General features: G+C 38.1%; 1 protein-coding gene across 3 annotated transcripts; it reads left to right on the top strand.

Annotated features, from left to right (window-relative positions):
- The first annotated feature begins 28,069 nt into the window (after positions 1 to 28,069).
- Positions 28,070 to 122,704, top strand: Flrt2 (fibronectin leucine rich transmembrane protein 2). 3 transcript variants are annotated; one of them, XM_052185295.1, is made up of 3 exons: positions 28,070 to 28,611; positions 115,698 to 115,981; positions 116,084 to 122,704. In XM_052185295.1, exon 3 carries the CDS (start codon positions 116,086 to 116,088, stop codon positions 118,066 to 118,068), a length of 1,983 nt encoding a protein of 660 aa, XP_052041255.1. In that variant the 5' UTR covers positions 28,070 to 28,611; positions 115,698 to 115,981; positions 116,084 to 116,085; the 3' UTR covers positions 118,069 to 122,704. The 3 variants fall into 3 exon arrangements, with proteins under 3 accessions (XP_052041255.1, XP_052041253.1, XP_052041254.1); XM_052185293.1 differs by having other exon boundaries at positions 28,071 to 28,611; positions 115,698 to 122,704; XM_052185294.1 differs by lacking the exon at positions 28,070 to 28,611 and adding an exon at positions 31,393 to 32,083 and having other exon boundaries at positions 115,698 to 122,704.
- Positions 122,705 to 144,179: the final 21,475 nt, after the last annotated feature.

The following is a 144,179-nucleotide window of genomic DNA, read 5'->3' as shown; positions in this document are numbered from 1 at the left end:
TCCTTACAGCTATTGCTAACAAATCCACAGACTAAGTGTACTATAGGGTCATGTTTGTATAAACTATGTTAAAGATGCATCATACCCTGCATTTGAACAAATATTTGATAAGTCGGGTGTTATTGACTGAGGATTCCAACAAACAAAATTGTAGAGAATTTCAGTTCAACATTGAAGTGCTTAGGTCAACCACAGAAAACAGTATTTTGCTGAATGGCATTTTGATAAATAAGTATGTCTAATGAATTACTTGCAAATAATTGTGTCTATACATATAACAAACACCAGGGAAGCTCAAATGTATAAGCAAAATTTCAAACTAAACTTAAATTACCAATCACAGGGACCTTGTAATCTTTCACCATGTCCTGAATTTTTAAATATACTAAGTTAAAGATCAGCCACAGAAAGGAAAGATTTTTTTTTAAAAGGACATCTTTTGTAAGAGGATGAGGAATACATTTTACTTGGTGATGCTGATTCTGTGGCATCTATTGTGTGAAGGTGACAGAAAAAAGAGATACCAAAGACATTAATCACACAAAATCTGTCAAGATGGAGGGACACAACTAACAATTTTTCCATCACACCCAAATCCACAATCAGGAGAAAAGGGAGATGCTTTACTCTGTGATTCTCCTGATAACCAATTTAATTAAATGCCAACTGCTAAAGACTGGAGCCAAGGAAGACAATGGACCTTTTTTTCTCTTATACAACAAAGACATTTACAAATGGACTATATTTATTTTTTTACCAATTTTTATTTCATTAGATTAAGATTTGAAATGAATGATCTTAAGTCTGGTCTTTAGAATTCCTAAAAGTTTAGATTTTAAAATTGAAAAAAAAATACAATCAATAATATTTATACAATTTATCTTAGAAACCACATGTTATGCTCCTTGGAAATTCTTAAACATCATTGTTATTGTGTATTAAAATTTAAACAAATATCAAACCAACAGAGACAAGTTTTATGGAAACGTCAGAATGGCATATGTTTCTGTGTACACGTGGTTTAAATTTCCTTTTGAGGGGTTTAAAAGGAAGTATGGAAGAGAATGGAATGAAAAAACTGTCTTTGTCTTTTAGATTTTAAATCTATTCAAAGACAGGTCTTAGGGCACTGAGTAGTGTTTATGTGAATTGTTTTTCTTTTCTTTTCTTCCTATTCCAGTTATTAACTAAATTAGAGTTATTATCCAAGAATAGAGGTCCCAGAATCAGGCCCTAGGGGAACTTCAGGGCAGTGGCTTTTGTGTATGAATTTGTGCTTCTCTGTTCAAAGAAAGCCATTCACACTTTCAATAACTTCCTTTGTTTCCATCAATAATTTGGGGGAACAAAATGAGAGAGAATCATGCAGTATATGCATGAAGGACATTTAGAAATGCAATTTATGTGGTTAAAAGTGAAAGCAGGCTTTGGTGGACTTTCTATTCAGGGCTTTAAATGTTCAACCTAGTGATGGTTGTTAGCAAGTTTTGCTGGGAATCAGTGAAGTAAGCACCTTCAATACTTCCTCTTCTGTTCCCTGATGCCCACTAAGAAGCAAGATCTGTGTCCTTTGTGTATCTCAGACTAAATTAAGCTTCCACAATCAAAACATTAGTCATTTCTCACTGGGAAAAAGTGATTTCATTTTTCTTTGGCATGAGCTGCTGTATTTTTATTGTATGCTCATCCTGGGAGTCTAATCAATGTGGAGCCTTCTAGAGAAGTCAATACTGGGAAGACCTATTTCTTGCCTGTAGGCCTTTGTTTTTAGTAAACATCAGGGATAATGTTCATGAAATGAACCCAAGGGAGAAAGGGGTGAGAATTAGACACATTGTGATATTGACTTAAAAGGTAAAGTAAATTCTCTTCTGCAGCTCTCTCAATTGATTTAAGACTGAATGTGGGGGACAAGAACCATAGAAGACCAATGGGAGCACAATGTTGGTACTCATATAAAATCTGCAGTCGTTTGCAAATCTTTAAATTTGAAAGGAAAAATATTATTCCATAGCTAGTTGGTGTTAGTGCTAGCTAGTTTTCCTTCTGTAACTGGCTCCGACCGACACTACTTGATAGTTAAGAGCATGGTTGTATTGAAGGGACAAAAAGTCTACATCTTGGAATACTTCTTTACTCCCCATATATTGGTCTTAAGGTTGCCCCAACTTCAAAATGTATTAGTAAAATATTTCTTCTGATTTGCAGTATTTCATCAGTATTTATTCATAATGTAATGCCCAATGGTATATTCAAATAGCTTTTTACAGCATGTGCTTGTACTATCTTTGCTTGTCAGAACAAGATGATTTTATCTTTATGGTGTTTTACGTAAATATTGAAATTGGGTATGTAAGCATTGTTAGATTTATAAAATGTACAAATGCATCAATGGGCATATCATGTTAGCTGATTTATTGTGAATATTATGAAATTTATACTTTTAGATCTTAGATTCTTTAAGATACTACATAGTAGGGGATGGAGTGATGGCTCAGGGGCACTCGGTGCCTATTCTTCCAAAGGTCCTCAGTTCAATTCTTAGGAACCGCATGGTGACTCACAACCATCTGTAATGAGATTCGATGCCCTCTTCTGGTGTGTGTGAAGACAGCTACAATGTACTCATATAAATGAAATTTTAAAAAATTATTTAAAAAAGACAACACATAATATCACATTTTCAAGATCCATGCATTTCCCCATCTGTGCGTTTGTTTCCACACAGCCTTAAAACAGAGTTCTTTGCTGAGAGCAGATCTAAATTGACTCTGTTATATCACTAAGTTGCTTTCTTAACTTAAACAAATCACATAAAATCGAGGTTGTCCTTTATCATAGTAATCATAGAAAAAAAGCATGAATTAAAATATAGAAGGGAAATTCCTAAGACAATAAGCTATATTTACTGTATGTGGAGAAATAAAAGCACAGATCTAGAAGATGTAATACATTGAGAGAAATGAGAAATGCAAAAGCATGGGAATCACCATCCTACTTATGGAAATGTAACACCTCCATGCACACTTGCAAGTACACATGCAAATATTCATACACACTACAGAAACACCACATTCACTTTTTCTCCACCTGAAAACATGTGTAAAGGCATTCACGCAAATGACCATAGTAAGAAAATAATGATCATTACGTTCTGAGAACAGAAAAGAGAAAAATTAAGAGAGGTTGACTTTACCAACCACACCGCCCCTCCCCCCCCCCCCCCGAGAGTTCCCAGGGACTAAACTAACTCAGGAGTACATATGGAGAGACCCATGGCTCCAGTCACATATGTGCCAGAGGATAGCCTTGTTGGGCATCAATGCAAGGAGAGGCCTTGGTCCTGTAAAGGCTCAATGCCCTGGGGGAGGGGACTTTGAGGGTGGGGAGGCAGGAGTGGTTAGGTGAGAGGAAGAACACCCTCATAGAACCAGGGAGAGGAAAGAGGGGGATGGGGTTTCCTAGGAAAGGAACCAGGAAAGAAGACAACATTTTAAATGTAAATAAAGAAAATATCTAATAAAAAAATTTAAAGAAAAGAGAGGTTGACTTTAAGATGGTTCACAATGCTGATTTTACACAAATAGCAATCTTTTGTAAACTGTCTGCACCTAAAAATCAAACAGAGAGGAAAAAAATGTAGTTAAATTTAGGTAGAGATATTTGGCCTTTGGTTCTAATAATTATACCCCAAAATGGGGCATTGGGACCGACATGGTCCTCTCAGAAGGGAGGAGAAAATGCCAAAGGCCCTTGTCTATTCGCAATGACTATAGTCTGGGGTTCTGTCATTTTCATGAAAGCCTGGTTTGAGCAGAAAGCAGTTTCTCAGCACTGTAGAAATTGAATGAAGAGAATCTGAAAACACTGTGAAAATGTGGCTGGAACAAGCCCCTTTGCTCAAAGGACAACTCTGCTTAGCTCTTTAAGGGCTCCAGGGCTTTTGGGAAACTATTTATTTCTGTTTTATAAGCCTTGGTTTCCTTATCTGTTAGTGGAGATAACAGAGCTTTGCAAGGTTGCTACAATGAGGTACTTTATCCATTGAATTCAATAAATATTTATTGAGTATCAATTCTTACCATTCCTAGGGCTGAAATTGAATTAAAATTTAAAAAATGTTCAGCTCTTATGGCTTACAGCTGGAAGAAAAAAACTACATAAAACAAGAAAAGGGTACAGAATGATAGGTAGTAAGAATATAATATAGACAAATGAAATTCAGAAAACAAAGACAGGAAGTCCCCAGCAGTGGAACAATCTCACTTTAAGTAGGTTTTAAACACAGGGTTTTTGTTGTTGTTGTTTTTTGTTTTGTTTTGTTTTTTGAAAAAACCCTCCAAAAAGCCCCAAATAAGCAAGTTTAAAGGTCCTGCTATGGGTTTTAAACAAAGACTGTGAAAAACTAAATGTGTAGTCTGTACAGATAAAGGTAGACAGATATCTGGTGGGAATACTTGGATTCAGAGTTGGAAGCTAGCCTGCCTTGAAAATAGGAGACACTGAGTGCTTAGGGATAGAAGCCCGTGGTTCTCACCACAAGGGTTGTATGGGGCCTTGCAATGACATTGACCTCCACTCTGAGCAAGAAGCTGCTGAAAAAATCTGAGCAAAGGAGACTCAGGGCAACACATACTTTAAAGAGGTGCTCGTATTCATGTAGATCAAATTATAACAAGTGTAGAAGGAAGAAACATCTAAGAAGCAGAGACCTTGACAAGAGGTAGCAGTGGCTTAACTACAGTTTTAAGGCAGAGACTGAAAGGATCCTTTCTGTATCTGCTTCGAATAGTATGACAGATATGGGTACAGACTGCAGACATATAGCTAGACTAATGTCCACTGTGCGTTACCACTTTGTACAAAACTTAGAATCTCAGAATCACATCCAAAAGCAATTGTCTCAAATGTGGTTTTATACCAGAACTCCCTATGAGGCACTCATTAAGCATACAGTGCTGGTGTCTTCATGGAGATAGCTTCAGTCGCTATCTCTGAAATGAGCATGTATAGGAAAGGGTTACCTTGACAGGTGTATTTGATAATTCTGGTTGTCCTGTATAACTTTCTACCAAAACCATTAATAAAAAGCACATGTTTTCTTTTTCAGAAACTGGGGTAATTTTGGAAGAACTACAGTTAAACCAGGGAATAAATTTTTATGAAAATCTCTAGGTGCAGATTGTATTTTAATTCTAAGACATAGAAAATGGACACCAGGTACTATGATGTCTAAAGGTCACATGTGTGAAGGTGCTGAGGGAAGTAATAGAGGCAGGTCTTCTTCCAGTGAAAGTAAAATCTGGCGTGACTAAATATGTAAATGTAAAGCTACATTTGCTAAATTTATTAGTTTGAATTAGTTTGAAATATAATTGTAATGAAGGCATAAATTGAGTTATGGGGGAAAACCAAATCCATGCCTATTCTTCTGTCAGTATTTCATGCTTAAGAAAGCATTGTGTTTGTACATCAGGGAAGACAAAAACATATATCTCAAAAATAAAGTGAAAAGTGTCTTCCACAGATTGTCTCTCAGCTTGATTAAAAATGTAATAATCTAAAAAAAATGTAATAATCTAAACTCGAAGAGTCAATGAAGGAGGGAAGAAATGAGTTGTTTTTTTATGTAGGGTGCTGACTCTTTTCAACCAGCAAATATATGAGGATACTTGACTAGAATTACTATTTTTAATTAGACATTTTCTTTATTTACATTTCAAATGTTATCCCCTTTCCTCATTACCCCTACTAAAATCCCCTATTCTCTCTCCCTCCCCTTCCCCCTCCCCCTACTCACCAACCCACCCACTCCCACTTCCTTATCTTGGCATTCCCCTACACTGGGCACTGAGCCTTCACAGGACCACTGGTCTCTTCTATCATTGATGTCTGACAAGGCTATCCTCTGCTGCATATGTGTCTGGAGCCAAGGGTCTCTCCATGGGTACTCTTTGTTTGGTAGTTTAGTCCCTGGGAGCTCTAGGGGTACTATTTGGTTGTTCTTCCTTTGGACCTACAAACCCCATTGAGCCTGTAGGTTGAATAGTTTCTAACTTTGTTAAATTAATGGATCCTAGATTGAGGACAATACAATACATTTTGCCAAATAATGACTATTAAGAACACTCTTGGCCGGGCGGTGGTGGCATTTGGGAGGCAGAGGCAGGTGGATTTCTGAGTTCAAGGCCAGCCTGGTCTACAAAATGAGTTCCAGGTCAGCCAGGGCTACACAGAGAAACCCTGTCTCGAAAAAAACAAAACAAAACAAAACAAAAACCAAAACAAAGCACTCTTGTTCCTATTGTAATTTTTATTCCTTATCAATGGTTGACATATAGATATCTTCCCTGACATTAGGAAATTCTTCCAAAATTAGCTGCTTTTCAAACAATCAGGGAACTAGGGAGAAAGGTACTTCTTGAGTTTTATGCTCAGTGTTTGGGATGTGAAATTCCAACGCCTGGCTGTTCAGATAAGATCTGAATATTTTTCCTGAAAAATTAAAGGGTTCCAATTGTCCTTGTAGTCTGTAAGAAGTACTTAGATTAGTTGGTAAGAAATAGGCAAACACAATAAAGTTATCTAATAACTGAATGTGGACAAAAAAATGAAATTTATGACATGGAGGAGACCTCATTCATGGGACATCATTTTTTTTTTTTGTCTAAAAATATACTGTAGCGATCTTCAGACACACCAGAAGAAGGTGTCAGATCTCATTACAGATGGTTGTGAGCCACCATGTAGTGGCTGATATTTGAACTCAGGACTTTCAGAAAAGCAGACAGTGCTCTTAACTGCTGAGCCATCTCTGCATCCCTAGGACATCACATTTTAAGAAAGAGAATATGAGATTCTCTTCTTTCTAAAGGGATGAAAAAATGTCTTTGGTGACAAATTGTTACAATTCATTAATGAAAGAGATATAAAAGTGCGTGCTGTGGGGAACAGATCAATACACTTAGTAAATTTTAATAGCTCAGTTGTGTTTTCAGATCAAAAACCTTGAAATTTGAGAAAGTCAAAACAAAAGAAAAATGACTTTTGAATAAAAACACCAATAGAAAAATCTTAGACTGCTGACTGAGACAGGCACAGATACTTACACCCAACCAATGGACTGAAGTAGGGATGCCTATGTTTGGATTACAGGGAGGCTGGAAGAAGCTGAGGAGGAGGGCAACCCCATAGAAAGATCAGCAGTCTCCACTAACCAGAACTCCTGAGATCTCTCAGACAATGGGCCATCAACCAGGCAGCAGGTCTGAAGCCCTGGACACATCTACAGCAGAGGACTGCCTGGTCTGGCCTTGGTGAGAGGAGAAGTGCCTAACTCTCAAGAGACTTGAGGCCCCAGGGATGGAAGGCCTGGAAGGGGAGTCCAGGAGAGGACTGTGAGGGATTGGGACATCCTCTTGGAGATAGGAAAGGAGAAATGGGATGAAGAACTATGGCAGAGCAGACCAGGAGGCATTAACAACTAAATGGCAAAATAAATAAATAAATAAATGCAATATTAAATATATTAAGTAAGTAACTAGTTAATTAAATGATTAAAAACAGGAGAATAAGGATAGAGAAAAGCCTTGGCAGGTCTGGATAGGGTACAGAGGGGAGAATTTGTTTTGAATCATCTCAGGCTTGCTTTCTGAATACAGGAAATGAGACTTCCAAAATTTGCCAAATGAAAGCATTTTAAAATATGTTAAGAAGAGAATAGAGCTTGTTCTAAAGGGCCTACAATGTTATGGGGAAAGTTCTTTACTGCAGTCATCTCACCCAAAACTTCAGTGGAAAGGAGTTAGTCAAAGCTCAAAACGAAGTGGCTAAGTGGAAGAGCTACTGGGAAGATAGTGAATATATCTGAGATTGAGTTCCTTCAAGGATTTGGAGGTGTTATGAGAAATATTTTAAAACTGAAATATCTTTGAATTCACCTAAATTAAATATTTTAGGTCACAGAATCAGAAATAATAATTCAAAATAGTAAGAATGAGAAATAACATAGAAGTGAATGAGAAACTCAAGAAATAGGTCAGTGGTGATTAAGAGCACACTCTGCTCTAGCAGAGGACCTAGGTTTGGTTCCCAGCCTCCATGTATCGCCTGTAACTCTGTTTACAGATGATACATTTCTATCTTTTGGCTTCTGGCTTCACTTGTACATATGTGGTACACAAAACTGTATATGGGCATACACATATGCACATACATATACGTAAAAATAATAAACAAACATTTAAAAATAAAGTTGATAGAAAGGAAAAGTGTTGGAAAATGAAGGGAGTAGTGCAAATCTCATAATGAAGTGTAATTGGATAAAGCCTCCTATAGTATCATAAGTTTGATTTTGTTATTGTTGAAAACATTTGTTTCTATACAATATATTCTGTTCACAATTTTTCTGCCCCCAATTCCTCTCAGATCCTCTCAACTTTCCTACCATCCACTCTATACCCCTTCTTCCTCTCACTATTAAAAAAAGAACAAACAAAACATAAATAACAAACAGAAGGCAGCAACAACAAAAAACAAGGAATGCACACACAAGATGCCCTTACAGAAATACAAAATCAGAAAACAAAATACAGAAGGAAATGACCAATAATACAAACAAAAGCAAGCAAACAAACAAAAGCTCAAATACTGCTACAAGACAAAATATGTCTATAAAAATACTATTGACTTTGTTTTGTGTTGGCCATCTACTATTGAGCACGAGACTCACCCTGAAATGTAGTTAACATAAGCAGTGAGACTCCATTAGGAAAGACTATTTTTTCCCCTTGGCAAGCAAGTACCTACTGCAGAAAACTTCTTGGTTACCATCTCCTCTCTTCACAACTAGAACCCCTTCTTGATTGAATCTATAAAGAGTTCTACCGGCAATCACATGTGTATCCTTCCTGTTGTTTCTGGAGGACATTAATTGGAATTATTGATCACCTCTGACTCTTCCAATCTCGTTTTTTGCCTTGGACTCCAGGACATGGAAAAGTTTTACAACTTATATAACAGGATCACTTACAAATGTTTTTAAAAGATTATGACAGTTGATTAAGGTCTTTTAGGAGAATTAAGACTTGCCCCTGACATTAATGAACCTAACCCCATGCCTAGGGAAACGAATGGGGTGAGAGATGTTTCTGTGCCAATCTCAGGATGTTGTCTATGAATTTCCTGGAAGAAAAATGTGAAAATCTTTAAGTAACTTCCAGATGTAGGATAATATAACTGTTGTCCAATATTCCCATTAATTTCAGTTGTCTGAAATCATGTGCTCTGATGGACTGTGGGAATCTATTGAGGATCAGCAAACAATTACAGGAGTCTAGGAATAGTTTTTATGCAAGCAAAAGAATCTTAAGAAGTGCCCACGTCATGTACTTAACCACATATACTAGAAGGATGTAGAAGAAGAGAACTTATTTAATAGCTTCAATTTTTTCTTTAAAAGAAATATCACTTGTTAATATAAACATACACCAAAAATAGATGCAAAAATTGTCTAAGAAATGAATAACCCAGAGACCAAACTATTTCCCTCTTCTGCCATATCTCCTTTCAGATTGACATTGCTACTCGTGATAAGGGCTGGAGTTAATTAGCTAGTTGAAAAAGATAAAACTCTAAGATGGAAAGAGAATCTAGATTTGATGAATACCAACATTTCTACTTTATCACAGAAAATACATTTCTGTTTTGTTATCTACATTTGGTTCTCATTTGTTCTTTATTAATATTTGTAAGTATTTGGGGAATTTCCAGAGATAGTGAGTTTTATCAACAGGCCATCAAGTTGAGTTCTTGGTTCACATGAATGCATTGCTACAGAAGATTGCTGGTGGCTGCAACAATGGCTCAGTGGTTAAGTGCAATGGATCCGCTATCAGAAGTACCTGGTTCAATTCCCAGGACCCACATGCTTGTTCATAACTATATGAAACTCCTGTTCTAGGGGATCCAATGAACTTTGCTGGCCTCTGTATGCATAAGGAGTATGTGTGGTACACAGACATATAAGGTAAACATATAAGATATATCCATAAAAATATAAATCATAAAGATCATTTATGCTTTTGGGGACTCATTGGCAGCTTGCCATTGGACTGGCAGAAGTCACTGAATGTGGCGGAAACCTTAAAAGCAATATGTATTGGTGACAAAATCAGTAATCAGTTCCCTGCTTGGTAATTGTACTTGTTGCATATTACATTTATAATTTTCTTAATTAGTCAGGCAGGAATTCTTTGCATCCTCAGAAGTTAACAGAGTAACAATATACTGAAGATTTTGACTTGGTATCAACTAGAAGGTTCTGCAAGAATTTTTTGTCACTCTGCCAAATTTCAGATTGCTAATAAAACTACCAAGTTCTTTTTGTAGATGCTGGCAATATTTTCATTTACAATAATTGTTGGGCTTATATGACATATGTATGTCATGGGGGTTGACTAAAATGACATTTAGCTGTTCATTTTGAAAGAACAAATGCCAAAGGAACATGGCTATGAGTGTCCAATTCAGCATTCTGCTTTTCCTACCCGGTATGTTTGTTCAGGATGTGTTTAGGGAGTTCTACATATCTGTAGAAGTCACTCTTTCCCAAGCATCTTGACCGTATGCAATAGCAGCATTTATATTTCTACTGAGAAACCTGAAATTTGAGCAGGTTGAAAAACTATACTACCCTTTTAGGATACCTGGCTTAGGAAATATTAACCTGAAGCTCAGCTTTTGATTTGGGATTTTGTTATTTTCTTTACGTTTTGTGGTTTTAATTTTTCAAGATGTACTCTTTGATTATATATATATATATATATATATATACCATTACCTTCTCTTTCCCTTCTCACTTTTTTATAATTGTGTATATGTGTATGTGTGCATGTGTGTGTGTTTGTGTGTGTGTGTGCGTGTTTATAAGCGTTTTTACTGGTTAAGCCAGTGTAAATCTCACAATATAAAAAAAGCTGTCCTTGAATTCTTTATTCCCCCACTAATTTGTGTGCTAACTTACTAACCCACCAAATTTTCTAAGTTTTATATATTAGAAATAGAGTCACTAGAAATGTCAGTCTCTCCACTGATTAATTTATAAAATTGACATATATGAGTGGATCTTGGACTGTCTTACAACTACCAGCCTTGGATAATGCAGACTATATACTGACTATCTGAATGTTCTCCAGATGACTTAAGTAGTTATTGAACAAAATAAAACTTTCTTTGTAAAGCAAGGCTTAATTTTGTGTTTTAAATTGTCTGAAGTACATTTGATGATCTGCAGCTATAAAATTTTAAGTTACAATCTTGTTTATTCTGGATTTGTTTCAGACAAAGCAAGAGTGTTTTAAAACTAATTGTAAGTACCATCTTTCAGTGCATTTAATGAAGCTAATAAGAGATGTGGAAATGTTCTAGGAGAATTAAAATTAGAATTAAGGCATATTAAGACAATTAAACCATGTTAAATATGAATGTTTCGAACATTAGAAATACACATACAGCCTTATTTGCATTTATCTTTGAATAACAACATTATCTCTCACATTAAAACAAGTATGTATAAGTGATATATATGTATAGTATTTGAGCATGTGTGTGTGGAAACTAGAGGAAAGCATCAGATACTTTCATCTTCCCCTAACCATTTTACCATGAACATATGCCTTATGGGTAGGTTGGCAGAGAGGAACCTACCTGCCTCTTTCCTGCTGAGTGCTGAGGTTATAGGCATGTGTGACACCTTGTATCCCTGAGGCATGGGTTTGAAAAATCTCAATGCAAGTTGCTAAGCAAGTGTTCTTAACCAATGGGCAATCTCTCCAGTCTGTAGCTTACATTTTTAATGTGATGACCAACCAACAAAATGCATTTAGTAATATGCTCAGTAGAAAGCTGTTACTTGTCCTGGATTCTTTTTACTTGTTGTCCTATTTTGTTAAAGTGAACTATGCCATTAAAAATACTTAAGCACAAGTTGTTATGGTTATGCACTTGTTACCATATAATGGACAGTATAACTAGAGGGAGCTTTTGAAGTTCATAGAAATTAAGAGAGTAATCATAACAGGAACATGATCTTGGAACTACAGTTCAAAACACGGATAAACTGAATTTACTTTTAGAATTTTATATTTTTTTCTGAAAATATAGATCATACAGATGCATATATACATACATAATGCATACATATACAGATACATATTCTCTGAGTACATACTCTTCATCTGTTTGTCTGAACAGTGCACACTCACTTTGGCAAGCTACATGAAAGCTTGCCCACATACATCTGGACATACTCAGGGCTCATCATGGCAGAGCCGAGAGACGGGGATGGAATCTGCTCTGCTGTTACTGGCTTTTTGACATTTGTATCTGTGCCATTGCTTTAAACGGAGAGCATTTGCAAACAGTTTGCAGAGTGGCACTTGAGATCTAAAGCACACTGACACAGCTCGGTGTACATGAAAAGGAAACGTTTCATTGTTTGCTGCTGGTTTCTATGCCAAAAGTTTTAGACATTAAAGAAAAACGATGCCAAGTGTTCAGAGAACAGAGATTGGTGGAGTAAGAGTAAACATTGGTACAGTCAGGGCATTTGGACTTTAGATGCTAAAAAACGATGAAAGCTTAAACTTCCAAGTTATATTCTCTGAGAATTATAAAGTAACCCCCCCTCTTTCTCTCTCTCCCTTTCTCTCTCTCCCTCTCTCCCTGATGGTCTGTCAACGCTAAAGAAAGAAGTTTTCCAGGAAGGAGATGGGGACATATTTCCTTTACTCACAGTGTAGAAAAATATCTGCCAGTTTCTTTAAGAAACACTAATGAGGAGTTGCCACACATTTTTACATTAATTGCAACATTACCATTTTTCCACTTTTATCTATAAAGCATGAATGGTGGGAACAAGCAGTGGAAAGAGAGAAGGTGGGGAAGAGAGAATGGTTTGAGAAATCTCTGTCTTTGAGGTGATGGCAGTGATATTATTTAAAAAAATGATGAAATCCAAATCGTGAATAAAGACAAATTACAGGCAGAAGCATTCTTCAAAGAAAAGAAATGCAACAGAAAGCACGTAACATTTTCAGGATAAAATGCTGATCCTTCTCTCATCTTATCTCTTCAAATGAGATAGTACACCATCTGCTCTCCAAGCCGTTATTTCCTATCACGCTGGATTTCTGCATGGTCTCCTCCCTTAGTTGTTCGGAGTTTTCAGATTGGCTCTCTTCCGGTGAGTCACATCCTTTCTTTAAATGTTTCCATATTTTCCTCCCATTCTCTTCAGCTGATATGTAACTCTTGGTTAAGCATTTCAAAATACTACATGGATCTTAATAGTTTCCTTGTACCTAACACCTCTATTTATAGGAGTTAGTGGTGTTCAAATACCACCTTCCTCAGTACAGCATTAACAGTGGCTATTTGCTAAGGCGGCTTGTCAAGCTGCTGAAATGGTTACCTCAGTCTCTGATCCTCCAATGCTAGTTCTCACTCTGGGTCTTTTCAGTATCATTTCAAAGCATCCCTCCATTTCTAATCACATATTATCTCATTGTCTTTTCCAGACCATTCTGCATATTATCATGTGAGTTTTAAGATTACTCATTGGTAATTATCATTACATGAGGACTAGGTCAGAATTTGGACATATTCATCTTTCTTATTTTCATCCACCCTTTCCCTTGCAATTATATCTCATCTGTAGTTTGGTAATCATAGCAAAACTTGACCTGTGAGTCAAAAATCTGATAGCTGCCATGCAAATAAAGTTTTATTGGATTACATCCATGCTTGTTTATACTTTCACACTGGCCATTGCAGAATTTTTTTTCATGTTTTCTTTTTAAGTCTTCTTATTTGTTTACATTTCAGATGTTATCCCCCTTCCAAGTTTGCTTTCCATGATATGGTAGTATTTTTTAACAAAAGCATAGATTGGAATTTATTGCTATTTTATTTCAAGCATCTAGGGACTTCCTTCTCCTGTCATTAAAATGCTCATATTCCTAACCTCAGTTTGTCGGATTTTTGCCACTTAGGGTATCTTTTTTCCTACTTCCTACACCACAGAGATTCTAGGCATGAATAATTTTGATTCTGTAATAAGTTTCTGTATTATCCCACACCATATCAGAAAAGGTTACTAATTCTCATAATGGGTGTTAGTTAGATGCCCAACCACTGGTACGTCATAAAACATTAAATTTCTGGCGCTTGCTAGAATTTCTCTGTTGTTTCACTCATTGTCTAAATTACTGTCCCATTTACAAGCATCATATCCGGTTCCTGGCATACAGGAAGAATGGAAAAATATACATTGGTAATAATAAATTATACCTACTGCTCACATGCTCAAAAAAGAGAAGGACTGATAAGAAATGCCAATAACGACAGAGGTGATTCAGTAGTTGCTAAATTTACTGAAGATTTCAGCTTGGCTCTCAGTATTCACATCAGATAAATTAAAATGTCATTCTCTTCTGACTTCTCTCCACACACTGCACTCATTTGGTCTATATATGTACACTCAAGCAACAAAGACACACACACACACACACACACACACACACACTGTGGTTTTTAGACTAAAAAAGCCTCATATCTATATGATGTTTGTTCTGAAATAATTTAATTAAAAAAACTGAAGGGAATCATAAAATCCCAAGAGTAGTTAAAAGGATATGTAAATTCCTTGGATTTTTGTTAAATTTCAACAATATCATAGAGCTGTAAGAAATAATGACATAAGACTAGGTATATATTTTCTTTCATTATGTGAAGAAGAAACAATGCCATAGCTATATTTCTTATGCTAATTACTAACATACTTAGTACATAATTACACATATATTGGTATTTCCATATTCATGTCCTATTTCTGATAATGATTACGAATTGCTCCACTACTTTTATTAGATATATATTGATTGGCATTACTTTCATGACTGCTTGCTTAGATCTATTTTTGTAATATATGAAATGTATTAATTAGTGTAAAAGTTGCATGACTGAAGCATTTGTCTTATTAAACCAGACTACGACTACAACTAGGTAAGATCCTTGATGGCAAGAACCGCTGGCAGGGCACTTGTGTTTGGTTTTATTCAGTAGTACCTGACATCTGACACTCTCCAAGCAACTTAGAGATTGGGACTCCATAGAATTGTAATATGTATTTATATGTCTTACTCAAATTCTGCTCCGAAATTATTGCAATGCTCTTGCTGGCATTGATTTGTTGAGATATTTCCTGTTACTGCTTCTAAAACATACTTTTTACTACAACTGCCATATGTATTTTCCCATATTTCCAACAAGAAATAGATTAATATTTGTAAATTAGTAAAAATAAAACATTTGCAGAAGAGAGGATTTTGGAGTGTTTTCAGAAGAGCATTAGTGAGTTTCAAATGCAATCTAACCACCAAGAGTGACCTGAACTCCTCAGTTATGTAACTAGCTCATTCCTCCACAAGAATCTTCACCATATAACAGTTGGATAGAGATAATGCTTTCCATGTAATCTCACCCAGCAAATGCACAGGAAGGATGGGCAGCACCTTTTTTTCATACTATAACTTTATAGTATTAACTCTCTAAAAGCAAATAAATGTGGGATATTATGTTATTCACATAAACAACTTGACTGTTCCTGGGAAAGGAAAGCCCCCCTATGGTTCTCAATGGTTATGTGACAGGATAGACCTTGTTTGAACTGTTTGAATACATATCTCCTTACCTCTGCCTGGTGGGATTCAGAGTCACCCACTAGGCAGGGTTAACTAATGACTGAAATGAAATACAGTCATTTAAGGAAGTCTCAAAGGCTTCCTGGGGTTCGTTTGGAAAGATGTTATACTAAGTGTAGGTTTGTACTTGATGCTGCTGCAGTGTTTACAGAACCTGTAACACAATGGAGCAAGATTAATGAGGCTCTTCCAACTCTAACCCCAGCCTGAGACCACACTTGTCTACATGATCTACAGATCTTCATGTCTACAGATCAACCTTTATCACCCCAACAGTGACAGAAATGTAAACCAGAACCTCGTCATTTCCAGAGTGCTAACCCTGGCTTTTATCCTCTACTGAACTATAGGGTTAAAGAGGAAATGTTCTCATGTTCTAAGTGAGATCAACACTTTTTCATTGTGAAGTATTTTATCCTCAAAAATTTTTTACAAAGTGTCATGTTATTCTATACTTACAGAGTGGTGTAAAGTGAGCTTGCAAAAATCATTGTCGTCTCATGATGGCTGATATATCTGGGGCACAAGGTCATCACGTAATTACAGAAAACCTAACAGGTTGGGTACTTGTTTGGTACTAGAAATCAATGCGGCTCTATTATTTTACTGTTAGTATCATCAGTTTGAGTTTGTTTTTGGAGACATGGTTTCTCTGTGTAGCCCTTCTAGAACTTGCACAGAATATCAGGTTGATCTTCACCTCAGAGATCCAACTGCCTGTGCCTCCCAAGTGCTGAGATTAAAGGTATGTGCCACCACCACCTGTGCTTATTATTATCATTATTATTATTATTTAGGAGTCCAAATAATAGCTTTATTATGACAATCGTGCCTCTATATCTTTGCATTTGTTCAGATTCACTTCTCATTCTCCTATGTTTTACCTTCCCTATCCACTTGTGTTAGTTCCCCCTTTAATGCACAGTATACATAAACATATATACTTAAGACTTAAAAGATACTGACAAGTTCTAGACCTGTACTCTTCCTCTGAGGCATTAGCCAAGATCCTGCCTAATGAACATTTTGCCTAGCATCTCCAAATGGCTCTTCTCACCCTTTCTCTAAAGTAATATGCAAAACAAATAAAATATGATTTATATATAGAGAGAAACATTTTTCATCGTTTCAATCAAAAAAGCATTCTCAAAATCACCATAATTGTATTTTCTTCACTCATCCCGAGATCCCTCCTTCTAAAATATGATTCCTTCCCCTTCTTGGTCACTGGAGCTGCTTCCAGAAGCACAGCTGATAGATGACTCCCAGGGCCAGTAGATCTAGTCTCAACTCCCTTCATCTTAGAAACTATGTTTGAGGTCTGAAAATCAAAGTCGTCTTGGCTTTAAAAAGTCGTTAAAGCGCATGCCACATTGATTTTAAGATAGACCAGTGACTTGACACTCCTGGTATGCAGAGCGTGATCTGTGTTTTGCATCCTTTTGTGCCATTCAAGGTAGATGGGCACTATTCTGCTGTGCAGAGCACGATCTGTGTTTTGCATCCTTTTGTGACATTAAAGGTATATGGGAATTATTTTCCGGCAGTTTTTTCCTTAACAGTATCCAAAAAGAACATGGTGACAGCTCCCCTAATGTAACAGGCATGACCTGCACTTGTCAGATTTTCTTCTTTTGTTGTACTTAATTTTGTCGGGTCATTTTCCCAGTAAACTGACAGATTTATCTTTTCCAGACACTGCAATGGGAAACATGAAGAAGCAGTACCTTTGGTGGCTTTGGTTGTTTATTTTATGGTTACTCAGAGTTCTGGACCCGTCACTGTTTTGAGTAAAGAAAGGCTCTTCATCCCAGTTCCTTGATGGACAGGATGTTGTCCTTATTTTCCCACTTGGCAATTGATACTATGTCTGATTTTCTTCTTCAGCCATCTGTCTTATGTTTCTTATTTTGCTAGAAGTGAAAAAGAAAACTTTGACATTGTCAAAAATTGATATTTACATCACTGTAGCTGGACAGAGGCAAAAACCAAATGATGCTTGATGCTTGAATAGCTAGCTCGAAGAATTAAGTTTCTTTGTGTGCAAGCAATTCATAATTCTGTGATAAAAAATAGAGTTTTATGAAAAAAACAGCTGTCCATTTTACCGTGAACGCAGTAAACAGATATCCCTAAAGCTGTAATAGCAGAAGGACTTTTTGGCATTGGTGTCTGAGTGCAAATAGCCACACAAAATGGACATTTTCCTTTTCTTGTGGATTTACAAACCTTTTAAAATGTTAATGTCTTTTTAAAGAAAATACAGTGGGAAGGATAATTTATTCAAAATTGTCTTATTTTTTTCTCTAAATTTAACAATTCATGTGGGTTTATTTAATTAAAATTTTGGTCACTTGTTTCTGTAAAGAACTCCAGAGCCAAATGTTATTTAGATTTACACATTAATTTGCTATTTATCTATGTAAGGTAATTATGATTGTTTAAGAGAAGCTTGACTGGAGACACCAGGAATCGATGGACAACGCTGCTCCCAGAAAATGGGGAAGTAAATGAGCAAAATCTCAGTGCTGGTCATCAAATACCTTCTGACCAGTTATTGTTCAGCAAACACTGGAGCTCTCCTAAACAACCTAGGCTAATTTCTTTGGTCTTAGCTGCCTACCACAAAGGGATGCTAAGACTTTATTATTCACAGCAGCACATGTTTGGGTTTGAGGACAGAGAGACACTGTAATAGGGACTATCACTGTGTAGATATGCCACAGTTGATCTGTCTATGTCCCTATTACAGTGGGTACTAATTAGTTTCTCATTCTGTTTTGGGTTTGCAGTTTCTTCATGATGTTGAGGTCTCCTTAGCTTTCATAGACTCACTCCTATAATATAAAAAGCTATCTGTTAGAGACTTACACATGAGAAAATGATGCTATCTTTTTTGGGGCATCAATCTCTTAATGCAGGGATAATTAGAAACAACTGTGACTACATCAGTTTCAGCTATAATCGCAAAACTAATATTTGTGCCTATATAAAAGTGAAATAAATGCTCATCAGGAAGGGGGACTGAGTCTTCCTGCTACATGTCATTTACTCATATGTATTTAACTTACAAAAAAATCTAACCCTACATCATTTATGAAGAACTAAAGGAAAAGTAAGGAGGCATGAGTAAAAGAGAGACACAGCACAACTAAAACAGTTTTTCCTACAAGTAGTCAATGTGAACTGGGAAGAAGGTTAGTTACTCTCTTGATTCAGAAAATCCCACAAAATCATGCAAAAATCACAAGGTTCTAAGCTTTGTGTTCACTCTAAGAACACCTGGGAAAATACCCAAGTCATCTAGGGTATGCAAATCTGCTAAGTCATCATGTCTCTCAAGGACGTCACTTTAAAGAAGCAATGTGTGCTGTTGCATCTGTATAATGGAGTCAGTTGATGCACCCAAGCTAAACAGTGGGCTTGACACAGGGACGGTGGCCAAGAAAGAGTGCTGGATTTTTGCTGCCCATGCTTAAAAATGCAGAGAGTAATGTTGAACTTTAAGGTTTAAATGAAGATTCTCTATCACTGAAAATATTCAGGTGAACAAGGTACCTAAGATGTACTGATGATGTTCCAGAGCTCATGGCCAAATTAATCCATACATGAGCTCTCCCTGCCACATTGAGATGATCCTCCCTGATAAGGAACAGATTGTTCTAAAGCCAGATAAAGGAGTTTGCACAGAGGAAATGGTATTCCAGAAGAAACTGAAGAAATAAAACCCCATGGCATGGGAATTAATTCAGCATAAAATAAATGCAGATAAAAGTAAAATATATATATCGATTCCGAATCAGAATAATCTCAGACTTCTTAAAGTGACTATCATGGGTGGATGAACAGAACATTCTTTATTCCCTGACATGTAAGTTAAATTAATAAACCAATTTTATAACATATTGGTCCAGTTCCTCTAGATATCTGACTGATACAAACACCTTTATTAAGAAGTGATGCTATTTCTTCTCTTCTTTTTCCTTTTATTGAAAATAGATTTCCTCCCTTACCCAATGTATCTTGATAATGGTTTCTCCTCTCTCTACTCCTAGCCCCTCCCCATATTCCCTACCATTTAGATTCACTTTTTTCTTTACATCCATTAGAAACAAACAGGCTTCTGTGGTATAATAACAAAATAGAATATAATAAGCTAAAACTGCCTCAGAATGTCTGAATGACAGTGGAGTCTTGCCTGTAAGATATGCTAGTGCAATGGAAGCCCACAGTTGGTGGGAAAACTGAAGTTAGTGCTGTCATGAACTTGGTGATGTGCTTCAGGGCCCTAGTTATTGGGTTTTCAGAGCATGCCGTGGATTCTATCAAGAAGTAGATTAGAGGGCTTTCGTGTAATAGTCTGACAAAGAACCTGGCTTCATCTGCCTAAGAGAATGCAAGTTGTATACTGAGCTGACTGTAACTTGACAGTGCTGTCTAAATTATTCTGGTTTTGCAGGCCAGGGAGATGCAAGAACAAATGGATGGTGGTGTCCTGCACCAAGGTTTCCAGAAAGCTACAAAGACCAGCCAGTCTGTAGCAGTGTTGGATTCTCTTTAGAGAAGTCTTGAGAACAAGAGCATAAAGCTGTCAATATAAGGTTTAAGTGACAATGAATACCCAGGATGATAGACATTACAGCTGTGAGATATTTACTTCATAAAATTTTACTTCATAAAATTTTAAGATGGAGTTGAGCTTGTCCAAGACAGAGTGCATGGGTGCTATAGATGCCAGAGCTGGAGTAGCAGGGCTGCTCAAAGATATTCCATTTGTACTAAATGAAGAGGCAGGTTTGGTGTTTTCTCTTTTCCACTTCAGTCTTTGGTTGAGACTTTCTTTGCTATTCTGGGAATGTTTATTCTATCATATATAGGATTCATATAGCTTTTTTTAAAAGCTACTTTCAGTCTTGAATCTTAAAGGACTTTAGGCATAAGAACAATGTTAAAACTGTTAATGGATAAGAAAACTTCCAGAGACAAACTTTGAATCGTATTATGAAAATGAAGAATTAAGAACCAGAGACAGGCAGAGACTCCATTATGTTCATAGCAGCCTTATTTATAATAGCCAGAAGCTGGAAAGAACCCAGATGTCCCTCAATGGAGGAATGGATACAGAAAATGTGGTATATTTACACAATGGAATACTACTCAGCAATTAAAAACAATGAATTCATGAAATTTTTAGGCAAATGGTTGGATCTGGAAAATATCATCCTGAGTGAGGCAACCCAATCACAAAAAAATACACATGGAATGCAATCTCTGATAAGTGCATATTAATTAGCCCAGAAGCTCTGAATACCCAAGACACAATTAGCATAACAAATGACTCCCATGAAGAAGTAAGGAGAGGGTCCTGATCCTGGAAAGGCTTGATCTAGCCTTGGAGGAGAGTATCAGGATAGAGAAAAAGGAGAGAGGTGATTGGAGAATGAGTGGAGAGAAGAAGGTTTATGGGACATATGAGGAGGGGAGAACTGGGAAAGGGGAAATCATTTGGAATGTAAACAAAAAATATAGAAAATAAAAATATATAGTAATAAATAATAATAATATAGAACTTTAAAAAAAGAACCAGAGGCAGAAGTCTATATCATAAAATTGATGTGTTTGGGTGTCAGGTTGACAAGGTATGGAGGTGTGATGATTGTTCCTTGTCAACCTGACAAGGTTTAGAATCACCATGGAAACAGACTTCAAGGTCTCAGACTGTGTTTCCAGGAAGGTTTAACCGGAGGGCGGAAGGCCTACCCAGAATATAGCTTCTAATTCCTCTGTGGGAAGGGGTCCCAGGCTGAATAAAAAATAGAGAATGAGTTCATTATTTCAAGATTCAGTCTTTCTCTGTTACCTTAGTTTGAATTACAGTGATCAATTGCCACCTGTTTCTGCCTCCATGACTTCTTTACCATGATAACTGTACTTTCAGATAAAAGGGTCAAATAATTTGTGTTTCTCTGGTACATTGTTTCAGCTGAAAATCAACTCTCACAACTTTTCAAAGCACATATCTTTGTGAACCTAAAAGATAGGCTAATAATGTACTGTCTCTTGAGTGCACAGCGGCAAACCTCAAATTGAAGTTATGTGGATGTGGATGGAGAAATACTATGAGAAACTATTTAACTTTTAAAGCACCAAGTCCTAATCTTCATCTTAAATTTCAAAACATTTCTAATAGAAAAAGGAGGAAACAGGCAACCTAGGAAGCTCCAACTAAGAAAATGTTATATCTAAACCGTGCGAATTCAAGTCCTAAAATAATGCAAGTATATAATAAAGATGACAAGTGACAAGCCTACTAAAAGACCTTTACTTCTGCTAGAGGAAGTGTAATAATGATTCCTCAGTAAATAATATGACAGTTTTAAATGACACACTAGCAGATTAAAGTCTCTGAGGTCAGGTGCTCTTCCATGAGTAAAATTTGGTACCAAAATGTGACTACTGAAGGTATGGTGCAGGGTAACTTTACAAGAGCTCTATGGTTCTAAGCATAGGAAGTTGAGAGGTGCTGGGAAAAAAAAACAAATGATGAGAACTAAGACACAATTAAAATCCCACGAGGCATCACAGTCTAGATTGGAACATGTCAAGGGGTGAAGTATGCTTTGCAGAACACCTTAGCTATATCATGACAATTTCTTCCTATGATGAGGTTTGAGCTAGCTCAGTGGAGTTGATTTTTACACATGCATCTGGATGGTAGACTTGGTTTAACATTTATTTGATGGCAAGGAGACTGGGGCTGAGAGCCATTTAATGATTTCCTGATAAACTGATGGAGACTTGAAGTAAGATCTTCTAAGTCCAAGTCTGGAATATCTGTAATCGAACAAGCCAGAGTGGAGATGTGTTTGTTTTCCTAATAAAAGTCAGTCTTGCAAACGGTTTCTCTGCCTTCCTAAGAAATTAAGTTTATTTTTCTAGTATGTCAATACATTGACATTGAAAGAACGTATATCAGTTTTAATTCAGAATCTAACATAGACACATTCAATTAAATGTGCTTTCTAAGATTATAAGATGCCGGCTCTGCTCATCAGAATCACAGCTAGATATAAGAAGCTCTATTACATTTACTATAATGGAAACATCTAAGATTAAATAAGTCCCTGGGTAGATCTTGTATTTCTTTTTATACCCCCCCCTTTTTAAAAAAGGCGTGTCTCCAAGTTATTCCCCCTAGTGCAGCTGAAGAATATACATCAAGTTTTTGCTAGCCTTCCTTTGGAATAGAACAACTGCAGAACAAACAGCAGGTTTATGTAAGGGGAAATCCCCATGGTTTAATGGGCTTTGTTTCCTGTCAGTGTGTACCTTCTGTTTTTGTTCACGCATAATCATCTTGTAACCTACACAGAAATGGGAAAAAAATAACATGGCTAAGAAAATGGATGTTCCAGCAATTACTTATAGGCTGGCTTTCCAAACTTGGTTTAAAGGGTTTTTCATGAGACCAGAGGCTCCAGTAGCAGGGGCTGCAACATGCAGAAGGCTGGATATAAAATAATGCCACAGAGGTCCCTGAAAAATCAGCGTACTGTCAAGAGATCTTCGCCATTACTTGAATGAGGCCTTCTCTCTAGAGAAATGTCTTTCAAAGCACTAAAGCACTTTGCACATACTAAAATTGTTTTATTTCTGTAATGAGCATGTAATTATGTGTCTCTGGGACTTCACTAGACTGAGAATTTGACAGGGTAGACACAAAATCTATTCATCAAAACCCTGCTACAAGTTGTAAGTTTTCTACAGATGTTTGTGTGGAGAGGGATTTCTGCAATGTAATGTTTTCAAATCAGAAGGGAATATATCCCAGAGCTGCAGATGGCAGGACAGCAGCCCCACTGACAAAATAATTTCATAAATTAGTAGCATTTTCTACTTGGGAAGGAGAAGAAGAAAAGCAATCTGTATACTGTGTGCTAGCCATGGATTTCCTTACCATTGTCCCTACCTTAGAAGAAAGGATGCATTTTTATGTCTGGCAAAGAAGGCTTATTTCTGAAATCAAACCATCTTTGAGCATCTGCTGGGGGGAAGCATGAGAGGAACAGCTGAAATAGAAGCATGAAACCAATATAATTCTTTGCGATGCTATGCTATGGTCTAGTTGAGAGACAAAAACTGCATATAGTTAAACATCACTTTATGGAAAATTGAAATGAACAGCACTCTCTTGGGAAAATGTAAGAGGGAGAGACTGAGTGCCATGGGTATAATGACTACTGTCTTTGCATAAATAAGTTGAGGTTTTGAACAAATGAAAAATGTGATGTGGGGATAGAAGGGAAGTACAAAGAAGATCAAAGAAAGACTATTTTTGACACAGATTAGTTGAAAACTGTTTCAAAGTGAGCAGACAAGGGAGACTATGGAAGTCTTTCAAAGAAATCCTGAAGCCTCTCATAGCACTACAAGATGCTCTGCACACTGCCAAGGGAGAGGACTGATAGGTTAAGTCCTACCAGCTATAATTTCACATCACCCACAAAAAGGCCTGCATTGGCAAGATATCACCAATGGTGCAATTGGACTAAAGGCCTGATCAATAGAAAGGAATTAATGCCTGGCACTATAAACCTGTAGATGCTGGAGAGGTCATAAACCAGAAAGAAGAACATAATACTGCCATTTTCCAAGACATATATACTTTCTAAGCATGGTATAAATACCTATCTGTAAACATACAGGTTGTGAGCCTAGCCTTTAAAGGCTACTTCACCTGGGGATTCATCCCATATATGGTCACCAAACACAGACACTATGCAGATGCCAAGAAGTGCATGCTAACAGGAGCCTGATATAGCTGTCTTCTGAGAGGCTTTGCCAGAGCCTGACAAATACAGAGGCCGATGCTCGCACCTAATCGTTGGACTGAGCATGGGTTCCCCAATGGAGGAGTTAGAGAAAGGACTGAAGGAGCTAAAGGGTTTACAACCCCATAGGAAGAACAACAATATCAACCAAACAGACCCCCAGAGCTCCCAGAGATTAAATTACCAACCAAGTAGTACACATGGAGGGACCCATGACTCCAGCTACATCTGCAGCAAAGGATGGCTTCGTTGGGCATCAGTGGGAGAAGAGGCCCTAGGTCCTATAAAGGCTTGATGCTCCAGTGAAGGGGAATTCAAGGGTGGGGAGGCAGGTGTGGGTGTGTGTGTGTGGGAGATGCAAACCCTCATAGAAGCTGGGGAAAGGGGGATGGAATAGGAGGTTTCCAGGGGGAGGGGGACCTGCAAAGGGGAAACATTTAAAATGTTAATAAAGAAAATATCAAAAAAAAAAAAAAGGAAAAGGAAAAGAAGCCTATAGGTAACTGTAACTCTTACCCTTCATCAAAGAAGCTTCTTTTGCAGCAGCTGAAGACTATTATAGAGATCTGCAACTTGTCAGAATGCAGAGAATAAAGGAATGCAGGTGTACAGTCACACCCGAAACATCTGCAATGCAACCTCTACACCCAAACAGCTCAAAGAATATTATGGTAAAGGAGTCTGAAAAGTTGTAAGATCCAGAATCTCTGGATGCCTGATGTTAGATAGTACCCACGAAGCATAACAGGAGAAATACACCCAGGATGTTTTATAATGTGAATGCTTGGGCAAGATCTGTGTAATGCCAATGCTGGTTGACATGCCAGTGTCGACAGCAGAAATTTCATGTAGTCCCAGACTTAGAAGTTGTCATTCAATGGCTGATGGGAGGAGAATCGGTCTTCTCCAAGGACCAGGTTACTCATAGGATGTTCATTCCCAAATAGGTAGCCCATAAGACATTCATATATAAGCAATGCTAAACAAATTCATTAGTTTGTCTCTGTCTTTGTCTCTGTCTCTGTCTTGGTCTTCTTCATCTCTGTCTTTCTGTCCTTCCCTCCTCTCTCTCTCTCTCTCTCTCTCTCTCTCTCTCTCTCTCTCTCTCTCTCTCTCTCTCTCTCTCTCTCTGTGTGTGTGTGTGTGTGTGTGTAACAATAATGATTAATGAAACCATTGATTTAGAGGGAGAAACATGAGGTTAATTTGAGGCGTAGAGGGTAGAAGTGATGTAGATAACATTGCTCATGCAGCAAGTTCTCGAAAGAAAGAAAGAAAGGAAGAAAGAAAGAAAGAAAGAAAGAAAGAAAGAAAGAAAGAAAGAAAGAAAGAAAGAAAGAAAGAAAGAAAGAAAGAAACCCAGGACCATTCCTTGAAGTTGTTTTCTTTTTCCACTGTATGCTTATGGCTTTTTATCAAAGATCAAGTGTCAAGTGTTTGTAGGAGTGTGGGTTTATTTTAGGGTCTTCAATTCTATTTTGTTGGTCGACTTGTCTGTCTCTATATCAATACCATGAAAGTGTTTGTTTCGTTTCGTTTGTTTTGTTTTTTATCACTATTGCTCTGTAGTACAGCTTGAAGTCAGGGATGGTGATTTATTATAAGTTTTTTATTGTTCAAAAGTTTTCTGACTATCTTGCTGTTTTGTTGTGGTTGGTTTTGTTTGTATATTTGTTTGCAAATATTTGGCTAATGTGCCTTGCTTATACTGATTCCCTGGTGGAGCAGGAATATTTATGTCCATTTTCTAAAGCAAATAACAGTGGTAGGTGTGAAGTTTAATTTACACAATATTGAATATTGTATCCCTTGGAATATCAAAGGTGGTTTGTGATCCAGGTAGTGTATTATTTTAACTGTTACCTAGTATTAGAAAGATAGGCCAGTTCCTTCTTCCCTGTTTCCGTATGTCTATGTATGTGTCTATGTGTGCATGTGTGTGCATGTATGTGTGTATGCATGTGTCTTGTGTATATGCACTGCACATACACCCATGTACACATGCTACCTATTGACGGAGAATTATTTGGGAATTTGAAATATTAGAAGCTTCTTTTTCTGGATTAATTCTGTTTCCAGCAGCCTAAATCACACAGGAATGCCTGTTTAGGGTTCCATCTTGTTGGTTAACCAATATATGTTTGTAAGGATAAACTTAATATACTGTCCTCTCAGAAGTATGTAGAGGAAGATCGGTTCTGCGGACGCACAGGCATACTTGCACAGAAGAATAGATATTTAAAGGTCCGTGGAAATGCATTTGTCCTAAAGCATGATCTTTGCTGATTCAAGAACCAAAGGAGCTATTCCTATGCTCTGCTGCCACCTTGGCAAATCAGAAGGATTTACAACGGAATTCTTCAAGCTGAAGTCTGAAGCAGTTCCAGAGGCCTCTCAGGATTTCTGGGCTCAGATGAGCATTTGAAGTGACTGCCATTCACATCGGATTGGTTATATTGGGTCCCGAGGAGGCACTGGGTGCACTTTGCTCTCCCTTTAAAAATAGTCGCTTTCAGCAATGCCTATCTGTAACCCTCAGTGCTTTCTAACAGCTTCCCACTTCTTTAGTACTGAGTAGAGCCTGAGAAAAGCAGTTATGCTTTTGTGCTCAGATCATAGTCCAGGCTCAATCAAAAGAGAAAGCTACAGCAGAGGAAACCAGTTTTCTCCTGCCTGCGTTTCTTTTTTTTTTTTTTTGGAGGGGGGGGTCGTCAATGAGATGGCTCTCTGCTTATTCAGTTAACTTTCTGGAAGTTCTGAATGTAGAGGCAAAGCTGTTCACTAAACCCAAGAAGGAGTTTATCATATAATTAACCCTTTCCAAGGGAGCTGAGGAAACACTGTTGCTCAAATCGCCCTTAAAACTGACCTGATATATTTGTATTCTTTTTTCCCTCTCTCTTTGTGCATGTTTATTCCACTCAAGCCTTTCCCTTTAGGCTCCCAATCACGTTTCAACTTTGTTTTTTTTTTTTTTCTTTTTTTCTTTTTTTCTTTTCCACCGGGTCTTCAGGTGTCTTACTCTTTCTTATTTGACTGATGTCATTTAGTTGACACCGGGCTTCTGATGTGTAGGTAGGCGGCAGCTGTCCATAGGGTTTCATTTAAATTTGCCAGGAGAGGGTGGGTCCCTGTCTCCATTCCTCTCATGGATCTGCACTTGAAATTCTGTTAAGCGTTTAGAGCTTGATCAGAGCTTTCTAAGTCTTCAAAGCGCAGCTGGGCAAGGAAATTATATGAGAGGCGGGGGACACAGAAGTAAAGGAATAAAAAACCAACTTTGCTGGCAACTTCAATAAATCCGGTAACTGGAGGTAAAAAATAGACTGTGAGGGTTGGGTCTGGTCCGGATGAAACTCTAGGTTCCTTCCCATCCCTGAGTCTGGCTCTGCAAGCGAGTCACTGGCATCTTGCCACCCAAGTGCCCCTAGACAGCCACACGCCCACTGGAACTGCCCATGAACAAAGCTTTTACCGAGAGCCGCTGCTTGCGGTTTCTCGGCGGCGCAATCTAGCTTCTATCCGGAGTGTAGGGTGAACACAGGGTTAAGCTAGTTCCCTCCTCGATGGGAGGGAAAGGAGTGGGAGGTGAACGAAGCTTTCTGTCTAGCTGGGTACCTTGCAGTTAGTTGTACATTTGAAAGCAGTCGCCATCACTTGAGAGTTTGGCGTCATCCATTGTCACCACTAAGGAATGTGCGTGCGCTGGGAGATAACACCAAGTGCAGTGCTTCTCAGACGCGCAGAGCTCTCTCTCTCTCTGCTTCCAGGTGCGCTACTATCCGGTTCTCTGTCTGGAGTTTCCAGTGACTGGCGGCAGCACCGCAGAACCGGTTACCGCATCCTCTGAGCCTCAGGACCAGACTGGCAGTTCTCAACGATGGGCAGGAGGGACCTCGGCGGCGACCCCTAAAACAATACCATGCCCGGGGAGTCCCTCTACTGCCGCTCCAGCTTCTTCCCTTTCCACCTTCCTGACCCTGTCGGATTCGGATGAGCTAAGGAGACAACGCTGCCAGGTAAAGGGGTTGCTGTGCCAGGCCAAGTTTCCAGTGACTGACCTAGCTTTCTTTACTTGGCCACCTCGTTATTTGGACCCCCTCCCTTTTGAACAAGTGGTGGGTGGTCACCGGGTGGGTGTTCTAGGTTTTGTCTTTTTATGCGCAAAGAAAATGGGATTCTTTCTCTACCCCTACTACTTGGGGGTGGGGTAGGGGCTTCTGTATTCAAGTCCATTCCAAATCCTCTAGGGAGTTTTGTAACTGAGTTGTGGGTAAAACAAACGCTCATTTGCTACCTGCCAAAACCATCGATCCTAAATGGAGTTTTCCAAATCCCCTATGCTTAGAACAACCTTTCATTTCCTTAGAATGCTTCTCTTAAGTCCGGTAAGTGGCAGCCTCCCATACCCAGCTGGGTTGAATGCAAGAAGTGTTATTGTCAAACCTCAGTATCTCAAACCCCCACCTGCTCTATGCCCGAACTGAAATCTGGACTCAATTAGCCACTGAACTGAGGATACTAGTTCATTTTCTTTCCAATAGCCTGTGATTTTTTTTTCAAGCCAAGGACCTTTTCTGCGCGCTGCTGTCGCACCTGAGAGGCAGTTTCAGAGCGGATGTAGTTGTGCTTTCCTTACTCACAGATCAGGGATGGAGAAGTCCTCTGGAGCTCCCAATGCTGGGGAGCTCACTTTCCCTCAGCCAAGTGCCTGGGATGTGGGGTCCTTCTATGTCCTCAGGCTCTAAATGCTGATAACCAGAGCAGTATGGGGAAAGGACCTATTCAGCTGACTCCGGGCCTCCTAGAAAGAGTCCTCCTCTGAGCTAAACAGTCCAGGGCTCTTGTTCTTACTGTGCTGGTGCAGTCACTTTCCTTCCTTCCCCCCCCTCCTCCTCCTCCTCCTCCTCCTCCTCCTCCTCCTCCTCCTCCTCCTCCTCCTCCTCCTCCTCCTCCTCCTCCTCCTCCTCCTCCTCCTCCTCCTCCTCCTCCTCCTCCTCCTCTCTTCTTCTTCTTCTTCTTCTTCTTCTTCTTCTTCTTCTTCTTCTTCTTCTTCTTCTTCTTCTTCACTGCTAAGTCTGTCTTGGAAGGACTGGTCCCACACTTGCTATTTGGATAAATCAGGTGGCTTGCCAAGGGGCTTGGACAAGTAGGGGCAGTTGTTTCTGAACTCTACCGCCATTGTCTCTCTTATCTCAGTACTGCACTTAAGAAGCTCCCAAGACGACTCTCACTATCTGCTCTCAGATTAGAGACTCCATTGGAGCCCCATTCGCTCCTGTTTATTTGTCAGTTACACACTGAGTTTGGAGAAAAGACAGACAAGGAGATGCCTGTGTTTTTTCTAGCCTCCTTTTTATACATAAAGCACTGGGAAGAGTGGCAAGCTCTCTAGAAACCCACTGGTGTGTGCCAATATGAGTGAATTGCCTGAGTTGCGGCGGGTTTGGGTGGATCCCTGTGTGGCTTGGGAGACAAATCAGGCGATTCTCCAAGTCTCCTTCCCAGGGTTTAAGAGCTCAAATCCATGAAGGTAGCAGACACAACAGCACTGCAAGGAAATAAAAACAATTGGGGAAGTGCTGCCAAGTGACTCAGACTTTGAACTGAGGACAAGGAGTGCGGTCGCGCGGGGGATTCGTCAGGAAATCATCTCCAGTGCCTTACAGCCAACGCCCCTGCCCCGCGAGCTGAGAAGATCCTTAGGGAGCTGGTCCAGGACAGCTTTCAAGTTGCAAATCGCTTTTCTCTGGGGGCCCTACCCACAGTGCTCCTCCCTGCAGCCTAAAGCTCTGTGAAGGCTTGTTCTCCCTCTTCTGTTAGTATTCTGCCGGTCACCAGACTAGTTAAAACAGGACCACAACTTGCTGGAAACACAGGACAGCAATGAATGGAGGAGCAAGCCAGGCCACAGTCCCCTTGCCAAGGGGGGGGGGGTATCAAATAAAGAGTCATGTCTCCGATTTCTTAGATTACCCTTTAACCTTTGCAAAGAGAATCCCAAGTGAGAAAGCTGTATCGATTGGACATCTTAACTACACAGCCGATTCTTTTAGTCTCTGAAGCTGGACGTTGTCAGTTGTCTATTGTAATTTATGGAGACAACTCATCTACTGAATATCATTCTTTCCAGGAGTAGCCGGGGTTGCGGGCGAAAGTGGATGTATCTAAATATGATGCCAAACTCTAATTTCTCCACTTAAAGTTTATGGAAGAAAGCTTGGTGAGCAGACCTTTGATGGACCAGGGGTGCAGCACATCCCCAATGTTGCTGGCGAGTGAAATAACGCCATTTTGATTTGAGAGACTTGCTATATTTTTACCCTCAAATGTTACGTTTCGATCATTTCTCAGTCTAAGTAATAGCTCCTCTGGTGTAGAGGTACATCCGGAGGACTCCAGAGAAAGGGTCTTTCACCTTTCAGAGAAGCTCCTGGTAGGTACAGAGGACGCCCGAGGAAGCTTAGAGAGACGGAGAGGAGCAGCTCTGGGTCAAGTTGGCATCCCTGGGAAAGCGGGGTGCACTTAACTCTCTCCAGGGAGGACAGGGTTAAAAGCCCCATCTGACTTCTCTTGGAAAGCTTAGAGTTGCTGCGGCTCCTCCCAAGCATTCTTTAAACCGGAGAAGTGGGAGGGACTCCGCAAGGGTGGGAGGAGAGGAGGGAAGCAGAGAAAGAGGGCTCCAGGAGGGGAGCGCGCCAGAGCACGAGGGGCCGAGGGAGAGGAGGGGCGCGCAAGCAGCAAAGCCGACCCCGCGAATTCATTACAGTAAACATCTCCCGAGAGGGGGTGGGTGTCAGGTGGGGTGGGGGTGGGGACCTTGCTCGCAGCCTACATTAGCAGACCGAGTCCGATCAAGGCTGCAGTGTGGCTGGAGCAGCCTCCAGACTCGCGCTCCGCAGACTCTGCACTTGGAGCCAGCCCCGCGCCCGCCCCCGCGCTGCCCGAACTGCACGCCCCGCTGCGCGTAGTCCGCGGCTCACACTCTGCGACCAAGCTCTCGCCGGGTTCCCCAACCAAGCCGCTTAGCCCTGGGTCTCTCAGCAGTCCTGGACTAGCTCGGACGCTCTCCACAGTCCTCCTAGATCCCCCTACTTTTTTAGGGGTTCCAGGCGGAAAGGGTGAGACTGAGAAGGGAAGACCGGAGCTGCGGCGGCCAGACCGAGCCTAGAGAAAGTGGCATGCCCGACCCCTGGAGGCGGAGGTGTTGGAGGACGGGGGAAGACGATGCCGCGGCTCCGTAGGGGACGTAGGCGACAGCAAGCGAGGCGAGCGGGGTGTTGGGGCGCCGGCAGGCTGCCGGAGGGCGCGCACCGCTCTGAAGCTCCAGCCTTTGCCTCCCGGGGCACCGACGCAGCGGGAGACCGAGCTCCGTTCCAGCAGCCATCTCCGCCACCTGGAGGACCTAGCAAAAGTTTGGATCTTGGGGAGGGCACTATGCTGAGAGGAATTACCGGCGGGGCTGGAAGGAGACCTGAAAATCCTTAGCAGGTAAACGCTCACCCTTAACCGAGCCTCCACTCTGGGCTTCTGAGCAGAGTTAGATACTTTTGACTCAAAGTAAGACGGAGGCCAAGTTCAAGGTCCCCGGGATGGGTATCCAGTGCAGGCAGTTCCACAGTCATGCAAGCTGGGTGTGGGAGTGTGAGTGTGTGGCGGCGGCTGGGGGAGGGGGGTGTCTTACTGTTCCTTCTTGCCAGATAGGCAGCTGTGCGAGAGAGTCGACCCCCTCTCCCCTAGGAGTTCAGGAGAACGGTGGGCCCCAGCTGGTGTCTGATTTTTGTATAGTTTGAAATTTTGGAATGTGTAGCCAAGGACTTTTAAGTGTGCTCGAATCTAGAGAAGAGATTGATGGATTTCAGTCACCTCCGTCGTCTTTTTCTCTCAGCCCTATTTCCTATAAACAGAAAGGAAGCTCACTCTACCTTGCCCGCTTCTCTGAGTTCTTCCTTGATCTTAGATTTGGAGAGGGGTACGCATATTGAAAGCAAAGTGCAAAATTGTATCCTTCTCTGCTCTGACATCCCCAGAGTCTTCCCTACTTTCATTAACCTTCTGGTGTCATAAAAGCATAAACTATAAAATTCACATTTTCACTAAGGGCAAAATGAAATGAGCTAGCCATTGGTGGTTTAAATTTGCTCTCTCTCTCTCTCTCTCTCTCTCTCTCTCTCTCTCTCTCTCTCTCTCTCTCTCTCTTTCTCTCTGAGTGTGTGAGTGTGTGTGTTTGTGTGTGTGTGTGTGTGTGTGTGTGAGTACAGTAGCAGAAAAAAGGGGGGGCGATGTGGATCTGGATCTGGATGTGTGTACTGCTGCCTGAGGCTATTGATCTTGTAGACAGCCCCCCTCTCTTTTTGTCCTGATGCTCAGTGATGTGGGGGAAGTGAGAATGGCCTCATGTGTGCATGAAGGCTAGGGTACGAGAGGGAAGAGGCTCACAAATGCAGAACAGCAGCCCTATGCATCTCAGCTAATAAAATAGCTACTGCTCATTCCCAGGGCAAAAAAGACTCAGCACCACCACTACCCCTTAAGGCCCTATAGAGTTTTGAAGCATCTCTTGGGGGCCCTGCTTTCACCTTTATTGTGATGATCACTATTAATTCTCCTAGAAACTCTTAGTACTTTCCCTGAATGAAAATCATCTCTCCTTGAGCTCCTGATTAGTTCTAACAGAGGGAATCTCCTATAAAGCTAACAGTAAACTAATCAAGCAAGCGCAAGGCGCAAATCCCTGTAAATGCTCCTACAGGAGTGCAAAGTGCTGATCAGATTTCTTTGCATGCTGTGTCTGCTGTGCAAACCCTCTTCTAAATGGGAACCATTGCTCCCCATTCAGCTGGGAGTCTACTTAATCACACGGGGTTCCAGGAGCTTTAGTGCATGTCCACTAACTTACAGGATTATTGCTAAATTTATTATGTCTAACTTCCCCCAGCCCAAAGCTAATATGAAGGATGACTTCGATACCAGAGAGGAATTCTGTTGAGTTCTCCCTGGCATGACCTTAGTAAATCTGCCAAGAAGTATCCCCCAAATATTCTGAGGTAAATAGAATGCAGGGTTGGCATTTATACAGCACGGCGTGATTGGTGCTGAATGAATATAAAATTCTAGGTCGGGATCTGAAATGTTAGAACTGGATTGTGTTTTTTAAATCAGCAAGGGTATTTACCAGATGCATGTAGCGGGCTGGCCACCATATTAGAAGAGAATTAATCTTTGGGGAATGTACACATCAAGAGAAGTTGCTCGTTTTTACGCAGTGTTATTGCCTCTGAATGTGGACAACTTTTCTCTCCTCATTTTTTTTTTTTTTGTGTGTGTGTGAGTATGTGTGTGAAGCCTGAGAAATAATCAAAGCAAGATAGGATAAGACCCTTTAAGGGTCTTTTCTAATGACTGTTGACAGTGCAGCACTACACGATCATGTCAAGTTGTAAATATCTGTGACAGAAGGAGGTTGAAAGATGTGATTTCAATCATTATTCCACGTGTCGGATAGTAGGAGCATGGAATTGTACAAAGAATTGGACCAGCTGCTTTATAGCAGAGCCTATTATACTATTACAGAAAACTATTATAGACCTTGCATAGAAGGAATGCTAGTTTTTTATTTTGTTTTTGTTGTTGTTTTGTTTCATAAAGGGGCCCATATCTTAACACTTATGAGGAGGTTTCACTGCAGTTTTGCTAATTCTCTGGGGTGCTTTCAGGAAAATAAATTAGGTTCCAAAAGATGTCATGCTGGCCTCCTCTGGAGTCCTTGGAGGAGTCAGTCATGTTTCTTCCCATGTGCAGGGTCTGAGTCGATGTGATCATATCCGAGTATGAACGGATGGATCTCATTTGAACCTCCTCCGGTGTCCTTTGGGTTTATTCTGGCCTGCTGTATAGCTTGACTTAGGATTTAAACCAACCTTCCTAAAGCCTCGATTCAGCTTCCCAGTTTGAGGCTGTGGTTTTAAGAATGTCCACAACCAAGTCTTATTCTATAGAGGCTCAGTTGGAGCTTCTAATCTAGTTTGACCCTTCAGCTCTATACTTTTCTAAGGAAGAATGTTTGCTCCTAGGATCAGCAGTGCCTAGGGTTCTAAGCAATTGCAAGGAAAGAGTGAGGGTGCTCAGAAACTGTTACTCTCTCTTTAGAACTTTCCAGTAAGTCGAGGTGAAGAACATTATTTCTGTTTGGGTCATGTGCTTTTTTTTTTTTTTCTGGCTACTCATCTTTTGCCATCTTTAATTTTATTTCAAGTTCATCCCCCCCCTCACTGGATTGCTTTAATAACTTTGTGGTTTCTGCCACACTGATTCAAATTCAGTCCATTAGTGACCTCTATCTGTGAGAAGTGAATACTCGTTGTTTTCCTTTCTTCTCATCAGGATCTGCAGACAGATGATGTGTGTCTGGGGACCTACCAGCTCCATAGATCTTTTTGAATGTTTCATATTTTTTTATAATTCCATTTTTTTTATAATACAGAGTTCAGGATGGTTAATGACATTTAATAACAGTAATAAAATGTGATCAGTGAATGGAGTCAGTCCTACTAAATGGTTGTTCCATAAAGCATTGACAATATGATCAAAATAAATTAAATCCAAGCAACGTAAACTGCCTAAAAGAATTGTGCACTCAAGGTGACTGTTGTCTTGAGAATGCTGCTGAATGTCTGTGAAATTTTATTGCCCCTAAGTGCTTACATAAGAAGGGAAACTTGAGACGGGCCCAAAACATATTATGTGGTAACTAGACTTCTTAGTAACTGTGTGCGGGCATCTTTAAATTCAGCTTGGCTTCTGTGAACTTAGGTGCTGATGAGGGGCCCTGTAAAGTGTGAGAAGGGCATTTATACACAGATGGCCCTTTTAAGGAGACTCTAAAACCTCCTTATCCATCTCTATCTTCTGGGGCTTTTCAAATAGAAATCTAAGTTTTAATTGATTATTTGAAATAATAATTGAAGCCAAAGTTTATTCCATTTCTATCTTGGGTGGATATCATTATCTGACATTTTTCACAGGTTTTTGATGTACTGGTGCTTGAGATGCGGAATTTTTAGGAGGTTGTCTATATTCCCCCTCAGGCAGGTTTTACACAAAAGACATTTTAAAGACCAATTATTGTTATTGAAGTTAACCATTATTGTATCTACTTCATTGTTCTGATCCTAATTTGTTTGATTTCATGAAATCATATATTTTTTTCAAGTGCGTGTTGAGTGTTGGATCAGTGTTATTAATTATGTTGTGACTCACTCTAATAAAAAAGCAAACTCTAGTTAAATATCTGTTATCAAACAAACACACACACACACACACACACACACACACATACACACACACACACACACACACACACACCTCACGGGCAATTTTCAGACCGAGATTCCTTTCAAAAGACTACGTATATTCCCTTTTTAAGGGCTATGACACAAATATTGTAATAAAATTATCCTGTGTTCTGATGAATACAGAGGCTTATTTCAGTTGCAGAGAACAGTAAAACACTGTATTAGCAAAATAATCAGTGGTATTTTGAGTACATGGTCAAAATCTGTTAGAACATACATGTTTCTTTCCTCTTCCCTGCCCCCCTCTACCCTTTGGCGAATTTCACATCTACTGGGTCTTTTGGTTTTCTTTGATTCCTTCAACGGTGGCTCTTTGAAGTGCTTCAAAATTCAACAGTAGCTACTTTTTCGGGAAATTCATCATGTTCTGTTCAGGATTCCAGGAGAGTTAATGACGCAGAAAAAGTCCTGTAAAACATCTTTCTAAAAGAAGCCCTTCTCTCACGGGCTTCCTACTTAGCTGGCCTCCTGTACCATTTGCAGTGAATTGGAACTCCGTTATTTATTTATTTTTCAAATACCACCTTTAACTTAATTTAATGTGAGATGTGTTTCTGCAGAAATGTGCAGTGCCTTGTGCATCTTGAGTCCCTTGAACAAAGCAGCATCGTTGTTCCCAAACTGCAATAAGAGAAGGTAAAAGAAACTCTTCCGGTGTAATTGAGTAAGTCTGAAGGCCTCACTCACAATTCTCCAACACTGGTCAGGTACTCCCCTGGCCAGCTTATCGTTAAAGATGTCAGCCATTTTTGGAAGGATTCCTAAGATAAATCTCAGGAGTGGCAAAGCATTGCCTTCTCTTCTTGCTTCATACTTTCTTCTCTTGATGATTTTAGAGCAATGTTCAAGAAACTTGGAGGAAGTCAGCTTCCTCAAAGGTCAACTTTCTGTTGACCTAAGTTCATAGGTTCTATTGTTCATTTCAGTTGTTTTGTTATATTTCAGGTATTTTTATCCAAGCTAAAACCTGAAGGATTTTGGGGTTAAGTCCACTGGAAATTAGCAGGTCTCTAAGTTTACGGATAGCAATGACCACCCTTGTTTGCGAAGTAAAACAGCAGTAGCTCCTATGTAGTAGTTCAGGAATCTGCTCACTGGAGTTCACCCAGGTCATGTGGCCAAGTAGAAGACATTAGATACGTGTTAGTCCCAAAATAGGTTCACATGTTGCTGTCACTCTTAGCCCCAGCTGGTTGTGAGTATTGCTTTCATGAGACTCTAGTGTCAAGACAAACGTTGAGATAGTTTCCTCTCTTCTTTTCATCTTAAGCTTGGACACAGATGTTTGGATGAAGGCACTTTGAAGGGGTTCTAATACTCAGCTCCATGTAGGACAAAGGGGAGCTGAGGTGAACAACTTAGTTAAACATTGCCCTTAAAGTCCTTATCATCCATTTCATTTATTTTTTACCTCCCCTAGAGGACCAGCTTCTGAATAAGTGACATCATGAAGCTGAGGGTTACCTTGCTTTACAGAGTTAATAATGAACATTCATTGTAAATTTTAATTAAGCAGATTCAAAATTCTCTAAATGCAGATTAAAATATTTCATTCTTTAACAGGTCCAACAAAAATGATCAGAGATGGGTGTTAAAATACAAAAACTTAATGGCAGTCTGATATATTTACATTTAAAATAATAGCATTTTCATGCTTTTCTGCTATTATACAAATTATGAGTTTTTCTCATTTGAATAATTTTGGGGCATAGGTATTTGACCCCTCAATTATGATAGAGTATGAGAAATGTCATTTTTTTTGGTGGAAAAGTACTATAATGTGCATTTTTATGTCCCTATATTTCTTCCTATATTTGACCTTGTAGGAATTGCTTAATCTACTGGAGACTTAATTTCCTCTTTGCAGAGTTCAACAGAGTTGTTGAGAGGTCTAATAAGATTAATGTGTGTGGAATGCCTTGATAACAATACAGAGTTATATTCTCATAAAGAGGCATTATTCAGGTTGATGACATTTATCATTGCTTGACTGTCTTGTGCTAGGATAGGCTGGATTTTGTCTAATTAACAGGATAAGCAAGAGATTCCTTTGCCCTTCAGAAGCCTTGGTTCTCCTCTCTCTCTCTCTCTCTCTCTCTCTCTCTCTGTGTGTGTGTGTGTGTGTGTGTGTGTGGGGGGTGCTCACCTAACTTACAAAGTGTTTTTTGGACCTTTGAATAATTGTTTTCCAGCTCATTTAGTGATTGGTTGCCTCCTATGATGAACTGTCTCTATTTTGATGCATTTTTTTCTTTCCAAGTGTGAAAGGTAATTAGGGAAAGATGAGTTCAAGGGATAGATTTTTCCTTCCCTTGACTGAACCAGTCATGAATGGCTATTTATTGGAAGAAAGCTTGAAATAAAATTTCTTAAAATAAAATCACTCCTATTTTTGGTCAGGTTTAAACTTTAAGTATGAAAGTTACCTATTACAAAAATAACAGCATTAATAAAAATCAATATGATGCAATTTTAAAAGTTTGTCTTATAAAATAAGACTATTATTTCACTTCTTTGGTAAAAAAGAAAAAAATATTCATTCCTTATCAATGAATAATAAGATTAGGTTTGTAAAGATGGAAACATATATTACAAATGTTATGTCATTAGTGTCACTAACACCTGGTGATACGGTTATTTATGCCTTATTTCTGTAAATTTTGTTCAGTTGTATTCCTTGATCCAAAGCTTCACAAACATATGCATTTGTGAACTGTGCAAAAATTATTTTGTCTTCACAATTCTTGGTTAGAATGAATATTTCAACTAATTATTCTAAGTTCTTTTCCATTCCTAATTTTTATCTTCCCAGGTTTTGAAAGTTAGTGTTAATTTCTGTTTTGTTTAGTTGTTTGTTATTATTTATTTATACTTTTTTGAGATTACCGAAATAGGCTCCCACTCTATAGCTTCAGCTATTCTACAACTGACTTTGTGGACCAGGCTAGCCTTGAACTCATAGAGATCTGCCTGCCTCTGCTTTCCAAGTTCTAAAGTTTAAGGCACTTTCCACTAATCCTAAGTCTACCTAAAGTTTGGTACTTTTATAGTATCTTGTAATGTCCATGCATATATATATATATATATATATATATATATATATATATATGGAAATTGCTTTCATAGTTTGGCAAAATGGATAAAAATACTTTTGGGTCTGGCCTTGTTAAATATAGTAACAATAAGATCTTAAGAAGGAAAATGTTTACTACTGCTGAAAGTTTAAATGATCAAATGAAAAGAGCTTATATGTATCTGTGTGGGGAAGTTAGCATATTAGTGTGTACCTCTGTAGTGTAAAACTAAATCTTGGGTCCTGGAGACTGGAGAGGAAGTACTGTTTATGCTAAGATAGGCTATTGTTAATTTAGCTGTCATCCCCTTGAGATTATAAAATAATAAGGTCTCAACAGTACTTTCACCACAATTTTTCTTTCCTTGTTTGAGTGTATAATATAAATATTCTTTTTCCCATCTTTTCTTCCATCTGAACATGCTGTGCCCCTACCCCATACACCCCATTCTCCTTTTCAAATCCAGGCCTTTCTTGTAACTACTGCTACATAATTTGTGTATATCTAAATGTTTATGTAGATACACATGCATTGTCCAACATAACAGGCTCAATCTGGACAATGCCACTCACATACGTGACCTCAGAAGTCATCATTTGGAATTACACAGCCAGTTGGTGTGCTCTTCTCTGGAGAAGGCTTTTTCTCCCACTCTTAGCATTCCTTAGTTACCTGCAGTTCTTTAACTCGAGATTTTCTTTCCCATATAGGCTGGAAGGAAAACCTATGTGACAAATGTACCACATGACTTCAGAATGTCTGTCCCTTCCTTGTGAATTTGATTATGATGCTTTAGACACGGAAGGTATATATACTACAGATGGTGAAGAAAGTTTATTCATTCATTCAGAAGATGATCTTTAGATCTTGCCTTGGGACCAGGCATCCAATGCAGACATGAATGAGCAGGATTACTGGAAAGTCCAGAGGTCTGTAGTGAAGGAGTCCTGTGGTGAGATTCCAAGCTGGTGACAGAGAGGGGGATGCAGAGCCTGATTACATCATTGGGTTATGCATGACTGAAGATAGTGTTGTCAACCGGAGTGAGCCAGAAATATGCTGTGAAAGGAACTCCATTCAGATAATGATACCCTTAGGTCCTAATGTTGTTTCTTCTACTAGTTAATTTTGTGAAATGTGCACATTTTTCAAGTGTTTCTACATCCTTGTCTTCTTTAAGTAGAAAATTGGAGTGCTAGGCTTATATCTCTTTGGCAGGGAAGCTGCCTAGCATCTATGAGCCTCTCCTGTCCATTCTAGCATAGGAAGGACTGGGAAAGAAGGAAAGAAAGGGATGGGAGATAAAGGGAAACAATGGCAAAGAATATGGAAAAAAATCTTAGATTCACAAGTTGTTCCTGTGAAAACTAAGTTAGTTATATAAATGTCTAACTGGGCACAAATGCTAACTGTACAACCTTTTGTGTTCAAAATGACACACTCACCTTCTATAAATATTTTGGCCATTTCCTTGGAATCCCAAAGATTTTTCCCAATTCTGGATCAGATGTAGCCTCTACCACAAAGTTTTTTTTTTTTTTTTTTTTTTTTTTTTTTTTTTTTTTTTTTTTTTTTTAATGCATGCTCTGCAACCTATAGAGGATAAGAAAGAACATAAAACGTTCTATAGTGACAAAAGGAGCCTGTAGATTTTAGGTGTAAGAGGGTAATTTGAGACAGTGCTGGGAAAAGAGAGAGAGAGAGAGGATAGAATGAAGACCTTCTCTCAAGTTAGGAAGTCAGATAGTTATGTCAACTAGTTCATTGAAAGTATAACTCTTTGATTATTGACAGTTTTGTCTCCTGGGCTTTCACCCATAGAAGTATATCTGTGCACCATTGGCCAAGTTTTGTAAGAAATCCTGATTTCAGCCTAGTACACTGAATACAGTGAGCTATGTTGATTATGTCTTTGCCAAGGTACAGTGATTTTTATGAAGATGAATTTTGAGCATTTCCTTTGCCCAACTAACTTCACTCATGACTTTTTTCAGAGTCTTGAAAGTACTTTATTGTAGAAGATTAAAACTTACATTATTGTTATATTTATTAATACTGTTTAATGTCCTTATGAAATGATTGTTCCTGAAAGATCACAGTTAATTTGTATTGTCAACTCAGTGCAAACTAGGGAAGAGAGAACGCCAACTAAAAGTATCAGTATGGCCCTGTCTGTGAGAGATTGTCTTGGCAGATAATTTATGTGGGAGGGGCCATCCTATTGTGGAGTTTACCATCTTTAGGCAAGCAGGTTAGAATTGTATAATGAAGATAGCCAGTGAGTGAACCAGTAAGCAACAATTTCCCCAAGGTTTGTGCATCTACTTCTGCCCTGACTTCCCTCAAAGTCAGAAAGTGCTTTGGAAGTATCAGCTGAGGTGATCACCATCCTTCCCAAGGTTGCGTTGAGTGATGGTATTTATCAGAGCAACAGAAATCAAGCTAGAACCCTTATATATTTTTGGATATGGGATGGTGCCATTGGGCTATCACTTCAGTGTGGAGATATTTCTTTCAAAACCATTTTAAAATTATTTAAAAAGGAGATTTTTGCATAGCTTCTATAACAGGCTTCTTAGCAAGTAAAGTCCTAAGAGGCACTGTTGAAAGTCTGTTTTAACTTGTCATTATATGCAGAAAATAGTATATATATTCATATATACATATATGTATACAAAATGCAGAAAGTATAATATGCATTACTGAGATTTTGTACATTTTTTTAAATTGTAGTTCTATGAATGTCTTGATTTAGCAGGATATTAGGCAGGCCCAGGCCACCAGGTAGGGAAACACAGTAGCTTTTCCTTTTAAGATCACATAATATATAATGTAACATAAATACGTGTAATTAATTAAATTGGGTCAGGGAGCTGCAGGCCCTAGAGTATACTTCTTAAGCTGTTGCTATGTTTTTAAGTAGCTTCTGAGTTAATATTAAGCCCAACATAAAACAATAAGACCTTGTTTTACTGCTTTTGAAAACATAAGAGAGATTAAAATTCTTTGGATAGTGATTTTTTAAAAAATATTTTCCTTTTTACCCAAATAGGTAAGGAACAAGTCCAGTAGTGCTGACAGCAGTGGAATATAAAACTTCAGTGTAATAATCTCAGGCCCCAAGCAATGCCAGACAGACATCCGTTGAAGTCAGAAGCTTGTAACTGAGGTCTAGGCAAAGACTGAATACTAACCATGTGCCACACACCATGCTAAGTGTATACAATGGCATTTGGGATGAATGTTGATGTAAGACACCATCCTTGCTTACAAAATGATGATAGTTTAACCCTCAGTAGAATTAAGAGAAGACACTAGATTTAAAAAAAATGCAAGTTTTTAGACCCTAGCATTGGAGATTTTGCCTAAGTTAAGTTTTTGTAAAAAATGGCATTCTGGGCCCAAAAGAATGCCTTGATTGTAATCAAAAGTTACATTTTATTTTCTATGACCTCGATATTCTGTAGGTATGCCATTCTCTAGCTGAGAATTTCTCTCTCTCTCTCTCTCTCTCTCTCTCTCTCTGTGTGTGTGTGTGTGTGTGTGTATTGTCACTACTACTTCTACATGTACTTTTTTACTTTCTGTTCTTCAGGTATCAAGGATTTGCTTTACTCTTGGAAGTAGAAGTGCCCTATGCTATCTCTCCACCATCACTATCCCCTCAAGCTCTCATACTGTCATTACTATTCCCAGAATTAATGTATTAAAACATCAAACAGGCCAAAAGATATACTTGTATCATATTCTTTATTCTCTTCTTTTTCTTGGATTCTCTGTCCTCGACAAAGCCTGTTCAAATGTATTAGTCTATCTTCCAAGATCCATGTTTATCCAGATCTCAAACTGGCTCTAAGTTTTCAAAGACTCCTTCCATGTACTTAAGTAACTTAAGAAACCCAACCTTTCTCAAAGAGTTTATCAGTTATATAGATCATTAATTAATTGTCTTTCCTTTAGAAGTCTTCCAGTAAGAGTCATTGAGATGTAAACTTTCCTCCTGGTCAGGATAAATCATATCTTTCTTTGAATTTTTCCAAGTATCATTTAAAACTTCATTGAATGTTGACACATGCTATATTATAATGTATTTGTGTATGTCTGTGTCTCTCACTGTGTTCCAGAGCTTTGACTTAGTCATCTTTCTTCCTAGCACAAATAAAAATGCCTGGTGCAGCAAATTCTGCATACGTCTAATTAAATGAGTTCACTTGTAACTGGATAAGCTGATCAGGAAAGACAAGATCTTTATACTGTAGGAAAGAAAGGCTGTCAGAAACACATTTCATTCCCATTGACTAATGGAAAGAAATAGAGCCCCCACCTTTTGACTTTCTCCAAACAGGTTTTACAGGCAAACAACTGCTGGTTAGCCAAACCCTGATCAGCAACAAGCTCTCCAACCCACACATGAGGTAATTCAGATGCCACATCCCATAGATATGTTAAAAAATAATTTTGTTTCATGCTATGTCGTCCCTGGTGCCAAATGAAACTGTTTCTTAAATAGATGCTCATGTAGCTGTGAATTTTCACATAGGATTAGAAGAATAACTCTCTGAATCACCTTTATGCATCTGTCTTGGCAGATTTAAATAGAACAAAGCAAAGAACATGGGAGAGTTTGTGCATTTGCTCTCTCTTTATATTTCTTGTTCTTTAATTTTATTTTATTTATTTAATCCTTGGCATATTCTTTCTTGACAGTGTTCTTTGAGAGGCAGGGCCTCTCCAGGGTGGGGGCAAAAAAAAAAAAAGACTAGAAATCACTTTTCTTCAAAAATGCAGGGTCTGCCAAGTCTATTGATTTGCATGTTGAGTGCCACAAAGGGTATGTGAAGGTTATGATAAGTTATAATATGTATGGCATAATTGTATTTAACAGTGAACCATGGTAACTACAGAAGGTAAACCTTAGGTTTCTTCTTGTTGACCAAAATACAAATCTAATTGTACTTTTCTGATTTCATGGTACGTAATAAATTGGTGGAAAGACATGACTTGCTGTCAAGTGTTATATCTGTGATTGCACCTGTTTTTAAGACAGGAAAAAACAAAAACAGAAAACAGAGGTAGAAAAAAATGGGGGAAAACACTCTGTTATGTGTACCTTTTAAGGTTTCTTTATGATTGCATATATATGTTGTCCATTCTTCCAAACCCTAAAATAGTTTCTCACAGGATTAGGGCCTTTCACACTGCAGACCAATGCCAACTCAGATTTTTAGTGCGAATCTGTCAGTTTCTATGAAGCAATGACCTCTCTCTCCCCAGTCATGAATTTCACAGAGTATTAGAGAGGCCATATTCTCACCCAGAGGATCAATAGTAATAACACTACCAATAAAGGTTAGAATCAATTTTATCAATCAGAGAGTTATTCTTTCAGAATGCTACTTACTCAATTCACGTATGATACTCTATTAAATTCTTTACAAAGCCTGTGGGAAATGCATTCTTCTAATTAGTATTGTAAAGGCTCTACCTTGCACATACTACAACTGTTAGGCTTGTTTAGTTTCTTCTCTTACTTTATAATATAATAGTTTTGTTAATGCAATGGAAGTGCCTAAGACATTGTGATGTTTTCCTTGCCACTGTTTTGATGGAAGAAAATGATTCTTGAATTGATCAATATAATTCGGTGAAATGGAAATTCTTAAAGTGTCACTCACTCATTTGTAAATCAAGCATGACAACTTTTAGTAACACGTGACAGGACATTTAGTAAAATTTTTATATGAGTCTGAAGATAAAAGCTAGAGGTGGAGGACTATGTTAATTGTACAGGAGGCTCTCCATTATTTTCCCCTTGCCCTCTTACCAGCATTGCTAATAAATAGTTAAATGGATTGATTTGAGATTCACCTCTTTTCCCTGCGGAGGTGATAACGGGCAATGGAGTGACCATAGGGCCAATAACAACATAAAGTGTGCAGCTTGAGAGAGTCTGGAATAATGGAGAATTGACCGTGTTATAAATAGGCTAGCTTTGCTCCTTTTCTCAATCTATGTAATTGCTTGGGTTGTAAGCTTTTATTGAGTGAAAAAAAAAATGACCCAGAGATAGGCTGGGAAAGGCTCGTTCTAGGTTGATGACTTGAAAATAAGGAAAATGAGCATGAGCTTTCAAGTCTTCTGTCAACCCTTTGGATTGGAGTTTTGACGACCTTTCCTTTTTGTGACTTTCTGTCTATAGAGTGCATTTCTGCATATATAAAGTTGCAGTTTTCTAGTTCCAGAATTAAAATTAAGATCCTCCAGTTATGTTCATTATGCTTGCATGTAAATACTTTTAATACTGCTGAAATTAAGTGGTCTGTTTATTAATCTTCCCCTTCCCTTAAGGCAGGAGACTGCAGTTTCTGTTATTTCTGCAGACATTTGTCACCATACCCAATTAGCTGTTGTGAGTCATGAGGATACCACAGATTATTTTTGACCTAGGTCAGTGCAGAAGCGCTCATTTCTGGGTTTGTCTGACAGAATTCAGTACTCAGGTGTGGAGAATTTGTACAGCATCTTTGAAGCTACCCAGCTCTGTGCCTTCTTAGAATTATCAACTCTCTGTAAATGAGTTAGTGTTTCTTATCTAGGACTCTGCACTAGAGGGAATGTAAACATTTGTTTCAGGATCTTATAATTAGAAATGAGCAAGTCCAATTCAAACAAATCCACAACTGCCTGGTGTTAATCTTTCTGGAAACTGATGGGCAGTTGCTTTCTATGCACCAGCAGGTAGGTCTGGGGCGTGGGGTCTCCCTTTTTCCCTCTTCTTGTTGTGACACTTCCTTGAACGTTTTAATATTTCAGGGTCAGTACTTTTTAGATTGCATTTAGACTGATCATTTTTCGGATAGTTCCACTCATGCTCAACTCACAGATATTTTGTGAACAAGAGAGGCTGCCTACATAGGACCACAGCTTTGAGCCATCTGGTCTTCTTGTCTGTTTTAGTGAGGCCTCCAAGTCTCACTCTGTGACTAATGACTGCCTCAAACTCTTGATCTGACTCCTTAGCCTTCAAAGTGGTGGAAGTAGAGGTCTGCTCCACAATGGTCGATCAAACTTGATCCACCATTACCCTTTTTCTTCATTTATTTTCATCTTTACCATCATTCTCTCCATGCATTATATGTATTTACCACTGTGATCTGTGTAGTGATTTCCTTTCATTTCTCTTTCACTGACCTCATTCTTCTTGATGATCTCAATCTACATTAATTGTGCTGTTCAGGTTGATTTACAGGGTCTGCAACTGAAATTTCTCTTTCAAGAAATATCCAATGGTCTTTCAAGATCAAATATCTTCTTCCTTTCAAACTAAAGGATAGGCTGTTACTTATTTTTCTCCTGGTCTCAATGTGAGTATAAAGTATTCCCCAATCCTCTGTGCCTGCTCTCTGACAGTGAGATCACTCAGAGAAAGAGTCATTTGCAAAGATGTGGAACTGAATGGAACTCAAGTGTCTATTTTTGAAGTATGAATTATAGCATGATAAGTGCATTCTTAGAGATACTTGCTCCCATTGGGGTTTTAATTGCTGAATATGTAAGTATTTACACAGTTTGTACAAATAATGTGGATGTCAAATGGTTTTACATGATCTAATAGAAGAAGTGTCCTTTGTTCTCTCTGTGAAATACTGTACAAAGCAGTGTGCCCTCTTACTTTGAAAACAGGAAGGTAGAACATTCCAACAGCATCATGAGCCCTCTGTTTTTGTAAAGCCTGTAATCTTTCCAGGACTCTAGGCAGAAGCAAATAGAAATAATCAGAGACGTTAGAACTTGATTATGTTGAATTGGATTTTTAAAACCAAAGCTTGATAGCAAAATTATTGGTGTGCTAGTTTGTTCTGAAAGAGATACTTGTGATATTGTAAAATCATAGACTTCCGACTTGCTGGAATCTTTGAAGACTGCTGGAAAGTTTGAAATGTGCAATAATCCATGCTTTTGATGATATTTTGAGTATCTCCATAGTGAACACAGAGCTCTGCATAGGGTGGAGAAGGAGGAAGGTCGTAGATCTTGGATTTAAATAGGTTCGACTTGAATCCCGATTTGCCCTCAGCTTGTTAGCATGCTTTCTTGCCTTTATATCTGTTTTCTCAGTTTTTAATTAGGGGGCAAGTAATACTCATAGGGCCATTTTGACTGACAGCTTATGTGGCACCGGTAGATGTCATGACTAACAGGTGTGAAGATTTTTCTCTTCTGCCCCTCAACTTGACACAGGGAATTTTGTGTCTTACAAAGAATTGTTTTCTTCTGCATTGGTAAAAAAGTCCTGCAAGATAGTTACTGGTCCCCCCAAAGGAACCTTCTGTCTGACCACATAAATTTTCTCTACAACAATATTTATTTCTGAGGTCCAGAGATAGGTAAGATACTCTGGAACTAATTATTGCTCTCCCTCAACAAGGACCCTCTCTGTTCATAAAAATCAATTCTCCTTCTGAAAAAAAGAAAAGAAATCTCTCTAAGAGGAATCATCATTTCACAGACAGTGGATGATAGGGATTGTTAGAAAGGAGTTACCCAAACAAAGTATCCTTCCAAGTTACTGCCTGTAGAGGAAGGTTGCTGATCAATGGGAGAAAGGAGAGTTTTTCTACTAAATTTCATCTTGTCACTATAAATGAGACAATACAGCATTCCTGATGTATTCTATGGGGACAATGCTGTCAGTGTTTCTACTAGGTTCAATTCTCCAGTAAGAGTGCCTGAGAATGAACATGAACTCTAGTGATCCCCAGGGAGGGACTGTTAGGGCACAGAAAGATGAACAAACGAGAGAGAGCCCTTGCAAAGGGGAAAGCAAAAATAACAATAAATAGTAAATAGACAAATCATGTGACTAAATTCTAGACCACATTGGAATATAAGGCACATTGTATCTTGCTCGGAATGAAGGATCAGTGTAATTATAGTTAATGAGTATTTTTATTTTCTGTATTGTATTATCAATGAAAAGTTCTCTGATATTTTTGTGTCCAAATTTCTTACTAATTCTAAATTATTATTATTATTGTTGTTGTTGTTGCAGTTGTTGTCATTATTGTTATTGATAATGGTGGCGATGATTAGAAAAAGTAGACTGTGTTCTTTTCTTCTTAAAAAAGAGATTTTTTTAAAATTTGTTATGCACGTGAGTGCTTACCTGCTTGTACGTATGGACTTCGCATGTCTGTATTTCCTGCAGAGAACAAAAGAGGACACTAAATCCCAAGAAACTTGAGTTATGCATAGGAATGAACTCTGGTGTAGATACTGGAACATAATCTGGGTCCCTTGTAAAACCAAGATGTGCCTTTAACCATTGAGCTGTCTCTCTATCCAATGTTCTTTTATTTTTTTAACCTGGACTTAATAGTTTACTGACAGTTGGAAACTCAACTTCAGAACACAAAAGGATTTATAGAATATGTTTTGTGACCTAAAGCAAAGGAATGTTGGAAAATTTTTGTGTTGGAAGACTGACCTCTTACAACAACATGATTTGGAGATCTGGAAGTGGTGTCACGGGAAATGTGTAGCATTTTCCATACCAGAGCTTTCAAGAATGTGAACAGCCATCTAGATGATTTAGAATCAATTGCTCTAATTTTGACAAGTGTACAAACAAGTTGGCTATCATTGTCCTCTCCAGAGCTGTGCTTTTTACATTGCTAAATTATTAATGGAGTTTCTCTGAATGCAGCATATAAATTCCTGAAATAAACTGCTGTTCAAATAATTCTTCCCTGTGTCCAGAAGAGACTTCTAAACAATTAAATCTAGCGACAGGTCTCTAGTTTCATTTTACTGGTAGATTGGATTCAACTCTGACTACAACTGCTTATCAGAGCTCCTAATAGAAGATGAAACAGATCCGGTCTTCAAACCCCGCTTCTTTTTCTCTTTGAAATCGAGAACACTATGCTGTATTGGAAGGAAGGTGATGAATGGGAGCAGTTTACCATTGTTAAAGTAAAATGAGAAGTAGGATTGGCCAAAAAGATTTGAAAACGAGGTGAATAGGAGAGACCCTGAGAAATGCCTATCCATATTATGGATTAGAAAAAAAAATAATTTGATGTGTTGTTGTTGTTAAGTAAACCTTATACTTCTTTATGGGTAATTACTTGCTAGATTGTTAAAAATTTTAAAACATGTGAAGCTCTTGCTTTCATCCATTGTCACTGCTACATGTTTTCTTTAATAGGGAGGGACAGAAGAGATGATGAAAGTTCTCCCTTGCCACATACAAACCTGACCATACATGGATAGAATTTTAGGCATCGCATCAATTTAGAATTAAATAGGACCTAAAACTTAAGAATATTGCTGGTTTTATCTAAATTCTTCCTGAAAAGCGAGAACACTGTATGCTGTTCATAGGAAAGTTAACTGAAATAGTCTGAGCAGCATACTCTGAATAGGAATATAATTTATTGTTGGTATAGTATCTGATTGGCTGTTGACCACTATACTCTTGTTTAATAAACTTAACATATGGAGGTATGCATGTAGTAAATGAATATATCTGAATGAGAGTTTGGCCCTCAATGTCTGTGAAGGCTTATTTTGTTTAAGATGACTAGTGACCCAAATAGATAACCAAAGATTCAATTCAAGCATTATAAAAAGGAAGTGTATCCATATAACCAAGAGATGAGACACTTGGAGTGGAAAACTACTTCTAATTCTTTTTATTTTTGTAATTTTTGTGCCTTTGATTAACGTTTACATTGTGCATATAACATTTACCAATACGTGGAGTCACAGACAGGGGAGCACTGAAGGCGATCTCTTTATCATATATCGCTGTACAAAGAGGTATTTCCTGAACAATTGATTCTATGAACTGAGCCCCAACATGTTACATAGGATCCTCAACAAATCAATACTATTGTAGACAGTACTGCATTTTAATTTTTATTTACATAGGATCCTCAACAAATCAATACTATTATAGACAGTGCTGCTTCAAAACTCCCTTTGTAATGTGAAATTATTTAAGCTTGGTCTTCAATTTCTTTATCTTTCAAAGTCTAACTTCTGATTTTCAAAGTCTAGGTTGTCAATAGTGGCAGATAAAGACTTGGCCCAGACTTAGTCTGCTTGACTTAAAAACTGCCTTTCTTGTTTTAAGATCCTGTTGTGTCGACAAGATGCTTAACCTATACATGAGCCTTATTTATCATATTTGTCCAGTGTAGGAAGCATTGATCTAAAACATCTTAATAATTTGTCCTGAAGATTAAAATACGAAGTCAATAAGAAACGTTTTGTAGAGTATGTGGTACAGGTAAGAGATGAAAAACACTACAAAAATTTCCAAAGTGACTCTGAAAAAAAAAACACATTTAGGCAAGTATTTCTGATGTTTTAAGAAAGTGTTAGCATTAATATACTCTTGTGATATTTACTCAACAGCCTTTATCATGCTCAATAAAATACTCTAAAAATGGCCCATCATAACCAAACATGGAATGTCTCAGAGTAATAATTACTCTTTATAGGCCCTGGAAGTGAAAATGATAGTGGTGCTGATCATGTTAAATGTGAGGTTTCCAGGTGAAGAGAGGTAAAGTATAGAGTGCTTTGAGATATGGTAGGTTATGAGGGATATTTTGGAAGGAAATAATTTTAACATCTAAGACACCTAAATGGCTGACCTAGTGACACTTGACACTCATCCATCCGATTAAGTCTCTGAAAGTGTACAGGCTAATTTCTAGGATAGAGTTCTGAAGACTGTAGGAACAATGCTCTTACTTTTCACATAGTATTTGACATATGAATCTTTCACTGAATTTCAATGATGGAAATTCTGTGATTAAAGATATCCAGGCAAAGCAGATAAAGTGGATCAGATAGTGCTGTAAAGAAGAGCTGCTTTTAAAATATTGTCTCTTACCTTTTTGATTTACGTAAGATAGTATGAGGCTCAGTATTAGTGATGGTTATGCAATGTGTTCCCAACTATCATTTATAATATTCAAAAAGGTTAAAATGATTCAGTTAATGGTACAGCTATGATGTTTCGTTTGACAAAAAGCATGAATGAGGACAAGATATGATGATGAGTCTTCGTAACATAGCAACAGTAGTTACTAGTGGTTAAGTTTAACTGCCTGCTCCTTGTGACCCACAGTTTTCCTTTGTCTCAGAGCTGACGCCACTGGTAATACTGATCGTAATGTCTCTTTGTTGAAACACTTGGGCACTAGAGATGTTAATTCCATATTTTTATCCATAGATTCTGATCATAATTGTGTATTCAGTAAATATTTGTGGAAGATAGGAGTTGGGTAATGAAAAGGAGAGAAAGAAAGAATGTAGTGCTTATAGTAAAGAAAAAAGATTAAAGCTTACTTCCATAAGTCATTGTAAATTGTTTTTATTTTCATTTTGTACTTTAATTTTTGAGGACAGAGACTTTGTAAGGGCTCTGAAAGAAATAGAATTAAGAGGTGAATTTCAGGGTGTATTAAAATTCAACCCTGCCTAAAGAAACACAATAGTTTCTATATTTGTTGGCTTACAGGATAGGGTAGATACTTGTCAAATATGCTTTTGAGGGTTTAAATTGGAAAGAAAATCTCATCAGAAACACAAAGCAAAGCCTGCCTTTTCATTCACTGGGAGAAGAAAAGGAAAATTTCTTATTTTATTCTCTTTTAAGAGCTTAACTTAGTAGAGAGTTTTAAGACACTCTGCAGGACACCATATATGTTTAAGCAAAAAAAAAAAAAATAGATTCTTGACAGAGACAGCGATCATCAAGTATTTATTGAAGTTCCAAAAGCAGAAAGTTCTAAGGCTAGTCTTCCCAAGAGATTCAGCAAACTGTCGTCTATTCAGAAACAAGCTGTTAAAGACGGACATTGATCAGCAGGCATCATGGCTATGATGTCCTTACTAACAAATGCTTGTACATGCTTCATTTGGAGCATAGTAGTACATCTATGAAGAATTCTCCAGACTACACAGAGATTTGATTTATTTTTAAAGAACAACAGTGGGTGACAGACCACTCTCAGGGCTTAGCATGTTTATAGCCTTATGATTTTTAATTTATTATTTTACTGAAAATACACTTTTTTCCACATATATATCCTGATTATGGTTTCTCCTATCTGTATTCCTCCTGGTTTATACTTCTTTGTGACTCTCAGAAAACAAACATGTTTCTAAAGGATGATAATAAAATGAATAAAATAAAATAATAGTCTTTCCTTTCAGTTTTGCCTAGGAAAATATGACTCCAACTTAACAAATAGGAAAGAGGTTGCTTCCTCTTTAAGCTGTGTGATTTCTAATTAAAATATATGCAAAATTCAATTCATTAACCTGAACAATTAATGCTATGAATATTATTGCAGCCTTTAACTTACTCCAAGAAATGTTTATCTCTGCTTAGTCTTTCCTTTCTGAATGTAAACTTAAAAAGAAGAGATCTTGCTTTGAATTTTAAGGGACTTCTTATGGTAAAACACTTCTGCTTCAACACAGGATGAAGGTGACATTAAGGTTTCCTTTTTTTGCCTGGCTGAAAGTGGTAGTTTTTTGTTCTGCAAAGGTGGGGTCAGCCTTTCTCATGTGTTTGAACCACATATCCTCACCCCTGGGCATCCATCACACCCTGAAGAATGCTATGATTTAAAAAAAACAAAAACAAATACCATAACGTCATCTAATGGTGTCTGTTTAAACAGACATGATTTTGGTAATGTAGTTTTGTTCTTTAGACATTCAGTATGCACTTATGAATTATACTTTACTCTGTGTAAAAGCTTTCTTTCTTTCTTTTCTTCTTTCTTTCTTTCCTTTTTTTTTTTTTTTTTTTTTTTTTTTGGTTTTTTGGATTTAGTTTTTGCAAGACAGGGTTTCTCTGTGTAGCCCTGGCTGTTCTGGAACTCACTCTGTAGACCAGGCTGACCTCAAACTCAGAAATCTGCCTGCCTCAGCCTCCCAGAGTGCTGGGGTTACAGGTGTGCACCACCACCACCTGGCTGTAAAAGCTTTCTAAAAAGAGAGGGAGAAATGAATATCTAAGGTAGTGGAAACACAGTAAAGGATATTTTATCTGTTATTATTATTAGGTACTGCTTGGAATTGAACCCGTGGCCTTGCATATCTTAGTACAATGTGTTGCCATTAAATAGTTAAAAATGATTTGGTAAGCACATAGGAAAAGGGGGGGCACATATCTTGATAACACTTCTAAAGATAAAAACAAGAAATAAACATTTAAAATATAACAATTAACTAAAAAGGAAAAATGTACATATGAGTTAGGGAAACTGCTCAGTGTGAAACAGACACACAAGTTATAAAAGCATGGCTGGAATATGGATCACATGAACCCCTGTAAGAAACCAGACCCAGCACCACATGCCATGAATCCCAGACAGAGAAAAATCCGGAAGCTCACAGGCAAGTAGACTCAGCATAAACGGTGGCAAACAACAAGCCACCCTGACTCAGATAAGGTGGGGTGTGAGGACTAACAACTGAAATGGTCCAGTGACCTCCGCATGGATACTATGACATCCGTGTGCCATACCAAACACACAGGGACACTAACCTTTACATACAGAGAACATAGCGCATTCTGGTTTCTAGAAATAAGATTTTGGTTCAGGGTGAGTAGTGAAGTAAGACTATCCATCAGATTGATCCATTTCATTTTGCAAATCTCAAATTCTTTTCTAACTTAAAAATATCATTTGTTTATATAGTGTTGGTGTCTGTCTCTCTTTGTGTGTGTGTGTGTGTGTGTGTGTGTGTGTTTGTGTATGTATGCATGTGTGTACATCAAAAGAGGACAACTTAGAGGAACTGATTTCTCCTTCTACTGTGGAGACTTTGGAGGTCGATCTGTGTTTTGGTGTGAAGTGTCACTATTCACTGAGCCGTTTTCCCAGTCCCTAGTAACTCACTTACCATGTGCCAACATTACATACTCTTACCACTTGGGTGTTTGTCATACTTTGAAGACTGCCCTGATGTGGATTAAAAACCCATGGCATCATATAAGAGTAGCTAGTGAAAACAGACATCACTTTGGTAGTTTTGTGCTTATGTTGAGGTAGAAAAAATATGCAGATGATTCTTTACAGTAAAATCAAAGCATCAATAGTAATTACTGCTGCCTGGACATGTAAAGTGAGTGGGCATCATGTCCTAGAGATAATATGTAGCCTCTGTCTCTAATATTAACCATACAGAAAGAATGCACACTTCCTTGGGAAGCAGCTTGTAAGGACGGTCTATGACACAATTTCAGGAACAGGCACTTTAAAAAAATACTTACCTTTTCAAGCCTCCCACTCACTCCCCATTTATCCTCTTTTTATTACCTGAATTTCCATTCAAATAATGCTGATCATCTTTAAGAAAAGTGATCAATAAAATTCTGTTGCTAAAAATATTGGAATGGAATATAGTTTAAGTTTGTAACATATTCTTGGGCGAAAAGCATGTTCATTCCCAATATGCAATATACCCTGGGAGGATACTTAGGTTGTAGAACATGTAAAGCAGTCAAGGGAGCCAGACTCCCTAGGTTCAAAGTCTGTCTCTTATATGTACTGCACCACTACGGACAAGCATCTTGTCTCTGGACATTTTAGAGTGGTTCTGTTAGAACATGGAGTACTGACAGAAAGGCTATCTTATGCACTTGGGAAGGAGACTGCATCAGTTGACATGCACATGAGTTCAGAACATGTTTCTATATGCGGTGAGTATTAGGTTTTACTGTTAGTCATAAATAGGGCTTTCTTGGCACAGATTCTATACCACTTTCAGTTTGCCTGCTAAATGAAGTTACAGATACCTATGTAAAACACATATGCTCCCACTGTAATGGAAGCATAAAATATTCACAGATTTCTAGTGTTCTTTCTTAAAGCATTTTTAATGAGATAGGTGGTGCAATAGGTTTAAAATATTATCAAATCAAGAGTGTTGCTATAGGCATCTGGGGGATACCTCTGCAGTACCTATCCAATCATTGAAATGATGAGCAAATCTTCCTTAATGTTTCATTCCCTATATTTACATTATGGATATGAGTAATATTAGTGGTGATGTCCCTGCACAGGCGATATGACAGCAAGAACCAGAACCCAAAGGGTTCTTTTTAGAGCTGTTTTTATTTCTCCCACTTATTTATATTAAAAGGAAAACAGTGACCATTGACATGGTCTGTCTGGGAGTGTTTTCAGGAAAGAGATCACAGAAAGGACTTGCACAGAAAGCATCTCCGAGGTCTTTCTCATGACAGATTGTTTCAGTAATGAAGGCCCTGGGTATTCTATGTTGCCCCTGGAGTATTTGTGCCTATGCCTGTGTGTGTGTGTGTGTGTGTGTGTGTGTGTGTGTGTGTGTGTGTGTGCATACATGCTTTTATGCCTGTGATTTCAGTAGTGAGTTAAAATGTTATTTTCTAAGCAGAATAGAGGTAAAGGGTTCATTTTTAAAACCCACAAACCATACTGAAGTTTTTTTTCCAGAGAATTTTCTGTTCACTGTACTTTGTAAGATTTATCTTTGCTTCTGAACTTAATTTGAAAAATAAGTAAATAAGACAAAATGAAAAAGAGGCTGTAGACAGGTGAGAGAGGGAAGAGTCTGAATTTTGATAATGGGCTCATGCTTAGCTGATTAGGAATGAGAAGTAAATCTGGGGACAGTAATCCCAGGTAAATGTCAATATGCATTATTAGCATTATTTACAGTGGTAAAATAGAGACTGTCAGAAGAATTTTGTTTTTCTTACAGACACACGGGGTGAAATGAAATATGGTTTCAAAGAAATTTCTCGCCGTGTTTCTTCAGTCATTTTCTCCGCGAACCTTTAATTACAGTACTTCTTGCTGCCTAATGCTTTCGGTTTAAATCCCATCACAAGAGACTGACTGCTCTTTTGAAGAGCAGAGCGTGGTGGTTTCTGAATCAAGGTGTTCCTGCAGCTTCAGCAGGGAGTTCCTGCTAAGTGATTCCTAGATGAACATTTTGTCTTAGGGAAGGCTATCGTGTCATGCTTATCTGACACATGTTTCTTTGCAGTGATTCCTCTGAAACTGTCATTAACAGCACTGATAGCAACCTTTAGGGAATGATGTATTTGAAATAAAAGAGCTCATATTTACATAGTGTTTTCCAGATAGGACCAAGTGTGCAATGCAAGGTGGCTGGAGGCTTCCCAGGGATATAACGTGTTCATCATGACAACTTGAATTTAAAATGTGCTATAGGTAGAAATGCACATGGAGGCACACATACACATGGGTGCACACAAATTCACACATAGGTTATTTGTATGCTTAGTGTAAGGAACAGAGATGCAGAGGACTCTGTTTTCAGTATGCTTCCCGTCTGTGTAGGAAAATGATGGGAGTGTGGATTACCATTGGATGGTGGAGGATATATATATATTATATATATACATAAGTGGGAGCAGAACACTGTGAGGATTTACTTCTTAGGGACCCTCGGCAGTCTCTGGGAAGAACTGACCTATGAGTTGACTCTTGATAAAGGAAGACGAATAAGATAAGCACACAAACAATAGGAAGTTAGGCTGGAGAGTTGACTCAGTGGTTAAGAGCACTGACTGCTCATCTGAAGGTCCTGAGTTCAAATCCCAGCAACCACATGGTGGCTCACAGCCATCCATAATGAGATCTGATGCCCTCTTCTGGAGTGTATGAGGACAGCTACAGTGTACTTAAATATAATAAATAAATAAATCTTTAAAAAATGACAAGTTTCCTTCCTATAAATAGGAAGTTATATTAAGTGAGGTAAGAATTTATGTTGGTATTAAATTTACCCATGAAAAAATTCTTTCATTTTTCAAGTTATTTTGATGCTGTTTTGGTGTGCTGGGCTCATGTGCTGAGGAAAGGGAGAAGGGGGACTGGTGTATTCCATTGTGCCTTGCATGAAGACTATTTTTATAGTTCGAATATGTAAAATCCATTTGCATACGTGTATGTCTTTGTTTACATGTATGTAGCATGTATATATATATATATGTGTGTGTTATTTATAAAATTCTTTTCTATGCTCTATATTCCCTCTTCCTGCTCCTCCTCCTTATTTTTTAGCACCAACAAATTAATGGACCCAACAAATTAATTGTCTTTCAGTAAAAGACAAGAGGGTTGAACAGTGTCACTTTTGCAAGTTCAAAGGTATCTTTATTCCCAGTGAAGTTTTGGGACTCTTCTCCCCTGCCATCACCCTTAAGGTGAACTTCAGGTTGTAGGTGGCATTTATGATCTTGGTCACCTGGTCATTGTCAACATCTAGCTAGTGACTTTCCTGGGAGTGTCTGGCTTATTCTCCATTTAGACTATTTCAGACATCGTACCAAACCTAAGTAAATCATTGGCTTCCTATCAGCTCTGCCAAGTCCCCAGCAATTTAAATAAATCTCTTGATGCCATTTCCTCATTTCCATACCTAAAAAAATGTTTCTGTCAGATACACATAGCCTGAACTACCTCTAAATTTTTATCAAAATTGTTGCCTCTTTAAGTGCATGTTCATACATAATGTAGGGAAACTGCCATGTCTTACCTCATTTCTGTAGTTAGGGATGTATGGTCACCCAATTAAGGAAAAGGTGGTTTTGGCCAGAACTAGAGAGCACATCTTCATCTAACAGAATTAGACATGCTGTCACAATGGTTCCCCACACATCCCACACAGGTGGATCCATGCTCCAGGACCAGGACTTTGTAGCTGCTTTAAAAAAAAAAATGAAGTTCTTCACAGGGAGCACAAATGGGAGGAGCTATGCAAGTATCCATGTGGCTGGTCGTGCTTTCCTGAGCTCTTGGGATGGTCATAGGGAAATTTAAAGGTTAAATACAAATATCCATTTTTCTTTCTTTCTAAAATTACATCATTCTGACTAACTAAACATTCAGACGGAAGAGCAACTGCCCAGTTATGATAATCACTCTCCTAAATTATCACGATAGCCATGTCATATTACCATAATTCTCCAAACAGAAAAGGCAAGCTCCAAATCACACCAATACTGGTTATCTTAACTTTGTGAATGGCTCACTGTCAAGCCTCAGGATGATAAAATTTTTCTCCATTACATTTCTCTTACACCGCACATATTTTGTTGCCTGAGAAAATGATAATATATTCAGTCTGATGTGTTTGCGTTCCATTGCTCCACAATCTGAATATAGCTTTTTTGAACATCTCCACAGTTTCTGACACCATCTCCTGAGCAGTATGTAATTCTCCCTGGCTGTTTGATGGTAATGGGAACGGTACATGTAGCCGAGGAAAGTAAAACACAGCCCCGGGTGAGCAAGGCGCTATTTATCAAGGTATCTTACAACCTTGGTTTATGTTGTTATAAAATGTTACTGTGCATGCTCTGTGAGATTACATCCCCTAGAAATTTGTCATCCATTGTCAACACACTGTAAGGAAAAAAGAATGTGTATTATTCTAGTTAGCTTAATTTCGTTCTGCATTTCTTTGCCCTCATTTTCAAAGAGACTTTCAGGGACACTGTTTAATGGTGCCATCTGTTAGATTATGAACTGTACAGAATGAGCTGAGGAAATATACCAGAACACTCCCTGAACTCTGGCAGGTGGATGACAAGGCACCCTGATGCATAGTCCCTGCCAGTGTGGAAACTCTGCCTCCATTATTATAGCAGATGATACTGTTGACAACCAATAACATTACAGGATGGCTGTTTCCAAAACAGTGATGAAGTGGGCGATGCCATAAAATAGAATCACTTTCTACATGCTGTGGGGAATTGCCCTAATTTTAAAACAGATTGTAATGGCGCCTTTAAAATTTTAGTCCTGATGCTAGAGAGATGACTCAGTGCTTAAAGAGCATTTATTACTCTTGCAGAGGACATGGGTTCAGTTCAACCTACATGGAAGCTCACAATTGTCTGCCACTCCACTTATGGGGGAATCTGATGCCCTCTTCTGCGTCAATAGGCACTGCATGGGTGTGGCTCATGACATGTGTACAGTCCAAACACTCTTACAGCTGTAATAGTGATGATGATGATGATGATGATGATGATGATGATGATGATGATAATAACAATATCTTTAACCCTTCAGTTCTTCAGGCAGCAGAGCCTTGGATAAATAATGTTTTTTTTTTTTTTTCTGCTACTCTATTTGTTTTCTGTAATTGCTGGTGGTTAGTGCTCCTAAAGTTCTGGAGCGTTTCCTTTTTTCATGTTTGAGGCACTTTGAACACATAATTTATGTGTTCCTTAATGTTTCTGATTATTGGAACTGGTTTCAGTGAAATGGAGACTAATGCTCATTACAGAGACTCTCACTGAAACTCATTTTCATGGAGTTTTTCAGAAGTATTTACCCTTTAAAATTGTGCGTTAGGGTTGAAGTACATGCAAGTATCTTCTGAAATGGATTGTTGGCCCACTGATGACCTGGATAAAAGAATTGGTGGACAGAAAACTACCACTGTTTCACAAATAGATGTCCTCACATTCGTGGTTTCCAGGGTATTATCCGCTACATTTTGAGCCTGTGATCTAGTGAAAATTGTTAAATTTTCCAAAACTTGAGTCACCACTGTACATTTAATTTAATAACATGGACACGTAGACTAATTCCAAGGCTTTGATGAGCTATGGTTTGTATATCATCATAGAGAACAAATGGATATATATTGTCTGCTATATGGTATTTGTTCCCAAAACATCCCTTGGGCCCTTGTTCTCTTATTTCTAAGTTCTAGAACCCATTTCTCTGTTTTTTTCAAAGACAGATGCTCATACACATATTTCATTTTTTTCTACTCTGTAGGACATTCGTCAGGTTGCAACACCTTACATGCAGGAATCAACACCAACTCATGATTGCACTGCCATTGTTGAGAAGGACTCTATTGATGGCTCAACCTGGTGAGCATCAAAGAGCAAAACTGGTTAGAATGGCCCAAGAGAAATATCCCGATGAAATTAGGAAAATGAAATGATTTACCATGTGTTTCAATCAATAATTGTAACAACCCCACAAGCAGAGAAGTTCTCCTGTCACTTGGAAACAGGGAGTTATTATGGAGCAGTGTAGGCCAGGTCCTGGATCATTAGTTCTATATTTTATGACTTTCTATAATGCTAAATATAAGAATAAATAGTAGCCAAATGTGTTTTCTTTCTCACTGTTTTCACTTGTGATCCCTATGGCAAAATTTTAACTGGATACCTGTTTCTTACTATTTATGTAAGTATATTATAATCCAAAAAACTTTCGTTCATGCTTCATGTATTGATTTGGCCAGCAGCTACTAATAACTCGAATGCTCATCAGATGGATTGGTTTGAATTGTCTGTTTAAAAGCTCTGTCACTCTTTAGGCTCTATGTCACGTAGCACAAATAGCAATTTAGAAATAATAAAATAGGCACAGGTTTATCTCCAATGGGTAAAAATGATTTTTTTAGAATGGTGAAGTTTAATTAAAAAGCAAACAAACAACCACTCACTACTTGAAAGTATTATTTATCATATTAAAAGCCTAAGCCACTGTGTCATTATTAGACCAAACAATACCATTACCATGTGTGTTTATTGACATCTGAAGATAGTTTGATATCATCAAGAAAGGCTGGGTTTCAGATATAGATAGTGCTCTGAAATAACAATAAAAACATTAGAAAGATTATAGAATTTTTCTAGATTTCCCTTAAATCTTGGTAACCTTATTATATGTCTATTACCATTCCTATCCTGACTGAAATGAACAATATGTAATTTAATACCGTAGCTCTGAAACTGTAGCTTTTTTTCCTCTGGGGATCAGCTGATTATCCAGTCTGTGAGGCCTGTAATCGTGCCTATCAAGAGGGCTTTTTTGTGAAACTGTCTAGAAGTGTATTTGAAGTCAAAGAACCCCATTTACATGTAAGCACCATGACTGATAAATATTGTGAGTCTCTGAGATGGTTCAAACACTGAGTAGTTTCATATGGCTTATCTTAGTTTCATGCAGTAATAACAAGTTGGCTGTCTTTCCGTGTTACTAATTTCTCTTCAGTGACTGTAAAGCTACAGATGAGTTCCTAAAGAACAACCCTGTGTTCCTTAGGAAGCAAATGATTTTAGGACTTAGCCTGACCTTTGAGATTTTTAAATATTATTTTTCAATCTTTATAGGGAATTGCAAGTAGTGATTTGATGGGCTTTCCTGATTTCTATGACATTATAAAGAAAGCTGTTGAATGTTTCCTGTCCATTTCCTATTGTAGAGGTGAGTTGTCATTTACCATATTACTAATTTTATCCAGGCTTCACTTACTGTTTATGACAGCAAGGAATAAGCACAGAGTCTCCGAACTGTGCCTCAGTCTCATGTACAGAGACTAAGATGATATATACTGGCATGTACGTACAAAGCCCTAGGAACCCCAGCATTCTAATTCAACCTACATGCTACATTTTCAGTTGTCACTGATTTTCCTTCCAAGGCTCTTAAGAACAGAAATGAAATGACTGAAACAAACAAACTCAAAAAGAACTGGATAGTGTTTTGTTTTTGCTTTTATTTTTTTAAATGAATGAAAATAATGAAAATCATATGACTCAAGTGATGTTCAGGTAGGTGTGTGTGTGTGTGTGTGTGGAGTGTGTGTGTCTTTTGTGTGTGTGCATTTGACTGGGAGTGTATGATGTATGCTTATTATGCATAGATTGATAGGAACTCCTCTGTTCATATACCATGATAAAAATAACTTTTGTTACAACCTCACTAGTGTGCTATTACTTTTCTCATAAGGAATCTGTCACATTCATTTTAAGTTAAAATGTGGACGTGACACAAGCAGAAGCTGCAGGTTTTTAAAAATAGTCTGTGTGTAGAAATAATGATCTCCCAGTAGCCGTTCAGAATATCATATGCAACTGAAGTCCTGACAATTTCCTTATCTTACTCACAAAAATATTAACATTTCCATCCATGTCTGGTTACTGGGCTTATCTGTTTGTTTGTTTGTTTGTTTAGGTATTAGCGTTCCATATAATAAAACAAAGCATAAAGAAATATATTGGCAGGCATATGTGTTGGGGGTCGGTGGTTCTTGAACTCTGGTTTCAGGTCTTAAAATATAGGTTGTTAAGTCTTAAAATAAATGTTGCTATTTTGAGATGTCTCGCCTGAAAGACATTTGGAAATAGCATGAAAAGATTCCTAGATTGAAAGCTGCTACATGCCACAAGGGAAAATGTGCTTCCTGTGACAGTAATTTATTCACACAGGTTGAATCCACAGGGTCTTGGAATCTGTGATGGAACTCATTGTAAAATAACACCAGGCTCCATGCTAAGGGAGAAAGAATGCTGCTTTGTTAGCATCCCTGTTTAAGGAGAGATTTTGATAAAGCATGAATATACGCCATGTATTAAATTTTATAGGATTCTCTTGACAACATTTAGAATATGAAAGAAAAGTCAGTGACTTCTGCCAAATCTGTACTATCTTAACAGATGAACTAGTTAAAAACTCAGGGAAATTTTTAAATCTTATCACCACTAGTAGTGCTATAATCATGCTATAATCTGATGACACAAACCCAGGACACAGCTAGAGGACAGAGGGATTATATCTGGAGAGAAGGTGACATTTATAATGGTACTTACCTATTCATTCTTCTTTGGGGCCTTAAGAAATATGTGAACCAAAAATCCAATGACATGTCGATTTATTAATGAGAGAAAGGGCACGTTGTTGTGGCCTGAAGCACCCTGAGGAGCTCTATATGCATGGCCCAGGGATGATGGCACTCGATAGAATCGAGTGACTTGATGATGGATGAGTTTGACTGGAGAAATGTGCAACAGGTTTCACTGGGAAAATGCAAAAATAACAAAGCATTTTTGACAAATTTTTCTCTAAGGATAAAATCTTTGTAAAAGGATGAAAACAATCCTGATTTTCAGCGCATAATAAACCACTGGCAGAATTCACAAATTTAAGTTATGGAAGCTGTCGCCATCTATTGTACAGCTTACTCTTTCTCTTTCTGTCTTTGTTTCTCTCATCTCTCTCTCTCTCTCTCTCTCTCTCTCTCTCTCTCTCTCTCGCTCTCTCTCCCTCTCTCTCCCTCTCTCTATCCCCATTGGGTGTGTATGCATATGTGTGCTCACAAACACACATACATGAACAATACAGACATTTCTGCTACTTTAGAGAAAGAACTTCTAGAAAATGCAAATGTTGTTAGCTATTTGATAGACATGTGTGTGGTAGAGTTTGTATCCCTAGTCTACTTTGCAGGAAAAGGAAATATCATCAACTGGCTGACAAATAGTGTCAGTGTTCAGTCTTATTAAATATTTGACATGATAAAGGAATTTATCTGTTCAGCGTATCAGCTTCCTAAAAGTGAAGCAAGCATAAATACTTTGTGAGATAGTCATTTGTGTATTAGTCATAATTAAAAAGCAGTCCATTTCTGCCAGAGGAAGGGTAATATACTATGACATTTCAAACACTGTTAATATTTATATTGAGATGAAAGGACAATGAATCCTAGTTATACAAAATGTCTCATCCTACATGTCATTGAAAGCTGAGTAAAAAAAGTATCTCTTGAAACTTAAGTAAATAATATGCTGATGTTAGTATTGAACACTAATTTATGTGTAAGAGTCTGGAGAAATATGTATATATTATACACATATGTATACATATACATAAATTAGGTACAGAATTGATGGTTTAAAATCTGAAACCATCAAACCTTAGCTAATGTACTTGACATGTTCTCCCTGAATCATTAGATATAGTTTTTATCACTGATTTTTTTCTCTCCAGTTCTGGCCCTGATAGATGCTCCTAGTATATTTAAAGCCTTCAAGCTTCCTTCTGCATCTAAGATGGATATGAGAAAGAATAGGAAAGAAAGATAGAAAGGAAAGAATGTGAAGAAAGGAAAGAAAGAAAGAGAGAGAGAGAGAGAAAGAGAGAGAGAGAGAGAGAGAGAGGGAGAGAGAGAGAGAGAGAAGAAAGGCTGCTCTGTATGTATACAGTGTCGGCTTCTGCTCTGCACATTGTATGGGTTCACAGTGCCTAGTCATTTTCTTCGGTGCTAAGGTATTTGTCTTCCTTCTGTTTGCCTGTCTCTCTTTGCAAAGTGCACATGGGAACTCTCATGCTTCCCATGAACTGATGCCTGAATGCAAAGGTGTCTGTAAATGGCTTAGCAGAGGGTACTTACTAGGGAAGGGAAACCTTTGTTGACTGGTCCTGTAAAAAGCTTTCCCCTCCTCGTAGCACTGATGTTCTAGTCAGCCTGTAACATGGCACTAGCAAGGATTTTGACAGCCGACTTGGTGATTAACCGTCTCTTTTCTTGTCTCGGATTTCCTTGGGAATCTTTTAACTTTCCTGCTTCATAAGTGGACTAATAAATTCAAAGTTGTTCTTATAAAATGTTGTTGATCTATATACAGGCATGTAACAGCTCAGGCAGAGTAGAGAGTAGTTTTGAAACAGAGAACACTTGAATGATAGAGTCTTTCTTCCTTGTATATTAGAGGCATGTTGTTCAAATCTGTACTGAAATCATAAACCAACTGAACATCCTATGGTTAATATCAAAACCATAGCCCTTGCTAGACAACTTGGTCTTCATCTTAAGTGAATTGTTCTTATGTTGCACACTGTTTATGGGGATGGTCATGACAAACATTTTCTGCTCATCAGCTGGGCTTTGCTCTTCTCTAAAAACAAGAGACTAAATTTACCTACAGATCCCCTCTCTTTCTTTATGTCTATGAATTTTCACAAGGATGGAAGATTGATCCTGTGCCCTTTTCCATTCAGTTAGTTACTATGAAATCCCACTTTGGCTGCCTATTCTTGCCTCTCTAGTCACTGCTGTACCTTGATGTGATAAGTCAAAAGGAAATCAACTATATAACAATTAGTTCACAAACCTTTAAAAGAATGCCTTTTATTTATTCTATCTTTCTTATAACCTAGACTCTGATCAAATTAAGGAATGAGAGTTTGTCCTGAATATTACATAAATAAAAACACATACACACACACACACACACACACACACACACACACACACACACACTGGTGTGCACACATGCACACATTAGACTTTCACTTTACCTCTGAGCTATGCCATCAGCCCTATTAACAGTTTGAATTCCAGTTCCACTGAAGGTGAAGTAGAAAAGCCATGACAGACTTTGGTGAGGTGATATGAGGTACGGTCCTGCCATTTTTGTGTGTTAATGCATTTATATATTCAACTGATGATGGATTAAAAAAATGCATGGACATTTTTCTTGTCACTCTCAAATACAATGAATAACTTGTGTGGTATTCAATATAATAAGACATCGAGAACCAAATAACCCCATTAAAAAGTGGGGTACAGAGCTAAACAAAGAATTTTCACATGAAGAACTTCTGAGGGCTGAGAAACACCTTAAGAAATGTTCAACATCATTAAAAATTAGGGAAATGCTAATCAAAACAACCCTCAGATTTCACCTCACACCAGTCAGAATGGCTAAGTTCAAAAACTCAGGAGACAGCAGGTGTTGGCGAGGATGTGGAGAAAGAGGAACACTCCTCCACTGCTGGTGGGGTTGCAAATTGCTACAACCACTTTGGAAATTAGTCTGGCAGTTCCTCAGAAAACTGGGCATGACACTTCCTGAGGACCCTGCTATACCACTCCTGGGCATATACCCAGAGGATTCTTCAGCATGCAATAAGGACACATGCTCCACTATGTTCATAGCAGCCCTATTTGTAGTAGCCAGAAGCTGGAAAGAACCCAGGTGTCCTTCAAAGGAGGAATGGATACAAAAAATGTGGTATATTTACACAATGGAGTACTATTCAGCCATTAGAAACAATGAATTCATGAAATTCTTAGACAAATGGATGGAGCTGGAGAACATCATACTAAGTGAGGTAACACAGTCTCAAAAGATCAATCATGGTATGCACTCACTGATAAGTGGATATTAACTTAGAAACTTTGAATACCCAAGACATAATCCACATATTAAATGATGTCTAAAAAGAATGGACGAGTGGCCCCTGGTACTGAAAGACTCAATGTAACAGTATAGGGGAATACCAGAACAGGGAACTGGGAAGGGGTAGATGGAGGAGCAGGGGGAGGGAAAAGGGCTTATGGGACTTGCGGGGAATAGGGACCCAGAAAAGGGGAAATCATTTGAAATGTAAATAAAAAATATATCAATAAAGGAAAAAAATTAAAAAAAGAAAAAGAAATAATTGATGTAAATATAAAGAAGGGTAGGTGTCAATTTCAATAAATATCAACTTATACGAGGGATTCAGGTGTAGGAGATTTTGGAGCTGTGATGTCTTGACATCAGTTACCCTCAGATGTTGAAACACAAGTGCATTTTATCTAGTAGTGTCTGGCTAGAAGTTCCTCCTCACTATCCCTGACTCATTCAGCCCATTTCACTTTATTTTGATATTATTCTCTCTTAAATGATAGGCAAGCCAATGCCTTTGTTATCCTCCAAAGAATATAGAATGCTTGAGAATAATTTCTTTCAGAACTGAACAGTTTAACTGGGATTTTCTAGTAACTGCAGCCTTTCACAAGAAGGAAGGACTACACAGTCTTGTCGATTTAAGCTGGCATGTCGCCCAGGCAGGCATGTGGCACACCAGAGACGGACCTGTGGGGAGAGAAAGTGAGTAGTGGAGCAGCCACAGGTGCTCATGATATTACTTTTGACCACCCTTCTTGGCTTTCTCCTAGGAAGAAAGAAATGTGTTTGCTCAGAGCAGCTCTGCCATTCTCCACTGTCTTTGGCAGCTGATCAGCTCCTGTCAAGGCTACCTCTGTCAATTCAGGTTTTCTTTCTACAGCCTGACCTGAAGTGAAGGGGAAATTTGATCCCCTCTGGTTCCCTTCCCTGATCAGGAAATGACAGGGCAGTGGAATCTTCTATCCTGGGACTGTGGGACCAGGGCAGGACAAAGACAGCAGGGACAAGGGGTCATTTTCATGCTGCGTGAACCCACATTGGTTGAATTCATTTCAGCTATGCAGAGAACAGTTTGGGGCAAGGGACCTTTCCGAGCCAAGCATGCACACATGCTGAAGGGTGTAATCTAAGTCTGGAGTCAGTCATAGTAAGGAGAGCTTGAGTGAATTTCAGGTGAGGATTATTTTGTCCCTGGGCCTTTGTAACTGTGGGTTGTTAGGATTTTATTAGAGATTTAAAAATACATTTATCATGACAAGACAATGACAATCTTTGGATACTGTTAAGGCTTTATCCACTCACCCTGTGATTTTGGAAGATATTTGCATCAGCAATAAATAGGATCACCAGAGTTTTGGTGACCAGACTGTTTTCTTTTAAATATTTTGGCCAGATTGAATTTTGGAATCAAGTTAATTGAATGTGACAGCGAGTCTCAGTGGCATTTATAAGATGTTGCTGTGCTCATTTTGTTTACTCCAGGATTCTTTAAACAGTCTTCCTCCAGATGAGCATATCATCTTTCAACCTTATAGAGAATCAAGAGCTGAAAATGACAAGCTTTCACACCAAATCAAAAGGCATTTTCTACTGTTCTCTCTGGCTTCTGGTATTAACAGCCATCATTCAGAGGTGCAGAGTTGTCATTTCAATGCAGGGGTAATATTGCTGCCCCTTCAAAGATGTTTCTTCTGTGCCAAATTTCTATTGAACGCTAAAGATAAAGGACCTAGATTTTTATAGATTGCAAAACCCAACTTTAGATGAAAATCTATGTGAGGATATTGTAAATAACCAGAAATACATATGGGAACTGAACCTATAATAATTCAGCTCCTTTTTTGTTTTATACTATTAGAATTCTTGGTTGTGCTTTCTCATCTCAATTTGAGCGTGGTGTTATAACTAGATAAATGACTTCACATTTAGATTCATGGCTTATTCAATTTTTTCATTGAAATGCTTTAATTTATGCAATTAAATGAGAAATCAACAAATGGAGTGCATTATGTATGCTTTCCTTATTGTTTTGTCTTGTGATGCTTTATTTGAGGCAAGGTCTCATGTATCCTAGAATGGCTCCAACTTCCTATAATATCAAGGCAGGCCTTGAACTCCTGACCTTCCTCTACTTAACAAATGCTGACTCATAATCCTGTACTACTCTGCTGGCAGTGTGAATGACTCTGAAGCATACTCTTCATATACTTCCATTATTTTTTGAAGAAAAAAATGGAGGGGCAAATTGTTATAAAATAAACTTTCTCTGAAATCTGTTCTACAACAGGAGTTCAGACCTTGAACTTATTGCTGCCATTAGCAACCTCTAATAAGCCTGTCTCTAGAAGATGCTTGATTTAGGCTCTCAATCTTTAAGTGATATAAATTGTTAACATGAGACTTTTGGTCCAAATCTTAAAGATTTGGAACCATGCTTTTCTGCATATGTTGTTAGCAAGATTAAAATGGTTTAAAATGTAAAGCTGTACCTTGACTCAGAAGGCTGGTGTGCTTCTGTGAATGAACATGTCTCTTTAAGACTCCCAGAATGTTCACTTTATGTTCTAGCATATCTTTCAAAAGGAAGCTTATTCCATTCTTGTATATATACATTTCAAAAATACTCAAACGCTATTAACCAAAAATTGTAGACTGGTGAGGTTATTAAAACTTTAGATAGCTGAGATCTGATTATTATGATACTCCATTCCCTATACAAATTGGCAATGTACAAAACATTTTAGAGCTGGATAAAGGCATAGGAAAGATGCTTACATAATCTCTGGGATCTTTCCTTCCATTGATTGACATGCCCCAAGGCTATGTCAACAATTAGAAAAAGGTAGAACTAAAGGTATCCATTATTTATCTGGTACCATTTCCATGATGTTGTCCCAGGGGTAGCAAGGGGAAAATTCTAGCAAATGGAGTGACTTGCGATAACATGGGCAGAGCAATAGAGGGTTGTTTTTATCTTGACTTCCTGAGCATTTGATGTCTGAAGAACAGCGTCAGCACCTTCTTTCCTTATCAAGTGTTCTATGATAGGCCTTGTCAAAGCATCCAGTGACTCCTGTTCCCCAGCAGGGTGATGTAAACCATGTGTCCAGGAACTTCATTACTTTACATTCTGTTGAACAACAACATGAGCTCGTGCTTATATTGTTGAGGGGAGGCAATTACAATTCATTGGCTCGTTCATATATTTTGAAAATGAACACTGCTCCAATCTGACTGTTATATAATAGCAATTTACTGGGAAGATAACAAACTCTTGGAAACCACTAAACAGCAGTGACTCAATAATGGCATTGAATATGTGGACAGTATTGATAATGGGTTGCAGTGTCTCCCAGTTATCCTCTGGTTCTGAATTTTCTCATTTCTGTGACTTCACTTGTGTCATATGTAAAGGATTTCCTCTTCTCTGCTTATCTGAACTCTGCTTCATCTTCAAAGCCTCTCTCCAGTGGCTTATCTTCCATTAAGAATTCCCAGACTCCTTTAAGTGAAGGTAGCTCCTTTCTTCTCTAAGCTCATATATTTTTTTTAAGCAATGACAACTATTTTCTCAAATGCTCAGTGGCTACTATATTTACTTTAATGCACTCATGTTGTAGTTATTATTCCAATTGTTGCTATTAGCTTTTCAAGTCAATTACACATTATCTTCCCATCCAAGATGAAGAAAGCAAGCAGAAAAGTCTCAGGATTTTTGTACCCATCTGCATACTCATATCCCAAGTTCATAGCAGGCATTTGTATTAATCATGGATTGATTTCTTTAGCAAAATGACATCAATGGACATGGGAAACAGTAGATTTTGATGTCATTCTGTTGTTCCTTTGTCCTGTTCACAGCTAGGCACAAATTTACCTTCACAGCTAGGCACAGAGTAAATTCGTGCCTGAGGCTTGGTAATCATATGATAATTGAAAAATCCTTTGGGTGTACAGAAATGTAGTCCATTGCTTTCCATTCTTCTCATTAAGTGACAGGTATTATTCTGTGTGCTGGATACTTAGAACATATAAATTTACTTACCATTCATGGATGATCAAGAGGCTCCAATGGTTCAGGTTTGAATATTGTGTGCATTCTCCAGTGAAGGGAGAATTTGAATTTGAGCATAGGTCTGAGTCCTAACTATCAAGAGGAAACTTCTGTCACTCGTTGGTTTCCTGTATGTAGTTTTGAGTACAAGGTTATCCACACTTAAGATTTAATTTTCTAGTCCTTGGTCATTCTTTGCACTGATTGGCAAGGAGTTGCCTCTGGATATCTATCTCTGCCTAAGTCATTTTAGAAGTTTGGAATTCCTAGCAAAACATAATTGTCACCTATTCCCTTCCATAGGGAAGTTCCTATCAATCATATATGACCCCACATATAATGGGACATATTAAAAGTCTAGTATTTTAATCACAAGATGATATGTAGCTTTCATCTCTCTTCAAAAAGTTTCTCTTTTTACAACAGGAGGAGACCATTACACAAAGCCACAGCTGGTCCACATGCAGAGAAAAACAATTGGCCATGAGGTGCCCAGATCCAATTGATACATTTAAATGGGGATCGCTACATGCAGAGCTTAGGAAACATATCAGAAGGAAGGGTGTGAAATTGTGTCTTCTAGATATGACAGGAAGGTTACACCCATGTAATTTCAACAATATGGCTGCCTAAGCAAGACCTGCTCAGTGACACCAGTTGACATGCCAACAGAGATGAGAGAAAACTCACGGGACTCCACCCTGAGATGAAGAGATGCAGGTGACTAATTAGTTCCAAGAGGGAGAGAATCGATTTTTCCAAAAAGGAGCAACTTAAATGGTTATGCAATAACAAGTGTTCAGGCTTGAAAACATACACATACAAGCAATATTAAGTGGATTCAGGAATATATATATATATATATATATATATATATATATATATATATATACATATTCATTATACACAAACACATATCAAAAATAATAATTAAAGATAAATGAAGCATGAATTGGTAGCAGCACGTGGGACATTGTACAAAGGAGAGAGAATGGGAACATGGTGCAATTATATTTTAATTAAAAATAAATGTCAGAAGTTAATAATGTTAAGGGAAAAATGATAATGAAAAAATAAGAAAAGTAAAGGGGTTCTCTCCTTCTCTAACCTGCTATACAACAACAAATCAGCTGCCACACATATATACACACAACACATATACCTAGAAGGAAAAAAAATCTTATTTTCAATGATATATTTTTTAATTTATTTTTTAATGATGTATGACCCTTTGCTGATAAAATGAAGAAATGGCTTACACTGGTTCAGCTAATTCTTGATTCATATGTGGATTTTCTTCTGCCATATGATGATTTGACAGTCTCTCTGTGGTGAAGGAGTTAGTGCATTATCTAAGCACAGAAAAATGTCTCCACTCCTTCAGCTGGGTGTGCCAGTTCTTTCAGCTGTTGAAGAAACAGGACTCGAGGGGGATTGTTCAGCAGTGACAGCATGGGTAATTGCTGGCACAGGGTGCCACAGCTTCTATTCTGGGCCTTCTTACTTGCTACTTTAGGTGACTTTCTCTCTAGTGTCCTCATCTGGTTTCTAAAGAAGCAGACTGTTATTTGGATTGGCATAATCCCTTTGACCGTTCCCAGCATGCTGCTGCCTCAAGCTTCTAGAATTCTAACCTTACTCTAGAGGTCTGCTTTCAGTGGCCTTTGGTGCATCGATCCTTCTTCATTTTTCTTTTTATTTATCACTTTGTATTGTAACAGTTATTCCAGGATGGGTGTGCATAGGGACTACACCATGAGTGTGCTTGAATCATAAGAAACCTGATCACAATGGGGGAGGCCCCAAGGGTTAATGCTTTTGAAATATGTCCCAGGAAACTGAAAAGTGCTTACCTTGATGGGAACCTTTGGCTTGTATAATTAATCCAGAAGAGATCACTCAGTATTTGGCTCAAGACTGCCAAATTTTTCTGTTAATACAACAATAGCGTTAATAAGTGTATTTCAGTACAATAAATTACATTGAAATTTGTGAGAACCACCCAATGTGTTTTGTGCACATAGACCTCATGGAAGAACGAGTTTTGTTTAGTATACTGCACTTTATGAGACACAGAGTCAGAGAAAGTTCTGTTCTTCTCAAATGTTAATGCAGAGAGATTGCAGAGGATGGGGATAGGGTTGTAGAGGCATTGGTCCTCCATGGGCCTGTCTTCAGACACCTTTTCTAGAATTATTATAATAGAAATGAGGCAATGCTTTGTTTATATTTTATTTCTAATTAATCTTTGTTTATATCTTACATCTAATTATTCAGTTCTCTTCATTTCTGTGGCTCTGTGGCAGTTAATCATTCACTTGTGTCCTTTAAATAAACTGAAGATTGCCTTGTGGAGTGGAACGTTTAGCCCCATGGCTCATATTAAATCATCTCTTCCCATGGAAGTGTGTTCCAGGTTTTCTCATTTGGATACAATCCCTTCTCCTAAATTTCGGAACTGTATTTTGATTGGTGGTGTATGAGGAAGCTGGGATACCCCCATTGACTACTTTGCTCTCTTAAACAGCCATTATCCCAAATGGAATATTTTTCTAGTAGTTGAATGGCACTTTTCAGTCTCTGTTTGGGGAAAACAAAAAACCCTTCTCGGACAATCCAAGCAATGCAGAGAACAAAGTTTTTGGCTACCTTCCAAGACTAAAAGCAGGTCAATAGCACTGACAGGAGGATTCATTTTCACTCAGATCTCTGGGAACCACCTTCACGTGTTACAAATTCAGCCAGCAGAAAAGTCCTGTGGCCTGGATACGCAAATCCTTTCTCTGTGGCTTTTAGTGAGTCATCACATGTGATGTTCTGTGCTTCTCCTGGGCATACGCATCTTGTTCCTGCTACAGGTTCAAATACAGAATTGGGAGCAGCTAGATAGGATGACCAGGCAAATAGCCAAATTCACACTTCCCATAGCCTTTCTTTGTTTGTCTCCAGAGCTTGCCGTTAGACATTTACAGTCTGAAATTGAGAAACTCAGAACCAAACGAACCTCCACAGAAATCTTATGTCTAAAACAGGAGTGGCATTACTTTGCATAAAAAACAAAAACAGCAACAACAACAAAAACATCGTGGAATCTGCTACATCTGCATCACTATGATGGAATATGTATGCCCTGTAAGAGGGAATTCTGTACCTGCAAACCCCAGTCCCCTATTCCCAGATTAATAGTTTAATCATTCCTTATTGAAGTATTTCTTCCAACTCCAATGCACCTTTCTGATTTATTGTCATCTTAAGAGTGGTGCTTTTTTGTTTTTGTTTTTTTTTTTTAAACTTAGGGTTTTTTTTATGTACTACAAGTATTCTAGAATTTACCCTTTTAGTCACTGTAAGTTAGATTGAAAATGGGGAAAAATATATACCTTTGCTTTTGCACTGGCATATCCGCAGACATACATGGAGTAATGGGAGGTGAACAGTTAGGATCTCTGAGGCCCAAGCTAGCATATGTTATAATCTGCGTCGAAAATCTTTGCTATGTGTGTTTTCCATGGGTGCAATGTACTAGTGAATAAAGACTATATTCTTCACACATCCAAGGCTCCATGTAGGAACAGCACACTGAGACTGTTTAGAAGCAAAGGCAGAGGGCCTTCTAAACACCTTCTAACTAGAAGACCACAGCCCTAGATAACTCCCACTTCTGGTTGTCATGGATTGATAACAGGACAAGAGGAACCTTCACTTACTGCACTGAGCTATGGGAAACATTACAGATAATAGCAGCTCACACTGCTAGGCAGGAGGACAGCCTTTAAAGACTCAGTAAGTCTCTATACTCCTTTGCCACTTGAGAGATCACATTCTAGAATTGAAATGGATGCTTGAACCTAATGACGTATTTGCTGTGTTTCCTATAATTAATGGGCTAGTGTAGGACTCACAATGAACCCCATGAGAGTGAAAGAAAAAAAAAAGATAATCTGTGTTATGCTTGAAAATATGACTGACAGAAGCCTCAGAAACTCAGAACCATGCCCTCAGTTATTCAATTTTGTTTGTATTCAGTGTTTTTTAAAACTACATATGTTTTCTTATTTTTTCACAATAAATACTATGTAATTTTATTATGACAGCTACCTCCGAATACCTCAGAGTATTTCACCATTTCCTTCTGTTTGAGAATAGAAGTAAAGGCATCCTGATTTGTTGGAAAGCATGTGCTGTCTCCAAACAGTAGACAGCGTGACTTACATTTATAATGTGATAAAACACTACTGTTGTTTGCTATTTGTGGCTTGCAAACTTGGGATTTTTACATGTTATTAAAAGCTTTCAACACCCTTTCTTCTTTGAAGAATAATCAGCATATTACTTGACTCTAGCTTTCTTCCAAGAAAAACTAAAAACAGTGTTTTGCTTGCTTCTAAAATCTCCAATTCTAAATGCAGAAGCAGTACACACTGGTCATGTTGTTTAGGACTAGGTTAACACACTATTTGTCCTTTTTATTTTTGTTTTCAAACTCATTTTCAGCTTTAAAGCTCTCCTTGGGTAAAACAAATTGCCTGCTCAGTGGTGAAAATTTCTTAGTTCATAGGGGAAGAGACATCGTAGAGGGAATTTAGATGCATCTCTGACATACCTGTGAGAGCGTTTACTACGGAGGTCAGAGTGGAACTGCTAATTCTTCTGCAAGATGCACACCATGTACATGGGTTTCTTACTGTGTGCATTAGCCGTCTCTTTCTGTAGAGAAAAAGTAGAAAGCTAGCCCTGTCAATGTTCTTAAATATTATTATTCCTCTAAATATAGCGCAGGACATTTGTCAGTGGACTGTAAAGCTCTTGTTAAAAATAAAATGGAAATTCAAATCTCAAAATAAATCAAGAACAATCTGCAGTGCTTAAGTTCTCGCACTTTTCTTTGTGAGCAGGCTGAGTGTGCGGCCCATGGAATTCCATTGTGGGTCACCCCACTCAAGGATTTGTTCACAGGCTGTCAAGTGTTTTATTTCTCAGGGCTCCTTTTGATGCTTCAGAAGAATACTACAAAACAAAATTGATTCTTTTTTAGAATGTATTTTTATATTCTGTCAATATATATATAAAAATGCAGGAAGGGAAGCAAAATGAATCATTGCAAATGACGTATGAATCCATTTCCCTCTGCAAGGCTGTAACGAAACTCCCGTTGACTTTGGAAGGGAGTGCATTTATAGACAGGATTCTAGTCGTAGGCTAGACTAAAAAGAGATGCATGGATTTTTGCTAATTCCCGACAGCCACACTATTTATCCATGTTCACTTCCTGAGCAGCATACTGTCTCATAGTGTGTTTATTAGTCTCTAAGGACCATGCCCAGCCTCCAGACTATTTTTTTTCTCCTTTGATTGTCAGTAGGACATGCAGGAGAAGGTGAAGGACAGACTTGGGACATCATTCAGCAGATGGTCATCAGCATCTGTAGAGAGATTCTCAAAAGTGAATTGAGAATGAACAGTCCAGCATTTTACCCCCGTTGGGATCTGTATTACTTTCTCTTACCATCTCTACATGAAAGGACACTCAGCCCATTATTTCAAAAGATGCTATGAACTTGTTTTCTTTTTCCTCTCTCAGCTCTACACATAGCCATCCAGAAAACTGTGAAACACTTCACTGCTGTGGCTTTGGGGGCAGAACATCAATTAAATGTATGCTGTGTTAACTAGGCAGTGCAGAAGCATATTGCGGAATGATTATCAGAAGGCTCGTCTTTATACTCCATAATAATTTTGAATAATGGCGAAGCAGACCCAATGATGATGGGCAGATGATGAGGTAAGAATGAGTGCCCACATGGAAGTTTTAAGGAAGTCAGCTTCTAAATCAGTGACAGACTAGAGGGAAGGAGGCATCGACCCAACTTCCAGGCAGACTCCAATCCCTGACGCAGCAGAGGAAACAGATGCCCTAGGAAAGTGAAAATCTGGGGGTTGGTAACACAAGAGACCTCTACTTATACTGTAAGTTTGTTTAATGTGCTCTCTCCATCTAGGGTTATTTTTCCTTCTTCTTCAAAAATAGTATTTCTTGAAATTACAGAATTGCACAAATTACAGACAGAGTAGCCCTGTGGGAAACCTAGTACCCACTGCTTTGTCATGGGAGGGCTTTCCCTGTTCATCAAACTCAGATGGGCATGTAGAAACCCGGAACAGTCTTAGAAACCTGGGAACTGTCTGTGCAGCACAGACACATGCCTCCCAGATGGAAACGCTTACTTTCCGAGCCACACCAGATCCCTGATAGAAATCAGCATTGGGAGGATTCTTTGAACACTGGATTTGAGGTGACTGGCATCTGCAATGAATGTCTGTGACTCCCTGCCGGGCCTTTTAGGCCTCACTGCTCTTGCTTTTGCAGGAGCTGGTGCTGAAGTCAGTGGGAGTTGTTCAGTGGGCTGGAGGAAGTGGAGTGTCAGAAGGAAAGTAAGAGCCAGCAGAAGTCCACGCTGCTGAGTCGAATCACAGCTTTCTCCTCTTCCTTCCTTTCACTTATTTATTTTTTTTTGTTTTGTTTTGAAATGGGTATATTCGTTTTGCGAACATTAAAAAGAAATTAAGGACTTCAGAAACTCTTGAAAATCAGTCTGTCTGTCCAGAGTGGGGTGTGATGAGCCCCTGTTTGCAAATCCAATGGGGCCAGGATTTGGAAGTTGGGTAAATACACATTTTCATAGTTAATGAGAATGAGTGAAAGCAGAAGGGACATGTCACACAATTCATAAAAGATTCCAGTGTCCTTCTATACCCAGTTTCTCCACATTTGCTGTATGCATCAATTTACTTTCCTTCCTCCCAAGCCTCGATTTTCCTTATTGTAAAATGGAAACATTTACTGCTCCTTTGGTTGTTTTGAAGATTAAAGGATACAGTATACTTAGGAACTTAATATAATACCTCATTTATTCTAACTGTTCAATGACCTAAATCTTTTGTCATAAACAGGGCTGTGTTTGCAGCAAGGCAGGTACAGTTTCTACAGGCTATTCACAGAGACTGAAACTACAAAGTCTGACAGTATTTTGGTGGCCTTGCCACTGGAGTCCGGGCAGATACTTACTTGTGAACACATAGGCAATACTGTGACCACTTAGGGAGGCTATCCCCCACACACAGTGCTGAGGGTTCCCGGATCAGAAGAACGTGTCTGCATCTCTTGCAGATTTGCCCTTGAACATGTGCCAGCCTGTTGTGAGCTGCCTTAGTTTCGTCTCTCCCATTTGCATCTTGTCTTTGGATTTGCCCCAACGTATTTGTGGCTGGGAATCCTTTTGGACTCTGAGCTGCTATTTATTTATTTATTTATTTATTTATTTATTTATTTATTTATTTATTTATTTATTTATTTAACATAAACTTTGGAACAGAATCAATAGACTGTCAAGATGCCAGGCACATTCAGCCTAATAGCAGGTGGGTGGCTCCTGGACAAGTGTGACTGCTTTCCTGACAATAGCAAATTGAGGCCAGAATTAATGATCCAGGGAAAGTGCTGTTGGTATTACAGGGCTTGTGCAGATTTTTTTTCGGAAGAAGTGTGTCTTTTTTTTTTCTCTCCTGTTAGGTATATTTATACAAGAAATATCTGTTCATGAATACATGTACCACTATTAGTGAACTTTCACTATGGATTTGATCCAGCTCAGCACATACAACCTCAGTACATACAACCTCAGCAGAGTTTAAAGTCATAGTTTTTATGCTAGATAATGTCCAAGGGAGAAAAATACTGTAAAGCTGAGTAGGTTACTTAAGTTCTCAGTTGCGTTTTTCAGCCCCGTTTCTATCACAGGAAAGGACTCTTAGGAAAATGACTGGCTGGAAAGCAAGTCAGGTAGACTGAGAGTTAATGAAATGGGTGGGACCCAGGTTTGACTGCATTTGTATCTTGCTTCTGCTCTTACAATATTTTGAATGTCCTCGTGATTCTAGATCCCTTTAAATATAAAATGCAGATATGCAACTAAACTACTGGCATATGTCATAGGCACCCCATAAATGCTGGCTCCATGGATATGTCGATGGTTTTCACTGTCACTCTGATCTTTAACTCTCTCTCTCTCTCTCTCTCTCTCTCTCTCTCTCTCTCTCTCTCTTTCTCTTCCTCCCTTCTTCTCTCCCTCCCTCCCTCCCCCTCCTTGCAACAAGCTTCATCTAGCTTCAGCTAGTAACTTCAAATAGAAACTGAGTTCTGGATCATGCACCTTTAAATTACTGACCACAAACACCCTACAATGTTAGTGACTTCCCACATTTGGTTGTTTCCATACCATCCTAATCTCGATTTAGGCCGAAGATGAATGAAATAGAAATCAACCTTATGCAAATTGGTTACTCTTCTGTTCAGCCATGGTCTGGAGGCGGTAAAGAGGTCAACCGGTATTCCAAATTTCAGACGAGAACAAACAGTGTTGTGAATGAGATGCTTGTGGTTGCAGTGGCTCATTGAAGAAAGCCGCTGGGCTCAGAAAAGGCATGCTTTAGTGGTAAAGAAGGGAAAACAGTAACTGGGAAGTGCCAGAGTTCTGGCTGTAACAGTTCAGGAAGCTCTACCACATCTCAATTTCTTGGAAGTGTGTTCTGGTTGTTGTGGTTCCCGTTTCATTCTTCAAAGTTCACAACCTCAGTCTTCTTAGGCATGGTTGCTCTCCATTACAGCAGCGGTAGAAGTAAACGCCCTTTCCAGAATGTAGATACCCATGGTCTGCTAGAATGAGAGTTTAAATTCCATCTATACAATTCAGGCATTACAAATATTCTTACAGTTATTTTTTTAATAGAATCTTTTATGTTTAATTTCTAGGAATGTATTTTAAATGATGAAGGTTTTTTTTTTCTGATTTGAGCAAAGAGAAACCATATTTACAAACATTAGGAGAAAGGTAACCCAATTTTCCTTTCCCATATTACATTTAAATAAAGAAGTGATATATTTATTGAAGAATTTTTTGAACTGTTTTTTTTCTCTTTACAGATTGTAAATGTCATAAAAATTGTGTGCCATTTCAATTCAAACAATATTATGGCCTTTGAAAGGATAAATTTTGGCTATAATTGGCAGATGTAGATGGAAATAAAGCTGTTTTCTAATGTAAACATACTATGAGAGACATATAACTGTACTTCTAATAATGGGAAATCTTTCCTTAGTGATGACTGCTAAACTATAACCTGTGGCATATATGGACAAAAATGTGTGCACAGGTCTTGCTATTAGATCCTACAGGCTGTGGTAAGGTAGAATAAGTAGAATTTGGATGTAATTGTGTTCAGTAGTCATGTGAACATTATTTTGGCACACAAGAACTATTAGTTATGATTGATTGATATACATGGGTGGTTTTCTCTAAGTGAAATGTAGCTGTGGTTTATTTTGATTTAAAACTAAGGTAACAGCCTTAAAGTTTGAATCTTTGGGCTTCTGGGCAGTTCTTTGCTCAATAACTTCAGATATCCTTTTGAATTCCATTCACTGAATTTTCACTAATGACAACACCTAGCATTTGTTTGAAATTTATTTACACATGGATTATGAAGTTTAGGACCCAGGCATTTTGAGTCAAAGTTCTGTCACTTATATAGAGAGGTAATAAGGTCATTGGCCTTTTGTGGGATCAGTTTCTGACTCTGTGTATTGGAAATAACTGAAGAACCAACTTCAGTACTGTTACATCAGCTAAATGAAGGCATCTTAATTATTGTGCCTGGCAGGTACAGTTAATTTCATTTAAGTCTTACAGTATAATCACTACCGTGAGTGTATAATAGCAATGATAATTACTCCTTTCTTAAGCAGCCATTTAGGGGATAGCATGAGATATTCCTATATAGATTCTTTCACCTCAAAGAGTAAATTCTAGCTTTTTATTATCAACTCAGTAGGGAACTTCCTCATTGTTAAGTAGTTTCACAACACACAATATAATAGTAATAGTAATAATAATAATAATAATAATAATAATTTGAAAACTGGAACAAACCTAGGAAAAATTCACTCTTGAGGAAAGGAATACCTTGTTGAGGATTAGGGCTAAAGGAGCTATGTATAGAATAATCAGTGAAAGATAGTTCATATGGATAATGAATATCACTGTCACGGTTCACCTTTGAGGCAGAGACTGTCTCTCCTAGTACTTATACAAATAATACTTAGAGAAATGGACTTATTTGTGATGGTGCCTGCCTTACTTTTTAAGGTATATCATAGCGTTTTCAGAAGCAAGGGAATTTAAAGTATATTTTCAAAGGAATTTAGTTTTGGGTCATAGTCTTAAACTCTCCCAGATTCTTGCTACAAGGAAACTGGAACATCACGATTTTCAGAGTAGTGATCAAGGGGTAAATCCATTGAGCAGTGGATGGGTGCTCCGTCATGAGAAGAATTCAAATGCGTGTTAGTACAAAGAATTTTAGGAGAGTAGCTCTATTTTGGCAGCAGGTGCTTAAAGTCACAAGTGCTGCCAGCACCAGGCCCTGATGCCTGAGAGTTACCAGGAGTGTATGTTGGAACTTTTCTTAGAGGATCAAGGCAGAGTCACAGCTCCTGGCCCCATTCAGGAAGGTTGTTTCAAGATATTGTTAAAGAAAGAAATATGGTTTCCTTTAAAGTCAGTAAGTGGATAAAGTTGACTGTGATACTCTAGAGAGCAGAGTTGGTTGTGGACCAGCTGGGAAAACAAGAACCTTTTTACACTAATTGGAATCTGGCTATGAGTGTATGGATGGTGTGAGAACAGCACGTGATTGGCATTGCTCTCTTGTTATTGACTGGTCCCTAAGTGTGAATTGCCTTTAGCATTGTAGTCGGATTTATTTTATGTTGCAGGGGATAATGGCTTCTGCACTCCTTGTCTACGGAGTTTGAAGGCCGTGGAAGGCCCTCCAATTAAATTGCTCTGCTGTCTTAACCTTCCTAAGCACTGCTGAACCAGGTCTTCTTAGCTACTTACCACATAACATCAACAGGGGAGATGATTAATGTTTGCACAAGACTTGAGATGCCTGTTCCTTGTAGAATTATGCATATACCAGGTTGTAGAATATTGACATGGGACGTGATACTTATTTCCTTGTTTAAATAATTAGGAAAGGTATTTCCTGACCAAACCATTGAAAAGTACAACTGAGATAAATGTAGACGTCAATAAAATCTGCACAAAACTTTAAAAAACAACAACAAAAAAAACCCTGTGTCTTCATTCTGCATATCTGTAAACCACAGATATTGAGCACCTAGGCTGGGGGTCCTAGTAGAGCTGAGGATCTTCCATTGACAGTGTTTGGCTGGCTTTCCTCTTCCTGTCTTTCAGCATGTGACAGACAATACACCCTCCAGAGCCACAGAGGATGGGCATTCTTCCCTGCTCCCAGGCCCTTTTCTCCGCTCACACGAGGCCTGCCTGAGTTCAGCAGAGAATCGCTCACTGTGCAGTGTCTGGCTTCTGCTGCAGATGCACACTCACACAGGGTGCTAAGCACTGCCGAAAGCTGCTTTCTGAGCCTTTCAGAGTCGGTGTGCATATCTGCAGCTGCAGTTCTGTGAGAATGGTACTGGGATCCAGCACTGCTGCCCCTACCTCTGGCAGACTTTCTGTGTGGGAGAAAGGGGAGGGTCTTTGACCCCTTGCTTACTTTTCCCTGAAAGGGGACAACATCCAAAAGGGAGAGCAGAGGGGACAAACTGGCAAAATGGCAAAGGAATAAATAAAGGTATAGATGGGCCAAAGGAAAGTGAGAAGCAGTCTAGGTCTCTGTGACGTAGTTGAAAGGAGGTTTGACTTAGTTCCAAGAGATCTGTCATTTCGAAGTTCTCTTCTGACCCACTGTGTGGCTCTGAGCTCTGATTTCTTTTTCTTAACCTACTCTAGTATGCATGCCTGGTATGTCTAGTGATAGCTCCAAAGGGGGCCGAGAGTAAGGGACATAATGCCTGCCACGCTGTCTGGCATTAGCACTCAGCGAGCCCTGGTAGGTGCGAGCCATCTCTGATTAAGTGTTACCCAGCCAACTGTCTATCCTCTTGGTTGAGGAAGTTGTACACCAAGGCATTCTGTTTCCCCTCCTACTCCCTTACAGGTCTGTGTCATCCCAGACCGGCATTTTCCATGACAGTACTTGCATCATACCAGAATGATCCCACCTTCCCCTCCCGAATGGGAAGTTAGTGTTCAGTGTTCGGTGATGCTGATAACCCCGAGACCAGCCACATATTAAAAATAGAAACCTTCTTCCTTTCAGATAGTAAATGAAACTGCACTATTGATGGTTTTTGAAAATCCAAAGCTAAAGAGCAAACTCCCCAGCAAGTGTAAAGTTAGCACGCAGAGGTGTCAGAGTGTGTGCACCTCGGTGTGTACACATGTGTGTATTTTTATACCTCCGTGCCAGTATGGATACACTGTATCTGCTGTGTTCCTTACTATGTTATTTAGGTTTCAGAAAATGAGGATAGATTTTTTTTCAGGTTTATCTGAATCCAAACAGTGAGACCTTTGTCACACAGAGTGGCAAAGGGTTCCTTGGATTTCTTCCTTTCTGTGTGGGAGAAAAGGGATGGTCTTTGTAACCTTGCTTACTTCTCCCTGAAAGGGGGCAACATCCAAAAGGTGCAGGGGGGACAAGCTGGCGAAAAGGAATAAATAAAGGTATAGATGGGCCAAGGGAACGCGAGAGGCAGGCAGTGTAGGTCTCTGTGACATAGTTGAAAGGGGGTTTGACTTAGTTCCAAGAGATCTGTAGTCATTTCAAAGTTCTCTTCTGACCGACTCTGTGGCCGTCTGTAAGCAGGAGGAGAAGATGTCAAACCAGAGAAGAGTGTCTTGCTGTGCCTTTCCTCATGCTGAGGAAGAGAAACAGGGCTTCAGTTTAGCTGACAATTACAGTAAATATTGTGATATATTTCCTCCTTGGCATCAGTCCTTAAGTGAGTAAGTGAAAGTATTTCATTAAAACACTTTTCAATTCTAATGTGTAATTAATGTAATCAATGCTTATATAAAATATAAGCATAAACATGTGTTAATCATGTACTATATATATATTAAAATGCTATTGATATTTACTAAGAATTGAAGCTAAGACCTTGTCATTGGTAGGCCACTGTTTTGCCATTAAGCTGTATCTCTAGCCCAGATGATTAATTCATAAAACAACACTATGATAAGTAATTATTTCATCTCCATTTGTAAAATGGAGGAAATGAAACTCCATCCACTTAAGTGATTACCCCTGATCTCACAGTCAGTGTGAGGGAGTAGGTTTTTATCCTATGGGGTGAGCCTGAGCTGTTCTCTAATTTGCATTGACCAGGGAGGCAAACCCTCACCCTCAGTCAGCACTCAGAAAATGTCAAGTATGGAAAAGCAAATGACGGAGGCATGTAGGACATCATTGCCCTGTGGTTAATATGCCATATTCAACAACTAACAGTTTCATTAGTGCGTCAGTAACATGTTGGATGTGATTGCCATAGAGTGATAGGATTTCTAAAACAAGGCATGGTGCTAAAATCGGTGTTTAAAGCCCTTCTCTGTGTACCAATGTTTACGTAGTAATTTAAGTCATCTGATTTTTTTTAATTATGGCACTTATGGGGCCACAGAGAGTGCCAAGTGGCTAAGAGCCCTTGTTCCTCTTGCAGAGGATTCTGGTCCAATTCCCAGCACTAACGTGGTTGCTCATAACCATCTGTAACCCACACATATAAAATTAAAAAAAAACTTACACATAATTTTAAAAATAAAATAAATCTTCAGAAATTTGGTATACATATGCATGTGTACTGCATAAAATGCATGCACAATGCATAAACATGAAAATACATGAATAATTTTTATATACAAAAATGTACATTTTATGGGATTTTTCAACATAGGACCCATTTGGAAATGAACTTGATCTCAAAGTAATAAAGAAATTCACACAGAAATGGTTGACACACAGGAAAGACATATTCTGAGGCACTTTGTTGATACAAGGAGATTCCCAGAGAGCTTAAAAAGTGGTAGAAATGTTTTTTTATTTGTTTTCCTATGTTTTTCTTGCCAGACCAATAGTCTCTATTCTGACTGCAGCAAAAGCTAAGTGCATTTATATGACCACTGTCTAGCTTGGTATTTGCTATTCAACTGTATTTTAGACAAGCATGCTGTGATTGCCTCTTATCATCAAAGGAGGAAGTTCACTTTAGGCTTGTTTCCAAAAATGAAACTTATGTGCATGCCCAGTGACTCATACACGACACGGGGGAGTCTTTCTGCATTTAAGGAAGTGGGCACAAGTTTTATTTTTTTTTTCCTGCACTGAAACTGCTTTGTCATCCAGTTTGTAACTGGCTAAGGAATGAGAGAAAATTAAAAAGCAGAGGTCATCTTGATCTCTCTAATTGACATTGACAGCAAGGACCAATGTGCTAACACTTGCAGTGAATTTCTGCTGAAGAGCTCCTTCTGCTGTCGGGATCCTCCTGGTTGTTTTGTTTGTTCATTGGTTGTATAATCTTGTGGTTTCTGGCTCTGGTCACCTCTTAAACCAGAGAAACATATTGGATTTTTAGGTCGTTTTAATAGGAGCTTGCTTTTCAAGTGCCAACTGTTTCAACAAATTAAATGACCTGACAACCAGCCCTCCCTGCCCAAGTAAAGATATCACTGTTATTCAAAACTCACCACAAGAACAGCAGATCCATGCAAACTTGCCTCTTCAGATGTGGTCACAATCGACAGTTCAAACAAACCATATCAGATCCCTTAAGACTAAATAAAAAATAATTTTAGCCTGGGCATAGGAACTCCTGTTTCAAATATAATACAAATATAATTGTTATTTTAACATCCTTTTGGGTGTAAATTCTTTCTGCTTAAATACTGACTGTAATTTTTAATTGCCTTTCTGCAAAATACTCAAGTTGTGGGATGGCAAATTGAGAGACTGCTTTGGAATTGTTTATTTTAGCATCTTATCTTCTTGGTGGTGACAGGATTAGACCAAGATCCTTCAAAGGGTACCAAATATTGTTTTTTCAATAATTGATTTTTTAAATGGTATTTTATATTTAAAATTAGGGGCTTCAAACATACTTACTACTTCCTCAAGTCATTAGTCTACATTTCAAATGTTTGTCCTCCATAATAAATTATTTAATATACAAATATCAAAACAATCAAAAACTACAAAACAAAGCAGAACGAAACTAATTTTTCTTTAGAACTAGACTTTTTCCATTTTTCATATGTGTTCTAAAGTCTCCTGGGTAGCACTAATGTTAAAATTTCAGGAGCCTTTTAGTAATTGAATGAAAGGAATTGATTGAATAGTTTCTTGGCACACCAAAAAGTAGCTTTCAAGATAGAATCTGTCTTATTAGGAATATTATGTAGGTGGGAATACAAAGGCTTTCAGAAAGTCAGTAACCTAGTCAAGTTCCTGTCACCTATTCAGTATTCCTTTGAGGTGACACTAGTGAACATGGAAGACTTTGTTAGAGAATGTTGTTCTGTGCTATGCATTGTAGGAGAGTTAGCCATCTCTGTCTTCTCTGTCTTTGTCCACCCAATGCCAACTACACCTCACACTGAAACTTTTAAAAGTGCCTGCATGCGGCCCATCATTTAGACTAGAGACAGAGAAGTAAAAATCTTACAGTGGAGAATTACGATGTAGCAGAACCTGGGGTTATTTCATACTAATTTCTTTCTCCTTAAGTGTATCATTTTTTTCTCTGTTTAGCTTGTAAGTAGTGATAACTGCTAGCTTTTGTCCCTTAGGTCTTCCGAGACATATTCAATTAAAAATGATATAGAGATTTGAATACCTGAAAGCTATACATAGCATTTACATATTATCATATGCAGAGGCATATGTCAAGCGTCTGGGATTATTCCTACTGAGTGTGTGCTCGGAAAGTGCAATAGTCATATGGTCACTGAGTCAGAAGCTTAATCACTCTTTCCTCTGAATGCTGAGTGGTCTTCAGTAAGTCATTGATTGGTTGTTTCCCCTTTCTTCTTCCTCCTCCTCCTCCCTCTTTTCCTGCTTCTCCTCCTCCTCTTCCTCATCCTCTTCTTTCTCTTTCCCTTGTAGCTAGTAGTCATTCTTTTGTTGCTATTCCTTTTTACCTTTTTCTTTGGGTAACTGGCAAAAGGCTAGCTGCAAGGTAGAATAATAGAAACTCCAAATCAATTAACTCATTGGTAAGGAAATGCCATGCTTCCATAAGAAAGCATTTATTTAAAAGGCTTTACCTGTTAGATGTGAATTTAAAAAAAAAATGCATAATTAAGTCAGGAGGTTTTCAAAGGCCTGCAAGCTACTGTTTGGCTTCTGTTTTCTCAGTATAGACATTTTCTTAGGCCTTGAATTTCTAATCTGGCTAGGTGGTCCTTTCTGTGTGCTGGTTCAGTCTGATGAGTGCCATGGTAGCCCTTTTACTCCATTCCCATGCTCCAAGCTTACCAACGCTGCCACACACCAATCTGGTAAGTCAGTCTGATTCCAGCCTAACAAGAACAGTTCAAATCTCTAGGTTTGACCAGGTCTCACAGTTGTGCTCTCTCCCAGCCTGGCGACTGCCTGGAAGCTTCCCTGCGTGTGTCTTCCTCAACTCTCATGTCCAGCCTCTATCGCAACCTTTACACTGTCCTCTCCAGCAACAGCATAAGGCCCAGGCCCACACACATACTCCTCACATTACCAGTACCTATGCAAGCACTACTGACACACTACATACATGGGCCAAACATATCCAGCTGTTTGTCTCAGTCCCATGCGATTTTTTTTTCTGGAATCATATCCTTTCCTTAAATGTACTTTCAACACTGCATATCTGAAAGATTCCCTATATGTTTCTTATTCCTGAATTGCAATCAATCCATTTCAGATAACAAGTACCCAGGTATTAGGAAAAATGAATGAAGGTGCTGACTTTATGATAGAGACTTCTTGAAAGTAGCAGAAGTTAATAAGACTTTGTGATGTAGGTATATTGGATGGGCACAGTGCAGTAGTGAAGACTTCTATTGATTGGAAATTCTGCAATGTCAAACAATTCAGATTCTGAACATGTGAAGATACACTGGCTGAACATCTGACACAGACCTTCCCTTTCCTTAAAGCTAGTAGAACAACTTGTTTTTATGCCCTTGAAACTTAGCTGACCACTTAGAGAAACCCATTACTTCAAGTCTGAAAAATAACCAGCAAATTGTTCCTACCAATAACTACTTAAACCTATCTGAGAATAAAACAAATCTCTATATATCCAGGGTTATAGACAACTGCATGATTCTCTTTAATTAATTTTGATTTATTGAGTGACAAGTGAATGGGCTTCTTAATTTATAATTGAGCCATTGCTCTAACTGGTGAATATACAGCAGTTTTATTGTGTAACAAATATTTTGTGCTGAAACCTTGACACTTACAGACGTGTAAGATAAAGAGACATTATCTGCACACAGAATGCTATATAATTTTCATGCACATTTACTTTATTCTTTAAAACATACATAACAGTGAAGAAATGAATAACTTATTACACTAATTGAAAAAAATCACAATAAAAATTACAAACTGATTCAGGAATTGTCAGATGGACAACTTCTTTGTATCATTGTAATAGATTTGGCCCTTCTAGAAATTGGTCATTTAAACAGATGTTTTTCAAATGACTAATACATTTTATTTAACCTAATATATATCGAAATATCATTGTTGTAGGGCAGCAGTTATTAACAAGGTTATTTAAGATTGTTTTGAAATAATTCTTATTTATAAATTATGATTACATCACTTCCACCATCCATTTGCTCCCTCCAGATTCTCTCACATATCCCCTTCCATGTTCTTCTCATATTCATGACTTCTTGTTAAGTTAAATGTTATAATATAATACATAATGTGTGTGTGTGTGTGTGTGTGTGTGTGTGTATATATATATATATATATATATATATATATATATACTAAATGCATCTGTCTGCTTCATTTTATGTATGTTTTAAAGACTTAGATATCATTGTAGAAGTTGGTAAGGAATATTGTAAAAGCCAGAACTACAGGCATTTCCTGTAAGATTGCATCTCCTAAGAACATCAGAAGCTACACCCATATCGTCTCACTAACATGACTGCCTAATGATGAGATAAACAAGGGCATCAACAGTAAATCTGCTAATGGAGTTGGGGGAACTCCCAGGAGACCTCAGTCAGACCCACAGAACTACAGGCAACTAAGGAAGGCTAAGAGTAGGAGAAATCGGTCTTCCCCAGGGAAGAATACACGAACTGATTATCAAATGAAAACATTTTGTAAGACAATTCTTTGAGGGGGAGGAATCAAGCATTCTTACATGATAATATATGTATACATGCATATACACACATATATTAAGATCGGTGTGTATTGTAAAAATAAAGTGTAAAAATATGAAAGTGAATACAAAGAAGACTCACTTTCTTCAGAAGAACGAACATTTACCTTTAGTGTCTCACATCCTGTTGAGCACACTCTGGGTGTTTCTCCAAGTCTAGAAGCAATCCATCTGAAATAGTGGAGCAGCCTGTGGATGAAGTGTTCCATCTCTCTTCCTGTCATATAGTAAATAATAGGATTTTCTGTTAGAACAGAAGTCCACAGCATGGGGAAATAGATGCTCCATCAAAAAGTATAACTTGTGAATTCTGCCTTTCTTCATGGACAATAGTATATGGTGTTCCGGAGTCCATAGGTGAAGAGTAAGCTACCCTGTTAGTTCCATGAACGTGAGTCTTTTTAGAATATGCGTTCTGATATATGCCCAGATTCCCTGAGTGTTTTATAGATTATTTTCAGATTAGTGGACGGACATGAAATACAGAAAATATTCAGAAATACAGAAAATATTCATTCCGGTACTATACATTATTTTATTTCAGATATAGATATAAGTAATCCTTATTTTCTAATATAGTGGGTTATTATGCTTCTTTAAGGGTACACATGGAGGGACCCATGGCTCCAGCCTTATATGGAACAGAGGATGGCCTTGTCAGACATCAGTGGGAGGAAAGGCCCTTGGTCCTGTGAAGGCTTGATGCCCCAGTGTAGTGGAATGGCAGGCTGGGGAAGAAGGAGTGTGTGGGTGGGGGAAGGAGAAGCGGGGTGGGGGATGGGATAGGGGATTGCCAGAAGGGACCAGGAAAGAGGATAACATTTGAAATGTAAATAGAGAAAATATCTAAAAACAACAACTTCAAATATAAAAATTAAAAAAGGAAGACCTTGAAGAGATGCTTCAAATAAAAATAAAATAAAATAAAATGAATGCTGTGGTTAACTGCATAAGAAACTCTATAAATAGTGTTCTACATAATATTAATAGTTTCTTTTCAGCACAAATTGCTTTCTATAATCAATCAGTTTGTTTCTGAACCTTTGGATTTTTAAATTTGGTATATATCGCATGCATTCCCAGTTAAGATGCAGTCATGTGTTGCTTTTGAAATTGCAGGAAGCTAACCATATCTCTTGCATCCAGTCTTCAAACTTTTCCATTTTATATCCTTGGATTGCATGGATATTCATCTAAGTCTTGTCATATGTTTTGCAAGGTCCCTCTATAACCTGAAGTTTGGGCGCTTTGATGTGATGGAAAATATGTTGAGCAGAAATCAGACACTGATAGTAAACATTCCATGTATCCTGGGCTCTCTGAGGGTGAGCCCGGTGGTTGGTTATACAGTATTTGTATTCTTTCTGAAAGCCAGAGAATAATATCTGTTATTCTTGCAAAAACTCAATGTCATTATTAGCCCTTAGCTGTTTGTTTTGATTGTTTGGAAATGTTTAAATGCCTTTTAGTTGCCTTTATATTTCTCAATTTTCTTGAAATAACTTTGCATCTGGCTCTGCGTATTAAAGATAGTTAATACCTGTAATTTAAAAAAAACATATTTTAAGCCTCTAGTCACCTTGGACTATAGATCTTGTCAATTAACTACCTCTTTGAAAGCATTCAGATATTTATTAATAAACTAGATTAAAATGCTAAAATTACCAATGAATGGAATATATGTTGTACCTAAATATTTACTAATATTACTTAAGTAACCTTGAGAAATCAACTAATGAGATTATTTTACTGTAAACATTTAACTTTACCCTAAGCTAAAACTGGTATTTCTGACAATAATGAGTTTCTTAAATCTACTCCTATTGTAGTATGGAGCAGATTTCTGATTCTGAATCAAGTTTCTACAAGGAAGTCAAATAAGGGTTGGGTTCATAGTCACACCCAATTCACCAATAGTGAGAATGAACACTGGCTCTGTCTTGACAGGACCAAAATATGTGTCTTTCTTTGATTGAGGGCATGATATGACTGGTGAGGGAGAGTACTCTGACATCATGCTGTACCCTGAAGCACATGAGACTGGGTAGCTGCTCCTCACCTTTGCCCCACTATAGCTTACACATCAGCAAGGTGACCTTCCTTGGGAATTCTCTGGGGCTTTTCTGCCCTGAAAATAGATTGAAAGCAATTCATGAGCATTGTATATCGATTTTCAATGTGATTGTCTTTAGAATCACCTAGGATACACACCTAGCCATGCCTGTGAGGCATTATCTAGGTGAGATTGACTGATCTGAATATACCGTACCTGCCAAGGATATTGGCGGCTCCAGTCAATGAGCTGGGGTCCTGGACTGAATAAAACAAGGAAGTGAACTGTGTAGAAGGCTTCTTATCTCCCAGTGTCCTGACTACAGATGCAGTAGAACCAACTAACACAAGCTCCTTCCGGTAGATTTTCACTGCACCCGGATAAGTAAGTAATGCAGCTATTAATGGAGGACAAGAATGTAGCCGTGAAACCTGTTTGCAGGAAAGAAAAATGAGATACGAAAAGGCAGCTGAGTCAAGATGGCTCCACCAAGCAAGAACAGAAGAAATTTTACAGATGCCTGTGCATGACAAGACTCATATTTTTATGGGAGTTCAAGCTTGTCAAAGGGACAGAACGTTGGAAATGATGGACCAACGGGCAGGCTACAAGGGTCTTGCTTGGGTTCTGCCTGCATTTCAAGTTCGCTCTTAGTGAAGGAAGAGAATAATTGTGGATCATGATGCTAAGAGCCAGGAAGTCTGCTGTTTGTAGTATAGGGTGGACATACACAAGTGTCTTTGCCTGTAGGTCTGGGAGACCTGGCATAGATCCCCACAGATGTCTCTGTGCCTAGATCCCTTATGTGTATATCTCCTATGTAAACATCTTGGGGAGGTCAAGTTTGACACATGGCTGTGTAAGATTGGTTCCACACAGCCCTTTACTGCACACCTTAAGCTACATTATCTTAAGTTTGAGAAACTCAGGTTAACCTAGAAAACACTTGGCGAATATCGTCCAGAACTTGGCAGGAAGCAGAGCCTTAGGGGTTATCTCTGTCTTGCTCATTTGAAGTTAACTCACTTACAAAATTATGCAATTATGTTTTTAAAAACCTTTGAATCTCAATCTTCCCATTGTTATCCTTACAATCCTCATAGGAGCTAAGATTTTCTTAGCAGTTCCATGCACATTCCTATTAATCAGCTAATAGAGGAACATGAGTGTTATAAATCATTATGACCCTGAGTTGGTTTAGTTTCATGAGCATAGAGTCAAGTGCTGATTCTTAAAATAATTTCCATCACATTGAGTGATTTTTAATTTTCCTTCATCTTAAAAATCTTGGAAGTGTGTGAGTAATCAGAACCTCCAGGGATTATTCCGAGGATTATTAAGAGAATATAATAATGATAAAAAATGCCTGACAAAAATTTCTGGTATAGGTGATGTTCTCAGAAGTTGATGCACACTCATTTCAATGACTCTTTTCATGTTGATTTGTTTATATGTACGTATATGCACATGGCTGTAAGAAATTATAGACTTCTTTCAATGACCTAAAATAAAGCAAGCTTTTGAAGTCTATGAAAGAGCTCACGAGTTAATGTTCTGCTTTTATCCAAGTTCTAAATGCCTGCCGTGTTCAAAGGATACCGATAGGATTAATACGAAATTTTTCTTTGAAGTTCTAATGCAGAAGAGCCTGGGAGTAAAATCTATAGTTATTCCTATAAGAGACTATATAAAGAAACATGCACAGTGGGAACACTCAGTATTCTTGGTCGGTTATGTTTTCTTGCCTTTTAACTGTACTTCTGGTTCCATAGAGAGTTGTGCTGGTCACTAGATTGGCAGGTGGTGGGTGACCTTATTGTTTGGTGTGCTGTTAGGTGTCTGCAGGAGTCCTTGGGAGAAGGTCTGCGGTTCCAAGGATTCTGTACTTCACATTACACTTATTTTCATTTATACTACATTGCACAGGAAGTTACAGGTCATTTTCTTCTGATGTTTGTTGTTTTCTTTCTTCCATTTTCCTGCATGGCCAGGAAGACTCTTTTAAAATTCTCCTGCTCCCCCACACCCCAATAAGCAGCACCTCCTTGCAAAAGGCAGAGAAGCTGCCTCTCGCCCTGGGTGCTGGAAGCAGGTGCCTCTGAACTGTTGTCTCTGTTTTCACTGGTTATCATCTCTTCTAGATCCGGGGACTGATACAGAAATAGTCCTTATGAGGTTAGGTGGAGTCAATACAATGACTACCTGCTCTTATCTTCACACACACACACACACACACACACACACACACACCCTGCATCATTTATATCTAAAGTTGAACACATACTTTCCATGTACTTCTCTTCTTTGCTTTTTTTTTTTTTGATGTTTTCTTTTTTCTTTTAAATTTTTTAGGAAGCAGAAGCATAACTTTTGGTGCTTTGTCATCTTTTTTATTATAATTTTAAACCAAGCCAGAATTAGACAGTAGCACAATATAAGCTGATTTTTAATTTGTGTGTGTGTGTGTGTATGTGTGTGCACAAATGAGCCTGTGCTGAATGCAGGTATGTGCACATTATATATGTGGGTATAACTGTTTGTATGTGTGTTGGCCTGACTCATACAAGGTGCATTCCTAAAATATGTCTACAGTTTGGCTTTTGAGACAGGGTCTCCCACTGAACTAGCTGATGAATTCAGATAGATTGGCTGGAAAGAAAAATCATCCTCTCTGTTTCCCAGGACCAGTGTTACAGGCTCTGGTGCAGTGCCCCGCTATTTATATAGGCACTTAGAATAAGTTCTCAGGTCCTAGTGCTTTTTACTGCAGGCACTCTTGATTTCTTCAGCCTATGAAGTAATTTTCAGTATAAAAATATAGGGGAAATATATACATTTTCTAAATTTGTTCAGTGTGCAAGTAGATAAAAAGATTTCAAGTTTCAGAATTTTAGCATAACACTACCAGCCATCGTGTTTCCTGAGACTTGATTATGCTTTGGAACATTTTCCCCATTTAAGCTCTTTCTGCCTGTCAGCATGGTCCCTGGGAGAATTCAGGTGTTTCCTTGCACAGATCCAAACATGCAAACTAGGCTTTCAGTTGATTTTAAGCACACTTTAAATGGTATGTCTGCCATAAATGCGGGTGCTGAGCAGGGAGATGACATACGGCTTGAAAGATCTGATTCTCAGAATGCAAGCAAATATTTAAAAAATGACAGCTTTTGTGACAATGAAAATCAAGATGAAATCAGGATGTTTGAATAGCAGAAACGGTTTTCTTCCTTGTTTTCAGCTATGGCTCATTTTGTTGTTTTGAGCATATATATATATATTATATACCTGGGGATCCATCCCATATACAGTTACCAAACCCAGACACTATTGTGGATGCCAACAAGTGCTTGCTGACAGGAGCCTGATATAGCTGTCTCCTGAGAGACTCTGTCAGTTCCCGACAAATACAGACTGGAATGCTTGCAGCCAACCATTGGACTAAGCACAGGTTCCCCAATGGAGGAGTTAGAGAAAGGACTGAAGAAGCTGAGTGGGTTTGCAGTGTCACTGGAGGAACAACAATATGAGCCAACCAGTACTCCCAGAGCGTCCAGGGATTAAACCACCATGGAGGGAACCATGACTCCTGCATATGTAGCAGAGGATGGCCTTGTTGGACATCAATGGGAGGTGAGGCCCTTGTTCATGTGTTGCCTCAATATAGGGGAATTCCAGGTCAGGGAAGAAGGAGTGTGTGGGTTGGTGAGCAGGGATAGGAGAGAGGCGATAAGGGGTTTTCAGAGAGGAAACCAAGAAAGGGGATAACATTTGAAATGTAAATAAAGAAAATATCTAATAGAAAAAGATACCTACCATGAAAAAAGAAAAAGAAAAGCATAACTAACTATTAAGTTTAGGTAAAATTAGGTATAGCATGAAAGACCTCTATGATAACATGACTACTTCAGCGTTTTTAAACTCAGAAATCATTTTAATGAAATTTAATATGTAAACAAAGTAAAGTATTAGAAGGAATGCACTGTAAGCATATTACACATATCATTCAATATATTCTTTTACTAATCTGGAGAAATTTGTGGCTGAATATGATGAGTCTGTAAGAATTTTATTTTACAGAACAGGAGACATTTTTGGCATAGCCATTATCTTACTTGACAAATGACCCCAATCCACATCCCAAGCCCTGCAGAAGAAGCAAAGTCACTAAAGCACTCATCCAAGAATTATGCACCATCTCTGATAGCCAGACTATTTTCTTACTAGCATTAGAACATGTAAATAGTGTGAGAGAAAGCCCAGGTACATTCTAGCCAACAAAGATTTACATGTATTATATTGCCACAAAAGCTCCTTTAACCTGCCTCTGGCAGCTAAATTCCTCATCTAGATGCTGATTTCTAGGCAATATAAAGTTTAATCCTTATGTCTGTCATCAGTTTTGGAATTCTGAAGCCATCTGTGTCTTAAATCCCAAGGTAGCTGTAACTGAAGGATCCAGGTTTACAGACACCAAGACTGAATTTCTTTGAAATGCAGTCTATCACAGTTTGATTGAATTGTGTACATATATCTTTCTAGACACTTAATTTATAAATTTGCTTTGTAAGTTGTGCCAGTATTAAGATAGCAAAAATATAGCAAAATAAGATTGCGATAAAATAGCAAAAAATTTGTAAACTAATTTTAAAACTGATACTGTTTTCTCATTTCTCAAAGACAAATACTGGAAATATCAACATACAGTTGTCTTTAAGATATTTAATGGTTGTGAACAAGCCAGAGAATACCATTATGTTCACAGAGACTCTGTATTTCTCTTCTCAGTGGTTTCTACTTCTGCAAATAAATATATAATAGTATCGAGTTTTATTCAGTAATATTTGGCTGAAAATTATATAACACAAGATGTTATAGCTGAGTAGAACTGCAGAGAAGATAAAGTCTGATAGTATTGTTTATATACCAGCAAAATTTCTATATTTACAGTCATGGCACACATCCCCATTTGGAAACTCAGCTAGGCTGATTGCCCCGGTGTCAAATAGTCTCTGATGGCTCGGGTACATTTACCACTATTTGAATGTTGTACTGAAAACCATTAAGCTGTTCACGTCATAAAGATACAGCCTATGTCTAATGCTGAAATTCATGATTACTTTTTCTTTAGCACTTAACTCCATTTAGGCTATTTCCCAAGTAAAAGCTTTGCCCAAGTGGTCTCGTTTACTCTCTGCAACTATGCTGTAATGAAATGTTGCATTAGAGAAGCTAAATATTTAGCTTATTAAATATTTTCCTACAGCTCATTAATGGCAGAACAGTATTTGGATTGACAATCTGACTATGTTTCATTCGCTCTGGTATTAAGCAGACTTCTTGAAACAAGTTATCTGGAATCCTAAACTCCTTTAAATTTTCAAGCTAATCCTTGGCCACAATTCATTAGTATTTCCTGAAATTCAAGAATCCAAATGCACAAAGGGCAACAGGATAGAGATGTAGACAGGGAGGTGAGAATGGATGTTCTGTAAGAGGTGCAATGATGTCCCACTGTTGCCAGTGTTATGTGTATGTCGCACTCAATATTAAATTTGGCCAGAACTTCATAAAAGGGTTCTGAGATACAGCCAAACTTAATATGCTTAAAATAATCCCCAGTATCTCCCATCACCTGTGGAAAAAGGGGAACCTATCATTAATGAGAGACAACACATGAATTTGTGGTTAGTGGTCAGGTCCCACAAAAATTGGTCCAGAGAATAAACCTTGAACATCTTGCCAGACCAAAAGAAATAACAAACACTGTGGCTTGACTCCAAGCACTGCTCCTGCTGCCTAGACCAGCTCACGCAAATCCTTGGTAGGGCTGCTTTGTCAGTTAAAAAGGGAGGCCTGTGATGATATTTGCTCCCAAGATACTGGGATGTATCCAATGAGGTGTATCAGGATAGTGTTTAATGGATGAGTTGAATACAAATATTAGATCTATACTAATCATAATTATTGGTAAAGCTTCAGAGGTTAGGATGGCTTTGAAAGAATACTAAATGAGGTATTGCCTTGCAGTAAGTACAGAATACTTATGAATGGTCAACTTTTCATTTAATAACATGGAAAATTTTAATTCCAAGATCTACCATGGTCCTTGTACATTAAGAGATGGGTTCATTGTCTGAAGCAGCAATAATTGGACATTATAGACACTTTCTTTTTAACCATATATGTGAAAAAATATCAATAGATATTTATTAATGATATTTTTGAGTATGTTGTCTATGCAGATTTATGGTAGGAAACAGTAAATGCATATATAAGTATGTAAATATTTCTCTCAGTTTACATACATTTGATAATTTTCTGTGCTATTTCCTGTCCATAGTGTTTTGTCAAGCCTTGATCCAGGTGTTCAGAGTCACAATGTTGCTAATGTAACCTTTGGATAATCCTTTTGGTGTGATTAGATTTCTTTGTGGAAGGAGGCTCACTATAACCTTGGTCCTTTTCTCTGCCTTGATATTTTTGGGGAAAAGAGATGGCCCTTCTGATATCACAGAAGCATGCTGTAGCTCAAGGAACAAATTGAAGAAAGCAGGACATATTACATTCTCTACTTTCTTTGTCTGCATCAGGATTTGTTCAAAACTTTGGAGTTTTCAAAGTGAGAGCCACCGGATGACATCTTGCACTCAGGGTAGACAAGTATAATTTGAACAAAATTTCTGATTACTTTTCATGAATGAACTATAAAGGGTATAATTATAATATATCAACTGCATTTTCATATTAATGCCTTTTGTCACATCAACTGTATTGGTCTGGCAACTTATTAGCAAACAAGTTGTTTATGTCACACATAAATGTTGCATCATTCCAGGCATGGGATTCTGTGTGGAGATCTTTGCTGTTGTGGAGAATGATAATAATGATCTGCCATAACTCTGAATTAATAGCATTCATGCTCTTGGGTTGTGTTTTCAGGGGAGAGAGTATCTGTAGTTACTTTCTCATAACTCACTGGAGAGTATAAACAGGCAAACACAACTTAGCTCACACGCCACTTTCCCTCCTGTCTTTCATATGTCCCTAATCAAATAGTATCTCCTTCTTTTAAACAGAATACAATTTTGCACCTCTACTCATGGTGCTCTGCCTAAAGAACATCTTTGCCTTTATCCTAAATGATATGTAGGTAGGATGGTGAACTGCCTTATTGTTGCCTATAGTTCCCTACAGCTGCTTGTTGTACACTGTCCACTTAGAAACTCACTTATCAACTAAGACAGTTATTCTTCTGGCATAAATTACAAAGGAAAAGACATAGAGGTCCTTTTACACTATAGGGAAGAGTGAAGTTGAAGTTCTGGGCACTGGTTTTTACAGATGTTGGGCTATTCCCAACTATGCTTTCTAGAACAAGAAGATTTACTGAATAATTGAGAACCACATCAGAAATTTTTTGTAGTACTGTTCACCATGAATGGAAGCTTTCTCATGATGACCTGACAAGAACAGATAAGAAATTTCCAATTCCCTTTTCAATTATATAATGTGTGTGTGTGTGTGTGTGTGTGTGTGTGTGTGTGTGTTATTCTGGAAAGATTTAATTTCTGGCCTAGGAATGGACAAACATTCAACAATTAAAATTGTACAGATTTCCAAGTAACAAATTTTTTTTCTTGTATTGAGATCAAGGCTATATTGGTTGTATTAAGTTATATTTCTTTCAAAGATGTTCATGTCTGTTGCTTTCTACATTATTTTGATAAGGTAAAATACCTTAGAAGCCATTCTACTTGTCTTATAGGTTTAAAAACTCTCTAGTTGCAGAGTGTTGTGTTATTTTTTATAAATGGGTGTTGGAAAAGTGTCACACATTTTAAAGTTGGAAAGCAGATTTCTTCAAAGTTATGAGTAACCGTGAGTCATGCCCATGAAAGCTGAGGGGCACATCTGTATTTGTGTAACATTCAGAACTCAAAGAACAAGTTCCTAAGTTTCCTCCAGACCTTGATTTCTTTTTCCTGAGCTTTCTACATGTTTTGATCTTCTCTGTCTTCTCAATTCTGTTTATTAAGCCTTACTATATTTCCCAAGGATATTTTAAATATTTCAAAAGTATTATCTTTGACATCTTTTGACTTTTTACTACCTACCTCATATGTTGGCCATCATCACTCTTGCTTGGTCAGACTTTAAGGATGCATGATTATTATCTAGGCCATGTCTTCCACAGCGAAATTCCTGATAGGTCATTCTTCAAGGATGAATTATGACTGTGGGTTGCATTTATTTTTACAAATTGATATGTGTGGAGAAATTGAGAAATAATTGAAAAATTATACGAAAAATGTTTTAAATGGAAACTTTGGGATTTCTCAGACAACGTCATATTTTACTGCTGGTTTTTTGTTTGTTTGGTTGGTTTTTTTTTTTTTTTTTTTTGCTTGTTGGATGAATGATAGAACAAATAAATGGGTACAGATAATGAAGTTGCCCTAAATAGCTATAGTTCAGAGATGTGCTAAAAAAGTATTTTCAAAAAGGGCTTCCAACAGAGCCAACCAAGGTGGGCAACTGGTTTTCCCTTGCTGGGATGTGTCTGCAAAGAACTGAGATACAGGAATTAGGAAACAAAACATGAAACTGCAGAATTAGTTTTAGATGTGTTTGGCTATCAGTGCAATTAACAAAGACTGGAAGATTCTTCTGTACAGAGTCCAGGGTTCTCCCAGGACTCAGAGAAACTGTCACTAACTAGTCATAGCCCTTTGGGGGCCTGGAGGCAGTGAACCTGATACAAAATTGTGTGTGCCTGGAAACCAGCATTTCCATTTTCTCATTCAATGCCATCCTGGACCTTTCCTTCTGACTCAGTTAAGACCCACATTCTTTTGCATACCTGATTTGGTCTAAGAAGACTTGTCACAGAGGCACAGGTTTGGCTTGCACTCTTATAGCAACCACAAACATAGGTGGAGATTGACCCTAATCTCTTTTGGCAATTTTGTGTCTCTCTATTGTAGGATAATTTGCATTGGGGTTTTACCTCAATGACTCTAATATTTAGGGCTCATAAAAGCATTTTATGCATTTGAAAATTGCTACTATATTCTGGTTACCTAATATCAGGCAAAGATGGTAGTTCCTTCAGAAAAAAGGAAGACATAAACATAAAAGGCGAGTATAAATATTAAATGTACATAGTTCGCCTTGGACCTTCCAGGCGGTGGAGCTGAGGTTTCACTCTGCCCATGGAGGTACTAGCTGAGGAGGCAGCCTTGCTTTCTCCTCTCTCAGAAGCTCCTCTCCTTGCCATTTTCTCTTTTATATTGGAAGGAAGATTTTAAGATTCTCCCTATCTTGTCTCCCCACAACCTCAATTCATCAGTATTTTCACGTAGTATTTTTTTTTAAACACCGCTGGTGTTTATTGTTCTTTTCCTACTATTTACTTTGAAAATTTCATGCAAGTTCTACTTTATTATTGTAAATCTATCACATTCCTGCCCATGCTTCCGAGCCTCCCGTTTGTCCTTCTTCATCCTTCCATCCAGTAGCAGAAGACTGGGACCTGAAAATGTAGGAGTTAATTGTTCCCTTCCTTTTTATCTTCCTTTTGCCTAATCAACTACATTTTCATTTATGAGTTCTCCTTTGCTTATCCATATTCAATTTCATTATAAAATTTTATTGAATTTCATGACTACTATAAAAAAAAAGTATGGGCGGTATTACATGGCCTTGAACTCCTGATTAGCTGGATGCTCAGGCATTGAAAGTAGGCATAGTTGGCCAGTATTATGCTATATAACTGCAATCCCAGCACAAAGGAAGCTGATGCATAATGATTGCATGTTTAAGGTCACCCTGCTCTGCAAAATGGATCTCATGGATTCGAATACGAACATGTAAACAGTGGTTGAGCCACAAGAAGAATATATATTCTTGGAATTGTGTACTCACTGAGTCTTTTCGCCTATGTATTTTACTGAGGGCATGAGGTAAGGGTGCTGGCATGGAAGTCTCTAGGCCATGGATCTTCGCAGGGAGCTCTCATTATGTTACCTTAGAAGAGTGGCCTAAATATTTGACTCTTCACTGTATACATCACAATGTTGGTAACTTACTAATGTTTATTTCATATTCTTGTCGGGAAGATGAATTCAATTTACAAGTTCCACATAGCCATGTGATATATACTTCCTTTCCCATGATGCTGGGTTCTTAGTAGTATTAGATTTCTTCCATGCTTGGTGGTCTATGACACTGTATATTTTCATTGCTGTTCTCCGATGAGGCACCTTATATACGATTATTCCCTTCCCTTCATGTCTTTGGAGGGACACAAACAATATCACATGGCTAGGTGACTTTTCTCATTGAAAGCCAATTTCTATTCTCCAAGTACTTACCGCCCTCATCTAGGATGTACAGTCTATTCCCAGTATTGTGTTCTCTGTAGTACAGGCATTATGGAACCACATTACAATGGGAATGGTATTAATTGGGGTTTGATCAAATGTTCACATAGAAGTCCCACCCTGCTCCCATCTCTCTGGCATATGTCCCTTCTGAGATAGACACTTAGCTTTGGAAGCTATTGATACTGAGGGTCAGTAAAATATCGATGTACATCAGTGATTTTCATGGTCTGAGAAAGCAATTAGAGTTAGCTGATATCACTTATCTTAATGAACACTTAGCAGCAGTTTTCATTTTTGTTAATGGCTTGTCATTGAAGATATGAAGTCATCACTCACTGTCCTGGACAGGAGGTAGTTGGTACATTCTTAGAACTGCTAAGAACACAGCACCTGACAAATGGCAGTTTTCTTCTCTTAGAATAAAAAAAAAATTATAGGGGGGATATCTGGCAACCGAAATTAGGTATAAAATGGCAATCAAGTGGAAAAACTTGTGCTCAGGTACAATATACATTGTTTGCAAGACCTATTTTGGGAATTGAGTGCAAGTGGGTTGTTTCTTTTGCTCTGTGGTAGAGCTGGGGTTGAATAATGATCCTAATGCCCTACACTTGTTACAATTCTATTGTTATGTCCCTGGCTACATCTGCCTGCTTTTTAATCATCCTCTGTGATGATGAGTTTTCCTTTTTTTTATATGTCATGTGTTTCTGCACATGTTGCTATATTCTGACGTTACAAATCTCTGCATTAGCTACCCTACCATGACAAAAAAGCTCCACCCATTAGGTTACTGTGGCTTAGGTAGCTTATTTTCTTTCTGTGGGCTGAAATTCCAGAGAGATATTGACAGAATTAGATTATTCTGATGGCCCTCTTCTTGAATTGCTTAAGACCCCCCTTTCTTCCTGTGTGCTTTGGCACGGTCTGTCTTGTCTATAAATCTGTCTTGTTCCCCTATTTTTTAGAACAGCACCAGAGATATTAGCCTCTATCTCTAAATATAGCCCCATTTGAAAATATTAGAGGTTAAGACTTCAACAAATGAATTTGCATGCATGAATGGGTAATGGATTTTTATTTAATTTTAGTATGCATTAGCAGTTAGAAATTCTAGCAGTTAACTAATGTACCATTTTCTAAAGTTTCTGTGCTTTGCTCATCCTGCCAATATGCTTAGGAAGCAAAATTCTTTAGTGACGTTTCTCCTGGTTTAGTAACTGTGCCCATTTGTCCTTTGCGTAAGGGGGTAAAGAACCATTATATCTACCATCAGAACCACATAACACTACCATCAGAAAGAATATCTGAGAGGTTCGCAAAGTTCTTGTGGAAGATATTTTGAGAAATATTCTGCTGACAGAATTATTACAAAGTTACAAACTTTATAAATCAATTTTTAAAAATGCATGTGTAGTTTGTGTATTATGGCTAACCTATGTCTCAGGACATGCTGCAAGGCCAGGCAAGTTATACATTAGAATTCTCAAAGTCCTGCAAGTTTGGACTGGAAAAATGGCAGTGTATTGATAACTGGACTTTTATTCTTCCAGCTGTCTGTTTGCACACTCTAATCCCCTGTTGCACCCTCTGCTCATCATCTAACAACAAGCCTAGAATCATCATAATGCAAGCTACCCATGCCCAGAAAGGTTTAGCACAGGACATTATGGGATCTGTATACCTAGATGCTGTCTAGGTAAGGCATTACTGGCTTTAGTCAAGTATGCCATGTTATATATTCCAGGCCCTGTATATGGGGAGGGCCCATATACATTTGTTTAGGGGTGGTAATCTCAGTTTGAACTTCTTCTGCAACTGTTATTAGTTTCAGGATTATTTCTATACTTTGAACTTTCTGAAAATGATCGTGAGAGTAGAGGGGAAATAATGTAGTTCCTGGATCCAAGGCTGACTCGTCACTAGTAAGGAGCCATGCCTGGCTCTAGAAGCACATAACATTCCAGCAAGAGGGACAGCATGAGTGGACTCTTGCCCCATTGAAAGGGATCCATGTAGACCTATTGTTTCCTTTTGCTCAGGTGAGGCAGCACAGATTCTTATCCTGGCAACCTTCAAGAAACTCCAGATTAATAATTGGGGTCACCAAAGCCAATTTTAAAATGATCCGTGGTTATTTATGAGCCTGCACATAGAGCCTAAGTAGAAGAAAGATGGCCGAAGAATTTCTTCACCACATCAAATAATGCTTGCTAGTGGCAGGTGGTCTGTGACTTTCCCTGTGGAAGAGACACTATGGTAAGATGGGATCAAGGCTTCCATGCTTGAGAGAGAATGAAGCTGTCCCTTCTAATTAATTACATGACTACCTTCACCCAGCACCAGTACATCACTTTGTCATCAAAGTCCTTGTTGACTCAAAGCTATGTTTCTCTTATTTATGTTTATTTGTTTGCTCATTTGTTTGCTTTATTATGCCTTGTCTAGTTCCAAAGAGAATTTGAGACAGCTGGACAAAATATGTAGAGTGTTCAAGAGACCATCCATTAGTCAGTGAAAGAATTCTGACAGTAGTTGAGGGATTCTTTTCCTCTTCAATTTCTTTCTCTTGAAAACATTTCCCCATCTAGTTCATTAGGACTTTCCTTTGGTTCTTCACTGAACTCAGTGACAGTGGTAAATTCTTATATTCTCTTCATATCAACACCTTGCACAAGGACAGTCAGATGCAGCTTTCCCCAACTCCACTAATATAATCTCCAGGCTCACCAAAGCTGTGTGGTTTGTATAGCCTAACTCGGTAGAACTCTGTCTGTCTTCTTTTTCATTACAAGCTAATCATTCTTAGTTTCTTAAGGCAGTCAGTAGGTTTTACACAAATTGGCATTGCACCGGCTTGGGACTGGGCTAAGTATACCCATTCTCTGATAACTGCTCTTCCTCATCTTGAATCCTGGTGCTTAACAACTGCTCTCACATCTCAGGGGTTTTTTTTGTTTGTTTGTTTTTGTTTTTGTTTTTTTACATTTACTTTTATGACTAGCCTATCTGCTTCCATATATATGTGTGTTTTCTGTTGTTTTGTTGGATCTTAAGACCAGCCTTAGTCACTGGTGATCTGATAGGGTGCATGGGATGATTTCAATTTTATTATATATGTTGAGACCTGAGTTGTGACCAGATATATGGTCAGTTTTGGAGAAGGTACCATAAGGTGCTGAGAAGAAGGCATATTCTTTTGCATCAGGATGAAATGTTCTATAAATATCTGTTAGATCCATTTGGTTCATAACTTCAGTTAGTTTCACTGTATCTCCGTCTAGTTTCTGTTTCCATGATCTGTTCATTGCTGAGAGTGGGGTGTTGAGCTCTCCCACTTTTATTGTGTGGTTTGTGTGCTTTGAGCTTTAGTAAAGTTTCTTTCATGAATGTGGGTGCCCTGGCATTTGGAGCATTGATGTTCAGAATTGAGAGCTCATCTTGGTAGATTTTTCCTTTGACCAGTATGAAGTGTCCTTCCTTATCGTTTTTGATAACTTTTGGTTGAAAGTCAATTTTATTCCATATTAGAATAGACATTCCAGCTTGTTTCTTGGGACCATTTGCTTCGAAAATTGTTTTCCAGCCTTTTACTCTGAGGTAGTGTCTGTCTTTGTCACTGAGGTGCATTTCCTGTATGCAGCAAGATGCTGGGTCCTGGTTACATATCCAGTCTGTTAATCTTTGTTTTTTTATAGAGGAATTGAGACCATTGATGTTAAGAGATATTAAGGAAAAGTGATTATTGCTTTCTGTTATTTTTATTGTTATGTTTGTTGGTTGTTTTCTTTTGGGATTGTTGAAAGCTTACATTCTCGCTTTGTTTAGGGTGTAGCTTCCCTACTTGTGCTGGCGTTTTCCATCTAATATCCTTTGTAGAGATGGATCTTAGTTCACTCTTGTATGTCTTTCTGTTTATGCTATATCACATTTTATTTTTTCCATGACATTGCTGATAATTTTATCATCCCAAGTCTCTTTTGTTGTTATTTTGTTTTTATTTTATATATTTTGTTTCTATTCTTATGACTGCCGCTTGCCTGAGCGAGTTCATCTTACCTGCCTTGTACTACACAGGAACTATTAAACAATGGATGGGTAAACTAGAAACACTGGCTTTAAGCAAAGATCTAGGCCTAGAAACTTGACTCATCCAGTAAAGCACTGGCCTCACCAGTGTGTAGTTTGGAAAATCAAAATCTCTATAAAATTCTGGGCATAGTGTTCTGTACCTATAATCCCAGGGATGCCAAAATGGGAGGTAGAGACAGAACGCTGTTCCACTGTCACTGGCCAGTTATCCTGGCCCACTTGGAAATGTCCCAGCACAATGAGAGACACTCTGTCTACAACAAAAATGTGAAAGCACCTGAAGTGATTTCCATGGTTGTAGTTTAAACTGGTGAGGTAGTGATAACAAAGATGTGAATGCTGCGAGGTGACACACACAGTGCTTAAGGAAGTGGAGGAAGTCCATTGGAACATGATAATCCGAGGTTATCTGTTCATGGTTCCTCCCCCTCACACGTGTGTGTTGTTCTCCTTGACATGTGCTTTGTCGTGTTTGGAGTAATGAGCCTCTGGTGGCAGTTCTCTACAAGCTCATAATGGAATCCCATTCTCTAAAATGCCACCCTTGGTGACCACATCTCAACTCATTTCTCTAGAGCTCTCTATCAAAATTGTTCTCATGGTTGGATGAGAGGGAGAGAAATTGAATGTACCATCAGAAGCAGTTCCAATATATGAGTGACCTAGTACTGAGGCTTCAGTCGTTAAGTTGCTTAAATCTAGTGATAATCAGGACCAGCGTGCTGAAAATTCATTTTATGAATTTTATGTAATTAGAAACGATTGATATTTTCTAGACATAACATGAGCAATAAGAAGTACACAGTGGTGATGTCTTGTTCCCAAGTTAACTTACTAAAGGATGTTTATCTTGTGGATGGCTTCCAGTACTCCTCAGAGCCAGGGCCTGCAGTGCAGCCAAGCTAAAGCAGGCATGAGTAGTTCAGTATCAGGAAATCATGTAATGATCTCCTCATAACTGTCTGTGGTTCAAGTTTAGTTTACTGCTGCTCACTTCCCATTGCTTTCTGATGTGTGCATTTCACTTTCATTTAGCAATGAAGACAGTGGATGTTCTGCCCAAGCATCATCTTGTTAAAAATTTAAAAATGAATCTTAGCTATATTTTCAAGAGTGTGTGTGTGTGTGGGTTCGTGTTTGAGATTGGGGTCATTTTAACTAATGTGGTAATTTTATGTGCACAGGCCTGGGAGATATCTACCAAACCAAAATGTGGCCTGAGTTCTAAACAGAAAAGTAACAATATGATTTCTTTATTTGTGGACATGTGTATATGTGGTCTCCTCTCCTCTCTTCTTTTTCCTCCTTTCTCCTAGACTCTCCTTCTTTCCTCTCTTCTAGAACTAAATAGTTGCATCTCCTTGGCAGTATATCCTTATGAATGATAGGAGAATTATCCTTTTACATTTGCAATAAAATACAAACACAGTATTCGGATAGTGTATAACCTAGACAAGGTTCTCTTTGCATGTTTAAATATCGACATGATTTCCCAAACAAATATCTAGATCTCTCTGTTTCCCTTCTCCCTTTCCCTGCTCTCTGTATTCATGGAGGCTTTACAATCTTTTATGTCTTTTTAAAATTTATTTTTTGTTGGGTAATTTCTTCTGTGCATTGCACTGTCACTCTGGGTATGATGCAGATTACACTTATCTGGGGTTTTATTTTAAGCATTTGGAATGAATAATCTTAATGTATATCCTCTCTTGTTCTGGGGATATAACATCCTTGAGAGAATGAGAGAGGATCAAGGATATGAAAAAATAATCTTTCTTCTGCTCCTTCCCTTTCTCATTTCCAAAGTCCAGAAATAGTCTCCAGAATGTAGCATTGACTCCTCAACATGACTGGTTTCTGAGGTTGATGATGCTCATTGTAAAAACTACTTATTCCGAAAGAACTCTCACAGCATTTGCATTCAGAGCCATGACTAGTACCAAAGTGAACTTAGGTGGTGCATTTTTCATTGTTTAGATGCTAAGCCAGATAACTCACCTGGAAATTCACACCATGCAATTTTATTTCATATGCACTATCCTCATTGCCTACTGAAATCTGTATCTTCCTTCTGAGAAAGGAGGCATATTCTGTTCTGATATGTATATTATGTGTGGTGAAATATTTTGGTGGAGAAGTAGGCCATGTTTATATTTTTGGATTCAGTTTTTCTCCCCCCCCCATTGCCTTTTTTTATAGCTCCCAAAGATACTGGCCTATTTATTTATTGATACAGAATGTGTAGAATGATAAAATGCTATACAACTAAAGCTTGCCTGAACAATGAGCTTCTGTAAACATTTAGAATTTCTGTAGATATTTAGAAATTCAACAAAGTTCTGTAAATATATAGAAGCGAATGGCATTGTGTGAGCAGAAATGCATATGCTTTATAGTACACCACAGAAGACTTTCCTGATTTTAGCTCACAGCCCTCAAAAAAACTGACACATCAGGTGAGCATGTGCCTCTTTAGAAACCTAGTTTTCAATAATGCTTCACCCTGACCCTTTTTTAAGGTTAATAATAAGACCAAATAATTTAGTACTATTTTTTTTAAAAAACCAAGCACAGTGCTGCAGCAATTTGAAGTTTTTGTCTGGATTCATGTTCTATATCTTTTTCTAGGGTCATCTATTTTTCTCAGTATTTAGGGACTATTCAACCATCTCTGTCACTCAGTCTTTCTGCATAGGTTAGGGTAGCTTAAAACTCTTAGAAGCAATTTTGAAATATTATTTTTGTGATTTCTTATGGAACCTCAGATTGAAGATGATGCAAAGGTTTACAGATTGTCTCTTTAAACAGAGCAATACCTGTGGATCATTCTTTGATTTGCTCATTTTTATAAGCTGTTCTTAAATGCTTGCCACATACAGTTGTAGATTCTGGGGGCAACAGACAAGATATAATCTGACCAGCCTGCATGAAAAAAAAGGCGCTGTAACTCATGTCTGTACTCATACTGTCCCCAAGTCTCCTATTCACTGATCAGCCATTGCATATGACCATACATCTGCATCATTGGTGGCTGCGAATAGGTATGTGTGTAACACCAAAGGAAACATTGGTGATGAGCGAATGGAAGAAGGAAAGTGAGACTGTCTGAATTATAGAGAAGCGCCCTTGTCAAATGAGAAACAGATGCTCTGTGCTGAGGAAAGTATTGTTGTCTAAACTAATAGTTGGAAAACTCAACATAGCAACATTTTCTGTGTGTTGCTGATACAAGATGGCAGTACTCTTTCCTACAGATTTACCTAGATTATTTGAGTTTCAGGGGTGAAAGCAACTGCTCAAGTTCTCACACAGAGCCAATGGAAATGCTGATTGGGTTTATATGTCCTCAAAGCTCACCCCTTGCTCAGATCCCCCCTCCCGTCTATCTTAAACCAGTATACTTTTTGCTTAAGTACTGCTGTCCGCAGGTTGTCCTTCCCATATCTAATCTTCCACTGTGTTTTGTAAACACAGCTGATGGCTACCTCTACATGATAAGCAGAGGCCTATCCAAAGTGAAATCAGGCCTTACCACACTGATCCTAGTGAGTGGATGTCCTGAGATCAAAACCAATTTGGATTGACTCCAAGCCCACTGATCTTTCAAAATGCAAAACTAGCTTCATCATTACTGCTGCAGAAGACAGAAGAGCATAACGTGTGCATGCCATGAAAGCAGTTCTTGAAGGGAATATCTGGGCAGATGCATTCTGAAGTGGTGAAATGTAGTTAATGGGGGAAAATCTAAACAATGTGCATATCTAGTAACCTTTAAAATGGACTAAAATGTTGACAGTTATAAGCTATAGGAGGATCATCCTCGATGCACCATGCCTTTCATAGTCTCTTTGTTCTTTCTTTTTTTAATTTTTTTCTTTTTTATATTTATTTTCTATATTCTTTGTTTACATTCTAAAAGCTTTCCTCTTTCCCAGTTCCCCCCTCCCCGTATGTCCCATAAGTCCTCTTCTCTCCATCCATTCTCCTATCTTTCCCCCTCCCTTTTCTCTGTCCTGGTACTCCCCTACAATGCTGGATCAAGCCTTTCCAGGATCAGGACCCTCTTCTTCCTTCTTCAGTTTCTCCTATTGCAGTTTGCTTTACATGACTATAATCAACAACTTTGACTGTGGTCATCAGAAATTGTTTTCTGAATCTCTATTAAGACAAATGGTAATTCTAACTGCTGGCTCAAATTTGTTAGTGTACAAAGTGCTCAGTGCCTGGCAGCTCCCAATATCACAGGCATTATAAGATGATGGCTTGAAACTCCCAGTGAAATGAGGCAGGCAGGTGGCAGTAGTGACTGTGCATTCGGATTCTACGTAGCTGACTCTGTAGTGGTGGCTGCTTGCTCTAAGATTGTTTCTGCCACTTGAACTAATTGGAAACCACAGGAAAAAAACCTTTTAAGACTCCCCCCCCCTTTAGAATCTGTGGCTATGGTAGGTTTTACTTTTAGGTTTACTCTTTTCAGCTCTAGATTTAGCGGAGCCAGGAAATTGTCCAGTGCTTTAACTGTATCCTTTCCCCATCAATGTTCTCTCCTCTCTGGTACTAGTTTTACATTTTTCATTTTCTTCTTCTTCTTCAGAAAAGAATAATAGTCACCTGATGGTCTAGATCAAGAGGGGAAAAGGTAACTTCAAGATGAGGTAGAGGGTGTTCTTCTATTCTTTCAAATTTCCTTCCTAATCATGTATCTTGGTCGGTGACATCAGGATATCTCTATTGTTACATTACAGTACCTATAACCTAGGATTAAAAAATAAGAGCTACATATTTCCTCCTGTGAGTATTTTGTTCAAAGTGTGGAGCAGAGACTGAAGAAAAGGCCATCCAGAGGCGGCTCTACCTGGGGATCCATCTTATATACAGTTGCCAAACCAGGAGGCTATTGCTGATGCCTGGAAGTACTTGCTGAAAGGAGTCTGCTATGGCTGTCTTCTGAGAGGCTCTGCCAGAGCCTGACAAATACAGAGGCAGATGTTTACGTCAACTGTTGGACTGAGCTCGAGGTCCTTGATGGAGGAGTTGGAGAAGGGGCTGAAGGGGCTGAGGGGGTTTGCAGCCCCATGGGGGAGAAGCAACAGTGTCAACTGGCCAGACCTCTGAACTGGGGACTGGGCCACCAACCAAAGAATACTCATGGAGCAACCCATGGTTCCAGTCACATTTGTTACAGAGGATGGCCTTGTTGGACATCAGTGGGAGGAAAGGCCCTTGGACTTGAGGGGGTTCAATGTTCCAGTGTAGGGGAATGTCCAGATGTGGGAAGGCAGGAGTGGGGATGGCATAGGGAGTTTCTGGAGGGGAGACCTGGAAAGGGGAGAACATTTGAAATGTAAATAAAATATCAAAACAAACAAAAAAAGGGGGGGATGAAGAGTTGTGTGCACAATACCTAAATTGCTTTGTTGATTCCATATTGCAAAGAAATCATTCAAAGGCTGGCTGGCTGTGTGGATGTTACACCTGCAAGGGTCTGATTTTAAGTTCAAATCGTTGCAGAACATGAACCTGGAAAGCTTTTCTAAGACAGCCCCTATTGAGATAATCCCTTGCTCCTGACAAACATTTCACATAAGCTAGACTGGCCTGGATTTCACTGTATATCCAAGGGGAACTTGAGCTTCTGATCTGGTTGGTAGACTTATAGGTTTGCCTCAGCATGCCAGTTAATGTGGGGATGGGTATTGAACTTAGAACATTGTACATGCTAGGCAAGCACTTAGCAACTGATCTACATCCCCCGACCTACATTCTCTGTTGTGCCACATTCTACCCAGTGCTGTCCTATCACAGTTGAGCCAAGATAACTAGCTCTGGAACCATTAAGGTTTTATTAGTTTGTCCTGGTATCATTATGTGATGCAATCGGCAGTGCTTATTGATGATTTTTATTTTCTCTTCTATGATTTTTATAGTCTGAGTTTATTAAGTGCTCCTGGAATCCAGCCTTCTGGAATTAATTAAAAAAGCCCACTTCTTAGGCAGCATTCTGGCAGAAATGTGTAGAAAGCTTTTAGCATGATTTATATGCTTTGAATCTCAGTTCCTACGAAGAGTTAAATTAACTTACGGTAGCCTGGAATAACTGCTTGTTTTCACTGTCTTCTTTAAGAGATTGGCTAGGCCATGTTCTCCTCGCCTCCAATCAACAGTTGTACATTCTGCCTTTTGCTGTTGTGCTGCTACTGGCTGTCCAGGCAACTTTCTCTTTGTACCCTTAAACCATTTTTTGTAATCTGGTTTCCTGGGCTGGGGAAGGGTCATATTCCCAACAGTATTCATATGAATAAGGGAAAAGAAAAGTTTGCTCTCCATATTTTGAGTTAATTTTATAAAGCATTTTTTATCACTGACTTTTAAACACTTGTAAATGGACTATAGAATAAATTTTGAAATCTTAATTACATTCTAAAAGGACAATGAAGAGTTGGAGAAAGTGTTCTGATGTAGAGACTTCAGTCATTCTCTGGGTTAAGCTGGGTTTTAGGCCTCGGTTCAAGCCGCAGGCAGTCTGCACTCTTAATAGCACAGACATTTTAGATGAACTCTTGGCATGAACCTTCTGCCCTTCAGATCCAGTTCTACCTCCCCACGTGCTGTTGGTTATTCAGTTTTTGTTGTTTTTTTTTTTTTTTTTTTTCAGATATGCCATGGATTAGGTTAGAGACCATTGCACAGTGCCAAATCTCTGGGTATTATAACCTCACAGCTCTTGACATAGTTTGCTAATTCCCTGCTTACACTTTCCTTCTCATCACTAAACTGAAAGTATACTAGGTCAAAATTAGAATGGTCCCTTTTATGTGAATTGAGCACACTTAGTAATTAACTCCGAGTAACCAATAATGCGTCTCCTAACATTAACCAAGTAAATAAAAGCACTTCGTCTTGGAGTTACTTAGCCAAGAATGAATCCATATTTGAAGTTTTTACATCATGTTCCATGCCTGTGTCTTCTGTCTGTCTGTCCATCTGTTGTATGAATCTGAATCTGTGCCTGCCTGAAGGCTGTCTTGTGCATCTGTTTCCTTTGTCTGTCTGTATCTGTCTGTGTGTATATCTGTTGTATGACCTTGTGTCTATGTGTGTCTGTTCCAAACAAAAGGCTTTGCTTTGTTGATTTTGAGCAGAACAGAAATCATCACACTTGGGAAGAATGAGATACATTAATAAATATCTTTAACAGAGTTTTACAAGAGATTAAGTCACTGGCATCAAATGATCTCAGATGACTTGGTCAACAGTGCCATAAATGTCATTGTTTATCAAACAATATCCATAAATGTTGTATTTAACATTTATGGTAGAATTTTTTTTTTTAGAATATTGACTTCATCCTCTGAATTTTTTGCTTTCAGCAAATGATATATATGCATTGATCTACATTGGGAGCTTGCAAGAATACATGAGTTAAGAGTAAAACTGTGTATTAGCTTAGATTATAAAAGCTGATCATATGGAAAATTCAAGACAAGTATGGCTGGTTGGATATTGGCTTGTTGTTGTTTTTGTTGTTGAAGGTAAATTAAACAAGCAGGCTGAATACACAGTAGGATAGCAGTCTCAAGTCTTAAGTGACCTGAAGCTTCATTAGGATCTCTTGTTATCAGCTCTAAGGGAAGTGTAAACACACCTGTACACAGCTGGGTTCTCATTCTATTTGAAAAAGATTGGTTGGATAAGAGAAGGACATTTACATTTGGGTTGGGAAGATAGCTCAGTAGGTAGACTGGTCACTTACGTGGGACAGCATGATTTTGAATCCACAACATCAATACGACTGTCAGATTACTGTGGCAGCGCACCTATAATCCAAAAACAGAGGAGGCAGGACCAAGAGATCCTCAAAGCCAGCTGGCAAGCTCTAGGTTCAAGTGAATTTAAAAAGCCTTTACATGAACATATACTTGTCAACTAAATCTGAGTACATGCTGAGAATATGCATGCAAATCTAAATATATGCACATATGCCATCACACACATATACTAATAATAACTTAGAGGTTAATATTTTTCTAAATTTACATAACAAATAATGTTTTTACTTTTTGCAGCTGTGATCCTCTGAAAGCAAATAAGTCTATAAATTCCTACTGGACTTTGTGCCAGTCACTGAGGTAAAAAATTTCTATTAAAAACAGAACAGCAATGTATCCACTGGACTCTCCTGCCTAGAAGATACCATTTACATGTAAAATTTGACCTGGGGTTATATTCTGGAGTCAAGAGTATATGTTTTCTGTCTTTCTTCTCAGAAGAGATATATGGCTCGCTTTCACATTTTTCTTATATTTAACATAATAAAATAATTAAGGCATCTTCGTGTTTAGGGAGCTGTTTTTCGAGCTTCAATGCACATGCACAAAGCTTTAGCTCACATCAACATTTTGTTCCCTGAGATTCTTTTTATCTTACCAACAACCAGTGTCAGCTCATGCTACTGAACCACTACACTAGAGTAAAAAGGTGATAAGAAAATATTAAGACTGTTTTCAGGTTAAGCTAAGCTAAGCATGGCTCTCTATATAATGCAAGTGTGTTCCATTTGTGTAATCTATAAGCAGATAATAGAGTTTTTTTTTCTGAAAGGAATGTTTCGAGTTCAGTAACAACACTTCTGAAGAGTTATAGTTTTTATGTGTATGTAGTTATATTTTTACGTGTATCTTTATGTTTGTCTGCATGTACATATATTTTTGTATTCATATATGTACAAGTGTAGAAGCCAAAAGTTGATGCCCTGTTCTTCTGAGACAAGTGTTCTCACTGTGTTTGTTCAGTGATGTATTGCCAGGGACTGGACAGCAAGCTCCAGGGTCCTCCAGTCTGCAGCAGCAGTGTTAGGATTATAGCTGTTTAATGACGTACCAGCATCTTACATAGATTCTGGAGACCCAAACTCAAGTTCTCATGCGTGTGGTTTGAGGACTTTACCATTCTAGCCATCTCTACAACCGCCTCAACTGTGTGCTGTTTAGTTAAGATTTTTTTTTTTTTTTGAAAAAAGATCGTACCACTTCTGAGAACGTCCTTTTTGCTTCAAGGGTTATAAGAAGTTTTAGGTTCTAATAATAATTATATATTATGAAGTTATAATAAGTTTGTGTTCCGAGGCTTTTTTGATTTTTTTTTAATTTGTTTGCTTGTTTTGTTTTTATTTAGTTTCTACCTTTAAATTACAGAATAAGTATATTCTAACTTTGACACTTAGGTAACACCAACAGTGCCCCTTTTTATTTTCAAAGTGTAAATTTTAAATCTAAAGATAGCTAAGGAAATAGTTTCAAGCAGAGCCTCTTTGCTGTGGAAACAAGTTGTTCCAATCTCCCTGTTGGTGAGAATTGAGGGCCTTGCAGCCAGCCATGTCCCGTCATGTTAACTTACTTTGCAGGAAAATCAAATCTGGCACCTTTCAATTAGCTCCTTTCCCTCTCTAGCTAAAAACAGATGGAACACGTTGTGGAGCAAAGAAGGCATGGATCCTATCCATGGATTACACTGACCGCCTTAATTGCAGCTTCCCTCCTTTCAAAACTTGGTAAAAGTCTTCTGTAAAGGCAAGAAAGTGCTCTCCCACTGGAAGGTGGTCACATTGAAACAATTCATTCTCACTTTTGAGCTTGGAAACACATAGGGCAATCACAATGCCCTGTCTCTTTTATACCTAGAGATCCCAAGGGAGGGAATATCTAAGTAGAAATTTTCCTGGAACTGATGTTTGGTCAGTCTCCTGGGCAACAAGTTTAAGCTATTCTACCAGAGGAGAAAATGGGGTGGAGCAAACAGAAAAGAGATTTCTTTGCCTTCCTTCTCAAGTTATGTTTTTTCTGGGTATGATATGTGTAATATTTTTAGTGATACTGGTTGTCTGTAGTCATTATTGCTAAGTATCGCAAAAGGGGATAATTATTCGACTTTGGGGTATGTGCTTGTGTGTGTTTGTGTGTGTGCGCGCATGCGCGCATGTGTGTGTGTGTGTGTGTGTGTGTGTGTGTGTGAGAGAGAGAGAGTTCATAGGAAAAAGTGGAAGCAAGTATTTATCTCAGGAATCCCTTATCCCTTTTTACCTCCTCCTCATGATCTTTTGTGTATCCTCTGGAATTCCCCATTAAGCACAAACATTATTTTGTACTGGAACTTGAAAATATACTTTGCAGGAGATAGTAACTAACAGATTTTTCAGTTCTCTTACCGTACCTAAAATATTGCATGGTGACTATGGAAGAAATTCTTAAGAAGGATGCATTTGTACGACTGATAATTCTGCAGGGCTTCCTGTCATTTCCAGATTGCTATCTAAAACAATAGGGCTTTCTATGAATCTTCCTTGACAGACACCACATATCTAACTGTGTGTCACTTGCAGTTGCTTATCTGTATATGCAGATAGATATCTGAAAACATTAATTGAGGTATAAAATCTCCCTGGGAATTTTGTTAACAAACAGTAATAGTACCATCTCCTTTGGAAGATTTTGTACAAGAATGTATTCATTTCTTAAATATCTTTCACACGAAACTGTTGTCACTTAAAATGCTACCTCATGCCAACCTGGCTCCCCTTACCTAGCCCCAGTCAAGAGTTTTGCTCCAGGATTCAGAAGTAGCAAACACTTCTTCCATTACTATACTTAACTGACTCTTTTCTTTTCTTTTCTATGACAGATTACAGCCTCGACTTAACCAAGCAATTCCTAGGCTGTTCTACGCTGGCCTGACTTATTATAGAAGAAGCAAGATTTGCCTGCCTGGCTGGACTTCTCTTGACAGTACTTGGCATCACCCTTTGCTTGTGTCGAAAATTCTTCCTGTTGAGTTGTTTCACACATGGAGGACCATTGCATGAGGGCAACCTAGGCAGATCAGACTGAACGCATCAGAAAGATTGTTTTACCATCTTCCCTCGGATCATTTTCTTTAACAGAAGTTCAAGACTTTGACAGAACCTGGTCAGCTCATTTTGATTTAGCTTTCTGGCTTTTCTTATTGTTTGTTGTGCTTTTGTTTTTGGTTTTTCCCACATCACATGGTATTTTATTTCTGTCCTTCAGAAATGGGCCTACAGACTACAAAGTGTCCCAGCCATGGGGCTTTTGTCCTAAAAATTTGGCTCATCATTTTCTTGGGACTCTACTTACAAGTGTCAAAACTCCTGGCCTGCCCTAGTGTATGCCGCTGTGACAGGAACTTTGTCTACTGTAATGAGAGAAGCTTGACCTCAGTGCCTCTTGGGATCCCGGAGGGCGTAACCGTACTCTACCTCCACAACAACCAAATTAATAATGCTGGATTTCCTGCAGAGCTGCACAATGTACAATCAGTGCACACGGTCTACCTTTACGGCAACCAACTGGATGAATTCCCCATGAACCTTCCCAAGAATGTCAGAGTTCTCCATCTGCAGGAAAACAACATTCAGACCATCTCGCGGGCTGCTCTTGCCCAGCTCCTCAAGCTGGAAGAACTACACCTCGACGACAACTCTATATCTACAGTGGGAGTAGAAGATGGAGCATTCCGGGAAGCGATTAGCCTCAAATTGTTGTTTTTATCAAAGAATCACCTAAGTAGTGTGCCTGTTGGGCTTCCTGTAGACTTGCAAGAGCTAAGAGTGGATGAAAACCGAATTGCAGTCATATCAGACATGGCCTTTCAGAACCTCACGAGCTTGGAGCGTCTGATCGTGGATGGGAATCTCCTGACCAACAAGGGCATTGCTGAGGGTACCTTCAGCCATCTCACCAAGCTCAAGGAATTTTCCATAGTCCGGAACTCGCTCTCCCACCCACCTCCTGACCTCCCAGGTACACATCTGATCAGGCTCTACCTGCAGGATAACCAGATAAACCATATCCCATTGACAGCCTTCGCAAACCTCCGTAAGCTGGAAAGGCTGGATATATCCAACAACCAGCTACGAATGTTAACTCAAGGGGTCTTCGATCATCTCTCCAACCTGAAACAACTCACTGCTCGGAATAACCCTTGGTTTTGTGACTGCAGCATTAAATGGGTCACAGAATGGCTCAAATATATCCCTTCTTCCCTCAATGTGCGTGGCTTCATGTGCCAAGGTCCTGAGCAAGTACGAGGGATGGCTGTCAGGGAGTTAAATATGAATCTTTTGTCTTGTCCCACCACAACTCCTGGTCTACCTGTCTTTACTCCAGCTCCAAGTACAGTATCTCCAACCACTCAGTCACCTACTCTCTCTGTTCCAAGCCCCAGCAGAGGCTCTGTACCTCCAGCTCCTACCCCATCGAAACTTCCCACCATCCCTGACTGGGATGGCAGAGAAAGAGTGACCCCACCTATTTCTGAAAGGATCCAACTTTCCATCCACTTTGTCAATGATACTTCGATTCAAGTCAGCTGGCTGTCTCTCTTTACCGTGATGGCATACAAACTGACATGGGTGAAAATGGGCCACAGTCTCGTAGGGGGCATTGTTCAGGAACGCATTGTCAGTGGTGAGAAGCAGCATCTGAGCTTGGTTAATTTAGAGCCGAGATCCACATATAGGATTTGTTTAGTGCCACTGGATGCGTTCAACTACCGTACTGTGGAAGATACCATCTGTTCCGAGGCTACGACCCATGCCTCTTATTTGAACAATGGCAGCAACACTGCTTCTAGCCATGAGCAGACGACTTCCCACAGCATGGGCTCCCCTTTTCTGCTCGCGGGCTTGATTGGGGGTGCAGTGATTTTTGTGCTCGTGGTCCTGCTCAGCGTCTTTTGCTGGCACATGCACAAAAAGGGACGCTACACATCCCAGAAGTGGAAATACAACCGGGGCCGACGGAAAGACGACTATTGTGAAGCAGGTACCAAAAAAGACAACTCCATCTTGGAGATGACAGAAACAAGTTTTCAGATTGTCTCCTTAAATAACGATCAGCTCCTTAAAGGAGATTTCAGACTGCAGCCCATTTATACCCCAAATGGGGGCATTAATTACACAGACTGCCACATCCCCAACAACATGAGATACTGCAACAGCAGTGTGCCGGATCTGGAGCATTGCCATACGTAACAACCTAGAGGTCCAGCATTTGAAAGGTGGACAACCAGACTCTCAAGAACACACATACGTGTGCACATAAAGACACGCAAATTACATTTGATAAATGTTACCCAGATGCATTTGTGCATTTGAATACTCTGTAATTTATACGGTGTACTATATAATGGGATTTAAAAAAAAAGTGCTATCTTTTCTATTTCAAGTTAATTACAAACAGTTTTGTAACTCTTTGCTTTTTAAAATTAAAAAAAAACAAAAAAACGTTGCTGAAGTACTGTACGGGGTTGTACAATGAAAGCCCAATGCCAAGGCAGAAGAATGAGTGAATCATCCTTAAGATGCATATTAACCACTTCGCTGTTGAGGCTGTCAGAATAAATTTCTTTTCCAGAGATGATAGTCATATGAAAGGATAATGTCAGATGGGCTCACCAGAGAAAGAGGGATAGTTTGAGTAAAGAAAGAATGGCCTAGTTACTTCCATGCTTTCTATACCTCCTGGAAGAAACACTTTTAGAAAAAAAATCTACATAATAATAATTGAGGTAGTTACTCCACTTTGACTGAATGCAGGAAATAGAAGATCATGAGGAAGCCAGTTCCCATGAGATAATTTAGGCCTACTTGACCAAATCAAGGAAACGGAGAGATGTGAAATGTCCTTAAAGTCCCATGGTTGGCTTTCTGACTGTGAACTTGAATCATTCTTCAGGCTTCCCTGGCCTTATATAATAATAGATTTGAAACCTGAGTCTCATTCTTGTTGTCTTCAGGGACCAGTTATGATCAGTTTTAGCAAGAAAATTCCCCTTAAAACTGTCACTGTTCAAATCACATGTCAGGTTGAATCCAATCTAACAGAGTTATATTCTAGAATAATTTTTTAGAAGAGGCTAATAAAAATAATGGGAAGAATTATATTGAATGCAATTATTTTTGATAATGAAAATTATTTGGGTATATTCACTGAGGCTATGTCAACATGATATTTAGACCAACAAAAGGAGCAGTGTTTGGAATTTATTAAGATAATGCGTTGATGTAAAATGTACTAATGACATTTAGACGAAAATATTGGTGGTTCTCTTTCACTGTGTCAATGGACTTTGTTAGTATCATGTTGAAATAGCTTGAATTAATACCTATATTCTCCCTCAAATTCTTGTCTTCCTATCACCTTGCATATATTTTTTTGTAATTAAGTTGTATATGCCACCTTTGCCCCTGCCCCCCACTGGGTATTTAAAAAATAGGGATGCAATTTATGGTTGCACAAAATATTCCTGATGTATTTTTGCATATTAAAGTCCATATTACCATTTCTTACCAATGATTCTGTGATGGCACCCAAGCTGGCCAAAACAATGCGTATTGTTAAAAGCAATACTATGTTTTCATTTTGAATTAACTTTGCTCCTGTTCCACAGAGAAATTCTATTTGTTTCTTTTAGATTGTGGATTCTCCTCTAATTTGGTAATTACAGAATGATAATTAACCTTGTGGTAAAAGACTACCCGTGAAAATGAGCAAGTCAGAGAATGAAAGTTTCCCCAAATCATGGCAGAGAAGGGCCAAAGGCAGAGGGCATAGTAGGAGAGGTGTAATCATGGTTGATGCTAGATATTTTTAAAGCAAGTCCATTTTCAGGAAACATGGATAATTTATCCCAATTCTTGCCATCACACAGGTATAGAAGGGCTATAGACCACATGTACTGTCTAAAGTGATTCACCCTTGGGGATTTTTTTTCAAAACAACTTTTAGGCATTTCATTCTCTGTACCTTTACAATCATCCTCTGCTTTAGGGACTCATGAAATCAATGTCATACTTTTCTTGCTCTCTCTCTCTCTCTCTCTCTCTCTCTCTCTCTCTCTCTCTCAGCAAAATAAAACTGTGATGTGTCTTGTAAACTTTAGGTATACAAAGCTATGCAAGCTTTTCTTTATAGTGAGAGCTTTATTTTCTTTAATGATATACCCCAACTTATATGTTTTAATCTCCTTCATCCTTCAGAATAGGCAGAAAAATATAACTGCAGTGATAATGTTGTAGACACAAGCATTAAAACTGTGCAGTCAGTAGAGCTGAACATAGTTATGAATTAATTTAATTAATTCTAAAATTACTCTGGTTTCCACTTTAGTCTATTAGCTCAAGGGTTTGTGCTGTTGGTTTCTGTAAAGTAGGTTCATGCAGTAAAGGGATAAGACCATCTGGAACTGTGATCGGTGTAGCGTTACATCATCTAAAACCAGGACAGTAACACAGAGCACAGTGTGTGAGTTGGATGTTTTCCTTTCAATGTCCTCTTGCCTCTCACTTTGTAGGTAAATTTGTATGCTGAAAAATATAATGGTACTTTATTTTAAGGATTTTTATTTTGTTATATAACAAGAAAATCATCCATGTCTCTTGGTATTGTACATTTAACTCCCTGTGGGATTTAGGAATGTGGAAATGTCTTTTCTTTGTCCCAAGAGGAACAAGAGTGGAAAGATTCTCACAATATCAAATGTCATCCAGAACACTACTGGAAGGCAAAGTGGTACCTTGGAGGGCCAGTCATGTGAAATGATAGGGTGCTCTCAAAATTGCTCTGGTACAAGAGATGTTTGAAAAGAGAGTCTTTATTTTGATCTTATGAACAACATGGGAACGACATCTACCATGAAAATCAGACACCTATCCATAGTACTGTGCCTGAGGGACTCACTTACAACAGTTAGAAATCACCTAATGGAATCTATAATAGCATATGAAAATTTGAAAAACTAATGGCCAGCAGTACTTACTGGATGACATTTTGGCTGTCATCTTTAATCAGGAGACTGCATTCCCCAGTTACATCTCCTCTGATTTTGGTCCTCTCTCAGCCTCACCATTATTTATTTGGAAGTAATTAGTCAAGAGTCAAACTTTAGCTGCATCCATGTATTGCCTACCTCTTGTGTGCACAGTAAATTTACTTGTACAGAGGACATTGCAAAAGGCAAAGCAAAACATTATCAGATAGATGCTATTGGTAGTTAAAAAGAAGGGGGTCACCAATACCTTTTTGCTTGTAGAGATGCATTTGACCCTGGGGAGGTCCTTGGTTTCACTTAAACACTGCCATATGCATTGGACAGATAGTATAACACATGGGTCAATCACAGACAGATGTGATAAGAATGTTCCCTTCTTAATTATGATACAAGTGGAAAAATCTTCCCTTGTGAGAAAAAACGCTATTTGTAATTTTCCAGATGTTTGTTGATACAATAATAGACATTTTCTCTCAAGAGTATAAACAAAAATCTGTAATATCAACTTTTTGATAAAAGTGTATTAATGGCATAGCTAATATTACACCTTTGTTTTTTTTTTTTAACAATGGAGGTCATAATGGTCTTAGGCATGGCACATAGCCAGAATTTCCTTCTCCCCTAGAGAAAACTTAGCTCTTCATGTGAGGGGAGCATCTATTCCAAACACAAGGCACCATTGTCTTATTCAGAGGCAGGTGCCCCACTGAATCAGCATTCTTCAGCTGCTGCATCCCCTGCAGCTTTGAACAGTGAAGTGGTTAATTTCCATTGATGTCTTTGTTTATAGCATTTATCTCTAACCTATCAAGAGGATATTAGATGATTCTTTAGAACTTGAGTATAACATATCAGCTCATAACTTGTTTTTCCCAACTGAATGGGAAACCAAACAGAAGAGTGCCCAACACAAAAATAATATTTAGACAAGACAACTCTCAATTTTCAATCTTGTCAAACTTCGCTGTTTTAAAAGTTAAAGTAAGAAACGAAAGGGATCTGTATCTACACCCCTTTCCAGTTTCATCAGCAGGATTGAAGGAATTGTTGGCAACAGGGATGCTTTTCACTGATGGTGGGAGAAATGGTTTGTACACAGTAAAATAATGTTTTAGCAAACCAGGCTGTTTTGTTATAGTATTTGGTTTTCTTGCTGCACATCCACCAGAAGAGCACAAACCAAGGCCATAGCAACAGGTATTTTAAAATTAATATAAGACATGCAAATCCATGCATACACATACATTGGAGTGTTTGTATAGGTGCCTGTGGTGTGTGAGATTTGTAACCAGTAATGGCAAAATGAGGCACCACCACTGTATACCCTCCTAGGATGATATTTCTGAACCGGTAACTTTGATGATCTGTTACTGTTTGATTCCTATGTTGATTTAATTCTGGTTTGTGTTTAGTGTGTTTCTCTGACAAGGGACTGCAAGGGGCTGGAAGATTCTGTGTCATGCATCCTCGGAGACCTACCATGTTGCACACTTTGTTAACTACAAACTTCACTCTACACTATACAGTACCTTGTTGATATATTCAGTAAAGGCTTATTTTAAAAGAAAACCTATGGTGTTTATCTGAGTAAATTCATCAGAATATAACATGAGTATGCTGCAATGTACGTGGAGAAGGGGAAATTTGTCATACAAAAACATGCCAGAGGGGAAGAAGTTTGCAGAGCGTTCGTATCCTCCTACTATTTACCTCTGTTTTCAGTTCCTAGTCCTTGTTTTCTAAGAGGTTAATGTGGCAGTCTAATGTTCCTTCCTTTTCCCCCCACTGAAATATTTTCAGAAAATGATTCTATATCCAAATCACTACACAAAGCACAGGATTCTGTATTTGAGAAATACAAATAGACACACAAAACTAGTATGTAAACAATACAGATTTATCTATTTTTCACAATATACAGTTTGTTTTGAACATTAACTTTGAGAATTCTTGTCCCTTCTATTTAAATATTTCTTGCTACATTGTCATCTGTACATTTTGATGGCTATTCCAGATAGGACATCTACTCATAAAACCCCCACTTGATTCCAGTTAGACTTCCAAACATCTTCCAGAGTTCCTTTCTCTAACACTCTACCATTTCAGCACTGACGTATTTGGCATGGGACAAATTAATCAGGAAATAAAATCACAACATTTAAATTAACCACAATCACTAATCTAGAACCTCAACTGGTTGTTAAAGCCAGCGTTAGCCTTCAATTTATATTACTTTGAAACTTTAGATAAAATACTGAAATTGCTAATCTTGGTTTTTTGACAAGAATTACCAACTTTACATAGGCTCTCAGCCAATATGAACCATTCATTTAGTAGAATTTGTTAAGGTTCTAGGATTTAGGAGTACTTGAGAGCCATTGTAAAAATACAATGCAATTTTAGATAAATTAATCTGAATTTCTAGCCCACTGGAATCTGTGCACCCAACATATTTACATCTGACCAACTCTCTATAGGACTAGGTTATGTTCCACTCTGTTAGATCCAGAGAAGAATGGTCTTGCAATTTAGGAACCTTTTTAAAGACAGTATAATAACCGTATGCCAACAGTAATAAAGGAGTCACATCTGTCTATGGGGAAAACGATGTATTTGTCATAAGGTGTCAATAATTGTTGCAAAGTAGTAGTATATTGGCAAGTGGAAGATAAATAAGTGGAGGATCCCTTGGAATTAAGATTTTAAATTGACAGCAAATTTCAAATTTTGTTTACAAATTACACATGTAACCTATTATATTTTTATATAATAGAACCAGAAAAGGATTCAATCAAATTTAATAAACATACCTGAGAAATGTAAAGAACACATGAACATAATCTCTCTCTCTCTCTCTCTCTCTCTCTCTCTCTCTCTCTCTCTCTCTCTCTCTCTTTCTCTCTTTCTCTCTCTCCTCTTACTCTACCCCATTGTGCCTTTGAGATATCTACTTAAGGTCCATTTTCAGTAATTTTTCAAAATTCAGAACTGTATCTCAAGAGAAGCTCAGTGTTTGGTCCATAATCCCAAGTGATGTGCGTGGTGGAGTTAGAACTTAGCTTCCAGAAAGGCTACATAGAATCTTCAGTACACTGACTAGCCTTAAGTTTGACCTTCAGGATAAAATATTAGTCTTTAAAGAGTTTTGATGATACAATTTTTTTCAGGGTTTTAGTGCATGTCAGTATTAATTCCAGTATCTAGATGGACACATTGCTATTTCCCTGGGAAAAGTGTTTCTTATAATTTAGGTGATTTATAAACCTTACATTGGGGTAATGTTTTCCTAATGATATAAAACACAATCTTAGAGTTTGTTAACCTCCATGGATTGGCATCACCAGACATTTTTGCTTTGTTTTTATTATCATCATCATTTGCTGATAAGTTTGTGTGCTGAATTATATAATATTATTATATGGAAGTTACTATGTTAGCATCAAAATCTTTCCCAGAAACTACAAGTACTTGACATATGACCCAAATTCTCCCTGTTTCTACATCCTTCAAGAACTTAAACATACATAAGTATGTTTAAATTACCATTCACGGGAGCTGCTCATTCTAGCATTTGAGCTTCTCAAATTTGCTTTTTCCTTTCCTGTCCTCTATTTGTCTTCAGATTCCTTCAGGGATTTTTTAGACACTGCAGGGAAACAGATCTTAGATAATGCCTAAGTAGGACATAGTCTTGCTTTTAAACTCTATTGCCTTGCACTTTGTAAGATGAAGGTCAAAGGTAGAACTGGTTGAAGTCAGATCTCTCTTTTCAACATGTGAGTCTGGGAATTGAACTCAGGTCATCAGGTTTGACAGAAAAAGCTTTTACACACACTAGAAAGATCCATCTTTCTAGTCATTGCCATGTTAATTTTTGATGGAGTTGTTTTATTCTTACATTCTAGACACCCTGGAAATCTTCAACATAGTTTATCAATTCTTTCAGCCTGCCTAGTGCTGAGTAAAATTTCAGAACCCTGATATGTTCCATCTACTTTTGGAGTCTTAAATCTAAAAGGCCTCCTATAAATGGAAGCTTGAACCATGTGAAGTAGCCCTATTCAAACAGCTGAAAATGCCCTTTGCATAATAAAAAAACAGCTCTTTTCCCTCAAAAAATTCCTTTATTACCCCTTAATATGGATTTTATAGAAATTTTTGTGGCTATATATTTGATTTGAAAATATACAGAATCATGTACAGAATCATGATATGACCATAGGGTGAACTGAGCGAACACCTTACATGAATTGAAAAACTTCATTCAAATTTCTGAGCCAGTTTTGAACATAGAGTCATACATAGGAATTGTTATTTTTAATTATCCGGAAATAAAATGATATGATCATGAAAAGCCCACAAAGCACCAGTCCCTGTTAAGTAAAACATTCTGATAGTTTGGGAGGTAAAATCAATTTTCTCCATTTGAAAACCAGAAATATATATTCCTTTTATTTCAAGCAGTAAACTCAGACCAGACCATCATTATTCACTGTTATAGCTCAGAAGAAAAGGCAAAATATCACTTAGGTTCATACTTTATTATCTTACTTTCAGCTATGGAGAATCTATAATCCTTCCTAGAAACAACTTCTCTCTAGAGAAAGATACATTAGTAGTAATTAAAAACTCAGACTTGAGATCATTCTGATTACTTTTAGAAATTTGACCATACTATTAACTAGTCAACTATCCTAAGTAATAGGTTTCATTTGAAACTATCCATTTCCTCTTATATAAGTAGGAATAAAACTCTGCAAATGTCAACCCCTAGACCAGTGTGGCACAATATTTGACCTGAAAATCACCAAATGAATTATATTAAGCCTTATGTTGTGTGGTTTTTGTTTGTTGATTTCTTCAATACAATGTGACCTACATCCATTATTTTTGATGAAAATTAAACTTTAGAGTAATTGAAAATTCTTTGTAGATGGTACTTATGTAAAGGTAGCTAACTTTCAAATCCAGCCTAACTGTGCCCAACTATCAGTATCACAGAGAGTTTTTCATTGTCCTAATATTTTTATTATTTTGAAAGAGAAAGAGGAAGTGATTTGTTTCATAACAGCATACAGAACATCAGGTTTTTTGCTTCTTGGTGAGGCAAAAAACAACTGTGGAGTAAAGGAAAAACACACTGCTTTGTACCTGTAGCCTCTAGTGTGCAGAATGCCAGTAAGCGTGTTTATTATGGAACGTCAGCTCAATATCTGTAAGCATCATGCAACCTTAAAATGGAGTATTCAGAAGATACTAAAATTCAAAAGGCATGATTTAAAAGGCAATAAATTTGCCTTGAATCTGTGAGTAATTTTTCTTTCATTTGCCATGTTCACGGCCAAACCGGTTGCCTTCATTAAGCAGTGCTTGGAGTTCCACTCAAGTCTAATTTACATGACTTCATGGTACTTTATGCTACCCTGCTAGCATCATCACATGTAATTCTATCCTTGGATTACAATGACTAGGCAGACAGTAACCCAAAGGAACAGAGAACTGTGAGCTGCCACTTAAGTGCTAGGAATCAAATATTTGTCATCTATAACCAATAAGCCATCTCTATAGCCCCTGTCATATTATTTTTATAATTTCCTACTCTTGTATTTTTTTGCCAATGTAAGCAAATAGACTCAATTAAGCTTTATCAATGTAGTTTGTATATATATAATGGACTTCAATCCCCTAAAAACAAAAGCGCCAATCTCTACAACCTTAGACTACTTCATAAAGAGCTAACCTGTTCAAACCTGATAGATCTCTTTAATTCTGAGAGGAAAGCTCTCTACAGCTTTGAACATAGGTTCAGACTGTGGCTATGGCTTGTAGTAATGTGAATCGGGAGCACATTTATTCTCTGGTCCTCTCCTCTAGGTCAGAGGAAGTCAATTACTCACCTCCGCAATGACAGCCAACCACAGTGGCTGACACATACCAAATGCACAATAATGTTGACTGCTTTGGAGAATATGTGGAACTGGTGTCCAGAATTTTATTCTCTGCACACCAGTTATCCGTTGAACCATGGGCATGGACAGTTACTTTAGATAGTGTCAAAAGCAGAGCTTGTTTCAGTCTCAGATGTCCTGTTGGGTTTAAATTCTGTTTCAGTCTTGTTATTTTCTGTGAGGTTTAGCTACCGTTTGTTTATTTTGTGTGCTGTCTTGGGAAAACAGAAAATCAAACAAACAAACAAAACAACTGAAGAAGATGGATAGAGGAAATATACAGAGAATAGTCAAGCAATCAGTTCTACCGATTTTATTTTAAAGCCTGGCATGTTGAGCATTATCCTGAAACAGTTGGTAAGCAATTAAGAGTACTTAACTGCTCCTAGAGAGAACCCAGGATCACTTCCCAGCACCCACATCAGGAGGGTCACAACCATCTGAAAATGTAGTTCCAGTGCATCTGTTTCCCTCTTCCGGCCCCCACAGGTACCTGCACACATGTGGTAAATGTAAACTAATAGAGGCATACACATACATAAATTAAAAAAAATACAATAACTTTAAACCAGTTAGGCAAGTAACATAGATACTCATGAACAACAGGGGTGATTTGAATCTCAAATAACTGTGACTTTGATTTCATGTATAAGTTTTCAGTGCTCCTAAGGCTCAGTTGCCTCATACATTAGATAAGATACTCGTTCGTACTTCTGAGGGTTTACTAGAGTAAATGTTATGGAGAAGTCAGTGACAAGCATTATAGCTAAAACCTGACAATGTATGTAGAGAAAAACAACTGGAATCATCATCATCACTTCAGATAAGAAGTATATAACTGAGAAGAAATATTTATAAATCACATAGAGTAAAAACTTCATTTGAATTTTTTAAAATGTTAAATTTGTCTTCTATTTCTGAAAGTCTATGATGTTGGAAGCTAGCAATTGTCTCATAATTAGGGAAATAAAATTATGAGAATAACACAAAGGATAATATTACCTTATAAGCAGCATATAATTTAGAATAAACAGGACAGCTTTCAACACCAACTCCCACACACTATCCTCTAAATCTGAAAACAATACTTTCTTTTTATAAATCAGAAAATGAATTCTCAGAATAATTAGGTTATTCTTTTCCAACATCTTTAGTAACATTGATATAAGTATCTCTGAACAGATAACAATGAGATGCTAATTACAAAATTTTAGACTTAAAATAGTTGTCTTTAAACAGCCGTCTTATGATCACATCACACACCTGGAGAAGTGATGAAATTTTTTTAGTAAGGATGTTTGTATAGTATAGACTTTTCCAATAATTTATAATTGTCTAAATTGTCTAACAACTAAGATTTCAAATGGATTGCTTTTAAATATCTAATTGGAAAGGGATCATTCAGACTGAAATCAAAGTATTACCTATTCTTTTGCAAGGTGTTTTTTATATATTTCTAATTTACTAGCTCTTGTTATAAAATTTTAAAACTTTAATTCTTCAAGAAAGTTTAATAAAAGATAGCCAAATTTTTAAGATAATATTTTTAAACATGCATAAATATTGTGCCTCCTTTAAGTAGAGCTGATAAAGGAATTTAACAAAGAAAATTTAATGAATATATTTAGTGACATTTTTATTGCAAACACTAAAATGCTAATAAGCAGTTTTGGAACATGAGCACTGCTACTCAATGGCAAGACATCAAAGGTGGCATCACCAGGGTGAAAAGGTGCCACATGCTATTAATTTCAACTAATTCTTCACAGTGGTAGAAAATTAAATTTTAAAGAGATGTGTCTTTGTAATAATTTACTTTATTAAATATAGTTGCTCTCAGTGAACTCATTACTATAGTCTGTTTTCAAATGCAAATATTCCCCCAAAATCAACATTAAATTAGTATAAAGAATAAGTCTACTTAACAATAAAATTTTTATATAAAATTGGTCACATTCTGACATTCAAAGATAAAGAACAAAATGTGGCCAAATAAATTGTGATGCTACATACATTTAAGCATAAGACCAATGTCTATTATGGATTAATAAACATTTATTAACCATAAAACATCTGTGGTTTGGGTACACATATAAATCAGTATAATTTAGAACCAATAGAAAATTATATTTAAACCAACAACTTAGTAAAAACACTAACAAGCAGCTTGAAGTAGTAAGCTTCCAGTAGTGGAAAGCTGACTGCTAGTATTAACAACTCACAGCCTTATATCCTCCCATATGAGCAGTAGTGATGTAGTCCCGAAAATGGGTCCATCACTCATTTCTGCCATACCTTAATGGCTATATATTATTGGACTCAAAATAAAATTTAAAAGACGATCACTTCTTATTGCATTTATACATGAATGCCTGTAGAAAAGACTGCCATCTTTTCTTATTTTAATCTCATAGTATCACCGAAGAGCTAAGTATATAAACCTATATAACATGTCACTAAAGGATAATTTGAATTTCTGTTTTTTTCCTTTAGAATCCTCCATTTGGCTTAATAACCAATCACCATCTTTATAATTTTGATTTTGATTCTAAACATCATCACGCAGATGTGGACACTTCACTTGGGTTCTTTTCCAACCTTTAATAGAGAACTCTTAGCTAAGTAATTTGACCACAGAATGTGAGGCAAGCAGGAAATTAGTGGAAATTATTTGGTAAGGGTACATTCTGAGATACGCAGGGCTACATCAGCCCATTCACAGCCAGCTTGTGAAATCAGGATAAAGTCAGCACTCAGATCTCAGAGACACTATGACATCAATATAATGCCCATGGCACAGGGTCTCTGGCAAATTTGCTGGCTGGCTCATACCCTTTGAATGTTCATGTAATACATAGATACACACCTTGAAAAGCAGCAAGACACAAGAAAACATTGGAGGACAATGACAGAAACCAGTGGCTGAATGAGGAACTTAAGCTGAACCTGGAACTTTCACGAATGGCCCTCTTAATTAATGGGTTCCGTAAGCACAACATCATTCCACTCTACTTTGCCTGCAAGCATGTCCTGTGTAGTGAGAGAGAAAAAAGAGAGTTTTTGTGACCACCTTAGAGAATGAGGCTCTGAACATCTTGAAGCACCTGGCATAGAATCTGCTACAGCTAATATATTAAGAAAATGTAGCCAGAATGCAAAATCATTCCACAAAATAATAATCTTCTATGAAACCTTTGCAAAGCAATCATAATTAGTAGGAGAGGAAATCACACATCTGTGGGGTACTTGTTTATGATAACCCTGACCTGCAATGTATATTTGAGTCAAAGTGTCTGGACACACTGTTAATAACCCTCTTTACAGCTTACTTGAGTCACTAAAATGGTTCTTTGCCTACATGAAAATGAACCAAATACTCCTAATATCTGGCCATATGGAACAGTAGCTAGCACCTTGAAAGGGCAGGGAAATGGGGGAAATGAGGCAATGTTTGTATTGTTTTAGTCTTTGAAGGAATGACTGAAGTTGTGTCTGTGAAGCCACCAACGCCTCTTTTCACTTTCTTTTGTGCATAGACTAATTGTGTCTTAGGTCCTCTTTTCTCTACCCCATCCTTGTTCATCCAGGCCATTTGAAGCCTAGGCTCCTAGATTTCTCTTGGCAATGTTCCTTTTTAACATGACTGCACTGACACCCACATTACAGTCTTACTGGTCAGTTGCTGTAGTGCTTTGAAGAGCCAATTTTGGATTCTCCCTCAGGGCTTATCCTCATGCTACAGCCTGAGATGTTGCTTCCCAGTGTGGTTCCTATCCTACCCCTTCTATATACCCTATCAAACTTGAGCTACACTTTTCCTGGATGTTGACCTCATCACATTTCAATGTGACCTGGAAGGACTTCCTAGAGGTTCTGATTCATAGGCATTCTGGTGGGATAGGTAGGGGTTTGAGACTTCTGATTCCATGAATATGTAGAGCTCAGAGGAAGAATTTTGGAGCCAGGATACTTCTTAATTAAAACAGTATAGAAACTTACCATATAATCTCTAGCAATGAGCCTGGACCCTCACTGACTCCAAGTCAGTGTACTCCAAGGCTCTAGGAGTACATCTGCTAGGTCTCTGATGTCTTCAATATATTCTGTCCTTACTGCCTGCTGTTCGCCTGTCATTGGAACCATCCTTCTTGATTAACCATCCTATTTGAGTTCATATGAAGAAAGTTTCTTCATGCTTATATTTACAAACAATAGCAGCAGCAGCAGCAAAAAGAATAACAATTATTATAGGCTGGGATAATGACAACTGAGTGTTGAGAAAGGAAAATGAAAGAAATTTGAACACAAGTCATTTGGATGGGCAAACACCAGGGAAGATGTCAGCTTAGGGGCACTGAAGAAAGCAGGCTTTACCTGTGTGCTTGCCTTTCCTATAAGATCTACTGAATTATTAATAGAAAACCTCCTGCTGTCTCCTGTCTTTGATGTCCCCCAAGCTGAACAGAGATTTCACAGAGGTTATATTCTCTTTATGGAAAAAAAGCTCAGGGAGGGGCACCTAGACATCTTCCTCCACTCAGACTATCCCTGAAGTGTCATGCATTTTGAATGGGATGCAGGCTTATTTCAGGCTTCCATTTAAATCTCATCATGACCACTTTTTCCTCTAAGCAATTTCATCTCTTTACCATGCCTTTGACTGGTGTCCATCTCAAAAGATCCACCTAGTGGACTACTGGGACCAGGTCTGCTTATCTCTGCCCAAGTCTGCTTACCAGCAATTGCAAACTACTGAAACTGTTTCTTACCTTTGAGAAAAAAAACTGTTCTAAATATAATTGAAGATAGAAGCATTAGCTATTTAAAGTTTAAAGCCAGAGCTCTAAGGACATCCTGTCTTTTTGAGAAAAGTGAAATAACACTTTGCTTCAATTTATAATCTCTCATGATTCTTCTCATTCTGTGAATTTGAATGACACCCTTGCCCATTGGCGGCCTATGTACCACAGCAATTGTGTATGTAGTAAACCTGCTTTGGATTGTCAGTATTGCACCTATCTCTGATGACTGCAATTTCAAGGATACAACCACAAAACGCTATAAAAAAAAATAAAAAACAGGTGAGCAAAAGCAAATAAAACTTACCTAGTGCTTTGACTGAAACAAAAAGAAGTTGTTTATCACTTTCCATGAAATCTAAAGGCCAGAGGCAGTCAACTTTACTGGCCCGGTAGGGCAAGTGTCTGCCGTGGCTAGAAAAAAGAAAATAAACTAAATTCAATGCAATTTTAGGAGCTGGCAACCTATATTCTGCTGCCATTGTTGGCCAATTATTTTAACAGTGCCTACAGGATTCAGTGGATTGTCTTGGCTGCTGGCTAGAACCTGAGGAAGTAGAGACACCCTGTTTTCCTTCTACAACAGCCCTCAACAAATTCAGTTAATCCCGTGGTGTGTTGTTTATGAGTACACCTTCATGTTAAGTTGACAGAGTCTTGACAGGAGTAAAAGAGAACTGAATTCTCCCTCTGAAGTGGCTTTAAAGTGGTTTTAAAATAAGCAGCTTTTCTTTAAAGTAGTTTATCTGTATGTGGAAAAAAATGAAGATGGACATTAAAGACCTTCAAACATTTAAGGTCCAAATTTACTGTCTTCCTTGCAAGCAACATAAAGGACTAGGAATCCAGTGACCTCTGTTTCTACCTTCTGATGCTCCCTTTTAGGGAGTCTGCATGATTGAGTTTTCTCTTTTGCATAGGCATTTTAACCTCCATTAAACACATCATCCATTTTAAAAATGGGGAAAGTGTAGCTGGGGTGGGGTGGCCTCCATCTATAAAGCACTTGCAAGTATAGGGATGTAAGTATGATTCATTGCAATTATGAAAGCCAGAGGCAATAAACTAGTCCCCTAGGTCTCCTCCACTGTCAAAATGCAACTGGATTTAAGAATCTTGACAATGTAGAGAATAGCACATTCTAGCAAACACATTTTTAAAAGAGATTCACTAGCCCCTGCTACCCATGTTTGACTCTACTTGGTGTGAACAGCATTTTCAATTTACAGCTCTCCTGTAAGCTCTTATCTAGTATGACTATGTGGCCTAGGTAGACATACTGACTTGCCTCTCTACAAGCCAATAATTTTGAAGCCATTTGTTTGTACTGTAGCAATGGTTTAAAAGGCATATAAACCTGGTACCACGTCTGGTACACATCTTTATAATTTAGGTGTCAATTTTTCAAATACTGCACACAAAGTATTTAGCCTATGGCTTGTGCTGATAAAACCCACTGAAAGTGATATCTAACAACATATAACAACCACCAAGAAACACAGAAGAAAATCTGATATTGAAGGATGAGGTGGCAAGCTGTGAGGATGAATTTTTAGCAAAGTCCTAGATAAGATAGATGCTCATTATTCCCAATTCATTACATTCACTTGGATTTCTAGAAAGACCCAACTACTTGCTAGAATCCTTTTCTTTTGTAGTCTTTGAATGAGCAAAGCTTTGTATGATACATGTGCATGTATCAAATTTGAAGGCAGAGGTGGAAAGAAATTATCTTCACAACAAAATTTGGATTTAGACGCAATGGCAATCAAACAGAGAAAGCATAATCAATGCTCTAATATCTAGGGTCGAGTAGAATCTGGAAAGAACTGATTCCTTGAGAAAAGATAGTTTGGCATGTCCTTGGATGTAACTGCTCAGGACAGAGGTCCTAAAATCTTTCTCCACAAATGCAAGGCTTATATTAAGCATTTTCTTGTGATAAGAAAGAGGAATAGTTTCTATTTCCTGCATTTTAATGGACTAATACTATTTGTTTACTCAAGTATGTAATGTAATATTGGTTCTCTAACCAGGTTAAATTTGGAAAAGGGGAAGAAGGTCTTCTAGTGAATAGCTAAACTGTGGCAAAAGTCCATTGCAGTGAAAAGGGAAAATAATAACTATTTTGTGACTAAAATTATCACCTGAGGTCACATGCAATACAGGGCCAAATAAAACCAAGATTTTCAAGGTTTCTTGTGAATGCATTAATAGAATTTCATGATGAGAATATAAATTCAGCAATTATCACATAGGCTGTCTCTCCTCCAAGATAAAGCAGTACAGCAAATCCTTTAAAATATTGGTTCAAGCTAACTCTATAAGCTCGGCAGCATCCATGACAACTATCTCACCATCTCATAATTGAGTACCGTTATTGATAAAATACAGAGTGTCTGTTTATACTTTGTTAGAGTTGAATTAAAATGAGGCTGATTCTCAGCATGCTGCTATTCACATGAAATTTGGGACATTGATTGAAAGTGACCAGAAATCTGAAGAGTTCAGATGAACTGACTTCAGAAATGTCATGTTTTATTGACAATAGAAGTAACTCATCTGTCTTGTGTACATTCTTCCATTCTTGAGTTACAGCATTGACCATTATTCTGTGCTCAAAGTAGAGTGGATTGTCAAGGCAAAAGTTCTACATTCTTCCACAGTATTCCTACAGACCAGTTCCAAAGGTCTATAAGTCATGTAGTCAAGCTTATCTTAGAAATGACACCACATTTGCTACCAGTTTTCTCTACTATTTACTTGTCTTGATGCTATGACCAAACAAAACAAAACAAAACAAATAAGAATAAAAAGAAATAAAATAAAGCTGATCAAAGGGACCTAAAGAAAGCCCTGATTATTTTACAGACTGGCCTAGTGGGCAATCTATAGTGGCATCAAGGATGCAAGAGTTTGAGGCAGTTGGCCACATTTTGTCTACAGTCAGGTTGGAAAGGAAGTGAATGGCCCTGCTCAGCTCACTGTTTCTTTTATTCAGTCCAGTCAGCAGCCACAGTTAAAACAATGCAACCTATTCTAGATTTGCCTTCATAAGCATAGCCAGAAACCAGACTCTTGTCCCCGGTGTGATTCTCAATCTCATCAAGATTAACAGTCAGTATTAATCATCACATGAATTTTTCTCTCTTGGACATAAATAAAGGTATGAATGTGACCCTTGAAATAAACTGTGGGTCTGAGTGGTGATGATGTAATACTGGTGTGATAAAGGACAAATAATAATGCAAGGCACAAGGTAGGGATGCTGTCTATATTAAGTAATAATGATAAAAATAGAAAGTGATTTAACCTAGTTCTTTATGAGTAGGAACATTTTCAGCACGGCATCATGAATACAATGATCAGGTAATTTAATTTGTACCTGAACTCTACAATTTAGGAAAAGCCAGATTTAGCAAACAGAATCGTAATTGATTGTCACAATGTAGAATAATAGCCATTCAATTAGTTTCTAGATTGAAGGTACTCCTTGAGATATGTCTATGATCTTCATGTCAATGAAATGCCAATGAAAAAAGTGGCTATATTTTCAAATTTGCAGACCAGAAGGAGATTACGCTAATGGTAATTTCCATCATTAATTTCATTCAGAGGAAAAAAATTCACCTGAATTATCCCATCTCAGACACAGCTATTTATAAACAGAAGACCCTAATTTTATTGTAATAGCCAATGACCAATGAAATTTCATAGTTGGTTTTAACTTCATTAACATTATTAATGATGTCTCAGTATTTTTTCTCTGTTGCTATAACAAACCACTCAAGACTGGATAATTTATAAAGAATCAGTATTTGTTGGTTCTATATTAAAAATTGGAAAGTACATTTGTGTGAAGCAGGCATCTGCTTAGCAACTTGTGAGGGTCAACTTGTTTCTTCTTCTTTTCCCTTTCTTTAATTGGATATTTACTTTATTTACATTTCAAATGTTACCTCCTTTCCTGGTTTACCTGAGAAACCCCCTATCCCATTCCCTCTAACCCTGATTCTATGAGGGTGTTACCCCACTCACCCACCCACTCCCACTTCATCATGGCATTCTCCTACACTGGGGAATCAAGCATTCACAGGATGAAGGCTTCTCCTCCCATTGATGTCCAACAAGGCCATAGGTAGCTCTGTTACATATTTAGCTGGAGCCATGGGTTCTTCCATGTATACTCTTTGGTTGGTGGTATAGTCCCTGGGAGTTCTGGGGCTTCTGGTTGGTTCATATTGTTGTTCTTTCTATGTGGTTGCAAACACCTTCAGCTCCTTTAGGTCTTTCTCTAGCTCCTCCATTGGGGATCTTGTGCTCAGTCCAAAGGTTGTTTGAGAGCATCCAGCTCTGTATTTGACAGGCTCTGGCAGCGCCTCTCAGGAGACAGGTATATCAGGCTCCTGTCAGCAAGCACTTCTTAGAATCCACAATAGTGTCTGAGTTTGGTGACTGTGTATGGGTTGGATAACGAGGTGGGTCAGTCACTGGATGGCCTTTCCTTCAGTCTGTACTCCACATTTTGTCTCCATATTTGCTCCTGTGAGTATTTTGTTCCCCTTTCTAGGAAGGACCAATGCATCCATACTTTGGTCTTCCTTCTTCTTGAGCTGTATGTGGATTGTGAATTGTATTTTGGGTATTCTGAATTTTGGGGCTAATATCTACTTATCAGTGAGTACATACCTTGTGTGTTCTTTTGTGACTGAGAGTTACCTCACCCAGGATGATATTTGCTAGTTCCATCTGAAGAAATGTTCAACATCCTTACTCATCAGAGAAATGCAAATCAAAACACCCCTGAGATTCTACCTCACACCATTCAGTATGGCTAGGATCAAAATCTCTGGTGACAGCAGATGCTGGTGAAGACATGGAGAAAGTGGAACACTCCTCCATTGTTAATGGGATTATAAATTGATACAATCACTCTGGAAATCCGTCTGTCAGTTTTTCAGAAAACTGGACAGATTACTACTGGAGGACCCAGCTATACTACTCTTGGGCATATACCCAGAAGATGCTCCAACATATAACAAAAGCATATGCTCCACTGTGTTCATAGCAGCTTTGATTATTATAGCCAGAAGATAGAAAGGACCCAGCTGAAGTGTCCTTTAGCAGAGGAATGGACACAGAAAATGTGGCACATTTACACAATGGAGTACTACTCAGCTGTTAAAATCAATGACTTCATGAAATTCTCAGGAAACTTGTTTTTTCTTAACATGGCAAAGAGCAACAGGTCAAGACATAGAAAATATAAAAAGTTACATCTTCTTTGTCTTCTTATAAATCAAATAATGGTACCATATATGTCCAAATTCATGATTGTATCTAAAACTAGTCACCATACAGAAGTGTATCTCCAAGGGTCATTAACTGAGCTTGAAATTGTGATTTAAATACATTAATTTGGGGGGCCCAGAGTGGCCCCATAGGATATGAGGATATCACAAATTACTCCAAGAGTCCATGACATTCTTAGACCAGATTTTTTTCTTTTTTTTCTATATTCTTTGTTTAAATTCCAAATGCTTTCCCCTTTCCTGGTTTCCCCCTCCCCACAAGTCCCATACGCCCTCTTCCCTCCACCCATTCTCCAATTACTCCCTCCCATTTCTCTGTTCTGGTACTCTCCTACAAAGCTGGATCAAGCATTTCTAGGACCAGGGACCTCTTAAAGGATAAGCAGGCTGAGAAAGAAATTAGAGAAATGACACTTTTCACAATAGCCATAAATAATATAAAGTATCTTGGTGTGACTCTAACCAAACAAGTGAAAGATCTGTATGATAAGAACTTCAGGTCTCTAGAGAAGGAAATTGAAGAAGACCTCAGAAAATGGAAAAAAATTCGATGCTCATGGATTGGCAGGATTAATATAGTAAAAATGGCTTTCTTGACAAAAGCAATACACAGATTCAATGCAATCCACATCAAAATCCCAACTCAGTTCTTTATAGAGTTAGAAAGAGCAATTCTCAAATTTATCTGGAATAGCAAAAAAACCCAGGATAGCTAAAGCTATTCTGAACAGAAAAAGAAATTCTGGGGGAATCAGTATCCCGGCCCTCAAGCAGTACTACAGAGCAATAGTGTTAAAAACGGCATGGTATTGGTACAGTGACAGGCAGGTAGATCAATGGAATAGAATTGAAGGCCCAGAAATGAGCCCACATACCTATGGTCACTTGATCTTCGACAAAGGAGCTAAAACCATACAGTGGAAAACAGATCTTGTTTCTTGTGTAATATATCAAATGAATAAAGATGGAGAGCTGAGAACAAAATCCATCCTTGGGTATTCAAATGCCTTCAATCAAGTAAGAAAAAATGATCATGAAAATACCCACATTTTCCATATATTATAAATTTCTATGTGTTTATTGGTATATATCTGAATAATTTCTCTAAAGAAATAGAATTAGCTCTTATTGTCCTCTCCAATGTTTCAAAGCAACTTACTTGACTTTTAGATGTGCTATTTATACACTTGAATCTAATCTCTAGGACTGTGAATTTATAGCTCATTCCACAGAAGACACTTTCTAGCATGTATAGCCTGGGGTGCAAGTAGCTATCTTTGCCACCAGGTACTGTGAATCAGAAAAAAAAAATCACTAGTGTTTGAAAAATAGTTTAGAATACTGGGGTTTTAAAATAAAATCACACCTTGTTTAAATTATTAATGCTCTCTTCATATCCATCTTCTGAATTTTGAATAGGTTTTGGGAGAGGCCAAAGCCATGGATATTGGACCCTTGGGACTGAGTCAATAGCTATCATTACTGTTACGTGCCACCAGCTGCTTGAAGCAGTTAGCTATTTAAAACATGATAATGGACTATTGAGGACTAAGTTACAGCACCATTTCATCGAAAGTACCATTGGATATTGAGAGCACTGCCATTAAGATCAAGATAAGTGGTCTAGAGTAATGATTATTAAATGGGGCTTCCCTCAACTCCTACAGTAGGTGTCATGTGCAACCATTAACAGGAAAGAGACAAAGTATATTCACACATTCCTCAGAAGAATTTGAAAGTGAGCTAAGTGGTCAGCTGGGCCTGAATCTGGAGCTGAGAAAATTAGTAAGTTCTAGCCAATGGCTGTGTCATTCTTTTCTGCTGATGGCATGGTTATGAGGCCAAAAACAGAAATAAGGAAGTGCCCTAAGAGACAGAAGTTGTCACTGCCCACATAATGTATCAAGAATGCACATCTGGTCAAACTTGAAAATTTCAAGTGCTAGACAAATAGTATAGACTAGTATTGTCTTAATTACTAGACATGTTCCTTCAATATGTGTGCCACAGATAGATAGCTACTATGTAACATGATTTTTGTATATTTGGCTTATGGAGAAGACCAGAGTCTAAAGTATTGCATGTATATTTACTATGAATAATATACATGTTTGATATGTTTGATACTAATGTCTTGATCTTTAAAAGTCTTACCTATGGTCAATGTAAAACACATATGTTTTAGTTTTATTTTGTCTCACAGCTTATTAATTTATTTAACATTTTTAGAAATGTTAGATGTTCAAATATACAGAAACTTTGTAAGTTTGACTTTTCCATTAGACATTTTCTTCCGTCAATCCCTAGAACAGTTATTCTGGCTAGCACTTTATTTGAGTGGAAATTATTTGACCCAAATTTTGAGAATTTAATCACTTGTAAGGCATTAACTCAACCACATAACAAAACCTCTGATTTGCACCCATTGGATTTTTAGTTTATGGGATTTAATGATTTGAAAAACAAGAGAGTCATCAGGAACATAAATGGATATCAGTGTCTTGAAGCAGAATATAAAGCAATACAAAATATTTTGTCAAGTGAATCTTCAAATCCCATTTCTCCTCAAAAATGTGCATAGATTATAGTGGATTAAAGTTTAGAATGCTATGCAAGAATTGTGCTTAGTTGAGTCTAACAAGTAAAAAGTTTATAGTCAGGGCCACTGCACTTGTCATACTGCAAGTAGTCAAGAGATGAGAAAAGTAACATTTTGACAATAAAAATATAGATATTATAATATTCTTACCTTGTGCTCATCACCAGATACTATGTTCTTCATATTATTAATACTTTCATACTAACTCTGATTTCTTTAATTATCTTTGCTTAATTTGAATCATTAACTTCAACAAAAAGATGTTTTATGCAGTTTAAGTACTTACATTTCAATAATGTATGTGTATTTTATATACATAAACAAAGCATATAGATTGAAAAATTTCAGTTTCAGTTCTAGGAAAATGAAGAGTTTGTTCTATTCTTTTTATAATCTCTTACTTCTTTTGTATGCAAAATAACTTCATAATATTGCAATTAAAGAAGAAGATTGGGAACATTCATTCAGCTACCTGTCAAGAAGTTTTGTAAACTTGCTTTAGAATTTCATTCATTAAAAAACAGGCAAGTGTGTCTTCTCTCACTGAAGTCAGTCAGACTAGGCAGTCCTCTGCTATATATGTGTCAGGAGTCTCATATCAGCTGGTATATGCTGCTTGGTTGGTGGCTCACTGTCTGAGAAAACAGGAGGGTCAACGTTAGTTGAAGCTACACCTAATACTCTAGAAACTTGAGGTTCCAGGGTGTGGGGAAGTCTGGTGGGGATGTGGTAGTGTGAGGGTGGGGTGGGGGTGGGAAGGGACATCCTCTTGGAGACAGGGGAGGAGGTATGGGATGAGGAACCAGGAGGGGGGTAATGACTAGACTATAAAATATGATTGAAGAATTAAAAAAAAACCTGTTACCCTTCTTTTCATTTATCATATTGTTAATTTTAATTCTCAAATAAAATCCATACTTATATGAATTGAAAATCAATATGATATTAATTTGTTTTATATTTATACAAAATAGATTCAAACATCATGCTTTTGTCATCAATATCTTTTTTTCTAAAATTTATTTATTTATTTATTTATTTATTTATTTATATTTTTAATTTTAAACTCCAGGTTTTATTCCCCTCCCGGTTCACCCTCCTACTGTTCCACATCCCATACCTCCTGTCTCCACCAGGATGTAACCACCTGCCACCTCTAACCATCAGACCTCTAAAGTCCTTGGGGCTTCCAATCTATTGAGGGTTAGGTGCATCTTCTCTGACTAAACCCAGACCCAGCAGTCTTCTGCTATATTTATGTTGGAGGCCTCATATCAGCTGGTGTATGCTTCCTGGTTGGTGGTCCAGTATCTGAGGGATCTCAGGGGTCCAGGTTACTTGAGACTGCTGGTCCTCCTACAGGGTCGCCTTCCTCCTCAGCTTCTTTCAGCTTTCCTCTAATTCACCCACCAGGGTCAGCAGCTTCTGCCCTTTGGTTGGGTACAAATATCTACACCTGACTCTTTGAGCTGTTCGTTAGGTCTCATGGAAGGCTGTCATAGGTCCCTTTTTGTGAGAATTCCATAATCACATTAATAGTGTCGGGTCTTGAGGCCTCCCCTTGAGCTTGATCTCACTTTGGGTCCATCTCTGGACCTTCTTTTCCTCAGGCTCCTCCCATTTCCATCCCTGCAGTTCTTTCAGACTGTAACAATTAAGGGTCAGAGTTTGGACTGTGGGATGGCAACCACATTCCTCATTGGGTGCCCTGTCTTTCTGCTGGAGGTGGGCTCTACAAGCTCCCTCTCCCCAATGTAAGGCATTTCATCTAAGGTCCCTCCTTTGGAGTCCTGAGAGTCTCTTACCTCCCAAGTCTCTGGTACCTTCTGGAGGTTCCTCCCAACCTCCTAACTCCTAAGGTTGCATGCTTCCATTCTTTCTGCTGGCTCCCAGGGATTTGTCCTCAATATGTTTTCAATATTGTCCTCAATATTCCTATGTTGCTTTATTTCACATCTTTTAAATGTAGAGTAGTATTAGGTGTAAAATATATATTATTTATGCCTATAATCTCAATCACAGGAGGATTGCATTGAATATAAACTATTTCCATATATCACTTTATAGATATAAATGAATTCTAATTTTTCTATAGTATATGAGTATATATTTTAATTTCAGCATTATGAATAGTCCTAGAGCACCCATTAGTTTAATATATTTTCTGTCATATATGAAATTTCTCTGGCATGCATGTCTAACAATTAAATTGCAAGATTGAAAATTCAATTGCCATATTTTGTCCTAACGTCTTAAATTTTTTCTAACAGTAATACAACAAAATTCTCTTTCCCCATCCTTGTTATATTCTTTGTAAATATTTATATGTTTATACATCCAATTAACAGATCTATCAATCATCAGGCTGACATTTAATTATTTTATGTGTCAATTTCTGTCAATTGTGTTTTATATTGATTCTGTGTCATTAATTGGCTCAATTTTTGAATACATTTTTGAAGTAACCTCATTTTTAATTAAATCATGACTCATTCTTAAAAGGATATTTTGATTTCTCTAAAGTTTGACTATTGTTAAATATTTATACACAACTTTGTTGTTCTTCACTCCTTTCCTTTACACCACGCTTTAATGTTTTTAAAATAATGGTTTGTCTTTGACATTACAGTACAGTTATGTCATTTCTCTATTCCTTTACCTCCCTCGAAGCCTTTCCATGTTCTCCTTGTTCTCTTTCAAATGTATTGCCTTTTAAAATGGTTTAAAATTGCCTTTTTAAAATATTTATGGCTATGTATGCATATGCATACATAGCCATAAATATTTAAGTGCAACCTACACAGACTGTGTAAGATTACATGTATGTATATGTTAGCAGGCTTACAATTTAATTTTGGACAACTAAAGAAGATCCTATAGGTATCATTTTAACAAACCAGCCTTACTCCCTAAACACCTTCTCAACATGTAGCATTTCTAAGTATTTAAATTATGTCTTTTCCAAGTATGCTTTCTCATGAATACTTTTGAAGGCACATATTCTGTTTCTTACATTGCTAATGTTTTTCTTAGACTCTCAGCATGCATACTTGATTTAAAGTTTACATTAATCACTACTTTCTCACATTTTTTTTTAACATTAAAACTTCATGTTAATATTGGTCACCACCTGCTTACTTACATATGCATTCTCACCAGGGCTTTGAGTAAAATATTGTATTTTAAAAACTTTCCTATGATAATCATAGCTGTAAAAGCCAAACCAAGAGTATTAATGTTTATCAGATAGGTCACATTGGATCGGCTTTATTTTACAAAAGGAAAGTAATGAGTGAAGAGCAACAATATCTCTTAAACAAAACAAAATATCTTTCCTTTTACTGATTCTTTGTGAAATTCACATTATGCAATCCCATTCCACTCATCTTTGTCACTTCTTAATCCTCTGTTTACCCTTGCAACCTCCTCTCCAAAGAAAATAAAAATAAATGTAAAGTAAACAAAACAAAACAAAGCATAGAAAATGTCTTGTGGAAGCTGTAAGGTGACACAGTGTGCCACCTCTTTGTCTAAACATCCTTATTTGTAAATGTTCATTGCAGTGAGTCATTGGTCTGGTCCAAAAAGCCTTTGGTTTCTGCTATACCATTGTAACTGGATCCTCACTGTGATTCTCCTGTTTATCCTGTCATTGCTCTGTGTCATGGAAAACCTGTAGCTTTAGAAACCCAGGACCAACACTTTGTTACTTTAATATGCTCTAGCAGTTCATAGGCATACTCACCTATGTGAGGTATACATAGGTATACTCACCTATAGGTATACATAAGTATACTCACCTATGTGTCCTTGATCTAGATCTGGATGATAGCTGTGTTGTTCATCCGGTCAGCTCTCCTGTAACCACATGGGGGCGAGTTATCCAGCACTGACTTGGCTAGCCCACCCAATAGCTCTCCAACTCTCATGCATTCAGGGCCAACTACCAAGCTCTTACACCAACAGAGCCAACTCCACTGTACTGCCCAGCCAGAGGCCCAGTTTCCCAAGTGCTTCTTCAAAGAGCAGATAGGCCAGCTTTGTGTTCTCATGTCCACCAGGCTGGTCACTGGTGCTTTTGTCATTAGAGCCAGCTCCACTGTGCTGTCCAGGCAAGGTGCTGGGCCTAATTTCCTGAGTTTTACAACCCACGAGATGCAAAACCAGTTCTCCCACTCTCTTGACCCCAGGACTAGTTCCTGATTACCATCAGTGGTGATGGGCAAGGAAGGGAGAACTATAACCCACCACCACACCTTATAGCAGATCAGTAGCAGGACCAACTCTCCTGCACTCTTACATAGCTTACCAAGGTCTCCCTCCCACTAGTGGCATCTCTTTTGTACGGCCCAAGTTGTAGGAACTGCTCTCCCATGCACTGTAGCTGGTGACAAGTAGTCCTGCCTCTCAGGAATGCTACACTTATGAGAGACATAGCAATTTCTGTACAATCCTTGGACACTTATGTGGTTCCAAACAGCTAGCCAGACCACATAGGGCTACATGGATTTTAGTGGTAATCTTATCCATGGACACAGACCCTTGTTGTTGTATGGCCATGGGTCCAGACAAGAATAACAACAAATACAATAAGAACAGCACGAGGAACAAGAATAAACATGAGAACGAGAAGGAGGAAGAGGAGAAGAACAGCA

This window comes from Apodemus sylvaticus, chromosome 6, assembly GCF_947179515.1.
Source record: "Apodemus sylvaticus chromosome 6, mApoSyl1.1, whole genome shotgun sequence".
Classification (NCBI taxonomy): domain Eukaryota; kingdom Metazoa; phylum Chordata; class Mammalia; order Rodentia; family Muridae; genus Apodemus; species Apodemus sylvaticus.
The sequence above is the reverse complement of the archived record's forward strand: the minus strand, read 5'-3'. Positions and strand labels throughout refer to the sequence as shown.

Excerpts from the sequence above, each read along its gene's own strand:
- Flrt2 (XM_052185293.1), top strand. The coding sequence starts at position 116,059 with ATGGTATTTTATTTCTGTCCTTCAGAAATGGGCCTACAGACTACAAAG.